This window comes from Eleutherodactylus coqui, chromosome 11 (genome assembly GCF_035609145.1).
Source record: "Eleutherodactylus coqui strain aEleCoq1 chromosome 11, aEleCoq1.hap1, whole genome shotgun sequence".
Lineage (NCBI taxonomy): Eukaryota > Metazoa > Chordata > Amphibia > Anura > Eleutherodactylidae > Eleutherodactylus > Eleutherodactylus coqui.
The window spans coordinates 88,877,529-89,021,707 of record NC_089847.1 but is presented as its reverse complement, the minus strand read 5'-3'; the positions used below and the strand labels follow the sequence as shown (position 1 = coordinate 89,021,707).

Genomic DNA, 144,179 nt, shown 5'->3' with positions numbered 1-144,179 from the left:
TCAAGAAAAGAAATAATATTTGCACGGTAATAACTAGTAAACTTCAAATATCATCATTGGAGTTTAAATATGCAACAAATTCTGAGGCTGTCTTACAGCAAAGTTTTTTTTTTTTTAGCTGGGATGTGCATCTGATGCTTCAAAAAGGTCAAGAATGTTCTCACCTTCGCTGGAGATTTACCTCTTTTTAAGAAATCGGTGACATTGAATTCATAAAAACTGTTCAAAATGGCCCCGTGCGCCTTTTTTGAGCCTGCCAAAATTAAGGGTTATAATCACTAGATTAACTGATATTGCGCTTGAATGACAGCTCAGCTCTGCCTGTGATTGGTCACAGCGCTCAGCCAATCACAGGCAGCACTTTCTGGAGGCGGGGACTTTTCAATCCCCAGCCTCCAGAAGACAGAGGGGGACTACCGGAGCCAGAGAGAAGAGCCGGACTGCTCTTCTAGGTGAGTAAAAGTTTTTCTTTTTAATTTTTTTTTACAACTAAGGATGATTTTCATGGAAGGGCTTATATTTCAGAAAATCATTGCTGCGGAGGTTGCCTACAATTCATTGCTTTCAATGGGGCTGCCGCAGCGCTGGCTCCATTGCAAGCAATGGTATAGCATCACAGACTTCTGCAACAGCTGTGGCAGAGGATTTCTTCATCCTCGCAGGGATTAAGGAATCCCCTTTCATAACTATCACATCTATTACAGCTTTGGCAGAAGTCCATGATGTACTCCCTATGACTTCAATGGGGCTGGCGCTGCTGCCGCTGGCCCCATTGAAAACATTGAGTGAAATCGCAGATTTTACTTAACGCTGCGAGGCTTGAGTGAAAAATCTCAAATGAATATGAAACCATTGAAAATCATTGGTTTCATAATCATGCGTTTTGACTTGCTCTCGTATCGCAAGAAAACATCGCTAGTGCGTAGGCGCCCTTACAAACTATGTAACAGTATTACTAAACCATCAAAACCAGCCAGCCCTTACTACCGTGGTAGTATCTATAATGCAGAAAGAATAAGGTTAGTTCACCAATAGTTTTTCTTCTGGCAAACTCCATTAACCCTCTCCTTTCCCCAGCAGTTTTGGACTATCTTTGTTCTGAGGGAAAAGCACATTACAGTTTTGGTTGAAGAGAGGTTGTTCTACTTTAAACCAATTCCACCACAGCCTTCGCCATAAGCTGAAACCCGCATTTGGGTCCCCTTAAAAAGTTAATTTTATTGATATATAATAAAATATATTGTAGTAGCAATGAATTAAAAAGATCAGAGTCTCAATATAGTGTGAGTGACTGTTATACAATAGACAAAACCAGTCTAAGAGAAACAATATCCTGCCTTACTGAACACAGATAGGACATGCCGCAATTTTTTTTCTCTCAACATAGTATGAGTGTAAACATTGCAAATGTGAAGGAATCCATTGAAAATCATTGGTTGCAGAATTCTGTATTTTTACTCACTCTCACGTCGCCCGAAAATCGCACAATTTTATCGCCCGTGTGAAACCACCCTTGTGCGCGCTACCATGCAAAAGTACACTGCTATGTACTGAAGATTTGGCAAGTGATTAGATCCCTGCATAAACTTCCAGCATGTGTAATAAATGCTGCCATATAAACTAAGTCTGAGATGAGCTTTTGCAGGATAAACTACATGTGCTAAAAGACCAGCTCCCCTAATTAGTTTCACCAGACCTCTGGCATCATCAGGGGTATAGGAACTATAGGTCAACCACTCACAAACCCTCTTTATAATGAGGGGGGTGGTTGCTTAGTGTTTATTTCTGTACAAAAAGTCAGTACAGGGTGTCAGACCACATGGTACATGTAGTGCACCGTGCAGGCGTTCAACCTAGAGACGCCACATTTGAAAACAGTGGGTTGCCTTGCACCCCAAAGGTGAACAACACCATCACTGGCACCCTGGGCTCCCCCAGCATTCAATACTGCACAGCATGTTCTAAATAAATACTGATAAATGCGAGGTATTAGCTGATATTTTGGCCAAAATATCTGTGAATTTTTTGTCTGTTTGATAGTTCCCTTTCTGGGATTTTACTTTATGTCAGCGGAGGGATTCACAATAAGCGAGGACCCTTGACGAGGGTTGTGGGCTCACGTATTTTGGCCAAAATATCAGCTAATTCCTCAAAATTATCAATGGGCGCTGCAATGCGAGATCACACAGCAAGATAGAACATGCAGCGATTTCCTTTCCGCATCACATTGCATTGCAGTGCCATGCAGTAAAAGATCGTTAATGTGTATGACCCCATTCGCAACACACATATATCACGTGACTTTGACCCTGGTGTGAAGGTGGCCTCACTCTTCTTATCAATTTTACATTTAGAGAAAAAAAGTAAACAATGTCTACAGTGAAACTGTACATATTAACCCTTTCCAGTCCAATGTCGGGCCTGCCCCGACATCATCATTTTCCTCCACAGCTCCGATGTCGGGGCAGGCCCGACACTGCAGTGCAGGAGTGGATCTGCACCCGATCGTCAGGCACATCGGGTGCAGATGCACTCCTTTACTGGTCGTCATCGAGGACCCCCGAGGAGAAGGCAGAAAGGGTTTTTAACCCTTTCTGCCCACTCCTTTACACATTACATAGCGCTCAATTAGCGCTATGCAATGCATAGATTCCGGCCGGCGATCATGTGACCGCCGGTGTTACTTGACCCCCGGCGGTCACATGAACGCCGAGCCGGGAGCCTGCACCGTGCAAGGACCTGCTTACCTGACCGGCGTCTTGTGCATTCTCCTTCTGTCTCCCGACCCGGCGATCATGTGACCGCCAGGTGTCACCTGACCCCAGCGGTCACATGATCGCCGAGCCGGGAGGCAGAAGGAGAATGCGGAAGACGCCGGTCAGGTAAGCAGGTCCCTCCCTGCACCCTCCTGAACTCTGTCAGATCAGGAGGGTGCAGGGAAAATGTATTTTTTCTCACCCATTCTCCCAGCTCCAATTTATTTGCAGCTGGGGAGAATGGATGAGAAAAAATAAATGGATTGGAAAGGGTTAAAAGCCAGACCTACTTTCTCAACTTACAGCATGACAACAGCTCCTCAATCTGTAAAGCACCAAAAAACATGAACTGAAAATACTGTAAAAAACATTCCAAATTATCATGAGACAGAATTCACTGTAACACACAAATGGAAAGGTAAATTAGGAGATAGAGGACACCGACCGCCAGAAAAATGATTATGCTTTTTATAACTTGTTATTGTCTGTTTGATGAGAAAGTAATTAGTGAAAGATTCAAGCCAAGGAGTTTCAGGAAAAAGGAACCTGCCAGCAATTTCATGACAGACGTATGTCAAACGCTCGTTGAATAAATACAAACTAAAAGCTATTGCTCCGAACTAATAAAACTAACAATTATCCAGTAGCTAGACCAAGTGGATGGGGCTATTGGCCATTTAAGATCTCTGTGCTCCGATTATGTCTCACGGGTAGTCTGAACATTCCTTCCTTTCCACATGGCAGCAAATACCAAAACATTATTAACTTAAGTCAGGAAAAAGAATTAGTAACGCCATCAGTTGTACCAGCAATATGTTTCACCTTTAGGGCTTATTCACATGAGTGTATATTGGCCGCCGTTTTCACAGCCAGCCGATATACACTACGATCTGATGCATTGGATTCCAATGCATCAGATCACACAGGCGTCTTCCCGCGGCTTAAAAGCGCTCAGCTGATAAATTTGAATCTGGTTGCGCATAAATCTGTTAGAAATCTGAGCTTGTTTGATATCTTTATTATTTGCTGTATTGATTTCTGCTATTTCTTACCTTATGACTTCCAGAGGTCAGTGGATACCTTTATGGATCATGCTGGTTGCGTATAAATATCAGTATAACCAGCACTAATCCACTTATATACTATAAGTGTTAATGGGGTGTGGTCTTCCGGATAATTCCTGCTCATGAGGACTATAATTATCATAAATTATCAGAAATCGAGGCATAATAAACGTGGATATGCTCAATATGCGCATGTTCCTCTGGATGTAGAAAGGGCACGCCTACAATGAGTCCTTAGTATACACCTACTGCCATATGATTGGTTTAGGATAAATTATTCCATCCCCAGGGTGGATTTAGGGGTGCTATATATTCTGGGCTACTCTGACAGTGTGTCATACCCTCTGGTCTACCATCAAGGCTGGCGGCCCTACCTCTTTTTCCTTTTATACTGCATCTCTGATATCTAAACTGATAGTTAGGTGTCTACTAGAGATGAGCGAATGTACTTGTCCGAGCTTGATACTCGTTCGAGTATTAGCGTGTTCGAGATGCTCGTTACTAGAGGCGAGCACCACGCGATGTTCGAGTTACTTTCACTTTCATCTCTGAGACGTTAGCGTGCTTTTCTGGTCAATAGAAAGACAGGGAAGGCATTACAACTTCCCCCTGCGACGTTCAAGCCCTATACCACCCCCCTGCAGTGAGTGGCTGGCGAGATCAGGCGTCACCCGAGTATATAAATCGGCCCCTCCCGTGGCTCGCCACAGATGCATTCTGACATGGTTCAGGGAAAGTGCTGTCTTGCTGGAGTTGCTATAGGGAGAGTGTTAGGAGTTATTTTACGCTTCAAGAACCCCAACGGTCCTTCTTAGGGCCACATCTGACCGTGTGCAGTACTGTTGAGGCTGCTTTTTGCAGTGTTGCACTTTTTTTTTTTTTTGTATATCGGCCTTGCAGAGCATTGCATCCTCAATCTGCAGTAATTTTACATAGTCCAGGGCCAGTAGTGGTGAGGCAGGGACAGTGAAAGAGATATACTGTCTATATAGGCAGTGGGCTTTTCCAAAAAAATTTGGGAAAAAACATTCTATTTGGGCTGCCTGTGACCGTCCTGAGTGTACTGCGTCTCTGCTGGGGGTAGTAGTCCTAATTCATACGCAGCCAGCTAAGTGTTACAGCAGGCTTGCGCAAAATTCTTTCCTGGCTCTGCGTTGCCCGTCACATCACCGCTGTCATCCTGTCCAGAGGGAAACAGTCTGCAGTAATTTTACATAGTCCAGGGCCAGTAGTGGTGAGGCAGGGACAGTGAAAGAGATATACTGTCTATATAGGCAGTGGGCTTTTCCAAAAAAATTTGGGAAAAAACATTCTATTTGGGCTGCCTGTGACCGTCCTGAGTGTACTGCGTCTCTGCTGGGGGTAGTAGTCCTAATTCATACGCAGCCAGCTAAGTGTTACAGCAGGCTTGCGCAAAATTCTTTCCTGGCTCTGCGTTGCCCGTCACATCACCGCTGTCATCCTGTCCAGAGGGAAACAGTCTGCAGTAATTTTACATAGTCCAGGGCCACTAGTGGTGAGGCAGGGACAGCGAAAGAGATATACTGTCTATATAGGCAGTGGGCTTTTCCAAAAAAATTTGGGAAAAAACATTCTATTTGGGCTGCCTGTGACCGTCCTGAGTGTACTGCGTCTCTGGTGGGGGTAGTAGTCCTAATTCATATGCAGCCAGCTAAGTGTTACAGCAGGCTTGCGCAAAATTCTTTCATCAGTCAGCCTCCAACCACAGGCCAATAAGCGGCACATTTAATTACAGCGTTCTGTTTCTGCTCTACTCGTAATACCACCAGCATGCGCAGGCATATGATGGCCAAGCACCCGACAAGGTGGGACGAAGGCCGTTCACCGCCTCCGGTTTGCACCACTGCCACTCCCCCTGTTCCCCAACCTGCCGCTGAGATCGAACACCCCTCTCAGGACACAGGCACTACCGTCTCCTGGCCTGCACCCACACCCTCACCTCCGCTGTCCTCGGCCCCATCCACCAATGTCTCTCAGCGCACCGTCCAGCCGTCGCTAGCGCAAGTGTTTGAGCGCAAGCGCAAGTATGCCGCCACGCACCCGCACGCTCAAGCGTTAAACGTGCACATAGCCAAATTGATCAGCCTGGAGATGCTGCCGTATAGGCTTGTGGAAACGGAGGCTTTCAAAAGCATGATGGCGGCGGCGGCCCCACGCTACTCGGTTCCCAGTCGCCACTACTTTTCCCGATGTGCCGTCGCAGCCCTGCACGACCACGTCTCCCGCAACATTGTACGCGCCCTCACCAACGCGGTTACTGCCAAGGTCCACTTAACAACGGACACGTGGACAAGCACAGGCGGGCAGGGCCACTATATCTCCCTGACGGCACATTGGGTGAATTTAGTGGAGGCTGGGACAGAGTCAGAGCCTGGGACCGCTCACGTCCTACCCACCCCCAGAATTGCGGGCCCCAGCTCGGTGCTGGTATCTGCGGCGGTGTATGCTTCCTCCACTAAACCACCCTCCTCCTCCTCCTCCAACGCAACCTCTGTCTCGCAATCAAGATGTGTCAGCAGCAGCAGCACGTCGCCAGCAGTCAGTGTCGCGCGGCGTGGCAGCACAGCGGTGGGCAAGCGTCAGCAGGCCGTGCTGAAACTATTCAGCTTAGGAGAGAAGAGGCACACGGCCCACGAACTGCTGCAGGGTCTGACAGAGCAGACCGACCGCTGGCTTGCGCCGCTGAGCCTCCAACCGGGCATGGTCGTGTGTGACAACGGCCGTAACCTGGTGGCGGCTCTGCAGCTCGGCAGCCTCACGCACGTGCCATGCCTGGCCCATGTCTTTAATTTGGTGTTTCAGCGCTTTCTGAAAAGCTACCCACACTTGTCAGACCTGCTCGGAAAGGTGCGCCGGCTCAGCGCACATTTCCGCAACTACAAGACGGACGCTGCCACCCTGCGCACCCTGCAACATCGGTTTAATCTGCCAGTGCACCGACTGCTGTGCGACGTGCCCACACGGTGGAACTCTACGCTCCACATGTTGGCCAGACTCTATGAGCAGCGTAGAGCTATAGTGGAATACCAACTCCAACATGGGCGGCGTAGTGGGAGTCAGCCTCCTTAATTCTTTACATAAGAGTGTGCCTGGTTGGCAGACATCTGCCAGGTCCTTGGAAAGTTTGAGGAGTCTACCCAGATGGTGAGCGGCGATGCTGCAATCATTAGCGTCACCATTCCTCTGCTATGCCTCTTGAGAAGTTCCCTGCAAAGCATAAAGGCAGATGCTTTGCGCTCGGAAACGGAGTCGGGTGAAGACAGTATGTCGCTGGATAGTCAGAGCACCCTCATGTCTATATCTCAGCGCGTTGAGGAGGAGGGGGAGGAGCATGAGGAGGAAAAGGAAGAGACAGCTTGGCCCACTGCTGAGGGTACCCATGCTGCTAGCCTGTCATCCTTTCAGCGTGTATGGCCTGAGGAGGCGGAGGAGGAGGAGGAGGATCCTGAAAGTGATCTTCCTAGTGAGGACAGCCATGTGTTGCGTACAGGTACCCTGGCACACATGGCTGACTTCATGTTAGGATGCCTTTCTCGTGACCCTCGCGTCTGGCCACAACGGATTACTGGGTGTACACACTGCTTGACCCACGGTATAAGGAGAACCTTTCCACTCTCATACCCGAAGAGGAAAGGGGTTCGAGAGTGATGCCATACCACAGGACCCTGGCGGACAAACTGATGGTAACATTCCCATCCGACAGCGCTAGTGGCAGAAGGCGCAGTTCCGAGGGCCAGGTAGCAGGGGAGGCGCGGAGATCAGGCAGCATGTACAGCGCAGGCAGGGGAACACTCTCCAAGGCCTTTGCCAGCTTTATGGCTCCCCAGCAAGACTGTGTCACCGCTCCCCAGTCAAGGCTGAGTCGGCGGGAGCACTGTAAAAGGATGGTGAGGGAGTACGTAGCCGATCCTCGGTGACGCCTCTGCCCCTACAACTACTGGGTGTCGAAGCTGGACACGTGGCCTGAACTCGCGCTGTATGCCCTGGAGATGCTTGCTTGACCTGCGGCTAGCGTCTTGTCAGAGAGGGTGTTTAGTGTGGCTGGGGGAAGCATCACGGATAAGCGTACCCGCCTGTCAACCGACAGTGCCGACAGGTTTACACTCATAAAGATGAACAAAGCTTGGATTTCCCCTGACTTTTCTTCTCCACCAGCGGACAGCAGCGATACCTAAACAATACGTAGGCTGCACCCGCAGATGGAAGCATCGTTCTCTATCACCATCAAAAACGGGGACCTTTTAGCTTCATCAATCTGTGTATTATATTCATCCTCCTCCTCCTGCTCCTCCTCCTGAAACCTGACGTAATCACGCCGAACGGGCAATTTTTCTTAGGCCCACAAGGCTCAGTCATATAACTCTTGTAAACAATGTTAATACGTTTCAATGCTCATTAAAGCGTTGAAACTTGCGCCTGAACCAATTTTTATTTTAACTGGGCTGCTTACAGGCCTAGTTACAAATTAAGCCACATTAACCAAAGCGATTAATGGGTTTCACCTGCCCTCTTGGTTGGGCATGGGCAATTTTTCTGAGGTACATTAGTACTGTTGGTACACCAATTTTTTTGGGCCCTCGCCTACAGTGTAATCCTAGTAATTTTTAGCCCACCTGCATTAAACCTGACATTACCTCAGCTGTGCTGGGCACTGCAATGGGATATATTTATGTACCGCCGGTGGGTTCCAGGGAGCCACCCATGCTGTCGGTCCACACGGAGTTGTAACTGCATGTGTCCACTTCTAAAGAACCCCAGTCTGACTGGGGCATGCAGTGTGGGCCCAAGCCCACCTGCATTAAACATCACATTACCTCAGCTGTGCTGGGCACTGCAATGGGATATATTTATGTACCGCCGGTGGCTTCCTGGGACCCATCCATGCTGTCGGTCCACACGGAGTTGTAACTGCATGTGTCCACTTCTAAAGAACCCCAGTCTGACTGGGGCATGCAGTGTGGGCCCAAGCCCACCTGCATTAAACCTGACATTAGCTTTGCTGTCCAGGGCACTGCAATGGGATATATTTATGTACCGCCGGTGGCTTCCTGGGACCCACCCATGCTGTCGGTCCACACGGAGTTGTAACTGCATGTGTCCACTTCTAAAGAACCCCAGTCTGACTGGGGCATGCAGTGTGGGCCCAAGCCCACCTGCATTAAACCTGACATTAGCTTTGCTGTCCAGGGCACTGCAATGGGATATATTTATGTACCGCCGGTGGCTTCCTGGGACCCACCCATGCTGTCGGTCCACACGGAGTTGTAACTGCATGTGTCCACTTCTAAAGAACCCCAGTCTGACTGGGGCATGCAGTTTGGGCCGAAGCCCACCTGCATTTAATCTGACGTTAGCTCTGCTGTCCAGGGAACTGCAATGGGATACATTTATGTACAGCCGGTGGGTTCCTGGGAGCCACCCATGCTGTGGGTGCACACGGAATTCCCATTGCGGAGTTGTACCTGCCTGTGACTATTTATAAAAAAACGTGGTCTGACTGGGGCATGCAGACACCTTGACAGAATGAATAGTGTGTGGCACATAGGTTCCCCATTGCTATGCCCACTTGTGCAGCTCCAGATGGAGGTGGCACAGGATTGGATTTCTCATTGCTTCTGTACAGCATTGTGGGCTATCGCCCCGCCCCTTTTAAAGAGGGTCGCTGCCTAGCCGTGCCAACCCTCTGCAGTGTGTGCCTGCGGTTCCTCCTCATGGCATACGCACTTATAAATAGACATGAGGGTGGTGTGGCATGAGGGCAGCTGAAGGCTGCGCAGGGACACTTTGGTGTGCGCTGTGGACACTGGGTCGTGCGGGGGGGGGGGGGGGTCGCCCATTGACTTCAATGGGGTTTGTTATTCGAAACGAACCCTCGAGCATCGCGAAATTTTCGTCCCGAGTAACGAGCACCCAAGCATTTTGGTGCTCGCTCATCTCTAGTGTCTACTATAAGAAACCTAATCTATATAGAATTTTAGGAAGCCGCTGGTCACAACCATTGTAGTATCAGCCTTCCAGACAAGTTTGCTGTTCATAGTTGGTGTGACTGGCAACAAACTAAGGGGCACTGGTTGCTGTTATAGCAATATAATCTACAGATCATAGTTAATTCTGGTTCTTATCAGCTACAAATATCATGAGCCGGTATAGCAGGCCAGAATATATCCCCAGTCTGGAATATACCCAGGATTAAAAGGGCCTAGGCTAGATTATACCCCCTCGTGCATTATGGCCTAGGCCAATTCATACACCCTCAGGCCGGATTATACCCCCATGATAGCAGTAGTGTTGAGTGACATACGCAAGAATTACTTAATGTTTTAATATTTTATTGTGGATTCAGCTTCGTCAGGAAAGTTAAGTGAGAAAGATAAGTGACTTAAATCTTAAAATTCTACAACAACAAAAATTAATTTTGCTGCGTTTTTTTCTTCCAGTGACACATAGGGCTACTTTTTTAAATTTTTATTTCATTTACTTTTTTCTTTCAGTTTTTTATTTTTATTGGGGTAAAAAGCTTAATTAAAAAAAATATATAGTTTATTTTTAAAATTAATATATGTACGCTAAATTAAAGTATAGGAATAGCTTCGTCATTTTGTTTCGGACATTTTGATATATAATTTGTATAGTTTTGGATTACAGGAAGCATATGGCAATGGCTTTGGTTGGCGTCGGCAGTGGGTCATTCGTTTATTTCATATATACAGCATATATATATATATATATGTATATAGTAAAAAGAAATAGTTAAAAAATCTATGACCCCTATGACCTCATATAAGTCTTCTGGGGGTCATTCACATCCGATTTCTTTTTTTATCTGATAATTTCCTACTTTAGCCAGTCTGGCTGTGGCCACATGTCGTTCGTTATGCCAGGAACACATAGCCAATCACAGGCTTTAGCAGTTGCATGCCTTCATAGCAAGTCTGTGATTGGCTGAGCTGTCATGTGCACAGCCAATGGCATGTGACTGCAGCTGGCGTCCTATGGGTTCAGAGCGTCGGAGTATTGCTCTTCATTCCACAAGCAGATACATTTTTTTTTAATTTGAGTACTGGAAAACCTCCTTAAGAGTAGCGATTGCCATTAGAAAAGAATATTGTTGGTTCCTGCCATTACTTGTAAAGGCAAGTTACACTTGTGTGTTTGTGCGTGTATTTGCAGGCACAAAATCTGCACATGCAATACTCATAGGTTTCTTGCTTCTGAACTTGCAATGAAATTAGGAGGTATAAAGTTACTGTACAAGGGTTGTCCCATCTGACGTATACCGTCACTTAGCTGAAGTGCTTTATTTATATATTGCTCTAGTCCTCGAGTATTGCAATTTTTACAATTAGAAATATTTACTCCTGTGCAAGCTTTAGGGTGCATTCCCACGAACGTATATCGGCTCGGTTTTCACGCCGAGCCGATATACGTCGTCCTCATGTGCAGGGGGGGGGGGGATGAAAGAGCCAGGAGCAGGAACTGAGCTCCCGCCCCCTCTCTGCCTCCTCTGCACTATTTGCAATGGGGAGAGGTGGAACGAGGGTGGGGCTAATTCTCACAACTTAGCCCCACCCCCGTCCCGCCTCCTTTCATTGCAAATAGTGCAGAGGGGCGGAGAGCAGGCAGAGAGGGGGCAGGAGCTCAGTTCCTGCTCCTGGCTCTTCCATCCTTCCCCCCCCCCCCCCTGCACATGAGGACGACGTATATCGGCTCGGCGTGAAAACCGAGTCGATATACGTTCGTGGGAATGCAGCCTTAGACTGGCGCGGGCTAATCTAAGTTCCTTTCTCTCACAATCAGTTGTGAATCAACAAGCCAGAAACCATCACCTCTCTCCCCTGACTGTGGTTCATTAACTCAATCACAGCCCAGTGGAGTCAGAGATTTCTGTGTCTTTGTAGTCTTGTCAGTGTCAGCCCTTTAGCTTTTAACGAGTTGTTCAATTAAGATTATTATTTGAAGTGTCTATAACTGTGAAGGGCTTGGCTAACATAATAAAGCACTCTTGCACAACAATCTACCATTGTACTGCTTAGACTTGTCTAACTACAAATATTTTATTACAGAGATGATCATTAAAAGAAGGGTTTCCTATTGCAGCAATCTTAGCAGAAAGCCTTCTGCAAAAAATTCCTACCCCCCCCCAGTAGGCATATTTCTGGGACAGAATGCTATCAACTCTAAGACTTATTAAATCATTGCCTAATGATAGCAACTAGAGATGAGCGAGCACAGTCGTCCAAACGTAATGCTCGTTCAAGTATTAAGGTACTCGAGATGCGCGCTACTCAAGTCAAGCACCACGCGGTACTCAATTAAATGTCATTTTCCCTCCCCGCATGTTTAGCGCCATATTTTAGCCACTGTACATGCAGGGAAAGCATTACCACTTCCTGCTGTGACGTGCCAACCCTCTGCACGTCTACAGCAGTGAGTGGCTAGTGGGATCAGGTGACCGCCGAGTACTTAAACTGGTGCCACCCGCAGCTCGCCTCAGACGCATGCTAGCAGAGGCTAGGGAAAGTGCTGCTGCTGATATAGTCCTTCTTAGGGCTTTACTTCGCTGTTTGTGGTGAATCAGCCGTAATTCTCTTCGCTAAACAGTGGGCTGATTTTTTTCTGGGGCTGTGCAGAGCATCTCACATCTCCCATTCACTGTGTGTGGTGAATTTGCAGTATTTCTCATCGCTAAACAGTCGGTTAATTTTTTCTAGATCTGTGCAGAGCATCTCACATCTCCCATTGGCTGTGTGCGGTGAATTTGCCGTAGTTCTCATCGCCAAACAGTGGGTTAATTTTTTTGTGGGTCAGTGTAGAGCATCTCACATCTCCCATTCGCTGTGTGCATTGAATTAGCCATATTTCTCATTGCTAAACAGTGGGCTAATTGTTTCTGGGGCTGTGCAGAGAATCTCACATCTCCCATTCGCTGTGTGCTGTGAATTAGCCGGAGTTCTCATTGCTAAACAGTGGGTTAATTTTTTCTTGAACTGCATACAGCCTCTCTTATCTACAATTCTCTGTGAGCAGTAAATAACCCATATCAGGTATCAGCGCAATACAGTGCTTTAATTTATTCTTTCACAGCATAGAGCCTCTGGTATCTACAAATCTCTCTGTGCGGTGAATTAGCCCCAGTTCTCAGCACTATACATTGGGTTAATTTATTCGGGTCCTGCTCTATCCTTTATCCTACTTGATGAAAAGTAGGGGTAAGGGTCGAGGTCGAGGATGTGGATGCGGGCATCCAAGTGAAGCTGTGGGCAGAGGCCGAGGTCCTGAGCGTGGTGAATCAGAGCCTGCTGCTGAGGGATTCGGAGAGCGCCACGGATCTCCGCTCCCCAGCTTCATCTCACATTTCGCAGGTCCGCGAAGACCTTTATTTCAAGCACAACAGTGCAATCAGGTGCTGACGTGGATCGCAGATAACGGATCCAGTAATTTATCCAACACCCAGTCTTCCACGCAGTCCACTCATGCTGGCCAAGGGACTGCACTTCTAAATCCTCAGGCTGCTTCTCCTTCCTCCCAGCCTGGTCACTCCAGGAAAAGGAGAGATTCTGAACAGGCATTCTCCCAGGAACTGTTCTCGGGTCCCTGCCCTGAGTTGGAAAAAAATGTTCATCAGCCACATGAGGAGTTTATTGTGACCGATGCCCAACATTTGGAACTTTCCCAGAGTCAGGGTGGTGAGGCTGGGGACTTCTAAGAAGTCAGCAGGGTGAGGCGCAGCAGCACTGCAGTTGGGAAGCGTCAGCAGGCCATGCTGAAACTACTCAGCTTGGGTGACAAGAGGCACAAGACCCAAGAGCTGTTACAGGGTTTGACGGAGCAGACCAATCTCTGGCTTTCACTGCTGAACCTCCAACCAGGCATGGTCATGTGTGACAATACGTGTAACCTGGTGGCGGCTCTGCTGCTTGGCAGCCTCACACACGTGCCATGCCTGGCCCAAGTGTTCAATCGGGTGGCTCAGCGCTTTCTGAAAAACTACCCCCACTTGTCTGACCTGCTCGGCAAGGTGTGCCACGACTGCCCACATTTCTGCAAGTCCACCACGGACGCTGCCACCCTCAGGAACCTGCAACATTGATTTCAGCTGTCAGAGCACCGACTACTGTGCGACGTGCCCACACGCTGGAATTCTATGCTGCACATGTTGGCCAGGCTGTACGAGCAGCGTAGAGCAATAGTGTAATACCAGCTGCAACATGGCCGTCAGAGTGGTAGTCAGCTGTGGGCATGGATGGCAGACATCTGTCAGGTCCTAGGAAACTTTGAGGAGTCTACCCAAATGGTGAGCGGCAATGTGGCCATTATCAGCATAACCATCCCGCTGCTTTGCCTGCTGATCATCACAGATAAGCGTACCCGCCTGTTAACTGACAGCTCCAACAGGCTTACACACATTAAGATGAACAAAGGCTGGATTTCAACAAGACTTTTATTCTCCACTGGTGGAAAGCAGCGGAACATAAAGATTCTTTCTGGAACAGGAGAACCATGCATCCTCTATCACCCCAAAAAAGGGGAGAAGTAGCTTGGTCTATCCCTCCTAAAACAGCATGTTATCATGCTGAACTGCCAATTTTTCTGCGGGCTGAAAGGCTCTGTTAAAGCTAATTTTTTCGGAGGGCTGCCTCCAGGCTCTGTTAGCAAATTAAGAAACTAGTAACTGCGAGCTTTAGCTTTAAAAAATGTTTCTGGGTTTCACCTGCACCGTGGGTAAACCAATTTTTCAGGGGTACACACATTTTTCGTCCTAACTCAAAGCAAACACATTTTTCTGGGCTTTGCCTATACTCATAGAAAACCAATTTTTTCCGGGCTTCGCCTATACTCTTGGTAAGTAAATTTTTCAGGTGTTTGCCTATACTCTTGGTACACCAATTTTTCAGGGGTTCACCTATACTCTTGGTACACAAATGTTTCAGGGGTCTGCCTCTACTATTGCTACAGAAATGTTTGAGGGGTTCACCTATACTCTTGCTACAGAAATGTTTCAGGGGTCCGCCTATACACTTGCTACAGAAAGGTTTCAGGGGTCCGCCTATACTCTTACTACAGAAAGGTTTCAGGGTTTCGCCTATACCCCTGCTACAAAAAAGTTTGAGGGGTTCGCCTATACTATTGCTACAGAAAGGTTTGAGGGGTTTGCCTACACTGTTGCTACAGAAATGTTTCAGGGGTCCGCCTATACTCTTACTACAGAAGGGTTTCAGGGTTTCGCCTATACACCTGCTAGAGAAAGGTTTGGGGGGTTTGCCTATACACTTGCTACAAAAAGATTTAATCGGTTCGCCTATACTCTTGCTAAAGAAATGTTTGAGGGTTTTGCCTATACACTTGCTATAGAAATGTTTCAGGGGTCCGCCTATACACTTGCTAAAGAAAGGTTTCAGAGTTTCGCCCATACACTTGCTACGGAAAGGTTTGCAGGGTTCGCCTATACTATTGCTACAGAAAGGTTTGAGGAGTTCGCCTATACTATTGATACAGAAAGGTTTCAGGGGTTCACCTATACACTTGCTACAGAAATGTTTCAGGGGTTCGCCTATACTCTTGCTACAGAAATGCTTCAGTAGTTCACCTATACACTTGCTAGAGAAAGGTTTGGGGGGTTCGCCTATACACTTGCTACAGAAAGGTTTAAGGGGTTCGCCTATACTCTTGCTACAGAAATGTTTGAGGGGTTTGCCTATACACTTACTATAGAAATGCTTCAGGGGTCCGCCTGTACACTTGCTACAGAAAGGTGTTACCATGGGGCAGCTGCCGGGGGCACGGGTGGCTGATCGACGCGGTGCGTGTGCTCGTGGGTCCAGGCGCCTGTAAGTGTAGCTTTACGCACGAGCCCATGGTTATGGGATTCTGCTGGGAGGTAGTTGCCTCCCCCTCTCCGCCCCTGGGCTAAGGCTGGCAATGAGGTCCATTCACTGCCAGTTATTGGTTTCTGTTCAGTGTGCTAGCATCCTGCTTGTCAGTCTCCTGTTTGTCAGCTTTTGTTTTATCTGCCAGGTTATCCCATCTGCCTCGGTCTGCATGTATTTCCTGTTGGTTTTTCTTCATCTGCCCTTCCTGTCGGTATTCTACCCTTGTCCATTTTGGTATGCCAGTCCCCCCTCTCGGTCCCTAGTGAGAGCAGGGACCACCGCACAGTTGCCCGCCTGGGGTTAGCCAGTAGTGGAGGCAAGTAGGCAGGGACAGGGGTAAGTCCTAGGGCAACCCAGGCTTGGGTATCATTGGGTAGGATACCATAACATAAGGTTTCATGGTTTTGCCTATACTATTGCTACAGAAAGGTTTAAGGGTTTCACCTATAATCTTTTTACAGAAAGGTTTCAGGAATTCGCCTATACACTTGCTAGAGAAAGGTTTTAGGGGTTTGCCTATACTTTTGCTACAGAAATGTTTAAGGGGTTCGCCTATACTGTGGGTGCACAAAGGTTTCCTATTGCGTTGTTCAGCTATCTGACACATACACAGACTGAATTGGGCAGAAGTGTGGGCAGAGGCCGAGGTCCTGGGCGGGGTGAAACTCTGCCATGTTTGGGCACTCTAATTTCTTCATGTTTAATATGGTCAGTGGGTTTCATGGGTTCGCCTATGCTGTGGGTGCACAAAGGTTTCCCATAGCGGTGTTCAGCTATCTGGCACAAATACACTGAATGACTTGGGTAGGGTACAGAAGGGTTTCCCATTGCAGTGTTCATCTATCTGATACATACACAGAATAAATTGTGTGGGTACACATGGGTTTTCCATAGCTATGTAACTGACAGCACATTGGGTCACACAAGGTGGAGGCTGGGACCGAGCCTGACTCAGGGCTCGCTCACGTGCTTCCCACACAGAGGATTGCGGGTCTTACTTCGGTCATGGTTTCTCGGGCTTATTATGCCACCTCCCCCTCCTGCTTGGGCTCTGGGGATTAGCGCTGGTCAACATGTATTTGTTCTCGTGTTACCAGTTATCTGAGACACTGGTTTGGACCAATCATAAAAAGCGGATCTAATGAGCCATACACAGCAGTACTAGCATCCAAGTCCGCTTTATGCCCAGCATTGTTGAGGGTGTGTGCAGAGGCTGAGGTCCTGAGCAGGGTGCAACTGTGCCAGGTTTGGCCTGTGGAGCTTCTTCGTGGCTCATCCAGTCTTTGGAGCGATGAAAGGAACCGTAACTGACAGCACATTGGGTCAACCAGGCAGAGGCTGGGACCAAGTCTGACCCTGGGCCCGCTCACTTGCTTCCCACACAGAGTATTGCAGGTCCTACCTCGGGCACGGTTTCTCTGGCTTTTTATGCCACCTCTTCCTCCTCCTTGGGTTAGGGGATCAGCGCTGGTCGGCATGTATTATCTCTTGTGTTACAACTTACCACAGTTTTCCGAGATACTGGATTGAAGCATTCACAGGAAGTGTAACTGATTTAACCCTTTCCAATCCAATTTGTATCCTGGTTTTCCTAGGGGGCTTACTCTTTTTCTGCTGTTATACAATAGCGCTATATGCTGGCTTAAGCCAGTACTGCATGAGGGGACACGTTGGATAGGCTCTGACAGCAGAGAGGCTGGCAATATACAGTAAGAGAACCCCGCCGGATGTCTTCCAACATCGGAGCTGTACAGCCTTAAATCATAATGTCTTCAGAGGTCAGACTGTGGATTGGAAAGGGTTAATGAGACTTTCACAGGGTCATTGTATACCTGTGGTGGCTTCTTTTGCGACACCACCTGCTTCAAACCAATCTTTGGTTTTAGTATGTGCTGCTGCATTGTGGAGTTGTGTAGAAGTACTTGCATCTGAGTCACCTCTATGCCCACATTTGTGGCTCCTGACAATTTTGTGATGGAGGTGGCAAGGGATTGGAATAATGATTGTAGGTTAATTTATCAGCAATTCTCATCAGCATTGTGCGCTATCGCCCACACTTTCAAAGAGGGTCGCTGCCAGGCCCTGCCAACCCTCTGCAGTGTGTGTCTCCGGTTCCTCCTCATCCAGTACGCACTTATAAATAGACATGAGGGTGGTGTGACTAACAAGCCAGCGTGTGGCATGAGGGCGGCTGAATGCTGCGTAGGGAAGATTTTGTGTGCGTTGTGGACACAGGCTCGTGCGGGGAATTGGACACCAATGCCAGCATGTAACACAGGAAAAGAGGCAGTGGTGTCACCCGCAGGCGGTGATTGTCCTTGGTTGCAGCTAGTGTGGTGCTTTGCTAAGATGTGCCAGCGCGTGTGCCTTACTGCTTATGGTCTGTCCCAGGTAAATTGTTAGGGGGGTGACCGCCGGGCTCTTGCCCCCAATTTGGCTTAATAGTGTGACCTGGGAGCCTCAGATGCACCCATGCATACTGCCCCTGCTGTTCCCTATCCGTTTCTGTGGTGTTGCCATGACTTTCTGATGTTTTCAGGTGTTTCACACAACCTCCCCTATGCGGAGCATCAGTCAGCTTGAAAAATGCTCGAGTCTCCCATTAACTTCAATAGGGTTCATTACTAGAGATGAGCGAGCACCAAAATGCTCGGGTGCTCGTTACTCGGGACAAAAATTTTGCGATACTCGAGGGTTCGTTTCGAATAACGAACCCCATTGAAGTCAGTGGGCGACCCGAGCATTTTTGTATATCGCCGATGCTCGCTAAGGTTTCCATTTGTGAAAATCTGGGCAATTCAAGAAAGTGATGGGAACGACACAGCAACGGATAGGGCAGGCGAGGGGCTACATGTTGGGCTGCATCTCAAGTTCCCAGGTCCCACTATTAAGCCACAATAGCGGCAAGAGTGGTACCCCCCCCCCTCCCAACAATTTTTACTTCTGAAAAGCCCTCATTAGCAATGCATACCTTAGCTAAGCACCACACTACCTCCAACAAAGCACAATCACTGCCTGCATGACACTCCGCTGCCACTTCTCCTGGGTTACATGCTGCCCAACCCCCTTGCACGACCCAGTGTCCACAGCACACACCAAAGTGTCCCTGCGCAGCCTTCAGCTGCCCTCATGCCACGCCACCCTCATGTATATTTATAAGTGCGTCTGCCATGAGGAGGAACCGCAGGCACACACTGCAGAGGGTTGGCACGGCTAGGCAGCGACCCTCTTTAAAAGGGGCGGGACGATAGCCCACAATGCTGTACAGAAGCAATGAGAAATATAATCCTGTGCCACCGCCATCAGGAGCTGCACACGTGGGCATAGCAATGGGGAACCTATGTGCCACACACTATTCATTCTGTCAAGGTGTCTGCATGCCCCAGTCAGACCGCGGTTTTTTATAAATAGTCACAGGCAGGTACAACTCCGCAATGGGAATTCCGTGTGCACCCACAGCATGGGTGGCTCCCTGGAACCCACCGACTGTACATAAATAAATCCCATTGCATTGCCCATCACAGCTGAGGTAGTGTCAGGTTTAATGCAGGTGGGCTTCGGCCCAAACTGCATGCCCCAGTCAGACTGGGGTTCTTTAGAAGTGGACACATGCAGTTACAACTCCGTGTGGACCGACAGCATGGGTGGCTCCCTGGAACCCACCGGCGGTACATAAAAATATCCCATTGCAGTGCCTTGGACAGCAAGGCTAATGTCAGGTTTAATGCAGTTGGGCTTCGGCCCACACTGCATGCCCCAGTCAGACTAGGGTTCTTTAGAAGTGGACACATGCAGTTACAACTCCGTGTGGACCGACAGCATGGGTGGGTGCCAGGAAGCCACCGGCGGTACATAAATATATCCCATTGCAGTGCCCAGCACAGCTGAGGTAATGTCATGTTTAATGCAGGTGGGCTTCGGCCCACACTGCATGCCCCAGTCAGACTGGGGTTCTTTAGAAGTGGACACATGCAGTTACAACTCCGTGTGGATCGACAGCATGGGTGGCTCCCTGAAACCCACCGGCGGTACATAAATATATCCCATTGCAGTGCCCTGAACAGCAAAGCTAATGTCAGGTTCAATGCAGGTGGGCTTCGGCCCACACTGCATGCCCCAGTCAGACTGGGGGTCATTAGAAGTGGACACATGCAGTTACAACTCCGTGTGGACCGACAGCATGGGTGGCTCCCAGGAACCTACCGGCGGTACATAAATATATCCCATTGCAGTGCCCAGCACAGCTGATGTAACGTCAGCTTTAATGCAGGTGGGCAAAAAATTAATTGGATTACACTGTAGGCGAGGGCCCCAAAAAATTGGTGTACCAACAGTACTAATGTACCTCAGAAAAATTGCCCATGCCCAACCAAGAGGGCAGGTGAAACCCATTAATCGCATTGGTTAATGTGCCTTAATTTGTAACTAGGCCTGGAGGCAGCCCAGTTAAAATAAAAATTGGTTCAGGTGCAAGTTTCAACGCTTTAATGAGCATTGAAACGTATAAAAATTGTTTACAAAAATTATATGACTGAGCCTTGTGGGCCTAAGAAAAATTGCCCGTTCGGCGTGATTACGTCAGGTTTCAGGAGGAGGAGCAGGAGGAGGAGGATGAATAGAATACACAGATTGATGAAGCTAAAAGGTCCCCGTTTTTGATGGTGATAGAGAACGATGCTTCCATCCGCAGGTGCAGCCTACGTATTGCTTAGGTATCGCTGCTGTCCGCTGGTGGAGAAGAGAAGTCTGGGGAAATCCAGGCTTTATTCAACTTGATGAGTGTAAGCCTGTCGGCACTGTCGGTTGACAGGCAGGTACGCTTATCCGTGATGATTCCCCCAGCCGCACTAAACACCCTCTCTGACAAGACGCTAGCCGCAGGACAAGCAAGCACCTCCAGGGCATACAGCGCGAGTTCAGGCCACGTGTCCAGCTTCGACACCCAGTAGTTGTAGGGGGCAGAGGAGTCACGGAGGACGGTCGTGCGATCGGCTACGTACTCCCTCACCATCCTTTTACAGTGCTCCCGCCGACTCAGCCTTGACTGGGGAGCGGTGACACAGTCTTGCTGGGGAGCCAGAAAGCTGTCAAAGGCCTTAGAGAGTGTTCCCCTGCCTGTGCTGTACATGCTGCCTGATCTCCGTGCCTCCCCTGCTACCTGGCCCTCGGAACTGCGCCTTCGGCCACTAGCGCTGTCGGATGGGAATTTTACCATCAGTTTGTCCGCCAGGGTCCTGTGGTATAGCATCACTCTCAAACGCCTTTCCTCTTCGGGTATGAGAGTGGAAAGGTTCTCCTTATACCATGGGTCGAGCAGTGTGTACACCCAGTAATCCGTAGTGGCCAGAATGCGTGTAACGCGAGGGTCACGAGAAAGGCATCCTAACATGAAGTCAGCCATGTGTGCCAGGGTACCTGTACGCAACACATGGCTGTCCGCACTAGGAAGATCACTTTCAGGATCCTCCTCCTCCTCCTCAGGCCATACACGCTGAAAGGATGACAGGCAAGCATCATGGGTACCCTCAGCAGTGGGCCAAGCTGTCTCTTCCCCCTCCTCCTCATCCTCCTCATGCTCCTCCTCCTCAACGCGCTGAGATATAGACAGGATGGTGCTCTGACTATCCAGCGACATACTGTCTTCCCCCGCCTCCGTTTCTGAGCGCAAAGCGTCTGCCTTTATGCTTTGCAGGGAACTTCTCAAGAAGCATAGCAGAGGAATGGTGACGCTAATGATTGCAGCATCGCCGCTCACCATCTGGGTAGACTCCTCAAAGTTTCCAAGGACCTGGCAGATGTCTGCCAACCAAGCCCACTCTTCTGTAAAGAATTGAGGAGGCTGACTCCCACTGCGCTGCCCATGTTGGAGTTGGTATTCCACTATAGCTCTACGCTGCTCATAGAGCCTGGCCAACATGTGGAGCGTAGAGTTCCACCGTGTGGGCACGTCGCACAGCAGTCGGTGCACTGGCAGATTAAACCGATGTTGCAGGGTGCGCAGGGTGGCAGCGTCCGCGTGGGACTTGTGGAAATGTGCGCAGAGCTGGCGCACCTTTCCGAGCAGGTCTGACAAGCGTGGGTAGCTTTTCAGAAAGCGCTGAACCACCAAATTAAAGACGTGGGCCAGCCATGGCACGTGCGTGAGGCTGCCGAGCTGCAGAGCCGCCACCAGGTTACAGCCGTTGTCACACACGACCATGCCCGGTTGGAGGCTCAGAGGCGCAAGCCAGCGGTCGGTCTGCTCTGTCAGACCCTGCAGCAGTTCGTGGGCCGTGTGCCTCTTCTCTCCTAAGCTGAGTAGTTTCAGCACGGCCTGCTGACGCTTGCCCACCGCTGTGCTGCCACGCCGCGCGACACCGACTGCTGGCGACGTGCTGCTGCTGACACATCTTGATTGCGAGACAGAGGTTGCGTAGGAGGAGGAGGGTGGTTTAGTGGAGGAAGCATACACCGCCGCAGATACCACCACCGAGCTGGGGCCCGCAATTCTGGGGGTGGGTAGGACGTGAGCGGTCCCAGGCTCTGACTCTGTCCCAGCCTCCACTAAATTCACCCAATGTGCCGTCAGGGAGATATAGTGGCCCTGCCCGCCAGTGCTTGTCCACGTGTCCGTTGTTAAGTGGACCTTGGCAGTAACCGCGTTGGTGAGGGCGCGTACAATGTTGCGGGAGACGTGGTCGTGCAGGACTGGGACGGCACATCGGGAAAAGTAGTGGCGAATGGGAACCGAGTAGCGCGGGGCCGCCGCCGCCATCATGCTTTTGAAAGCCCCCGTTTCCACAAGCCTATACGGCAGCATCTCCAGGCTGATCAATTTGGCTATGTGCACGTTTAACGCTTGAGCGTGCGGGTGCGTGGCGGCATACTTGCGCTTGCGCTCAAACACTTGCGCTAGTGACGGCTGGACTGTGTGCTGACAGACATTGGTGGATGGGGCCGAAGACAGCGGAGGTGAGGGTGTGGGTGCAGGCCAGGAGACGGTAGTGCCTGTGTCCTGAGAGGGGTGTTGGATCTCAGTGGCAGGTTGGGGCACAGGGGGAGAGGCAGTGGTGCAAACCGGAGGCGGTGAACGGCCTTCGTCCCACCTTGTGGGGTGCTTGGCCATCATATGTCTGCGCATGCTGGTGGTGGTGAGGCTGGTGGTGGTGGCTCCCCGGCTGATCTTGGCGCGACAAAGGTTGCACACCACTGTTCGTCGGTCGTCTGCACTCTCAGTGAAAAACTGCCAGACCTTTGAGCACCTTGGCCTCTGCAGGGTGGCATGGTGCGAGGGGGCGTTTTGGGAAACAGTTGGTGGATTATTCGGTCTGGCCCTGCCTCTACCCCTGGCCACCGCACTGCCTCTTCCAACCTGCCCTGCTGCTGCACTTGCCTCCCCCTCTGAAGACCTGTCCTTAGTAGACTTAGCGAACCAGGTGGGGTCAGTCACCTCATCGTCCTGCTGCTCTTCCTCCGAATACTCTGTGCGCTCCTCCCTCGGACTTACTCCAATTACTACTACCTGAGTGATAGACAACTGTGTCTCATCGTCATCGTCCTCCTCACCCACTGAAAGCTCTTGAGACAGTTGCCGGAAGTCCCCAGCCTCATCCCCCGGACCCCGGGAACTTTCCAGAGGTTGGGCATCGGTCACGACAAACTCCTCCAGTGGGAGAGGATTCGGAACCATTGCTGCCCATTCTGGGCAGGGGCCCGAGAACAGTTCCTGGGAGTCTGCCTGCTCCTCAGAATGTGTCATTGTAATGGAGTGAGGAGGCTGGGAGGAAGGAGGAGCAGCAGTCAGAGGATTCAGAGTTGCAGCAGTGGACTGCGCAGAACTCTGGGTGGTCGATAGATTGCTGTATGCACTTTCTGCCATCCACGACAGGACCTGCTCACACTGCTCATTTTCTAATAAAGGTCTACCGCGTGGACCCATTAATTGTGAGATGAATGTGGGGACGCCAGAAACGTGCCTGTCTCCTAATCCCGTAGCAGTCGGCTGTGATACACCTGGATCAGGAGCTCGGCCTGTGCCCAAACTCTGACTTGGGCCTCCGCGTCCTCGCCCGCGTCCACGTCCACGTCCTCTAGGCCTACCCCTACCGCTCAGCATGGTGTATTACCAGTAGTGCAGAAACAGAACGCTGTAATTAAATGTGCCGCTTATTGGCCTGTGGTTGAAGGTTGACTTCGCTTACGGAACGCACAGCAGAGCCAGGAAAGAATTTTGCGCAAGCCTGCTGTAACACTTAGCTGGCTGCGTATGAATTAGGACTACTACCCCCAGCAGAGACGCAGTACACTCAGGACGGTCACAGGCAGCCCAAATAGAATGTTTTTTCCCAAATTTTTTTGGAAAAGCCCACTGCCTATATACACAGTATATCTCTTTCACTGTCCCTGGCTCACCACTACTGGCCCTGGACTATGTAAAATTACTGCAGACTGTTTCCCTCTGGACAGGATGACAGCGTTGATGTGACGGGCAACGCAGAGCGAGGAAAGAATTTTGCGCAAGCCTGCTGTAACACTTAGCTGGCTGCGTATGAATTAGGACTACTACCCCCAGCAAAGCCGCAGTACACTCAGGACGGTCACAGGCAGCCCAAATAGAATGTTTTTTCCCAAATTTTTTTGGTAAATCCCACTGCCTATATACACAGTATATCTCTTTCACTGTCCCTGGCTCACCACTACTGGCCCTGGACTATGTAAAATTACTGCAGACTGAGGACGCAATGCTCTGCACGGCCGATATACAAAAAAAAAAATGTGCAACACTGCAAAAAGCAGCCTCAACAGTACTGCACACGGTCAGATGTGGCCCTAAGAAGGACCGTTGGGGTTCTTGAAGCCTAAAATAACTCCTAACACTCTCCCTATAGCATCTTCAGCAAGACAGCACTTTCCCTGAACTATGTCAGAATGCATCTGTGGCGAGCCGCGGGAGGGGCCGATTTATATACTCGGGTGACACCTGATCTCGCCAGCCACTCACTGCAGGGGGGTGGTATAGGGCTTGAACGTCGCAGGGGGAAGTTGTAATGCCTTCCCTGTCTTTCTATTGGCCAGAAAAGCGCGCTAACGTCTCAGAGATGAAAGTGAAAGTAACTCGAACATCGCGTGGTGCTCGCCTCTAGTAACGAGCATCTCGAACACGCTAATACTCGAACGAGTATCAAGCTCAGACGAGTACGTTCGCTCATCTCTATTCATTACTCGAAATGAGCTCTGGAGCATTACGAAAAGTTTGACTCGAGTAACGAGCACCCAAGCATTTTGGTACTCGCTCATCTCTATCCGTGACCTCTTCAGGCTTCTCTTATGATCATCTGCTTCCTCTTTTCCCCTTAAGTCTGATAACTTTGGTTTCTTGCATTGAGTCTTGTCTTGCCATAATTTCTCCAGAACATAACAACACTTGGTCATTGTGGTTCTCAAACAGACAACTGCAGATCTGGAGTGCATTAATGACAGTGAAATATGAAGTAGTATCCCAAAAGGGAGGATGGAGTACTGGAATGACACACTGTGGAAAATAAGAAACTGCAGGACTTTTGACTGGGGGTGAGTGGGATATAGGTCTTACAAAAAAATCCTTAATTCAGCGACTATTTTAACATACATATCTCATAGCAAATAGTTTTTCTGTCCAGAATACCCCTTTAAAGTTGGAATCTAGTTAGATTAAAGGGGCTGTGCCATGAGAGAATTTTAAAGTAGGTGATAAAAGTCTGATTGGTGGGGGCTCAATGCTAAGACCACCACAATTCTGGAGAACTGGGGTCCCACATCTCCCTCTTCTGTCACTGTGGGGACGAGTCTACCACCTGCAGTCACATCAGATTGAATGCAGCGATGGCCGCAAACTCTCATAGAGATGAATGGGAATGCACATACATGTAAAGCCTTCTAAAAATAGTCAAAGTGGCTATGTGCACAGTAACTTCCCCAAAGGACACCCAAGGAATGGGGGACCAGGTGAGTAGGAAAAGAGGGCGCCTGGACTCCATGTCACCTGAATTGTAAGCACCATAACTAGTTTATGGTAGTCATAGTCGATGACAGTGGCCCTTTAAAGTTCATCAAAAGAGAATGGATGGGAAAACAGACACCAGGCCTTTCTGTCCTAGATACCAAAATCCAGAACTTTAATAACAGGCCCATTTTGATCTTTGCTATAGCACTCTATCAATTTTATGGCAAGACTTACATACATTATACATATTGGTATAGACATTCCCACAACATGGACTAACACTGTCTCCAGAGCAGCACCGGTCCTCTGGAACGCACTACCAAAGGCTACCCGAGCAATCCAGGACTCGCAGAGCTTCAGGCGTGCTCTAAAAACGCACCTCTTCAGGGAGGCATACCACATTCCCTAAACAAAACCCTCTGTACGCCGCCTGATAACATGCTCCCTGACCTACTGACTGCAATCCCTGCTAGCCATCATAAACCGCTCCTGCAGTCATACAGTTTCTGCAGTCTCACGGCCAAATATCTGACCATTGTCTGTGTATAGAATCCCTCACTCTCCACCTCGCCATACCATGCACATCTCCAGCCCCTTTACCTTCTGTATCACCCCACTATTCGTAGTATGTAAGCTCGTTGGAGCAGGACCCTCACCTCCATTGTTTCCATCAACTGATTACTATGTAACCGTGGTTCTGTAATGTTTGTACTTTTGTCTTTCTGTATCCCCCCTGTCTATGTAAGCGCTGCGGAATATGTTGGCGCTATACAAATAAAGTTTATTATTCAAATTCTGCAGGAATTCTCTATTTCAGAAACAGTCATTGGAAATCACCGCTTTCTGACCACTAGGTGGCGCACACACTCTATACATCGTCTTTTAACTCTCTGGATTTCCTTGGTTTTCCAAATAAATGAAACAATTGTTACAATTTATGGCTTTCTTTATTTTCCATACTGGATACAAGTAGTAACAGCCTGATGCTGTCTGGTAAGAGGGGAATACAGTAGTAGCAGTGGGAAGAGTAGAGTAGGGGGGTTGTACAGCGTTACTGATCAGGGGGATCAGCACACTTGGGGGAGGATCAGCACACAACAGATAGGAGCTGAGCTATCTCTGACTTACACACCTCCGTAGATAAGTAGTTCACCTGCCATCCAGGACCTGAGAGGGGCGAGTCTACACTGATTCCATGATGGATGCTCTGGAGATGTCTTCTCCTTCCAGGACTGACTCTTCAGAATAGATCAGCTCATCCCTGCACATAACTAAAGGCATGTCCATCTTCCTGGATGGAAGTATGAATGGAGTTCTGTGTCGGAATCCTCATCTATCTAGAAGATACCAGGATGCAAGCAATTGTCTATTTATTGTGAATAATACAACTTTTATCTGCAGGAGTTACAGCAAGGTGTCAATCCAGCATCTTGTGGAGCAAAGTCCTCACTTAGTAATAAGAAGGACTAATGGATCAGGATAGATAGATAGATAGATAGATAGATAGATAGATAGATAGATAGATAGATAGATAGATAGATAGATAGATAGATAGATAGATAGATAGATAGGAGATAGATAGATAGATAGATAGATAGATAGACAATATCTTTTTCATGTTTGTTCTGTTATATATTATGTTGTGTTTTTGAGAAATACAGATGCTACAATTTTAGCAGAACTATCACCGGACATTTTATATTAACCCCTTCATGACATGGCCTATTTTGGGCTTAAGGACGCAAGGATTTTTGGCGTATTTTCTTCTCCATTTATCAAAAGCCATAATTTTTTTACTTTTCCGTCGACGCGGCCGTGTAAGGGCTTGTTTTTTGCGCGGCAAACTGTAGTTTGTATCGGCGGCATTTTTGGATACATTAACTATATTGTAAAACTTTTTTTTTTTTTAATGATAGCAGGGAGAGAAAATGCATCAATTCTGCCATAGATTTTTTTTAACAGCGTTAATCATGCAGCATAAATGACACAATCCATTTTTTCTGCGGGTCGGTACGGTTACAACGATACCAAAATTCTTACATTTTTTTTAGGTTTTTCCACTTTTCTGCAATAAAAACCCTTTTTTTGGAAATCTTTTTTTTTTCTCTAAATCGCTGCATTTTTGATTTTTTGATGTACGGAGCTCTATGAGGGCTTATTTTTTGCGAGACAAGCTGTAGTTTTTATTGGTACCATTTTGGGGTACATACGGTTTTTTGATCAGTTTTATTGTGTTTTTAGTGAGGTAAAATGCTAAAAAATTAGAATTTTTCCTCAGTTTTTTAGTGTTTTTTTACGCTTTTTTCCGTGCACAGTCAAAAGCATGTGCAACATATTGTACGCGTCGTTACGGACGCGACAATACAAAATATGTGGGGGTTTTAATTTTTTTACTTTTTTTATGCTAATCTGAGAAAAAGCATTAAAAAAGGGTTTTTTAAACTTTTTTTTTACATTTTTTAAATTAATTTTTTTAATCTTTTTTTTTTTTTACAATATTTGTGCCCCCCTGGAGGACTTTCACCACAGCCCTGATGATCGCTGTGATAAGGCATGGTAGGGCTACTGCCCTGCCTTATTGCTTATACAGCGATCTCAGGCACTGGCAACAGGCCGGGCTCTCGCGATAACATCGCAAGAGCCGGCCGAAGACACAGAGGAAGCTTTTGCCTCCAATACCGACAACCCTTTAAAGTAGAAGCATAGTTAAGCATCCAGTATAACAGATGAAGAATGCAGCTACAAACAGCTTAACGCTCAATTCACACCAAGTATGGGATAACTTGTTGATCGGTGGGGATCTCACGGCTAACACATGTGACAAGCAGGACTACAGGTAATTATGGTTACCCCTTTGTGATCTCACCTTGCAGTAACGAGGTTGGGTTTCGAGCTACCCTTAGGGGAGAAAACGGTAGAGCCATGTGACAAGGTTATCTCTCTACCATGCTGTCTCCTCGGCTGAGGGTCTGCTCCTCAGACACTGTGCTAGGGCATTACCATCAACCCCTTTGAAACTAATGCAGTGCCAACCACGTATGCTTGGTAAGCGCTTCTTTCACAATGACCTCATTGTGCGGGTGGTGGGTTGGGGGGAAGAAACCCCCACAGTGACAGGCAGAGCAGGAAACGGGAGTCCCATTCTCATTCCGGGAGGGGGGTTTAAGCAGTGAGATACTCACTTATCAGCAAGCTATTCCCTATCCTGCTGATAGGGGATCACATGTAAGACCAGCTTCACATGGGCGTATTTACTTTGTGTATTTGCACGATGCGTGTAGCATTTTTGCACACACCTATGTGCATTTTACTATATTTTTCATGCGCGCATGCCCTGCGTAATTACATGCGCGATATGCAAGCAAGCATGCTGTCTTTAATTTCAAAGGTCAATTAAGATTAATATGTAATACACACCAAAAAAAAATGAATAAAAAAGAAAAATGTAAAAAAAATTTAAAAAAACCTTTTTTTATGCTTTTTCTCATATTAGCATAAAAAAGGTAAAGAAAAATTAAAACCTCACATATTTGGTATTGTCACGTCCGTAACAACACGTAAAATAAGCTGCACATGCTTTTGACTGTGCAGGGAAAAAAGCGTTAAAAAAAAACACTAAAAAGCTGAGGCAAAATGCAAATTTTTAGCATTTTGCCTCCCTAAAAACGCAATAAAAGTAATCAAATAAGCCATATGTACCCCAAAATTGTACCAATAAAAAGGACAGCTTGACGCGCAAAAAATAAGCCCTCATAGAGCTCTGTACATAGAAAAATAAAAAAGTTACAGGACTTTGAATATAGCGATTTGGAAAAAAAAAAGATTTCCAAAAAAAGTGTTTTTATTGCAGAAAAGTGGAAAAACCTAAAAAAAGTAAGAATTTTGGTATCGCTGTAACCATACTGACCCGCAGAAAAAATATATTGTGTCATTTATGCTGCATGATTAATGCTGTAAAAAAATCTATGTCAGAATTGATGCATTTTCTCTCCCTGCTATCATTAAAAAAAAATAATGAAAGTTTTACAATATAGTCAATGTACCCAAAAATGGTGCCGATAAAAACTACAGTTCGCTACGCAAAAAACAAGCCCTTATACGGCCGCGTCGACGGAAAAATCAAAAAGTTATGACTTTTGAAAAATTGTGAAGAAAATCCGTCAAAAATCGTTGCGTCCTTAATCCCAAAGTAGGCCATGTCCTTAAGGCCTCATGTCCACGGGGAAAATCGGGCCCGCTACGGATTCTACATGTAGAATCCGTAGCGGGTCCCTCCTGCCCCGCGGACATGAGCGCTGAAAATAAGAATTTATAAGAATTTACCTATCCGTAGCGGGCGGGGAAGCTCTGCTCTTCCTCACGGCCGGATCTTCTTTTTCGGCCGGCGGATGAATTCCTCACGCCGGCGGCACGTCGCCGGCACGTCGTCGACGTGCCGCGCGCATGCGCCGGGCACATCCGCCGAGCCGAAGCAAGGGAGATGCGGCCGTGAGGAAGAGAAGACCTTCCCGGCCCGCTGCGGGTGAGTAAATTCTTTTAAATTCCTATTTTACTTTTCCCGCGGATCCGGACGGCTTCCATAGGCTTCAATAGAAGCCCGCGGGAGCCGTCCCCGCGGGAGACCCGCACGAAAATGGAGCATGGTCCAGATTTTTTCATGCTCCATTTTTTTTTAAATCACTTTTATTGACGATCCGCGGGTATTTATCTACCCGCGGGTGGTCAATGCATCCCTATGGGGTGCGGATCCGCGCGCGGGAGAAGAGTTAAAATCCGCTGCGGATTTTAATTCTTATTTTGCCCGTGGACATGAGCCCTAAGGGGTTAAAAGTATTTTGCAGGGTATGCGTTTCTTTAACTGGGAACTCCAGGGGAACACAATTAGGGCAAAACCACATGAGCTATTATGCTCGCTGCTATGGATATGAGATAGATAGATAGATATGATATAGATAGATGGATTGATAGATAAGTATGAGATAAACAGATAGATACTGTAGATAGGAGACAGATAAGTAGATAGATAGATGTCAGACGGATAGATAGATATGAGATAGATAGATATGAGATAGAGAGATAGATAGATAGATAGATAGATAGATAGATAGATAGATAGATAGATAGATAGATAGGCAGATGAATACCAAGATAGATAATTACCATGGATAGATAGATACCGTAGATAGATAGATAGACAGATAGATAGATAGATAGATAGATAGATATGAGGTAGGTAGATAGATAGATAGATAGATAGATAGATAGATAGATAGATAGATAGATAGATATGAGATGAGTAGATAGATAGATAGATAGACAGACAGATAGATAGATAGATAGATAGATAGATAGATAGATAGATAGATAGATGGATAGATAGATAGATAGATAGATAGATAGATAGATAGATAGATAGATAGATAGATAGATAGATAGATAGATAGATAGATAGATAGATATATGCCGTGAATAGACAGATATGGGATAGATAGATAAATAGATATGGTATACATAGATAGATATGAGACAGACAGATAGATAGATATATAGATAGATATGAGATAGACGGATAGATAGGAGACAGATAAATAGACAGATAGGTAGATTGATAAATAGATATTAGATCGATAGATACCGTAGATAGATAGATGCCTGAATAGACAGATATGGGATAGATAGATATATAGATATGGTATAGATATATAGATATAAGACAGACAGATAGATAGATATGAGATAGACAAATAGATAGGAGACAGATAAATACACAGATAGGTAGATTGATAAATAGATATTAGATCGATAGATATGGGATAGAGAGATAGAAGATAGATAGATATGAAATAGATGGATAGACTGATAGAGGCGGCTCCCCATCGTTCCTCACAGTACAGTTTGTTATTTTCAATGTTTTTGTCGCTAAGTGATGACGCAGGTACCTGCAGCCCATACGTAAACTCAATTGTGTATGGGCTGCAGGTCGGATGGCCTCCACTGACTTCCATGAAGGCCGTCCGTGGCAAAATAGAACGTTACGGTTTCTTTCCTATCACATAATACGCAATTCATATTCAAATGTGTGAATGAACAAAGCTAAAGTACATGGCTTTCAATGCCTGCACAATTCGACTCCGTCCGTCCGAACCTGGACTAATACGCAGCACCAAGCTGACATTTAGGACTCCTTCATATGGGCAATTTTGTGAGCAGAAAATGGGTAGAAGGAACTGCAACTATTAAAACCCATAGGTAGTGTGTGGGGGTTGTGGGCACGCAGCAAATGTGATTAATTGCGCACTTGCTGCATGCTCCTGCGCGACAGATACGCACACGGAAAAAGCTGGTGTGAGAGAGCCCCAATGCAGGTGACGGAGGTCTGGGATTCTCAGGCTTGCAGTTCACAGCTCCATAGCAGCTCCGTGTTGTGACTGCAGCTGATTATTGCTACAATGTTACACCTTGCAGCAGGCAGAGTTCTAAGAACATAACAGAATTGTTACTTTACGGGCTACAAGGATTTACTAAAGCAGGCTGGTTTTCAATAAAAATATTGCTGGCACAATCTAAGTCCTCCATGATTTGCTGCAGACTGCGCTATTTTACTGTCCAAAAGATGGAAATCTGAAGAAATGGAAGCAAACGGGAGCCTTTCTGTTTACTGGCCTTTTTTATAGACTAGATAGATGAAATAGAGATAGAGATAGATAGAAAGAGATGAATAGGTATAAGATAGATAGATAGATAGATAGATAGATAGATAGATAGATAGATAGATACGAGACAGTTGAATACATAGATAGATAGATAGGAGATAGATAGATATATAGATAGATATGAGATAGATAGATAGATAGATAGATAGATATGAGATAGATAGATAGATAGATAGATAGATAGATAGATAGATAGATAGATAGATAGATAGATAGATAGATAGATATGGAGATAGATAGATATGAGATAGATAGATAGATAGATAGATAGATAGATGGATAGATAGATATGAGATAGATAGATAGATAGATAGATAGATAGATAGATAGATAGTAGATATGAGATATAGATAGATAGATATGAGATAGATAGATAGATAGATAGATGTGGGATAGATAGATAGATAGATATGAGATAGATAGATAGATAGATAGATAGATATGAGATAGATAGATAAATATGGAGATAGATAGATATGAGATAGATAGATAGATATGAGATATAGATAGATAGATAGATAGATAGATAGATAGATATGAGATAGATAGATGTGGGATAGATAGATAGATAGATATGAGATAGATAGATAGATAGATAGATAGATAGTTATGAGATAGTTAGATAGATAGATAGATATGAGATAGATAGATAGATAGATAGATAGATAGATAGATATGAGATAGATAGATAGATATGAAATAGATATGAGATAGATAGATAAAAATAGACCAATTCAATTTGTATATATTTATTAAAAGCGACAAAGTTAGGAAATTGCACACTTGTAGAGCTCTTGAGTGGGCATAACAATGGAGAACTCTTACAAATTACCCCATTTTGAAAACTAGACGAAATCATCTAGCGGTGTACTGCATACTTTGACCCCACAGTTTTTGAATGAATCTAGGCAAAGCAGAAGGAAGTAATGATCGTTTTCTTTTTTTTTTGCAATTGTCATTTTAAAAACTGTTTTTTTGTACAGCACACATATAAATGAAGACTTTCACCCCAAAATGGATACCCCTGTTTGTCCTATGTTCAGAAACATACCCATTGTGGCCCTAATATTATGTCTGCATGCACAACGGGGCCCAAACCGAAAGGAGCAGCCTGTGGTTTTCAGAACAGAAAGTTTTAAACCCCACTTCAAACTCGTTGAGCCCTTGAGCAGCCCCACAAATGACCCCCTTTTGAAAACTAGACCGCTTAACGAATTCATCTCGGGATGTACTGCATATTTTGACATCACCTTTTTTGAATTAATCTCTGCAAAGTAAAAGGGAACAAATTATGATTGTCACTTTTTCACATTTGTGTCATTTTAAAAACAGTTTTTTTTGTACAGCACACATATAAATGAAGACTTTCACCCCAAAGTGGATACCCCTGTTTATCAAGTGTTCAAAAACATACCCATTGTTGCCCCAATCTACTGACAGGGCACATCGCTAGGCCTGTAATGGAGGGAACACTCATTGGATTTCATGGCACAACTCAATAAATCAGCGAAACAACTACAGAGGTGAGATATAGGATAACTGGACATAAAAGTACAATTAGAACACGCAAATTGGACCTTCAGGTGGCTAAACACTTTGTTGATACAGGACACTCCATTAGCCAATTGAAATATTGTGTCATTGATTCAGTACTTCTCAAATTGGGGGAGGGGGGGGGCAGAGAGAGAAATGTAAAGCTACTTGAGATGAAGTGGATCTTTGAATTGGATGCACTGCAGCCCAGTGGTCTTAATTTGGTTTACAACCCGCTACCTCTCCTTTAGTACATAGGATTTTTGTAATGTTCTTCCTTTTTTCTCTTTTTATGCATATTGAGATATTTTTATGGTAATACCTACTGTATGTTTGTTTTTTTCAGAGGATCCATGAACTGGTGAAACTTTGGTGTTCAGCCAAATTATTTGCGAAGTTTTGGAGTATTGGTTATTGCCTAAGCTTGGTCCTGCCGTGGTTTGTCCTGTGCCTCCTTTATGTATGGCTCAAGAATATATCTAATAAAGAGATTCTGTGCATGCAAAGTTCTTTTCCTGTCATTGTCTCTAAAACACATTACATCATATCGGCCATACTATGGAGGGGGGCAATGGCTTGTTTGCATTGAGAGAGAATGTCTGATATATCTGACGAGCTATCCCACTGATATGCCCTATACACATCTGATGGACAGTGGGGTGGATCTAGTTGACATATATCATGTTCAGTGTCAACAGATGATGACCATATATATCATGGTTATATAGTAATGGTGAGATCATAGATCGGATCCATCAGGGTAGCTGAAATTACTCACCCGCCTTCTCCGGGGTCTTCTGCGGTGACGGAGTCCTCCCGGACCCAGTGCTCTTTTGCGCATGCGCGCCAGACGGATGACGTCATGCGCATGCGCAGAAGCCCGGGAGCCCCTGGCAAATTCAAAATCTCCTGGCTCCCGGCTCCTGAAGGTAGCCGGGAACCAGGAGATGTTACCGGGGAGCACGGTAAGCGGTCCCCGGCCCCGTGATCGCCGCTATCCAATGGATAGCGGCGATCACAAAAAAGTTTGAAAAAGTAAAAAAAAAAGTACAAGTTTCACCTCCCCTCATGGAACCGATCCATGAGGGGAGGTGAAAATACTCACCTCAGGACCGCTGATGTCCCCGGATTTCCGTGACCCGAAGTCCCCTTCTGCACAGAGGGGCTCGAGCCTCGGGAAATTCAAAATCCCTCTGCTCCTGGCTGCCATGTGTAGCCAGGAGCAGAGAGATGTCACTGGAGAGATGATCACTGTTATCCATTGGATAACAGTGATCATGTAAACTAAAAAAAAAGTGTAAAAAGTAAAAAAAAAAGTTTTAAAAGGTTTTAAAAAAGTTTAAAAAGCTTACGTGTCATCTCCCCTCACGGATCATATCCGTGAGGGAGGATGAAAGTACGTACATAAGGCCCCCGGATTTATCCGCAGACCTAACCCCAGCTCCTGCGCATGCGCCAAAATGGTGGACGCATGCGCAAAAGCTGTGGATTGCCAGGATAATTTAAATTCTCCCTGCTCCTGGCTACAAAACGTAGCCAAGAGCCTGGAGCTTTCACGAGGGGGGGGGGGGGGGGGCAGTAAGCGGTTCCTGGTCACGTGGTTGCAGTTATACAATGGATAATTGGGGAGATGAAACTTTTTACCGGAGGCCTCCGTATTTGAACCCCGACGCGATCCTCCTTCGTGAACCTTGCCAGATTCTGCACATGCGACCGCCGGCAAAATGCCGGACACATGCGCAGGAGTCGGGGAGCCCAGGAAACTTAAAATCTCCTTGCTCTCGGCGACCAACGGTCACCGCGAGCCTGGTGCAGTGACGGATGGCCTCGTTGAGCGGTCCCCGGTCACGTAATAAAAAAGTAGCGATCTAACATAGGTCGGTCTCACATGACTGGATAGGAATTAGATTCCACATGCGTCTGATCCACGGTAATACGCAGATCAATCACACAATTCCGCTCACATTAGTGGGTTGGAATTGTGTAATCCACTCGCAGAAAAGAGAACGCAGCAGGTTCTATTTTACTGCGGATATCCGCAGCATAGAGCCTATTTTGCTCCATAGTTGTGAATATACCGTATACAAGGTAGTTGCGTATGGGCTGCGGGTACCCATGTCATCGCTAAGCGACGGTGCGGGAAATACAAACCAAAAAAATGTACAGCGAATGACCGCCTGTGTGAGTAGGCAGTTATGCGCAGTACATTACGCGGCCGTACGCAGGATCACAGCCGGGCTCACAGCCGGGATCCGCTGCAGGCCTCCGCAAGTGGATTCCGCCTACGGCCGTGTGAGCCCGGCGTTATTCAGACCGCTACCTGTAATACGTATTTTACAAGAAGCCCCAGGAACGCTCGCCTTCCTGCAGTTCCAGGAGCAGCTTGTTGAGCGCCTTCTGTGTGAGACCGACGCACCTCATCAAGCTTACGAAGACTCACGGAATGCCTCTTCTTACACCCCATACCCACCACTGAGGTCAAGAAATGACCCACAAAAAGCATGACAGGAGGGGGGATACCGGTTTTATAGCCCCATGTGCCCATTCCAACCAGCCACCATAATTACCCCTGTCTTTGGAAATACCACACAGTTCACATTATTACTTTTATCTAAGATTTGGGGAACGCCGAAAAGGGTGCAAAGGGGGGGGGGGATATTTTTAGGGAGTCAATTTTTATTCCGTACAAATGAGCAATGGGGCCTGGAATTTATTTAGTTGTGCCCTGCAATCCAACGGGTGCTCCCTCCATTACAGGCCTTGCCATGGGCCTTGTAAGTAGATTAGGGCCACAATGGGTATGTTTCTGAACTCGGGACAAACGGGGGTATCAATTTTGGGGTGAACGTCTTCATTCCTATGTACGTTGTACAAAAAAACCTGTTTTTAAATTGAAAAAATTGCCCAAAAAATTGAAAATCGTAATTTTTTCTTTCTGCTTTGCTTAGATTCATTCAAATACTGTGGGGTCAAAATATGCAGTACACCCCTAGATGAATTTGTTAAGGGGTCTAATTTTCAAAATGGTGTCATTTGAGGGAGCTTCTTATCGATTTGGCCGCTCAATGGCTCTATAAGTGGGCGATGGGGCCTGGAATTTATTCAGTTGTACCCTGAAATCCAACGGGTGTTCCTTTCATTATAGGCCTAGCCATGTGTCCTGTAAGTAGATTAGAACCACAATGGGTATGTTCCTGAACACGGGACAAAGAGGGGTATCCATTTTGGGGTGAAAGTCTTCTATTATATGTGTGCTGTACAAAAAAAAACAGTTTTTAAATTGATGCAAGTGCCCAAAAAATGAAAATTTTAATTTTTTCCTACTGTTTTGCTTTGATCTATTCAAAAACTGTACGGTTAAAATACACAGTACACCCCTAGATGAACATGTTAAGGGGTCTAGTTTTCTAAATGAGGTCATTTGTGTAGGTTCTCTATGGTTTGGTCCGCTCAAGAACTCTACAAGTATGGTATGGGACATAAAAGGACTTCAAGCAAAATTTATGTTCTAAAAGCCAGCGACTGCTCCTTTCATTTTGGGCCCTGTTGTGCATCCAGACATAAGATTAGGGCCACAGTGGGTATATTTCTGAAAACAGCACAAACAGGGGTATCCATTTTGGGATGCAAGTCTTCATTCACATGTGTGCTGTACAAAAAAAGCGTTTTTTAAAGTGACAGAATTGCCAAAAAAAATGAAAATCACAATTTTTTCCTTTTGCTTTGCTTGAATTCATTCAAAAACTGTGGCATCAAAATAGGTAGTACACCCCTAGATAAATTCGTTTAGGGGTCTAGTTTTTAAAATGGGGTCATTTGTGGGGGTTCTCTATAGTTTGGTCCGCTCAAGAGCTTTACAAGTGTTCTATGGGGCCTAAAACGCCTTCAAGCAAAATCTATGTTCTGAAAACCACCGATTACTCCTTTCATTTTGGGCCCCGTTGTGCATCCAGACATAGGATTTGGGCCACAATGGGTATGTTTCTGAAAACAGCACAAACAGGGGTATCTATTTTGGGGTGCAAGTCTTCATTCATATGTGTGCTGTACAAAAAAAGCTGTTTTTAAAATGACAGAATTGCCAAAAAACCGAAAATCACAATTTTTTTCTTTTGCTTTGCTTGAATTTATTCAAAAGCTGTGGGGTCAAAATACACAGTAAACCCCTAGATAAATTTGTTAAGGGGTCTAGTTTTCAAAATTGGGTCATTTATGGGGGTTTTCTATGGTTTTGGGCGCTCAAGAACTCTACATGTGTGCTATGGGGCCTAAAACGCTTTCAAGCAAAATTTCTGTTCTGAAAGACACCGACTACTCCTTTCATTTTGGGCCCCGTTCTGCACTCAGATATAAGATGAGGGCCACATTTGGTATATTTTTGAACACAGGACAAACAGGGGGATCGATTTTGGGGTGTAAATCCTCATTTTCATGTAAACTATAGAAAAAAAATATGTTTTTAAAATGACATATTTGCAAAAATATGAAATTTTACTTTTTCTCCTCTAAATTGAATTAATTCCTGAAAAAAACTGTGGGGTCAAAATAATCATGACACCCCTCAGTGAATACATTAATGGGTGTAGTTTTTAAAATAGGCTCATTTGTGGGGTATCTATTATTTTGACACCTATGAGCCTTTACAATCTTGGCTTGGTGCAGGAAAATAAAGTGTTCCTCCAAATGTTGAAAAGTAATATTAAATTTGTACGTCTCCTAAATGGTTAAAAAAACATAAAAGTTTTTCAAATGTGCATTAAGAATAAAGTAAATAGATGGAAATATATATCTTAGCAAAGGTTTGTACAGTATGTTTGCACATATTTCATATATTACAATTGAAAATGTGAAAAAACAATATTTTTTTCAATATTTTCCCAATATTGGCATTTTTAATAAATATACACAAATTATATCAGACTTTTTTCACCACCTAAATGAAGTGCAATATGTGGCGAAAAAACATTGTCAGAATCACTTGGATATGCAAAAGCTTTGTGGAGTTATTCTATGTTAAAATACACATGTCAGATTTCCAAAATTTGGCCTGGTCATTAAGGTGCAAACAGGTTTGATCACTAAGGGGTTAAGGATAATGCTATTGCTAGACATGAGAGATTTGGGCCAATGATTCTGAAAGAACTGGAGTCACAAGAAATTCACCAGGAAATTCAGGGTTTGGATTGTTATGATGTTCCAGAAGATGATGACATCACTGTTATTGAATAAATCCTGCTTTGTTTTCATAAATATCGGGATCGGTAAATGTACCAAAGATTGTTGTACATGAAATACTGGTAGTAACAAGAAATTCTTGATAGGAGTCACAGTTTGTCTGGTTATACTGGTTTGTGATGACAACTACTGCAGTATATAATAAATGTTCATTTTGTTGTTCAACAATAAATGTGAATTCTTTATGGAAAAATAAGACATCCCCTGAAAATGAGACCTAGCGCATCTTTGGGAGCAAAAATTAATATGACACTTTCTTATTTTCGGGTAGCTTCTACTGTGAAGTGTTTAAAAACACAAATCAATGAGATACAAAGTATCAGTCTGTTATATTACTCTGGTAATCTAAGTGCAGTTGTGACAGAAAAATGGAATGTAGACACACGCCGCCGTCAAGGATCACCAAGTGTTTCCCATTGTTTTCCCAATGCATGCCATACAATGCATTTTCCTGCTCTATTGAAAACAATCGGCGATGCGTTACACGTAGAGATGAGCGAGCATACTTGCTAAGGACAATTGCTCGATCGAGCATTGTCCTTAGTGAGTATCTCCCCGCTGGGAAGAAAAGATTCGGCTGCCAGCACGGGTGAGCGGTGAGTTGTGGTGGTGAGCAGGTGGGAGCGGGGGGGAGAGAGGGAGAGAGAGATCTCCCGTCCGTTCCCCCCCGCTCTCCCCAGCCGCTCCCCGCCCGCCGCCGGCAGCCGAATCTTTTCTTCCGAGCGGGCAGGTACTCGCTAAGGGCAATGCTCGATCGAGCAATTGTCCTTAGCGAGTATGCTCGCTCATCTCTAGTTACAAGGAATGCGAAAATATAGGACAATTTTTTTCCTGCACCGCAGCGCTCATGTATATAACTCTATTCAAAAGAATGAGGTTAATATCTGTGCAAGATCTGTGCATCTTGCAAGGCACAAATCTCACTCGATTTTCTCGGCCGTGTGAAAGCGGCCTGAGGGCTTATACAGACAACCGTATATTGGCTGAGTATTCATGCCCGGCTGATATACGGTGTCCCGGTATTAGTGTATCTTGATGCCACCAGCCTGAGGGGTGGAGATGGGCTGAGGAGAAGGGAACGCCCAAAGATTCTCATTGGCAGATGCAGACATGCTCCCGCTGTCTACCCACCCTGCCCTGCCGCTCATCAACGCAGCCGGTCTCCAGCTGATAGCTGCACGCCGGCTCCCATTGTCACCCCTGCTCCCGCTGTAACCCCCCACCTGGCACTGATAGCGGCATGCTGCCGGCTCCCGATGTAACCCCCCCCCCCTTCATGGCGCGGATAACCGCGGCCGCCCGCTCCCCTGCTCCTGCCGCGACTGAACCTCTGAAGCCGCTGGCTCACCTGCTCCTGGCACACACTGCCGGCTCCCGATGTAACCTCCTCTTTCCTGCCGCTAATAAACGAGGATGCCGACTCCCCTGCTCTTGCTGCGGCCATACCTCTGAAGCTGCCAGCTCCCCTGCTCCTGCCGTGGCCGGACTTCTGAAGCAGACAGCCCCCCTACTTCTGCGCACGCCGCCGGCTCCCGATGTAACACCCCCCCCCCTTTCTGCCACTGACTGCCGCTCCAGGACCTCTGAAGTCAGAAGGTATGAGTATCTGTCTGTGAAGCCTGAAGGTGTATCTATGCAGCCAGTTAGAAGCTTCCCTCAACATAGGGGCATATCGCTGAGGGTGTGTATGCATCTGTCAATGAGAATCTTTGGGCGTTCCCTTCTCCTCAGCCCATCTCCACCCCTCAGGCTGGTGGCGTCAAGATACACTATTACCCGGTGTCCCTCTCTGCATAAGGAGGAGGCTGGAAGAGCTGGGAGCAGTGCACTGAGCTCCTGCCCCTTCTCCACCCCTCGGCACTATTTGCAATGGGAGAGGGCAGGGAAGGGGCGGAGCAAAGTCTTGGAACTTAGCTCCACCCTGTCCCGCCCCCTCTCTTTGCAAATAGTGCCGAGGGGCAGAGAGGGGGCGGGAGCTCAGTGCACTGCTCCCGACTCTTCCAGCCTCCTTCCCCTGCAGAGAGGGACACCGTATATCGGCCGGGCGTGGATACCCAGCCGATATACGGTCATCTGAATAAGCCCTTAAAAAGATGAATGTGTAGATTTAAAGCTCATTAATGAGGTGAGTAAAAAGGCGTATTGGCTGTCACTAAGGCCAAATTCACACAACCGCATTTGCTCACACAAAATATGAGCCCGCAATGCGCAGTAATTAGAACCCACTGATTTCAATGAGTTCATTCCCAAGCATGTACTTGTGAAAAAAAACGGCATGTCTTATTTTCCTGCGCATTTGCACTGGAAAAAAGAACATATAAAACTAATAAGCCATTTTACAGGACCGTGGCTGCGGGTTTTGTTTTGCGCATGAATGTGCACAATTTGCACAAGCAAAAAATACAGTAAAAAATGCAAATGTGCACACAAATATATAATGCCCCATATGCAAAAATGTGGTGCAAATCCGGATACGCTCATGTGAATGAAGCTAAAATAGTTAAACTAAAAGTTTTAATGGACCAAAAAGCAGTTGAATCTGCTGTAGTCTCTTGGGGGCACATATGGAGTCGCCACTTGCCTGTAATCCCAATATCAGGCCTTCTTCCCGACACGCCCCGGCTCTATATCTCTTCCGTAGGTTCTTGTCTCCCAGATGTTCTTTCTTAGGTCTTGTTTTGAATGAAGCAGCATTGTGTTTCATTTCACGGGATCCCATTAATATTCATAATAGTACAACATTTGCAAGAAAGTAGGTTCCCATACGTGACGACCCCAATTATCAGGGACATCACATATGAACAACCTCACATATAATGAGATGTAACCCCAGATAAGTGCAGAGAAAACTCTTTAATATATGTTGTAATGTATTTCCACAAAATTCTGTTTGAGGTGCTTTGTGCTCTTTGTGCTCTTTTTGGCAGCCCTTTTTGGCCGCAGCATTATGTTCTACGACATAGCTGTGGTAAACAGCTGCTCTCCTCTATGACGGCTTACTCTTTCTTGGCTGCTGATCCCTTTCCGCATTGTTAAAGGGGTTGTCCCGAGGCAGCAAGTGGGTCTGTACACTTCTGCATGGCCATAATAATGCACTTTGTAATGTACATTGTGCATTAATTATGAGCCATGCAGAAGTTATAAAAAGTTTTATACTTACCTGTTCCGTTGCTGGCGTCCTCGTCTCCATGGTGCCGACTAATTTTCGCCCTCCGATGGCCAAATTAGCCGCGCTTGCGCAGTCCGGGTCTTCTGCAGTCTTCTATGGGGCTCCGTGTAGCTCCGTGTAGCTCCGCCCCGTCACGTGCCGATTCCAGCCAATCAGGAGGCTGGAATCGGCAGTGGACCGCACAGAAGAGCTGCGGTCCACGGAGGAAGAGGCCATCTTCAGCGGTGAGTAGAGAAGTCACCGGAGCGCGGGGATTCAGGTAAGCGCTCCGGTGAGCTTTCTTTACCTCCCTGCATCGGGGTTGTCTCGCGCCGAACGGGGGGGGGGGTTGAAAAAAAAAAAACCCGTTTCGGCGCGGGACAACCCCTTTAAGTCTTTCTTCAGCTACCAAGTCTGAACTTGTTAGTAAAGAGTCTTCAACAAACATGTAGGATCTGGAAACAAGGTCACATTACAGCAAACCAAACAAGCGCGCAAAACAGGAAAGTTACTGTTAAAGGGCTTATTCCGACGTGCGTATATTGGCCCTGAAGGGGAAGGAGGCGGGGCGGGAGCAGTACACGGAGCTTCCACCCCCTCTCCGCTCATCGCCATCAGTTGCAATTGGAGGGAGCAGGGCAGAACTTAGCTCAACCCCCACCCGCCCCTCCCATAGCAAGCAGTGGCGAGGGGTGGAGAGGGGGCGTGAGCTCAGTGCCCTGCTCCTGGCCCGCCTCCTCCCACCTGCAGAGATGGACAGCATGTATCATGAAAATCCGGCCAATATACGCATGTCGGAATAAGCCCATATATCCGGAAAGCTGACAATAACCACAAACCTAGAGCAAAAACTCACCGGCTTATGCGCAACTATGCTCGCCATTATGAAGCGTAGTTGCGCATGAATGATTTTTTTCTCCTCTCAAGCCATTCAAACTCTATATCACAGTGCAGGAGTTTGAAAAAAACAGTGGAAGCATGAGTCCAATCTGGTATTAACTACGTGCAGGGAAGGTAAAGCAAGCCCTATCGTTTCTCACCTGCACTATTACCGAATGAGAATCTCGCTAATGAATCTCGCCCGTGATAATCCTGGCTGCATACCAGGATGAAACAAAACCACTGATTTCAACGGTTTTGTTTTCCCGCTATGGTGCGGATTTGAACAGCCCAAAAAGGTAAAAAACCCTGTTCATGCGCACCTACACTCCATAGTGGTGAGCGTAGTTGTACATAAGCCCATGTGTTTTTGCCCTAAATGCCTACATTGTCTAAAATGACTAAAAACATTTTTTCTGCTCCCAAAGTTTATTCTCCTTCCCTAAACAAAATTATATGAGAAATGTCTGCTAAATCTAAGTATGTTATAAAGCATTTATTTAACCTATTAAGTTGACTATCACCAGGAGGGAAGTAGAAGAGAGGGGGTGTATTTCCCCTACACGCCAGCAGAGGGAGACAATGCCCATTAGTCATATTTCTAGCGTCTGATAGGATTCCGTATGGAGCCTTTCATGCAGCGTTGCATATTGTATATCTTACTATAGATTCCCAGCTAGAGTCGTACATGAGTCTGCTGGTAAAATGTGGTCTTCAGTCCTTCTAATAATAAATGAGTGGGTACGTCTCCTGCTTGCTGGGGGTCTATATGTACCCTGCAAGTCCATCAGTCATGCCCTTTCTTGGACATGAATAAGCCATGTGAATGATGCGAGTGGTTGCTCTTTGATTACTTACACATCTCTCTAGTAGTAGAAGAGAGCACATCACACAGGGGGGCCCCAAGACTTCATGCTGACTGAGGCGAAGAGTGAAATGGCACCCCCTCAACCAAAACCCCCCACTCATTTACAGACATTGAAAGTGCCAATACACAAGATACCCAACACATATTTGAACCACAGAGACTCTTCTGAAGTAATAGTGTCCCCAGTAGTATTAGTGACCCCTTTAGTGGCCCCAGTAGTAATATTGATCCTGTTACTTGCCCCAGTAGTAAGAAGGAACCCCATAGTAGCCCCAGTATTAATAGGGACCCCCTATAGTGGCCCCAGTATTAACAGTGAATCCCCATGGTGGCCCCAGAAGTACTAGTGACACCCATAGTGGCCCCTAGAAGTAATAGGTACCCCCATTGGGGACTGCTAAACAAGCAGTAACCCAAATAGCATTGCACTCACTCAATCCATAGTTCTGCCTTGTTTGGGCGCTCTGATTTCTTTATGTGTAATACCGTCTTTGAGTTTCATGGGCTCGCCTATGCTGTGGGTGCACAAAGACTTCCCATTGCATTGTTTTACCTGTCTGGCAGAAATACACTGACTGACTTGGCTAGGGTGTGGGCGGCTTTCCCATTGCGGTGTTTAACCTATCTGGCACAAATACACTGAATCACTAAGGCAGAATTGTGGGCCGAGGTCCTGGGTCGGGTGAAACTCTGCCATGTTTGGGCACTCTCTTTTCTTCATGTTTAATACTGTCTTTGAGTTTCATGGGCTCGCCTATACTGTGGGTGCACAAAGGATTTCCCATTGCATTGTTCAGCTATTTGACACATACAAAGAATGAATTGGGCAGAAATGTGAGCCGAGGCGGAGGTCCTTGACTGGTGGAAACTCTGCCATGTTTGGGCACTCTGATTTCTTCATGTGTAATACTGTCTTTGAGTTTAATGGGCTCGCCTTTGCTGTGGGTGCACAAAGATTTCCCATTGCAGTGTTTTAGCTATCTGGCACAAATACACTGACTGACTTGGGTAGGGTACAGAAGGCTTTCCCATTGCGGTGTCCAGCTATCTGACACATACATAGAATGAATTGTGTGGGGACACATGGATTTCCCATTGCTATGTAACTCACGGCACCTTGGGTCACAGAAGGTGGAGGCTGGGACCGAGCCTGGCCCTGGGCCTGCTCACCTGCTTCTCACACAGAGAATTGCAGGTCCTACCTTGGTCATGGCTTCTCGGCCTTATTATGCCACCTCCTCCTCCTGCTTGGGGTCTGGGAATCAGCGTAACCACAGTTATCCAAGATACTGGATGGGAGCATTCACAGGAAGCGTTAGTGATTTCATGAGACTTTCACAGGGTCACTGTATACGTGTGGTGGCTACTTTTCCGACACCTCCAGCTTCAAACCAATCTTGGTGTTAGTATGCACTGTGCATTGTGGAGATGTGTGGAAGTGCTGGCACCTGATGCCCACATTTGCGGCTCCTGACAATTTTGTGACGGAGGTGGCACGGGATTGGAATGATGATCGTACGTCAATTTACTATTACTTCTCATCAGCATTGTGGGCTATCGCCCATACTTTCATAGAGGGTCGCTGCCTGGCCCTGCCCACTCTCTGCAGTGTGTGTCTCTGGTTCGTCCTCATGGCAGACGCACTTATAAATCGACATGAGGGTGGTGTAGCTATGAAGTGAGCATGTGGCATGAGGGCAGCTGAGGGCTGCGCAGGGAAGATTTTGTGTGCGCTGTGGACGCAGGGTCATGTGAGGGGTTGGACAGCAATGCCATCATGTAACCCAGGAGAAGAGGCAGTGGTATCACCCGCAAGTGGTGATTATTCTTGGTTGCAACTAGTGTGGTGCTTAGCTAAGATGTGCCAGCGCGTGTGCCTTGCTAATGAGGGTCTGTCCCAAGTAAATAGTTAAGGGGGTGACCGCCAGGCTCTTGCGCTCATTTTGGCTTAATAGTGCGACCTGGGAGCCTCAGATGCAGCCATGCATGCTGCCCCTGCCGTTCCCTATCCATTTCTGTGGTGTTTCCATGACCTTCTCATGTTTTCAGGTATCTTACAACTCATCCCCAATGCAGAGCATCGGTCCCATGCAAAAATGCTCGAAACGAGCTCTCGAGCATTACGAAAAGTTTGACTCGAGTACAGAGCACTTGAGCATTTTGGTGCTCGCTCATCTCTATTAATATTGAGTATCATGTCGCACCATATATATGATCTAATTGACATTGTCCTTCTCTTCTAGTATGTATATAGACGCAATCAAAGGAAAAAAGATCCCCACGCTCCAGAATCCCGAGAAAGCGGCTGTATATCTGTATCACATAGGATAAAAGTTTTTAATGCAACGCGTTTCGGCAATCTTCATTTGCCTTTCTCAAGCATACAACACATATTACACAGGTTACATCTATATATACATAAGTAAAACCACACTTACAATTTTCAAAAGACTCGTGATGGGCGCTCATCCTTCTTCCCACGCCCCACCATCAAAGGAAATATTTTCCGCTCATGTGACCACGTACGTCACTGCTTCTCCATAGTGGAACGCACTATGCGTTCCATGAATCCATTCATTCATAAATTCCACTTCTACTATAGAGGAGAGTTTTCTATTACATTGTTAACTCATTACTACATCGATCACCTCTCACTACTATATACACTGCGCTGTATTTTTAAAAATAAAAGTAGTAATAAAAAAAGATCAGGATTAGCTATTATTACTAAATTTAACAACCAGACAAACGAAATCAGGAAAATTCTACAAAAAAACTAGCCAATTTTATAAGGAGATCCCTCCTTATCAGATATAACTGAAGATAATCCTAGGTTGATTTTTAGGAGGAATATGACAATACAGAATATAATAGCCCCGTCCAGACCAGAAGAAAAGAAGAGAATAACAAAAAACAAAATACTTCCTTTTTAGCATTGAAACCAGGTTTTTTTTTTTTTTTTTAATCAATGAGTTTTTTTATTGGCGTTCAGCAAGGTTTAGTACAGAAAAAGGATATGAACATCGTTGAGTACAATAACAAATGGTATGAGAGAAAAGGTTGTACAATCTTTGTTAGGCCTACAACATGGAGCAATTACACTGACCATGTATAATTTCCTTTAATTAAACATATTAAAAAAAAATTTTAAGAGTGACTTCTACACCAAAATAAAGACGTGGAAAAAGGGAGGGGAAGTGGGGAGGTAATAGGACGGGAGGGGTATAAGGGAGGTTGGGAGGTATAGGGGCAGGAAGGGGAGGAGAAGGATAGGAAACTAAAGAGCCGATAAACTTGTAACCGTAACCTAAATCAGGTCTACATTGGGGTTTCCAAATGTGGGAAAAGGCGCAACCACAGGTTTCACGTCTCATTGAATCTTGAAATTGAGTTGTTTCGAAGAGCTATTATCTTCCTGTATGTATTATGCTCAGAATCAAATGTGTTAGTTCTATGCAATTGGGTAATGTTTCAGATCTCCATTTTTTAGCTATTAAAAGCTTAGCGCCTTGTAAAATATGTCCAATTAGTTTTTTCAATGGGGCTGGATCTAGCCAGGCTCAAGTAGTAATAGAGCCATATTTGGGCAGAATGGAAGATGAAGCCCTGACACTTCGTGAATTAGTTTGTATACTTCATTCCAAAAGTCAAGTATATGTGGGCATGTCCAGAATATATGAATTAAAGATTCCCGACCCCCACATTCTCTCCAGTATTGATCATTCGTAGACAACCACCTTCTGTTTAACTGAGTTGGAGTGAAATACCAACGTGTCAGTATCTTAAGGTGGGTTTCGACCAGGTTAGCTCCTTGGGAAGCTTGTCCCGCCCCTCTGAACACTTTGAACCATTGATCTATTAACCCCTTAATGACATGGCCTATTTTGAGCTTAAGGACGCAAGGATTTTTGGCGGATTTTCTTCTCCATTTATCAAAAGTCATAATTTGTTTATTTTTCCGTCAACACGGCCGTATAAGGGCTTGTTTTTTTGCGTGGCGAACTGTAGTTTTTGATGGTGCCATTTTTGGATACGTAGACTTCATTGTAAAACTTTTATTTTTTTTTTTATGATAGCAGGGAAAGAAAACGCATCAATTCTGCCATAGTTTTTTTTACAGCGTTAATCATGCAGCATAAATAAGACAATCCATTTTTTCTGTGGGTCGTTACGGTTACAACGATACCAAAATTCTTACATTTTTTTTAGGTTTTTCTACTTTTCTGCAATAAAAACCCTTTTTTTGGAAATCTTTTTTTTCTAAATTGCTGCATTCAAAGTCCTGTAATTTTTTTTTATTTTTTTTTACGTACAGAGCTCTATGAGGGCTTATTTTTTTCAAGACGAGCTGTAGATTTCATTGGTACCCTTTTGGGGTACATGCAGCTTTTTTGATCATTTTTATTGCGTTTTTAGTGAGGCAAAATGCTAAAAATTAGCATTTTGCCTCAGTTTTTTAGCTTTTGTTTAATGTTTTTTCCCGTGCACAGCAAAAGCATGTGCAACTTATTGTACACGTCGTTACGGACGCGACAATACCAAATATGTGGGGTTTTAATTTTTTTTACCTTTTTTATGCTAATATGAGAAAAAGCATAAAAAAGGGGTTTTTTTTAACTTTTTTTTTACATTTTTTAAAATTGATTTCTTAAATCCTTATTTTTTACATTTGTGTCTCCTGGGGGATGTAGAACACTGCCCTGATGATCGCTGTGATAAGGCATGGCAGGGCTACTGCCATGCCTTATCGCTTATACAGCGATTATAGGCATTGGCACTACAGGACGCCAGTGTCTGGCACCCTGTTGCCATGGCGACAGGCCGGGCTCTCGCGATAACATCTCCGATGCCCCCCCCCGCTGTTGTAGCGAGACACCGGCTGTGATTGACAGCCGGCTCCCGCTGCGGGATAGCGCGGGATCATATGTGATCCCGCGCTATCCCCAGGATGTAAGTTTACGCCCTGTTGCGGGAAGTACCCCACTCCCAGGACGTAAACTTACGCCCTGGAGCGGGAAGGGGTTAATATTTCTTGGCCCAGATCTCTTTCCCAGTTCTCAAGAGGCCTGTAAGAGTGTCATAGAATGACCAAGTATTCACCTTGATGTGTGCGTGATTAAATATAGAGTAGACTATCTTTGGAATCTTGATGTCCTGAGGGTTTTGTATACGTAGAAGAGAGCTTATTTGTGTATATTTATGTATATTGGTCTTTGTCAAGTGGTATTTAAACATTAGAGACTGAAAGGGGAGGAGACCATCTGGAGAGTGAAGGTCAGAGATGAATCTGATCCCTTTATCTGTCCAAGAATTCAGTTGGAGATCAGGTATGAAGTATTCTAGAGTTTTAAGTGGAATCTTGTGAAGTGTACTTTTTTCTGCATTTTGAATTAAATCATTCCAAGCTTCTAGGAGGTTCTCAGGGGTGGAGAGAGATTAGGGACAATTAAACATTTCGAAAGTGCAAGAAAGGATGTGGCTACCGCAGAGGCATTAAGAAGCAGTTTTAAGGGTTTCTGATTATTGTATTCTGTCTCTATTGAGGGCCAGCCTATCTTTGGGTTATGACGTATCCATGAGATCAGTTGACTTAGTGTAGTAGATTTGCGGTAGGAATCTAGGTTGGGAAGGCACAGTCCACCTTGATATCTATTTAGTGATAGAATAGATGACGCTATTCTAGGCTTTTTGTTTTGCCAAATGTATTTAGAAAGTTGTCTTTGGAATCCTGTCATGATTTGTTTTGGAATTTGTATAGGGAGGGTATGGAAGAAATGGAGAATTTTAGGCAGTATTATCATCTTATATGTAACAACTCGACCCATCCACGAAATAGAGCGAAGATTGAAGGAATCCAATTCTTTCAGAATATCGGAAAGAAGTAGGGGAAAATTAACTGAGATTAGGTCAGAGATATGAGCGCATAGGTTTATACCTAGATATGGAATGCTTTTACTCTGCCATTGAAATGGAAATTCTTTTTTTATTTCTTGTTTAAGTTCTTTTGTAACGAAGATGCCTAAAATTTGTGATTTGGTTATGTTTAATTTGTAAAAGGACGCTTCGGCAAATCTGGTCAGGATGTGGTGGACTATTCTAAAGGATCCTAGTGGATTGGTGAGTGTAAGGCCGCCTGCAGACAGGCGGAAATTCCGCGGCGGGATTTCCCGCTGAATTTCTGTCCCTGGAAGCTGCCATAGGATTGCGTTAACAAACGCAATCCCATGCAAATGGCCGCGATTTGGCCACATGAAATCTCACGCGGCAAACAAATAGCGGCATGCTCTATTTCTGTGCGGGTCTCGCACAGAAACGTCACTCACCGGCTGCCGGCTCCGCTCTGCACATGAAAGAGCCAGGCCGCAGGAGCAGGTGAGTGTCACGCTGCTCTCTGCAGATGCTCGGGTCGGGTCCCACTGCGAGAATTCTCGCAGCCGGATCCGACCCGGCCATCTGCAGATGGCCTAAGTAAGACATTATCAGCGAATAGACTGATTTTATGTTGTCTTAGTCCAGAGCCTTTATGCCTTGTATGTCTGGGTTATTGCTTATGTGTTCCACGAAAGGTTCCATGACTAGAGAGAACAATAGAGGTGATAAGGGACATCCTTGGCGGGTGCCATTGGTTATAGAGAAGGATTTGGATAAAGAACCATTGACTAGTACTTTTGCTTATGGGGACGTGTATAATGCACATATAGCTTTAAAGATATTGCCACAAAAACCAAACTTATTTAGGGTAGAGAAAGCGAATTCCCAATGGAGACGGTCAAAAGCTTTTTCAGCGTCAAGAGCAACCAATATTGATGGGGAATGTGTACACTCAGTTTTGTATAGAAGATTTAAAATTCTTCTCGTCCTGTCTGAGGCCTGTCTCCCTTTTGTGAAGCCCACTTGGTCTGAGTGAACAATCTCGGGAAGAATTTTTAGAAGCCTAAGAGCTATAGTCCGCATAAATTTTGATATTGCTGTTCAAAAGAGATATAGGCCTGAAATTGGATGGTGAGATAGAGTCTTTTACCGGTTTCGGAATTGTTACGATTGTGGCCTCTAGCATCTCTGGGGGAAAGGAGCATTGTTCAATACCCTGATTAAAGGCCAAGGCCATGGGTGGGACGAGAGGGGTGGAGAAAAGTTTGTAATAGTCATTGGAGAATCCGTCCGGACCTGGGCCTTTTTGAGGTTTTAGGGGCTTAATAGAATCTGTAATTTCCCTTGTTGATATTGGGGTGTTTAAGAAAATTGAGATGGTTCTTCGAGAGAAGGGGGAGCTTTATTTTTTTAGGAAATTTTCTATTGACTGGTGTGATAATTGAGGCATATTTTTATCTTCCTTTAAATTGTAGAGCTTATTGTAATATTGGCGGAAAGCTTCTGTAATTTAAAAAGGGTGGAAGAGTTTTGTTTTTGGGTTATATGGATCTGTGATATAAGGAATCAAAGATTTATGTATTCTCTTTTTTACTAGTTTAGCCATCAATCGTGATGGTTTGTTGTTTGATATATAGAAATTTGATCACGAGGATCTAATTTCCCTATTGTAGTTATCCAGTAATACATTTCTACGCTGTTGCCTAAAATTAAAAAGCTGGTTATGTAGGGATTCGGAGGGGGAATCGCACAGTAGGTTTTCTGTGTTTGTTATTTGTGTTAGGAGTGAATTAAGCTGATTATTTTTTTCTTTTTTATGTTTTTGATGAGAACCCCTCTAATAAATGCTTTATGAGTGTTCCATATAGTAAGTGGGGACATCTCAGGAGTAACATCGTTTTTGAAATATTCCTTTAACCCCTTGAGTGGCACGCCCGGAAATTTTCCGGGACGAGCTCCACTGCTCATAGTGACATAGCCCAGAAGATTTCCGGGCTATGTATCACTATGGGAGCTGCAGAGCACAATGCCACAAGCTGTAACATTGTGCTCTGCCTGCACTGTCCCACAGAGAACAAAGCAAGGGCTTTGAAAAACCAGCAGAAGATATTGCCGATATGCCGGCAATCTCCTGCTTTGTTTACAGGTTGCCATAGAGACCATCGGCTTGTCAGAAGCAAGCCGATGGTCTCTGTGGCAGGGAGAGCTTGGTGCTTGGCTGTGAGAGGACAGCTAGGTACCAGCTCTTACAGCAGAGATCAGAGAAAACCTCCGATCTCTGCTGTGTTAACCCTTTACATGCGGCAGTCTATGTGACTGCAGCATGTAAAGGGCTGTCACTGCAGCATGTAAAGGGCTGTCACCATCGGACCCCCGGAATGTGATCAGGGGGTCCTGATGGGTCCCTGTGGAAGTCCCCTAAAGGGACAAAAATAAATAAATAAATAAAAATGTAAAATAATTAAAAAAAAAGTTAAAAAATTATTAAAAAAATAATAAAAACACTTGTCTCCCTTTACTTTGTAAAAAATCAAAAATACAATCACACATGTGGTATCCATGCGTTGTAATGACCCAGCGAAGGAAGTTAATACATTATTTAACCCCTTAATGACATGGCCCCTTTTTTTCTTTTTTCCCCATTTCTTTTTTTCCTCCCCTGTTTAAAAAAATCACAACTTGTCCGCAAAAAACAAGCCCTTATATGGCCATGTCAATGGAAAAATGAAAAAGTTATGGCTCTTGAGACACAACTGCAAAATTAGTTGAAATTCAATGATTAGACCATCTTAAAAAACCTGCCCTGGTGGGCACGACAGGGTGGTAGGAAACCCGCCACTCAAGGGGTTAAATCAGACATAATTGTATTGTAATGTTTTGGAAGCTTCATTAAGAATATATTGTTTCTCCAAGATTTGGCTTTTTCTTGGGCGCCTTCTAAAGTTATACAGATTAATGCAGGAGCATGATCAGACCAGGTAATTGATCCCAATTGCGCTTTCGTAAGCAAAGAGAGGGCGCTCTTATTTACTAGGATAAGGTCTATTCTTGCGAAGGATTTATGTCTTGCTAAGTAAAATGAATATTCCCTAGCGGAAGCGTTTAAACATCTAAATGTGTCAAATAAAGCTTCCTTATGGATCCATGGTGACAAAGATGGGGTGGATCTTAGAGAGCCTCTTGACGAGGCTTGATCAAGCATTTTGTCTGGTACAGCGTTAAAACCTCCACAAATAATGAGGGTACCCACCTTGTGCCTCCTAACTTTTCTTATGGTCTTGTTTAAAAAATGTACGGGGGCTTTGTTAGGCGTGTATAGATTAACCAGAGTGAAAAGGTTTGTAATTTAGGGAACCTACCTGTATGACATATTTGCCTCCATGGTCTGAAATTTGTGAAGTAATTTCAGCTTGTTGGAGTCTCTGAACACTATCAGAATCCCGACTCGTTTTCTTGGAGAACATGCTAAGAAAATTTTTGAGAGTTTTTAATGTGAAATGGTAGGACAGGCATCTCCTGTGCACATACAATGTCTACGTTCGTAGAAAGAGCCTCCATCCATAGTGCGGATCTTTTAAAGGGTGAGTCCATTAACATTTCTAGATAGTATTTCAAATGCCATTTTTATGATATCTTGACAAATTTGGAGAAAGAGGTGTGGGGTTGCACGAAAAAACCCCAAGTAGACCAAGAATTTAGAACTTAGAAAATAACAGGAAAAACACTTCTATTGCATAATAGATTAGACAATATCTTCTTAATATTTGTAAAGTATTTGGAGTAGAGAATTTGTAATAGCTGTGTAAGTAAGTCGCAGGAATTTATAGCTTTAAAACTTAAAAATGGGAAGAATAAATGTTAGGTGAACGCAGGCTATATAGCCTGAGCAACGGCGGTGGTGGGGCGGAAAAAGTTAGCCTGGGGAGGAGCCCTCCAGGACCACCTAGTCAAGTAGTGAAAGAAATCCTCTTTTATAGGGCGTTCACTTGTGGATCAGTTCTTGATCATAATTATGCGCTTATTAGCTGGCGTTGAAGTAAAGATAAATTTATGTCCCAAGATTTAAGTAGTTGTTCAGCCTCTTCTGGTTTAAAGATCACCTGGATAGAGTCATCTTTTCTGATCAGAATCTTTGTCGGAAAACTCCACCTATATGGGATTTTGGCATGTCGCAGGGCTGTGGTAACCAAGGAGATTTTTTTCCTTTCTAGTATTGTATTTTTCTTTCAGAGTGTTTTTATTGCTTTTTCATTAACCATACTTGTACATTATTACACATAAGGAAAACTTAATGATACTTTACGACTCGTACGTGTGACGAGAAAATTTTTAAATTTTAGGTTTCTTGTACGAAATCAACCAATAAAACTCCTTAAACTAAGCCGTTTCCTATGCGTGTTGCTTCTTATAAATAACATTAACAAGAGGGAAAATTAAGTTCTAAACAGACATGAAGACAAGGGCAACAAGGAAGGGGGGGAAGGAGTGGGGGGGGGTTATCCAGAGTCTATTCCTGACTCTACTAACTGTTAAATATGTCACCCGCTCAATCACATTTGCCCGTGAGTAGCCATCTTGAGAACATGGGCGTATTTCGTGTGTCTATCCATGTAGCCCAGGTTCGATAAAACTTATCATATCCCGTCAGATCTTCCGATACTCTAAGTCTCTCCAATCTTTCAATCTCATCCATCACTCCTACCCATAGTATTGTATTTTTGATAAGTCTGTGAAGAGGCGGATATCCTCATATGGAGCAGGCAATTGAATAAATTTTCGAGCGGCCGACATTAAGGCTTCTTTCGTTTGGGAGAAATAAATTCTTGCGATAATGTCTCTTGGGATAGAGTCAGCAAAAAATCTAGGCTTGGGCAGCCTGTGGGCTGCTCTGTCAATGATTAAGTCCTGTATGGTGGCTTCAGGGAGCAGAGTGACCATCAAACATTTCATATATTCAGGGATTTCAGATGTTGTAATAGACTCAGGTACCCCTCGAATTTTAATATTATTCCTTCTATTTCTATCCTCCATATTCGCTATTTTAGCTTTAAGTTGGTCTACTTCATCTTCTAACTCGTAGTGTGCATCGATCAGAGCATTGTGAGATTCTGAAAATTCACCCAGCTTGTTTTCAGTATGAGATACTCTTGCGTCAAAATCTATTGTAGCTTTCAGAAATGTATTCAAAGATTTAAAATTAGATTGTAATGAGTCGCTTAATGCAACCACCATATCCTTGATGAAGGATTCTGAGGCTGGTTGTGATGACGATGGTAGGGCTGTTATGTATCAGTTATATCTGATAAGAAGGGATCTCTTTTAGAGATGAGCGAGTATACTTGCTAAGGGCAATTGCTCGATCGAGCATTGCCCTTAGCGAGTACCTGCCCGCTCGGGAGCAAAGATTCGGCTGCCGGCGGCGGGCGGGGGAGAGCGGGGAGGAATGGAGGGTAGATCTCTCTCTCCCTCTCTTCCCCCCGCTCCCCCCTGCTGACTGCCGCAACTCACCTGTCACCCGCGCTGGCAGCCGAACCGTTTTTCCCGAGCAGGGAGATACTCGCTAAGGACAATGCTTGATCAAGCAATTGTCCTTAGCGAGTATGCTCGCTCATTTCTAATCTCTTTTTAAAATCCACCAGTTTTTTTGTAGAATTTTCCTGGTTTCGTTTGTCTGGTTGTTAAATTTAGTAATAAAAGCTTATCCTGATCTTTCTTTATTACTGCTTTTATTATTATTATTATTAATATTTATAGTGGAATTTATGAATGAATGGATACATGGAACGCATAGTGCGTTCCACTACGGAGAAGCAATGACGTATGTGGTCACATGAGTGGAAGACATTTCCTCTGACGGTTGGGGTGTGAAGGAGGATGAGTGGCCACCACGAGTCTTTTGAAAATTGTAAGTGTGTTTTTACTTAAGATTGCCAAAACGCGTTGCATTAAAAACTTTTATTCTTTGTGATACGAATATACGGCTGCTTTCTCAGGACTCCGGAGCGTGGGGATCTTTTGATTGAATTTACTTCGGCCCTTAGTGGGTGTATTCCCCAGGACGACTCTCCAGGGAGCTGGATTGGGAGTCTCAGATACATGTTAAAGGAGATTGTAGATTTGGGTGCCGGTGGTTTCTCTAACCAGAGAAGTCCACCGAGCACCAGGTGAGTGCACAGCGCTCATTCACCTTTGCATTTTTTGTGGCTGCATTTTATCTGATCTTGTATGTATATAAATGCGATACACATCTAAAATATCCTGCTAATGTATTGTTTTTTTGTTCCATAGGGGCTGTGGGAGTGGAAGTAGGAACTATGCTGGCCTCCCATCTCTGCTGGATACCGGTTCTTCCACCTTTGTTTGTTATTCTTATGTGGAATATTGACATTTGTCTTATGCGATTAAATGGATTATCTAATAAGAAAGGAACGTGCACTGCGTGGCTGCTCTTTCAATATTTTTCTTCCCATATATGTGATTTTACACACAGCTGGCTTTAGTTATGGGTATACCATCAATAAAAGATTGCTAATTCATCTTTCAACATTCCCACAGGTGAGATTGGACACTCCGGTGGCCATTGTGTTTGATATGGATTGAGCATATATTTAATAACTTTTGTTCTTGTGGACAAATGAAATGTGTTGAGATTTTGGGGGTATTGATATATCTTGGTAATTTCCATCTTGGATTGCCATTAATTATGCCTATATTTTGTTTATATATGTATACATATCCTCATGGTATATGAACTGATAAGTGAGGGACACGTACGCAGTATGGAGCTTTCTGTTGCGGTACCCGTTCCCTTGGCAACTGCGTTGTTTGGCCGTTGAGCACTTATGTGTTGGCCCCAAGTGGTTTTGTGACGTTAACAATAAACTTGCGATATCTATGCACTCACGTGCATATGCCCGCTCTGTGAGTTATGGCGCCGAATTGGTCCCTTCTCTTCCCTCTACGCACATGAGCAGATTGTACATGCGCTGATAAAGATAGGGTGTAATCTCGCAATTTTTTTTAGAGCTTTCATGCGCATGCCCAGACTGCACTGAACTTGATGACGTGCCTTGATCCCCTTTACTCCATAGATCTTAACACATGATGGAATGTTTAACCCATTATTGGCACTCGGCAGCGGCGGAGATCATACCCACCGTTCTAATTCGGATGAGGCTGGTTAAGCCATTATGGGGATGATCCTACAAGTGATCTTAGACATGTAATATGTGTTTGCCACATCCCACTTGGACCCAGATGAAACTTGTTTGTACTCTTTATGTATGTATATATATATGTGTTACCTGTCTATGCTAGCTGAGCTTGATAAAGACCTGTTCAGGTCGAAACGTCGCCAGCTGTTTTATCATGAAGAAATAAAGATATGCTTTTTCATAAAATTCATCTTTGTTGGTCTTGATCCGGATCTGGTCTTGCTCTGCATCTCCCTTCCTGCCTAGTGAAGGCTAGTATACCGGTGGGTGATTTCTGTATCCACTTATGCTGCTGATTACTAACGTATAGCCTATGCCATCGCGATGTATGTTATCTTTCAGCTCATTACAGTTTAAGGTAAAGGTGGGGTCAATTATGTGGTTTATTTGTTTCAGACGTCATGTAAGGTATTTATGGACATCTTTATGCTGTTATTGTTACCCCGGACGAAGCCTCGGCAAAATGCGTGTCGGGAATAGTTGGTTCTCCCTCTTCTTACTATATGCACTTGCAGCTTATGATATTTATATGTATTGATTGCACTTTATGATTCCTGATACTTGAGTAACTATATATTTAGTAATTATATATATATTTTTTTGACCACTTGCACTTTGGTAAATAAGTTTGATATATGAATTTATTTGTGTGTTTAAAATATTTTTTAGGTGTTTCCATTTTTGGATGGAAAATCAGACAGTGTAATTTGTGAATGAGGGGTTACCTCATTCAAAGAGATGAAATCCACACCGCTAATATGCATTTTAAATGAATAAGCTTGTACTGTAAGGGTATGTTCATACGGCGTAATTCACCGTGGAATTTTCCACCACAAATTCTGCATCAAAATTCATGTCATAATCCGTGGATTTCTGCGGTTTTTGGTGTGGATCCATACATGGAATTTGACCTGTCATGTGTAATGCCGGCTTCGCATGGGCGCACAAATCTTACATGGATATGAACCCCATTCTATGGAATGCGAGCGGCATGTTCTATCATTCTGCGTGGTCTCGCATCACACCACCTATTGTTTTCAATGGGGCCGGCGGCAGCATCAGGCAACATGCTAGGTGCATCCTATCTGTCAGCCGTGGTGGAGGATTGTTTTTTTAGCAGTATTGATTCAAGGCGGTTTTGAAACAAAAATGTATCGCATCTGTGGAAAAAATTGCATGTTGGTGAGTGCAAAACCAGGCCATGATTCACAGCCCGATATTACGCTCGACCGTGTGAATGTAGCCTAATTCTGATGCAGAAAATAGCTTTCTCAGGGCAAATTCTGTGTGCAGATCTGTACCAGAAACCGCGGCAGAAGGCCCTGGATTTTATTGTGCTGTTTTTAAGGTGGAATTCTCCACGGAAGATTCTGCCTTATTAACATAACGTATTCAATAACCTAACCAATAGTAAACAGGGATCTCTTCCTCACTCTTCAGAAGGCGGTTCTGCAGCAGTTGAGGTATGTTTTATAAGGCATAATGCACTATAATTGTGCTTTGAGATGGTCACAGAACTTGATGACTTCTAATACTCTTATAAGTACAGAACAGATACATCATCCATATCTATTCTACTATATAGTATCGTAATGTGTCTGCTATGCTACAATATACTGTAAAGGTTACAACTTTTAAAGGGGTTGTCCAGTTACCGGACACCATTCCCTGTACAGGTACTAGGGTGCTAAAATACCAAAAGACACAGTACTTACCTGTCCTCAGCCTCTGCGATCCAGCACTATGGCCGCACTGATCTCCTGGTGTTTGTTGTGCAGGATGACATCACACACTGTCACCCGACCAGTGCAGCCAATCAGTGGCTGCAGCACCATCATTCTGCAGTGCCCACATCCTGGGCTGCATGATGCAAGGAGTTCCCCGCAATGATGCTGCAGCCTCTGATTCGCTGCAGCAATCAGGTGACATTCGGTAACATCATCATCCACAACAAATGTCAGAAGTTCCTCAGGGCCACAGCGCTGGTTTGCAGGGCTGAGGGAAAGTACATGCAGATCCTTTTGTTATTTTAGCAGCATTGGACCTGTACAAGGAATGTTGTCCCATAATCAGACAACCCCTTTAACAGCACAGGGCATACATTTATGTCCTGGGTATGCAGGGTCTATATGGATTGGGATCACAAGCCGATCACACTCCACACAAGGTGAGTGCCGGCTCTCTGTGATAGCAGACACCCATCTGCAACAGCCTGGATCAGTGCTAACGCTAATCAAGGCTGTTAACCCTCTAAATGCTGCTGTCAATTCTGACAGTAGCATTTAAATTCCCTTATCATTGTTTGGGGGTCCTGAATAGCCCAGGACTGCAATGATTAAATGCCAATGAATGTGTGCCGTGGCACTCCTTCATAGACTGCCTGCAAAAGTTCAGTATAATGTAATACTGTGATCACAAGTTCAAGGTTCACTATGGGGACTTAAAACAAATGTAAAAATAAGTATTTAAATAATAAAATAGTAAATAATAGAAAAATAAATGTGCCCTGTAACTATATCGACAGAAAAATAAAAACGTTATGGCTGTCAGAAGATGGCGGCAGAAAATAATTTTATTTTTTTGTAAACATATTTTACTGTTTGAAAGCAAAACAGTAAAAGTAAAACTATGTAATTTTTGTTATCTTCATAATCGTGCAGTCCCTCAGAATAAAGTTATCATGTTATTTTTGCTGCAACATGTATGCCGTGAAAACCAGACCCCACTCCCCTATAGATGGCGGAATTGAGGGTTCTTTCCTTTTCACTTCACTTGGAAATTTTTTTAAGTTTTCCAGTACATTAAATAGTGCCATTAAAAAATACAACTCTTCCCACAAAGAACAAGCCATTTATGTTAACGGAAAAATAAAAATAGGTAGGATTCTTTGAAAGTGAGGGGGGGGGGGGGGGGGGGAAGGAAAAGGAAAAAAAAGAAGGGCTGCATCTTTACAGGGTTAATTTATTATACTTTGTAGGCTGATATAATCAATGGCAAAAAAAAATCTAATAAAAATTATTAAAAAACTACTCCTAAAATCATTTGTACCATTCTCCAAGTTTTGAAATAGTTTTGTGCATAGGAGCTTCTTTTAGTGCCTTACATACTCGGCAGTAATGAGTCTGCCAGTTAGTATTTCCAATGGGATGAAGCCTGGACCTCCATGTAAAATACTGTTGGTAAGCATCCTCATCTCTGTCCAACTTTAAGATATATTTAGCGAGCTCTTCAGGTGTCGAGAAGTCATCCACATGTATAAAAGAGTCTTTTGGAATAAACCGCTCATAGTTTTTACGAGAAGGACCCAGTACAACTGGTACACACCCGTATGTTAATGCATTCATCCAGAGTTTCTCTGTTATATAGTCTTCATGAATTGAGTTTTCAAAAGAAAAGTAAAACTTGTACTTGGACAGTGTTTTTCCATTGTCATCTCCCGGAAGAGGTAAATGCTGCCTTCCATATACGTCTACAGATAGATATTTCTTTAGCTCCTGATAGTAGCGCACTCTTTTGGAACTTGGGTTCCAGTTACTGACTGCCCAGGCGACCAGCTTGGTCTTTGGAGGTATGGTGAAGTTATCTTCTTGCTGATTGGGTTCTAGCCAACCATAAGGTGAGAAAATATCTGAGTCCGCTCTGTAAGACATTGTGAGGTTGATGCGATTATCCATACGATATAGGTTTGGGCTATGAGATGGAGACTCCAAGTTGAACCACACCCAATACTGATTTGGTGGTCTTGGAGCCTGAGGTAACTGTCTTCTGGAATAGCATACATCTCTGTGATGGAAAACAACTGCATCTGCAGAAGAATACAATGTTTTGTTATCTGTATAAAGGCATCCAGAAATATTAGTGTATGGCGGCGGGCAGTCATTAAGTGGAAATTTACTACCGAATGGCCAGACCCAAACAAGGATCAACTTAGTGGTGTTATCTAGTTCTTGATTGATATTTGTATATGCCAATTTATTAATGAACATCGAGCGGTTTGCATAATTGTAGTATGAAAATAAAATGATTGCAAGGCAGAATTGTGCAATGACGATCTTAAAACATTTCTGGAATGTTAGTGTCTTCCCTTGGCTTTCCATTTATTAAAGCAGAACTGATGGAGCAGCTTGTAAATGGAGGTCGGACCCGTTTTGACAAGTATGATACCTATTGGAGAAAGCAAGAGAATATATTTACATAAACAATTAACTTAAGGGCTCAGTCAGATGGAAGTTTTTGGTTTTTTTAAGCCCTTTTTTATTGTCCTTTTTCTATAATAACAATAAAAACATTCAAAAATAAAATATCACATATTGACGTACAGTAATTGATTTAAAACTCTTCCACAGGGGGGAGGGGGGCGTGGCTAACCAGCAGCGGGACCGGACGCCTTGCTGAGAGCTCCTGGCCGAGGGAGACTTTCGGCAACGAGCAGACACCCCTGACACCGGAGCACAGAGACCACCTGGGAAGCACAAAAAACGGGAGGTGAGAGGGCAGCAACCCCACATATAGAGCCACATAAAGAAGCCCACATAGGCACAGGACCCCGCACAAACAGGGGTCATAAAGAAAAGCCACAGAAGGGACATAATAGAGGGAAGGCAAGCAGCAGACCCTGCCCTTTAAAAGGCCCTTAAAGACAGCCTGGTGGCCACCCTTGGTCCCTTCTCCTTACCTCTCTCTCCCCCCTCCCGGGAAAGAAGACTACCGCCCAACGGCCTGCGAGGCTAGCAACAAGAACCTAGACCCACAATCTCAATACACTGATAGCGGGCCAATAGCACGGGACCGCCATAAAACCTGGGCCCACAGGCACTCAGAACTCCTGACCGCGGGAAACTACAGGCGGATAGAAATCCGCTCTAGGGGCTCACCCAGGGCCGAAATCAACACAGTGGGCTCTATCAGATCCAGACCTACAGAAAGAGACTCCCTGCAACTCCCTAGCCGGTACTGTGAAACCGCAGCAGCGATTTATGCATAAAGACTTGCACGGACAGCAGAACTCCCTTAAAAATTTACCAAGCATAGACAAGAAACCTAAATAGCAAACTCACTAGCGGCAGTGAAGCGCCCATTGCCGGGTACCCCTCCCCCCAACGTAAGTCTGGGTTCATACGCAGACAGCGGAATGGTCACGACCCTTCCATGAGCTGCGCTCTAGCTCCGTCCCAGTATAACAAGACAGAAGAATCGTGTACCATCGAATTGGACAATAAACAACAACAAAATTATACTATGTCCAGAAGGATCAGCAGACAGAACAAAGGACAGCCAACAGCATCTCAGAGCACACTGCAGGAACTATTTTCAAGCAACCAGTTCTCCCCACTGACCCAAATTGAGCGACCACCACCTACCCCGCGTCCTGAGATCCCACTCACGGCAAGTCAGAATAACGACTCATCCAGCACCTCGCAAATCCCAGACCTCTCAGCCTCAGAAACCGCACTCCTCACCCACATCAAAAAACTGTTCCGAGAAGAACTACAGACTGCAGTACACGACATTTCCAAACAAATCAATGATTGAGGACAACGCACAAACGATCTCGAACAGAAAACTGATGACATCATAGATGCGCTAGACCATGAAAGAGCGAGATGGGATGTCTATGCTTAAAGAGTAGAAGCCCTTGAACTAAAATGCGAGGACCTTGAAAACCAAAGCAGAAGAGCCAATATTCGCATCCGAGGCTTCCCGAAATCTATCACCAACTTAAAAGAAGCTGCAACAAACCACTTTTCCGCTCTTCTCCCCCAAGTCGCACTCGAATGTTTCCGTATGGATAGGATACACCGTGCCCTCTCCAAACCTATCAACTCGGATCTCCCAAGAGATACAGTACTCAAACTACACTATCCCGAGATGCGAGACCAACTGCTGGCAGCGGCACGCAACTCGGACTCACTCCCGGAGTCCCCACATCGGTCCAAATATTCGCAGATATCGCCCAATCCACTCTAGCTAAACAACAAGCCCTGAAACCAATCACTCTGGCCTTACAACAGGTGAACATCAGGTACCGCTGGAACTTCCCCTTTGCTCTATTGGTCCACATCAATCAAAGGTCTTACACCATTAGATCCCCCGAAGAAGGAAAGCGCGTGCTGGAAGAAGAACGCGTCGCCTTTGAGAGTGAGCCGACCAGACCACAAAGACCAACTCGTTCCTGGACCACAGCGGGGAACCCACGACGAAGGGCGACACCAACCGAAAACCGAGACTCGAATGCCTGAGACAGATACGTATCATCTATGTTATGTTTTGAGTGACTCTGAATGGACCTGAGACCTCCTGGGCTTCCCATTGAGAGGCCAGGGACAGTTTACGGTCCGCCTGTTTTTTGCTTGACCCCCTGGAGACGTACCACCACAAACAGACCTCCACCAAAATGTGCAGATGGACCTCTATATATACGCATATAGACATATTATAATATGTCACCTACGGACCAAGGTCCTACAGATTAAGACATGTAGCAAAAGGTTTATCTGCCTATTGGTGGATGTCCGAGGGGGGCCCAATGACACCCTGACCACATATACAAGACCTCCATAATAACAAACAGAGCATACAAAGCATGAAGATGCTCAAGGGGTTGCTTGTGTATCTCTCGGACGGGCACCGATCCAGATGGAATCTAGAGCCCTCGGGCTGTTCAGTTTGTACCAGTTCAACGGTCTAAAGTTATAGGTTCATTTACTTCTGTTAACATTATAATATAACTATGCACTGGGATGGGGCAGAGTTACTTGATGCCCTCTCCCTTCCAAACTATGGATGCGCCCCTCCAAATGTTAGGAGAGACGCCCAGTTTGGGATATCTTGGGTTTAGAAACCCTATACAGGTCATTAACTTGACCTTTGTTATACTGTGTTTCATGAGTTTCATGTTACTTTTTCCACAGAAATATGATTCCACACTACGCACATCCACCATTTGTCACCATGTAAGTTCTCAAGCAACACAACAAAACTCTAAGATTATTCAGCCTCCCCCCTCCCCATTACAATGGCCATCATAATTTCACATAACGTCAAAGGATTTACCTCCCCACTCAAGAGAAAAAAGCGTTTATGCAGTATATTAAAAATAGACCAGATATCATCTGCCTCCAAGAGACTCACTTTTCATCCTCCTCTGCCCCCAGATACCTCCACCCCCAATACTCACGCTTCTATTCCTCGGTAGCAGCAAAAAACCATCAAGGCGTCACAATCCTTCTAAACAATTCCTTTCCCCTAGCAATTGACAAAGTGGAGCTGGACTCCTCAGGGAGATACATTATCATACAAGGAGTACTACACAAACAAAAGGTGATCATAGTGAAATTGTACGCCCCGGTCAACAACCCCTACAAACTCTTCATGCATATTTCTAGAAAAATCAAATCATTACCGCAAGCTTCCGTCTACTGGATGGGGGACTTCAATATGGTCCTCTCACCTACCCTGGACCGATCATCCCACAGTCTGGACAAAATCAGCCCCTCACAAAGGACCATGATAACCTCCACACTAAAAGATTTAGCATTAGCGGATAGCTGCAGAGAAGCTCATGGAATGAACAGAGGCTACACTTTCTTCTCAGCCCCACACAAATCATATTCACGCATTGACTGGGCTCTGGTATCAACCCACCTCCTACCCTACCTCGCACAATCAAGACATATCCCCTGCGCATGGTCAGACCATGACATTGTCCTCACGCATTTTATAGACTCACCCTCCCGGCCTCACATCAGAAGATGGAGGCTCAACGAATCCCTATTAAAAGATCCTATAACTCTTGCCCAAATTTCGGAGAAATTAAATGAATTCATGGCATTCAACGACACCGAAGCCTCCCAACCAGTATGGATATGGCTGGCACACAAAGCCTTCATGAGAGGACAGATATCTAAAATCGCCGCTATTAAAAAAAGAGAAAAATCACAAGCCATACAAGCCTTGGAGAGACACCTGGCCCTATTAGAAGTAGCCAACCAACAACGTCCCAGTTTAGCACTGTCCAAAAGCATACGAGATACTAAGCTCCAAATTGACCTCCTATATACATCCCAGGCGGAAAAAGCCCTACAATGGATGCAATCCACCTACTTTAAATTAGATAACAAACCTGATAAATTACTGGCGGCATGCTTAAGAGCAAAAGAAAAGATCAACTCTGTCCACTCCATCAGAACGGATAAGGGGACATGCACCTCAAACCCAGACAAAATAGCACATACGTTCCTAGAATTCTATAACAAGCGATTTCCTGAAAGATATCCAGCTCCCAAGACTCTCAGAACACCCGAATGATAGAAGAAGTAGAAGAAACTATCAAATTCCTAAAACCAGGAAAAGCACCAGGCCCAGACGGGCTGACGGCCCTGTACTACAAAAAATTTAGCTCATCCCTTACACCGCTCCTGACACGATTTTACAATAACATTCTATTAGGAAAGCCGACCCCTGACGAATTCCTAAAAGCCCACATAACGGTCATCCCCAAGCCAAATAAAGATCACACATCACCGAAAAATTACAGACCAATCTCCTTACTGAATATAGATTATAAGATCATGACCAGCATTCTAGCAAAGCGGCTAAATAACTACCTCCCGTCCCTGACGCATAAAGATCAAGTAGGTTTTATCCCCTCCCGACAAGCCAAAGACAATATTAGAAAAGTCCTAAATATCACACACACTGCTAACTCCCACAAAACCCCACTGCTAACCCGGGCCCTAGATATTGAGAAGGCCTTTGACAGCCTCTCGTGTGATTACCTATTCAAAGTACTGGAAAAGGCAGGCATTCAAGGAAACTTCATCACAGCCTTGCGCACACTATACTCAACCCCCTCAGCAGAATTAAAACTCCCAACATCTACAGAAAACAAAATATTGGTGCAGAGAGGGACTCGGCAAGGCTGACCCTTGTCCCCAGCTCTATTCGCCCTGGCAATGGAGCCCCTTGCTCAGCTCATCAGAAAAAATCTGAACATATCAGGTTTATTAGTAAAAAACACAGAATACAAAGTCAGTTTATTCGCGGATGACCTCCTCCTCACTCTAACGAGACCACTCACCTCTCTACTCAATCTAATAAAAACCCTGGACTCCTTTGTGGGGGTTTTGGGACTGGTAGTCAACATGGAAAATACGTAGGCCCTTTTTCATAACATACCGGCTCACTCCCAGAAACTTATTGAACTAAATTTCGGATTCAAAGCATGCCCACACTACATCACATATCTGGGCATCAAACTCACCCACAACTTAGACAATCTATACAAATGGAATTACCCACCCCTATTTACCTCTCTAAAATCCGACCTTAAAAATTGGACACAACACGCCATCTCTTGGATGGAACGTATCAACTCAGTAAAAATTAACATCCTACCCCGCCTACTCTACCCATTCAGATGCCTCCCAATAGAAATCCCCGCAGGGGACCTACAGGAAATGCAAAGCTCCATATCTCACTTTATCTGGATAAACAAAAAGCCCAGAATAAAACAAAAGGTAATGCATTACCATAAAAGACTCGGAGGCCTATTTGTACCTAACCTAAAAAAATACTACATAGCAGCCCAACTAGCACAAATCCCCGCTATGTCCGCAGGGAAGAAAAGACCTCTTTGGGTGGACATAGAAACCACCCTACTGGCCCCAGTAGAGCTGGAGACTATCTTTTGGGACAGAAAGTGGAAAGCTACAAATATCCGCCAGCTAGCCCCATTAACCTACCATCAGTTCTTAATATGGAGGAGGAATAGATTCAAGTACGCCCTGGTCTCCAATATTTCCCCGCTATTACCAGTCATCCCCAATCAAGCTTTGCCTTTAAGCTTGCGAGAAGAAAACTACCAGTGGTGGAAAATTAACCACCTCACAACAGTGCACCAATTTATGAACTGGGGTAAACTTCTTTCACCCCAACAACTAACTGAGAAACATAAAATCTCAAATTGCTTATGGCTCGAACTGAAAAAAATCTATAGTTTCCTCCGCACTCTGATATGCCCCACCGACCCTCCAATGGTCCCCACGCCATTCGAGGGATTATACTTATGGGCCCCACTCCAATCAGGCCTAATATCGCTGCTCTACTCCAACATGAACAAACCTAGTAAGGAGACTAAACTACCCTACATGCTACACTGGGAGTCAGACCTTGGTATCTCCCTATCATTACCACGCTGGTAGCACTGCTGTACCTTTATCACAAAAGGCAGCCACCAAGTAACACTCGCAGAATCTTCAATTAAAATACTACACAGAACATACATAGTCCCTGCAATAAAACACAAATATTCCCCATCGACCTCTCCGAACTGCTTCAGAGGCTGCAACAATCCGGGCACAATAGCCCACATTTGGTGGACGTGCCCACGAGTAGCTAAGCTATGGAGAGAAGTATCCAGACTTATCTCTAGAGTATTGGATAAGGTATTCCGCCCGGTGTCATCTATTTGCCTAGTAGTCGATAAGCCTCTGGGCCTGAACAACCAGCAACATAAACTCTCTCAACAAATATGCATGGCAACCAGAATTAATATTGCCTTCCCAATGGCTGAAGCCTACCCTATCCCTAGAGCCAATTATTGCTAGAGTATCAAGAATGATGTTCTACGAGAAACCAGCAGCCATGAAAAAGGATAATATGGAACTTTTTCTAAAGACTTGGAGACCCTGGGCGGGATATCTCGAAATACCAGGACTGATTAGACTCCTCAGCGCATGGGAGGGCATAATGCAGGGAACGAATAACCCCACGATCTAAAGTAGGGACGGCATATAAAACACCAGAGAAAACCACCGTTTCGACAAAAAGATTATAAGGAGGAACCGACCAGACCCAAGAGCAAAGATACACACTTAATCGGGAGGCTAAAGATAAACCACGACACAGGGCCTAGTAGACGAGGAGGCTGGAAGGAGGAGAGAGGGGGGGGGGGGGGAGGAAGGAAAAAAGGCAGCACACAAACAAATCAAATTTACACACACGGACAACCAACGTGGAATCACAAATGTTTATTCTATATGTTAAATGTTTATCTACAGCTGTTTTTCTATTTCTCATGCGAAGGTAAATTTATAACCTTGAGTTTGTTCTCAAAGAATAGCACATTATCCCGTATTCATGCTATACGAGACCCCCTGCGCGGGGATATGTCAGATCTAACTTTATTGTCAATTTGAAACCCTAATAAAATACCTTGAAACAAAAACTCTTGCACAAGGAAGAAACAGTTGTTCATATGTTATCTTTACTGCCAATTACCAATATTCCCATGCATGTTAATAGGCTTAGGCTTAGCTAAAGGAACAGAAATAAATATTGTGCAGACAGCATTTTCTACATATTTGTACCATACAAGTCAGTTATCAGGTATACACACACATGTATACACATGCACACTCTATGTTGTAATCTGTCCACATATCAACCTTTAAACCTTTAAATGAACTCCACTAAATAAATAAAGGTGGAAATTACTAGCGTTTCATCAAATTTCTTCCTTGGTTCTTCCTTAACGGATTTAGGACTATATTGATTTAGATTACAAATTTACAGTTATCCCCTGGGTAAAGCCTTTCCTGTAAAATCACAAATTATTGATTTAAGTTATTTTTAATCTCCCCAACTGATTCACATCTGCTTGGATATAGTACCAAGTTGTATTGGTAAACGGGCGCATACACTCAATAATCTTGTTTGGGTCTTGGAACCTTTCCATAAAAATTTGCCATTTCTTAAAAAACTTTGAGGCCTGAGATTCTGCACATCTTTCCGTCTCGAATCTTCCCACCGTCCGAAGATATTTCATTTGATGTATTATATGCAATATTGTCGGGGGTTTGGCTTGCAGCAAGTTTGTCAACAGACACCTTCTGCTTATTAGGACAGTATGTATTATATTAGAATTTCCAGTGCAATTAGGAAGAGATTGAAATACACACACTTGTGGTGTTAACTGAATAGTCAATCCCCCAAGTTCCTGTAGAAGCGTTTGGGTTTCTTCCCAAAATGCTTTTATTTTGGGGCAATGCCATATACCATGTGGAAAATTGGTCTTTGGTTGGGGGCACCTAGAACACACCTGTAATCTGGCAGGGCCTTTGGGATGTTGGGGGATGTCAAAGCCATATATCGTCCCATGTATAATTTTAAAGAAAGTTTCCTATCATCTTTCTTTCGTTATGGCTTTTCTTACGGAAATCCATACTTCAATTATCTCTTGAGATATCTCTGGCTCCTGAAGCTCCCGCACCCACCTCTTAAAAAGTAAATCATTAACTTTATCTGACGCTGCCCATCCCTCCCTAAATCTAACATATAGATCAGAAATCAAGTGTCTCTTTGGGGTCGTGCATATGAGTATGTCAATTGGGTTAAGTATCGCTTCTTTAGAGACAACTGAAAAGCCTATTCTGCAAGAAGTTCCATAATTGTGCATATGGCAAAAAGTGGGACACAGGCAGATCATACACGTCACGTATCTCCTCGAATGTTCTGTATCTAGGTTCCTTATGGTGTAGAAGATGTTGAACCAACATAATACCTCTGCTATGCCATAATTCGAACATTTTATTATCCTGACCCTGCCTAAACTCTGGATGTACCCACAGATCCATTTGACAACTTGAACGATAGTCCGTATGCTTACGGGTAGAGATGAGCGAACGTGTTCTTCCGAGCTTGATATTCGTGCGAATATTAGGGTGTTCGGGATGTTCGTTATTCGTAACGAACACCATGCGGTGTTCTGGTTATTTTCACTTCCTTCCCTGAGACGTTAGCGCGCTTTTCTGGCCAATTGAAAGACAGGGAAGGCATTACAACTTCCCCCTGTGACGTTCAAGCCCTATACCACCCCCCTGCTGTGAGTGGCTGGGAAGATCAGGTGTCACCCGAACATAAAAGTCGGCCCCTCCCGCGGTTCGCCTCAGATGCCGTGTGAGTTAGATGAGGGACAGTGCTGTTTGTACCGGAGCTGCTGTAGGGAAAGAATTGGTAGTTAGTGTAGGCTTCAAGACCCCCCAAAGGTCCTTATTAGGGCCACTGATAGCTGTGTGTTGGCTGCTGTTAGCAGTGGCAATTTTTTTTTTCTCAAAATCGCCTCTGCAGACCGTTGCACCCGGCATTAGGGACAGAAGTGCTGCATAGGCAGGGAGAGTGTTAGGAGTGAGTGTAGCCTTCAAGAACCTCAACGGTCCTTTCTAGGGCCATATTTAACCGTGTGCAGTACTGTGCTAGCTGCTGTTAGCTGTGCTGCATTTTTTTTTGCTTCTCAAAATCGCTTCTGCAGAGCATTGCACCCTCCATTGATACTGCAGGGAAAGAATTGTATAGGCAGGGCCACAACACAGTTATTATTCATTGAATATACGCAGTGCTGCCTTTTGCTTGTAAAACAAGTGAAAATAATTCTATTTGTCCGGCCTCTGTCCGTCCTAAGGGCGGTGGACACGTGTCGGCTGCGTGTGCAACCTGTAAAAATCAGACGCACCCAGCTACGTTTTACTCCAGGCTTCGCCATTTGCTTTCCTTAATTGGGAAAAAAAATACCTGCTCTGCCACAGTTAATAACTCTGCTACCCTCACGTTCTGTGACACATTAGCAGGGACACAGCACAGTTATTAAACTTCTCATGTTCATAGAATATACGCAGTGCTGCCTTTTGGTGCCAAAAAACGGAAAATAATTCTATTTGTCCGGCCTCTGTCCGTCCTAAGGGCGGTGGACACGTGTCGGCTGCGTCTGCAACCTGTAAAAATCATACGCACCCAGCTACGTTTTACTCCTGGCTTCGCCATTTGCTTTCCTTAATTGGGAAAAAAAATACCTGCTCTGCCACAGTTAATAACTCTGCTACCCTCACGTTCTGTGACACATTAGCAGGGACACAGCACAGTTATTAAACTTCTCATGTTCATAGAATATACGCAGTGCTGCCTTTTGGTGCCAAAAAACGGAAAATAATTCTATTTGTCCGGCCTCTGTCCGTCCTAAGGGCGGTGGACACGTGTCGGCTGCGTCTGCAACCTGTAAAAATCATACGCACCCAGCTACGTTTTACTCCTGGCTTCGCCATTTGCTTTCCTTAATTGGGAAAAAAAATACCTGCTCTGCCACAGTTAATAACTCTGCTACCCTCACGTTCTGTGACACATTAGCAGGAAAACAGCACAGTTATTAAACTTCTCATGTTCATAGAATATACGCAGTGCTGCCTTTTGGTGCCAAAAAACGGAAAATAATTCTATTTGTCCGGCCTCTGTCCGTCCTAAGGGCGGTGGACACGTGTCGGCTGCGTCTGCAACCTGTAAAAATCATACGCACCCAGCTACGTTTTACTCCTGGCTTCGCCATTTGCTTTCCTTAATTGGGAAAAAAAATACCTGCTCTGCCACAGTTAATAACTCTGCTACCCTCACGTTCTGTGACACATTAGCAGGAAAACAGCACAGTTATTAAACTTAGATTATTCATTCACTAGAGGCAGTGGGGCCTTTCGTTTTCAAAAAAGGGAAAAAATTATATTTGGCCTGCAGTCTTGCGCCAATTTATTTCCTGCCTGTGAAATCAAATCACTGGTAATACAGCATGCTGAGGGGTAGGGGTAGGCCTAGAGGACGTGGACGCGGCCGAGGACGCGGAGGGCCAAGTCAGGGTGTGGGCACAGGCCAAGCTCCTGATCCAGGTGTGTCGCAGCCGACTGCTGCGCGATTAGGAGAGAGGCACGTTTCTGGCGTCCCCACATTCATCGCCCAATTAATGGGTCCACGCGGGAGACGGTTATTAGAAAATGAGCAGTGTGAGCAGGTCCTGTCCTGGATGGCAGAAAGTGCTTCGAGCAACCTATCGTCTACCCGCAGTTCTGCGCCGTCCACTGCTGCCAATCCGAATCCTCTGTCTGCTGCTCCTCCTTCCTCCCAGCCTCCTCACTCCACTACAATAACACCTGCTCAGGAGCGGGAACACTCCCAGGAACTGTTCTCGGGCCCCTGCTTAGATTGGGCAGCAGCGGTTCCTCTCCCACCAGAGGAGTTTATCGTCACTGATGCCCAACCATTCGAAAGTTCCCGGGGTCCGGGGGAAGAGGCTGGGGACTTCCGCCAACTGTCTCAACAACTTTCTGTGGGTGAGGAGGACGATGACGATCAGACACAGTTGTCTTGCAGTGAGGTAGTAGTAAGGGCAGTAAGTCCGAGGGAGCAGCGCACAGAGGATTCGGAGGAAGAGCAGCAGGACGATGAGGTGACTGACCCCACCTGGTGTGCAACGCTTACTCAGGAGGACAGGTCTTCAGAGGGGGAGTCAAGGGCATCAGCAGGGCAGGTTGCAAGAGGCAGTGCGGTGGCCAGGGGTAGAGGCAGGGCCAGACCGAATAATCCACCAAGTGTTTCCCAAAGGGCCCCCTCGCGCCATGCCACCCTGCAGAGGCCGAGGTGCTCTAAGGTCTGGCAGTTTTTCACAGAGACGCCTGACGACCGACGAACAGTGGTGTGCAACCTTTGTCGCGCAAAGCTCAGCCGGGGAGCCAACACCAACAGCCTCACCACCACCACCATGCGCAGACATATGATGGCCAAGCACCCCGCAAGGTGGGACGAAGGCCGTTCAGCGCCTCCGGTTTGCACCCCTGCCTCTCCCCCTGTGCCCCAACCTGCCACTGAGATGCAACCCCCCTCTCAGGACACAGGCACTACCGTCTCCTGGCCTGCACCCACACCCTCACCTCCGCTGTCTTCGGCCCCATCCAGCAGTGTAGCTCAGCGCACCGTCCAGCCGTCGCTTGCGCAACTGTTGGAGCGCAAGCGCAAGTACGCCGCCACGCACCCGCACGCTCAAACGTTAACCGTCCGCATAGCAAAATTCATCAGCCTTGAGATGCTGCCGTATAGGGTTGTGGAAACGGAGTCCTTCAAAAGTATCATGGAGGCGGCGGCCCCGCGCTACTCAGTTCCCAGTCGCCACTACTTTTCCCGATGTGCCGTCCCAGCCCTGCACGACCACGTCTCCCGCAACATTGCACGCGCCCTCACCAACGCGGTTACTGCCACGGTCCACTTAACTACGGACACGTGGACAAGCACAGGCGGGCAGGGCCACTACATCTCCCTGACGGCACATTGGGTGAATTTAGTGGAGGCTGGGACAGAGTCAGAGCCCGGGACCGCTCACGTCCTACCCACCCCCAGAATTGCGGGCCCCAGCTCTGTGGTGGTATCTGCGGAGGTGTATGCTTCCTCCACTAAAGCACCCTCCTCCTCCTCCTCCTCCTCCTCCTCTGTCTCGCAATCAAGATGTGTTAGCAGCAGCATGTCGCCAGCAGTCGGTGTCGCGCGGTGTGGCAGCACAGCGGTGGGCAAGCGTCAGCAGGCCGTGCTGAAACTACTCAGCTTAGGCGATAAGAGGCACACGGCCCACGAACTGCTGCAGGGTCTGACACAGCAGACCGACCGCTGGCTTGCGCCGCTGAGCCTCCAACCGGGCATGGTCGTGTGTGACAACGGCCGTAACCTGGTGGCGGCTCTGCAGCTCGGCAGCCTCACGCACGTGCCATGCCTGGCCCACGTCTTTAATTTGGTGGTTCAGCGCTTTCTGAAAAGCTACCCACGCTTGTCAGACCTGCTCGTAAAGGCGCGCCGGCTCTGCGCACATTTTCGCAAGTCCCACACGGACGCTGCCACCCTGCGCACCCTGCAACATCACTTTAAGCTGCCAGTGCACCGACTGCTGTGCGACGTGCCCACACGGTGGAACTCTACGCTCCACATGTTGGCCAGGCTCTATGAACAACGTAGAGCTATAGTCGAATACCAACTCCAACATGGGCGGCGCAGTGGGAGTCAGCCTCCTCAATTCCTTTCAGAAGAGTGGGCCTGGTTGGCAGACATCTGCCATGTCCTTGGTAATTTTGAGGAGTCTACCCATGTGGTGAGCGGCGATGCTACAATCATTAGCGTCACCATTCCTCTGCTATGCATCTTGAGAAATTCCCTGCAAACCATAAAGGCAGCTGCTTTGCGCTCGGAAACGGGGGCGGGGGAAGACAGTATGCCGCTGGATAGTCAGGGCACCCTCCTGTCTATTTCTCAGCGCGTACAGGAGGAGGAGGAGGAGCATGAGGAGGATGAGGAGGAGGGGGAAGAGACAGCTTGGGCCGCTGCTGACGGTACACCGGCTGATTGCCTGTCATCCTTTCAGCGTGTATGGCCTGAGGAGGAGGAGGAGGAGGAGGAGGATCCTGAAAGTGATCTTCCTAGTGAAGACAGCCATGTGTTGCGTACAGGTACCCTGGCACACATGGCTGACTTCATGTTAGGATGCCTTTCTCGTGACCCTCGCGTTGCACGCATTCTGGCCACGACGGATTACTGGGTGTACACACTGCTCGATCCACGGTATAAGGAGAACCTGCCCACTCTGATTCCCGAAGAGGAAAGGGGTTCGAGAGTGTTGCTATACCACAGGACCCTTGCGGACAAGCTGATGGTAAAATTCCCAGCCGACAGCGCTAGTGGCAGAAGGCGCAGTACCGAGGGCAAGGTAGCAGGGGATGTGCGTAGATCGAGCAGCATGTACATCCCAGGCAGTGCAACAGTCTTTAAGGGCCTGGCCAGCTTTATGGCTCCCCACCAAGACTGTGTCACCGCTTCCCAGTCACGGCTGAGTCGGCGGGAGCACTGTAAAAGGATGGTGAGGGAGTACGTAGCGGATCGCACGACCATCCTTGGTGACGCCTCTGCCCCCTACAACTACTGGGTGTCGAAGCTGGACACGTGGCCTGAACTAGCGCTGTATGCCCTGGAGGTGCTTGCTTGTCCTGCGGCTAGCGTCTTGTCGGAGAGGGTGTTTAGTGCGGCTGGGGGAATCATCACAGATAAGCGTAGCCGCTTGTCAACCGACAGTGCCGACAGGCTAACACTCATCAAGATGAACAAAGGCTGGATTTCCCCAGACTTCTGTTCTCCACCAGCGGACAGCAGCAATACGTAAGCAATACGTAGGCTGCACCCGCGGATGGAAGCTACGTTCTCTCTCACCATCCAAAACGGGGACATTTCTGCTTCATCAATCTGTGTCTAATATTCCTCCTCCTCCTCCTGCTCCTCCTCCTGAAACCTCACGTAATCACGCTGAACGGGCAATTTTTCTTAGGGCCACAAGGCTCACTCAAATAATTTTTCTGAACAATTTTTATAAGTTTCAATGCGCTTAAAAGCGTTGGAACTTTAACTTGAACCAATTTTTCGTTACACTGGGCTGCCTCCAGGCCTAGTTACCACTTAAGCCACATTAACAAAAGCGATTAATGGGTTTCACCTGCCCTCTTGGCTGGCCATGGCCAATTTTTGGGATGTACATTAGTACTGTTGATACAGCAATTTTTGTGGGCCCTCGCCTACAGTGTAATCAAATTAATTTTTAGCCCACCTGCATTCCAGCTGACGTTACCTCAGCTGTGTTGGGCAATGCAATGGGATATTTTTGTGTACCGCCGGTGGGTTCCAGGGAGCCACCCATGCTGTAGGTGCACACAGAGTTTTTAATACATCTGTACACTTCTAAAGAACCCCAGTCTGACTGGGGCATGCAGTGTGGGCCGAAGCCCACCTGCATTACGCACGACATTACTACCTCAGCTGTGTTGGGCAATGCAATGGGATATTTCTATGTACCGCCGGTGGCTTCCTGGCACCCACCCAGGCAGTGGGTCCACAGGGAGTTTAACCTACATGTGTCCACTTCTAAAGAACCCCAGTCTGACTGGGGCATGCAGTGTGGGCCGAAGCCCACCTGCATTACGCACGACATTACTACCTCAGCTGTGTTGGGCAATGCAATGGGATATTTCTATGTACCGCCGGTGGCTTCCTGGCACCCACCCAGGCAGTAGGTCCACAGGGAGTTTAACCTACATGTGTCCACTTCTAAAGAACCCCAGTCTGACTGGGGCATGCAGTGTGGGCCGAAGCCCACCTGCATTACGCACGACATTACTACCTCAGCTGTGTTGGGCAATGCAATGGGATATTTTTGTGTACCGCCGGTGGCTTCCAGGGAGCCACCCATGCTGTAGGTGCACACGGAGTTTTTAATACATCTGTACACTTCTAAAGAACCCCAGTCTGACTGGGGCATGCAGTGTGGGCCGAAGCCCACCTGCATTACGCACGACATTACTACCTCAGCTGTGTTGGGCAATGCAATGGGATATTTCTATGTACCGCCGGTGGCTTCCTGGCACCCACCCATGCTGTCGGTCCACAGGGACTTCACAATAGGGAGTTGTACCTGCCTGTGTCTATGAATTAAAAAGCCCGGTCTAACTGGGGCATGCAGACACCTTGACAGAATGAATAGTGTGTGGCACATAGGTTCCCCATTGCTATGCCTACGTGTGCAGCTCCTGATGGCGGTGGCACAGGATTCTATTTCTCATTGCTTCTGTACAGCATTGTGGGCTATCGCCCCGCCCCTTTTAAAGAGGGTCGCTGCCTAGCCGTGCCAACCCTCTGCAGTGTGTGCCTGCGGTTCCTCCTCATGGCAGACGCACTTCTAAATAGACATGAGTGTGGCGTGGCATGAGGGCAGCTGAAGGCTGCGCAGGGACACTTTGGTGTGCGCTGTGGGGGGGAGGGGGGGCGGTTGGTCAGCATGTAACCCAGGAGAAGTGGCAGCGGAGTGTCATCCAGGCAGTGATTGTGCTTTGTTGTAGCTAGTGTGGTGCTTAGCAAAGGTATGCCATGCTAATGAGGGCTTTTCAGAAGTAAAAGTTGTTGGGAGGGGGGGGGGGGCCCACTCTTGCCGGTATTGTGGCTTAATAGTGGGACCTGTGAACTTGAGATGCAGCCCAACATGTAGCCCCTCGCCTGCCCTATCCGTTTCTGTGTCATTCCCATCACTTTCTTGAATTGCCCAGATTTTCACACATGAAAACTTTAGCGAGCATCGGCGAAATACAAAAATGCTCTGGTCGCCCATTGACTTCAATGGGGTTCGTTGTTCGAAACGAACCCTTGAGCATCGCGGGAAGTTCGTTCCGAATAACGAACACCTGAACATTTTGGTGTTCGCTCATCTCTACTTACGGGTTATTTTCCAAGCTGCAATAGTGTCCCTTGCTATAGTGGAACATTAGACCCCTGATGGGATATTAGAGAATCCTGTGTGTAAATGGGAGTTTGGGTTCCAGGGGTATAGCATTTCAGCTTCTCATTCATAATTTGAGAAGTAGTTGGACTTCTGTAGCCAGTCCAATGAATGATACATAAGACTAGCTATATTGTATGAATGTAAATCTGGGAAATTAAGCCCACCCATAATTTTGGGAGGCATAAGCTTTTTTAAAGCGATACGTGGACGCTTATGAGACCAAATGAATGTGGAAAATGCAGTGCATAATCTTCCCAAATCCTGTCTTTTAAGTAAGAGTGGGATAGTTTGTAGAGGGTATAAAAGCTTTGGAAAACTGATCATTTTGATCAAATGGCATTGCCCCAGAAATGATAGCGTAAGGTTATTCCACCTATGAAGTTCTTTTGTAATTTTTTGTATTATTAGGTGATAGTTCAACTTATACAAACTTTCAGGTACCTTTCCAATGTTTATTCCTAGGTATTTAATAGATGTCTTAACTATGGTGACAGGGGTCTTTCTAATGTCTATATTGTGCGCTTTACCCTGGGTAGAAATGTTTTAGTAGTTCACATTTTGTAGTGTTAACTTTAAATCCCGACTGTTTCCCGAATGTTTCCAGCAAGGCAAAAATCTGTGGCAGGTCCGTATGTGGGTGTGCTAGTGACAGCATGATATCATCTGCGAACAACCGTCATATTTCGGATTTTGATCCCCTCTATGTCCACACCTTTCTGCAGCATAAGTGCAAAAGGTTCAATCGCAATATTAAAGAGTAACGGGTAAAGGGGGCATCTCTGCCTGGTGCCCTTTTGTAGTGGAAACCTCAGAGAAAGAAAACCAGGAGTGTATATTTGTGCCTGTGGAGAGACATAAAGGTTCCATAGGTATGAACAAAAGGAGCCCTTAAATCCCATCCTTTCCATCACTGCCCCCAACCAGTTCTATGAGATGTTATCAAATGCCTTTTCTGCATCTATTGTCAAAAGTGCCAAAAGGGGTGAGCAGATGGGTTAATTGTAATATCGTCAAGAATAGTCAGAATTTTACGTAAGTTTGCTATAGCCGTTCTGCCCTTCACAAAACCAGATTGCAAAGAGATGGGCATTTTTTGTTGCACATTTTTTTTTGTGCAAAACACATTCACACAAAAATTAGCGTGAATGAAGCGGTAGTGACGCTGAAAACAAATGCACTTGGCTGCGTTCAAAATTTGCACATAAAGTATGGTGCCCGCTATCCTTGGATCCTTGGGACTCCTTGGATCTGAAATCCCTGGATGCTGTTACATCCCGGGGTTTCACCTTGTGGTCAATGGGGCCGGTTGCAACAGGGCCGTCCCCATTGATAACATACAGAGAAGATCACGATCCTCTGCACAGATGTGACAGCTGTGGGCGAGGATTTCTTCATCTCCATGGGGAGTCGCCTCGTCACTAAACAGTGTGATAGCATTGTCACAGTGTCCAATGACAAGGAGACTCCCCGCTGGGATCAAGAATTCCCCTGCCACAGCTGCCGAAGCTGCGGCATAGGTGAGCAATGTTCTCCCCTTGCTTTCAATAGGGCCAGCACTTCTTTAGGTATAAGCCCTTCCCTGAAAATCATCCTTAGAATTGTTGCGTCCTTTGAACGTGCAACCTCAATAACATAAATCAACGGCACAACTGTGCAAAAGGAAACAAAAACTAAAGGGGAATGATCTCCCTATCATCCCTCAACCCGGGAGGGGGCCCTGCCTACTCGGCAGACCGACCGCACTGATAAGTGCGAGCCTGCACTCGAACCTGGGCCACTGACCAGTCCCTCACTGGGGGCCCTAGCACAAAACAGAAGGAGAAACAAAACCAAACCAAACAGTAAAGAACTTAGCTACAAATGAAGAGCTTCCACCACTCTGTGTTGCTCCGACGCTGTCCAACATAGGACTGAAGTGAATCATTGATCAGCACAGGAGTAACAGTTAGCACTGCTTAAATAGGAGCAGAGCTACTTAGCACCAGGTGCTGACTGACATTAATTTTGCAACCACCACACCTCTCAGCTCCAGCAGAGGTAGGAATGCTGCTAAACCCTGGTCTGGCCTGAAAGCAAGGTGGGAACCTCAGAATGGCTGCAACAAGAATGTGTAAAGAAATAAAAAAATATATACTTACCTATCCGCCACTGCCGGGGCTCAGGCATGTCTAGCCGCTTGTCCTCCTGAACTGCTCTGAAGTGCTTTCAGCAGGTGGGGATTTAAAATCCCCACCTGCTGAAAGGTCTGCCTCTGATTGGCTGAGCGCTGTGACCAATCAGAGACAGTGCTCAGCCATTCATTAAATTCAATGAATGGCTGATCGCTGCCTCTGATTGGTTGAGCACAGGGACCAATAACAGGCAGCGCTCAGCTGTCATTCAATGGCTGAGCATTGAATAATCAAGTTGTGACCCCTTTATTTTTCCTATTTAGGACCTAAAGAATGCTCATGGCAAATTTCATGTTTGTACGATACCAGAAAGTTACATTACATAGCGGTGCCAATACTTTTGCACTTAGCATTGAAAAAATGACTTGTGGCCCCTTTAGTTTTCCTATTTAGGACCTAAAGAATGGTTGTGTCAAATTTCATATTTGCCTGACACCGGTAAGTTAGAGAAATAGATTAGGTACATTACATCGGGGTGACAATACTTTTGCACTTAGCATTGAATAATCAAGTTGTGACCCCATTACTTTTCCTTATTAGGACCTAAAGAATGGTCGTGCGAAATCTCATGTTTGTATGACACTGGGAAGTTACATTACATAGGGTTGCCAATACTTTTGAACTTAGCATTGAATAACGAAGTTGTGACCCCTTTATTTTTCCTATTTGAGACCTAAAGAATGGTTGTGCCAAATTTAATTTTTGTATGACACCGGGAAGTTAGAGAATTATATTAGGTACATTACACTGGGGTGACAATACTTTTGCACTTAGCATTGAATAATCAAGTTGTGACCCCATTACTTTTCCTAATTAGGACCTAAAGAATGGTCGTGCCAAATTTCATTTTTGTATGACACCGGGAAGTTAGATTACATAGGAGTGCCAATACTTTTGCACTTAGCATTGAATAATCAAGTTGTGACCCCATTACTTTTCCTATTTAGGACCTAAAGAATGGTTGTGCCAAATTAAATTTTTGTATGACACAAGGAAGTTACATTACATAGAGGTGCCAATACTTTTGCACTTAGCATTGAATTTTCGAGTTGTGACCCCTTTACTTTTCCTGTTTAGGACCTAAAAAATGTTCCTGCCAAATTTCATGTTTGTACGACATCAGGAAGTTAGAGAATTTGATTTGGTACATTACACATGGGTGCCAATACTTTTGCACTTAGCATTGAATTTTTGAGTTGTGACTAGTTTACTTTTCCTATGTAAGACCTAAAGAATGCTCCTGCCAAATGTCATGTTTGTGTGACACCAGGAAGTTAGAGAATTAGTGGCGAGTCAGTCAGTCAGTGAGGGCTTTCACCTTTATATATATATAGATTTCTCATGGAAACAATGATCTTTAATTTAACCCGTAACACTCAGTGCTATGTCCAGATACTTTTTGGTTGTTTTGCACATATGGTGGTTTAACAGCCCTAACGTCTCATTCAGAAAGCCGTATATTTGGGCTGTGGGCTACCCATGTATTCCATGAACAATACACAGACCCATGATAGCCATTTAGGATATTCACATGAACATTCTTTCACACAGACCGAAGGTGTGAAAAAGATAATCACTGCATGTCCTATTCTTGTCCACTTTCACAGATGAAACTAGCATACACAATGTGCGGGGTCTATGTATATTGGACGAGTATCCGTGTGCTGTCTGATTTCCATCAGAGCACGGCCATTGTTCAGTAACAAACTCCTCCAAAAGTTGTTGCAGAAGGAGCCACTGAGCCCCCCATAGCAGTGTCATTGCTCCTGGTGAACCCACTTGGCATTTAACAGAATTATACAATTTAATTACCATGAGTGTTTTGTAGCAATTTACTTATACTAATTGTCAACTTTTCACACCTGCAATAAATTCTTTGCTTCTTGTCTTATATCAGATGTATACATACATATATTTGTTTCACCATAAAGTGCTCAGTCCATAATTGTATCCAACAGTAAGCAGGTTATTACACTTTGGACTTTATCTGGTTGTTCTTGCAACTTTTCACACCACCTGGCTGGTACTACAGGTCCACTACACCTCAGGAAATCCTGTCCTGTATTTGCCCTAGAAGTACTGTAAACCACTGGCCGGTAATAAGTAAAATAAATAATCTGTGTTGGGGCTGAGGGCGCCATCCACTTCTGACCCACTGGAAACCATGCCCGAACATCCTGCTGAGCCGCAACCTCTTCCTTTTGACAAGTAACTACTTCTGTCAGACTCACTGTGAGAAGTTCTGGCTGCAATGCATGCTGCTTTATACTTAGAGTAACATGAATTCTCAGCCTTCTCCTGCATGTAGTGTAGTATAGGACAGGAGAAGGGGGAAGAGTCAAATTGTCCTCAGCATAAAGCACTGTGTGGTGGCCTGAATGTCTCACAGTGAGGGCTCTGTCAAACGAGCATATGTCGGCCGCGTTTTCTGTGGATGATTAGCTGGATATTTAGCTGGGAAGGATAGGAAGCTAAGGTGCTGTAAATTGTCATTTGCTCGCTGTCTGAGCTGGCAGGTAGTGGCTCCGGTGACAGCGTGGTGTTCACTGTTCCTTACTCAGAATGACTGCATCTTATTCTACCAAAGCGAAGTGTTGTGTATTATTTTGTTTTGTCCCTTATCAGTTTGGCCAAGTAGGGTTACTTAGGTCCCAAGAACCAGTGCAGGCCCGCATCTATCGACGCGATCAGTCTGCCGTGTTAGGCAGGGCCCTCTCCCTCATTTGTTACGTATTTAGGGAAAGACTTTACATTTATTATTTGTCAGTTTGTTTTAGCCACCGCACTGTGAGCAATTATTGTGAACGTCTGCAGGGGCTTGTCCAGCACGTCCTTTGCAGATGTAACCCTAGGAATTATCTGTCTTGCAGCCATAAAAAAATATCTCAGGAGACCCATTTTGCATCGAGAAATAGAGCAGGGAGCATGGAGAGAAAGCCCATCTCAGATGTAATATCTGTGGATGTGTCTAATATGATGTTTTCTATGAGTCAGAGATATCCCTCCATAAGGGAGTTGCCAGCAAGCAATCCTACCAAATGTTGTCATAGTTCCCGTTGCAACAGAGTACCTCTAGCATAGGTCAGAGACCCAATAGTACATTTTATATAGTTTGTGGGGGGTTCTGTACCCTTGAGATATAATTTTAAAATTAAGCTTCTCTAGGCCACAAATGATCGATACTTTATGAATAGAGATGAGCGAGCACCAAAATGCTTGGGTGCTCATAAATCGAGCCGAAATTTTCGCGACGCTCGAGGGTTCGTTTCGAGTAACGAACCCCATTGAAGTCAATGGGCGACTTGAGCATTTTTGTATATCGCCGATGCTCGCTAAGGTTTCCATTTGTGAAAATCTGGGCAATTCAAGAAAGTGATGGGAACGGCACAGCAACGGATAGGGCAAGCCAGGGGCTACATGTTGGGCTGCATCTCAAGTTGCCAGGTCCCACTATTAAGCCACAATAGCGGCAAGAGTGCCCCCCCCCCTCCCAACAATTTTTACTTCTAAAAACCCTCATTAGCAATGCATACCTTAACTAAGCACCACACTACCTCCAACAAAGCACAATCACTGCCTGTATGACACTCCGCTGCCACTTCTCCTGGGTTACATGCTGCCCAACCCCCCCCCCCCCGCATGACCCAGTGTACACAGCACACACCAAAGTGTCCCTGCGCAGCCTTCAGCTGCCCTCATGCCACACCACCCTCATGTTTATTTATAAGCGCGTCTGCCATGAGGAAGAACCGCAGGCACACACTGCAGAGGGTTGGCATGGCCAGGCAGCGACCCTCTTTAAAAGGGGCGGGGCGATAGCCAAAATGCTGTACAGAAGCAATGAGAAATCCAATCCTGTGCCACCTCCATCAGGAGCTGCACACGTGGCCATAGCAATGGGGAACCCATGTGCCACACACTATTCATTCTGTCAAGGTGTCTGCATGCCCCAGTCAGACCGGGGTTTTTTATAAATAGTCACAGGCAGGTACAACTCCGCAATGGGAATTCCCTGTGCACCCACAGCATGGGTGGCTCCCTGGAACTCACCGGCTGTACATAAATAAATCCCATTGCATTGCCCATCACAGCTGAGGTAACGTCAGGTTTAATACAAGTGGGCTTCGGCCCACACTGCATGCCCCAGTCAGACTGGGGTTCTTTAGAAGTGGACACATGCAGTTACAACTCCGTGTGGACCGACAGCATGGGTGGGTCCCAGGAAGCCACCGGCGGTACATAAATATATCCCATTGCAGTGCCCAGCACAGCTGAGGTAACGTCAGGTTTAATGCAGGTGGTCTTCGGCCCACAGTGCATGCCCCAGTCAGACCGGGGTTTTTAATACATAGACACTGGCAGGTACAAATCCCTAATGTGAAGTCCCTGTGGACCCACAGCATGGGTGGCTCCCTGGAACCCACCGGCGGTACATAAATAAATCCCATTGCAGTGCCCATCACAGCTGAGGTAACGTCAGCTTTAATGCAGGTGGTCTTCAGCCCACACTGCATGCCCCAGTCAGACCGGCGTTCTTTAGAAGTGGACACATGCAGTTACAACTACGTGTGGACCGACAGCATGGGTGGGTCCCAGGAAGCCACCGGCGGTACATAAATATATCCCATTGCATTGCCCATCACAGCTGAGGTAACGTCAGGTTTAATGCAGGTGGTCTTCGGCCCACACTGCATTCCCCAGTCAGACTGGGGTTCTATAGAAGTGGACACATGCAGTTACAACTCCGTGTGGACCGACAGCATGGGTGGGTCCCAGGAAGCCACCGGCGGTACATAAATATATCCCATTGCATTGCCCATCACAGCTGAGGTAACGTCCGATTAAATGCAGGTGGTCTTCGGCCCACACTGCATTCCCTAGTCAGACTGGGGTTCTTTAGAAGTGGACACATGCAGTTACAACTCCGTGGGGACCGACAGCATGGGTGGGTCCCAGAAAGCCACCGGCGGTACATAAATATATCCCATTGGTCGTGCAGGGCTGGGACGGCACATCGGGAAAAGTAGTGGCGACTGGGAACCAAATAACGCGGGGCCGTCGCCGCCATCATGTGTTTGAAAGCCTCCGTTTCCACAAGCCTATACGGCAGCATCTCCAGGCTGATAAATTTGGCTATATGCACGTTTAACGCTTGAGCGTGCGGGTGCGTGGCAGCGTACTTGCGCTTGCGCTCAAACACTTGCGCTAGCGACGGCTGGACGGTGCGCTGAGAGACATTGGTGGATGGGGCCGAGGACAGCGGAGGTGAGGGTGTGGGTGCAGGCCGGGAGACGGTCGTGTCTGTGTCCTGAGAGGGGGGTTGGATCTTGGTGGCAGGTTGGGGCACAGGGGGAGAGGCAGTGGTGCAAACCGGAGGCGCTGAACGGCCTTCGTCCCACCTTGTGGGGTGCTTGGCCATCATATGCCTGCGCATACTGGTGGTGATGAGGCTGGTGGTGGTGGCTCCCCGGCTGATCTTGGCGCGACAAAGGTTGCACACCACTGTTCGTCGGTCGTCCGTGCTCTCACTGAAAAACTGCCAGACCTTTGAGCACCTCGGCCTCTGCAGGGTGGCATGGCGCGAGGGGGCGCTTTGGGAAACAGTTGGTGGATTATTCGGTCTGGCCCTGCCTCTACCCCTGGCCACCGCACTGCCTCTTCCAACCTGCCCTGCTGCTACACTTGCCTCCCCCTCTGAAGACCTGTCCTCAGTAGGTTTAGCAAACCAGGTGGGGTCAGTCACCTCATCGTCCTGCTGCTCTTCCTCCGAATCCTCTGTGCGCTCCTCCCTCGGACTTACTGCAATTACTACTACCTGAGTGATAGACAACTGTGTCTCATCGTCGTCGTCCTCCTCACTCACTGAAAGCTCTTGAGACAGTTGCCGGAAGTCCCCAGCCTCATCCCCCGGACCCCGGGAACTTTCCAAAGGTTGGGCATCGGTCACGACAAACTCCTCCGGTGGGATAGGAACCATTGCTGCCCATTCTGGGCAGGGGCCCGAGAACAGTTCCTGGGAGTCTGCCTGCTCCTCAGAATGCGTCATTGTAATGGAGTGAGGAGGCTGGGAGGAAGGAGGAGCAGCAGCCAGAGGATTCAGAGTCCAGCAGTGGACGGCGCAGAACTCTGGGTGGTCGATAGATTGCTGGATGCACTTTCTGCCATCCACGACAGGACCTGCTCACACTGCTCATTTTCTAATAAAGGTCTACCGCGTGGACCCATTAATTGTGAGATTAATCTTGGGACGCCAGAAACGTGCCTCTCTCCTAATCCCGCAGCAGTCGGCTGCGATACACCTGGATCAGGAGCTCGGCCTGTGCCCACACCCTGACTTGGGCCTCCACGTCCTCGCCCGCGTCCACGTCCTCTAGGCCTACCCCTACCCCACAGCATGGTGTATTACCAGTAGTGCAGAAACAGAACGCTGTAATTAAATGTGCCGCTTATTGGCCTGTGGTTGGAGGCTGACTTTGCTTACGGAACGCACAGCAGAGCCAGGAAAGAATTTTGCGCAAGCCTGTAGTGAGACGTAGGTGCGTATGACTGAGCTAGTGGAATTCACAGCGCAGAAGCAGTCAAGTGTCCAAAGGCCACTAGTAGGCCTTAAGTGTTTTGCTTCTATTTTTTTAAAGGCTGAGCTGAGACAGCAGACAGATACTGTAGGCAGCGTATATATATATACTGTTTCCCTCTGGACGGGATGACGGCGGTGATGTAACGGGCAACGCAGAGCCAGGAAAGAATTTTGCGCAAGCCTGCTGTAACACTTAGCTGCATATTAATTAGAACTACTACCCCCAGCAGAGACGCAGTACACTCAAGATGGTCACAGGCAGCCGAAATATGGTATTTTTCCCAAATTTGTTTGAAAAAGCCCACTGCCTATATAGATAGTATATCTCTTTCACCTTTCCCACTGTCCCTGCCTCACCACTACTGGCCCTATACTATGTAAAATTACTGCAGACTGTTTCCCTCTGGACGGGATGACAGCGGTGATGTAACAGGCAACGCAGAGCCAGGAAAGAATTTTGCGCAAACCTGCTGTAACACTTAGCTGCGTATTAATTAGGACTACTACCCCCAGCAGAAACGCAGTACACTCAAGACAGTCACAGGCAGCCCAAAGATAGTATTTTTCCCAAATTTTTTTAAAAAAACCCACTGCCTATATAGACAGAATATCTCTTTCACCTTTCCCACTGTCCCTGCCTCACCACTACTGGCCCTATACTATGTAAAATTACTGCAGACTGTTTCCCTCTGGACGGGATGACGGCGGTGATGTAACGGGCAACGCAGAGCCAGGAAAGAATTTTGCGCAAGCCTGCTGTAACACTTAGCTGCGTATTAATTAGGACTACTACCCCCAGCAGACATGCAGTACACTCAAGACGGTCACAGGCAGCCCAAAGATAGTATTTTTCCCAAATTTTTTTGAAAAAGCCCACTGCCTATATAGACAGTATATCTCTTTCACCTTTCCCACTGTCCCTGCCTCACCACTACTGGCCCTATACTATGTAAAATTACTGCAGACTGTTTCCCTCTGGACAGGATGACGGTGGTGATGTAACGGGCAACGCAGAGCCAGGAAACACTTTTGCGCAAGCCTGCTGTAACACTTAGCTGCATATTAATTAGGACTACTACCCCCAGCAGACACCCAGTACACTGAGGTCGGTCACAGGCAGCCCAAATATATTTTTTTTTCCAAATTTGTTTGAAAAAGCCCACTGCCTATATAGACAGTATATCTCTTTTCACCTTTCCCACTGTCCCTGCCTCATCAGTACTGGCCCTATACTATGTACAATGACTGCAGACTGAGGACGCAATGCTCTGCACGGCCGATATACAAAAAAAAAAAAAAGTGCAACACTGCTAAAAGCAGCCTCAACAGTACTGCACACGGTCAGATGTGGCCCTAAGAAGGACCGTTGGGGTTCTTGAAGCCTAAAATAACTCCTAACACTCTACCTATAGCAGCTCCAGCATCAGCAGCACTTTCCCTGATCTATGTCAGAATGCATCTGTGGTGAGCCCCGGGAGGGGCCGATTTAAATACTCGGGTGACACCTGATCTCGCCAGCCACTCACTGCAGGGGGGTGGTATAGGGCTTGAACGTCGCAGGGGGAAGTTGTAATGCCTTCCCTGTCTTTCTATTGGCCAGAAAAGCGCGCTAACGTCTCAGAGATGAAAGTGAAAGTAACTCGAACATCGCGTGGTGCTTGCCTCGAGTAACGAGCATCTCGAACACGCTAATACTCGAACGAGTATCAAGCTCGGACGAGTACGTTCGCTCATCTCTATTTATGAATAAGGACAAAGGCCTTATTCCAGAGTTCTCCAGGGAAGGTCTGACCCAAGTCCTTCTCCCAGGCTTCCGTCTACCTAGGGATAGAAACTGTGATCTGCACATGCAGCAACAATCTATACAGTAAGGAAACCACATGTGATGAGGCCAAAAATGAGAGTCAAATTAGACCAACAGCAGGACCAGCAGCTGAAACAGGGCAGCTGGAGTGCTTCTTTAGTTCCCCCAGCAATCAAGGCATAATCTCCAAGATGGCGCCGACATGTGAATGTTTGACTTCCCTCCGAGGATCTGCAGGGAAGTCTCTTGCTGAGTGCCAGCATCATAAATCTTCAAACAATGGAGAGGTTAACAGCAGCCCAATCTCCCACTGAGTGCCAGGACTATAAATCTCCAGACAATGGAGATGATTATATCAGCCTGACCTACACTCACCCGGGCTTTGCAGGGATGGCTCCTACTGATCACCAGGGTTTCTGCCACGGAAGAAGCGCAGGAACAGACGCTGCCTATTATAGAAGCTATCCAAATTGCGGACATTTTAACCCACATTGATGATCTGGAAAACAGACACCAGAGAAACAATCTCTGTATCCTGGGTCTCCCAGAGGATGTCACTCCAGCCGAACTTGAGCCATGGGCAGACGCCTTCTTCAGCACCATGCTATAACGTACTCTGGATAAACCAATCAAGATTGATCGCATCCACAGAGCATTGGGTCCTAAACCTTCACATCATATGAGGACAAGAGACATTATTTGTCATATCCATTTTTACAAGGATAAGGAAGCCATCTTGAAAAGTGCCTAGAGATATCAAATCTCAAATATAAAAGCTTCCCAATAATGATCATGTCAGACTTGGCCAGCAGATCTGCTACCTTTCACTCTCTGGGAGATCTGCCAAATTTCCTAAGCACTTTTGAGTTTCCTATGATCTCCCTGCCAGAGTAACCATCAGGCCCCTTGCTTCCAATGCCGGCACCAAGAGAGCATTGGCACACTGTATCACTGAAACAACTCAGAGTGTGTCAGCACCCGCATACGCAACCTACATGAACAGAAGCTACTGGATGAGCAGCACTTTGCTTCAGAGATCTAAAACAAGTCGCTTTGAAAAGCACATAAAGAAATTGTTATAGGTTTTGCTAGCAGTTAAAATTGAATATGTTGAGATAAAAGTAATCTGAACACATATGCCAGTTCTTATTAGGCGACGATTTGGTTTGTTGAAAACCTTTCTCCTCCTTGACTAGATTTTTGTTATAGCTTACATGTTTAATACCTGTTTTATAAAAAATTACCAGTGAGAGTTTTATACAACACACATAGGAGCCTGTGGTGGGGCTCCTCTGTTGCTTGCCTCCTCTCCCCTACTTAGAGTGGACAACATGCGTTGTCCTAATGTCCTTTGGACTAGCGCTTTGGTTAGTTTTGTTGGGTCTTGTCCCAAATGTAAATTCCCTATTTTTTACCCTCCCCCATCTCTGGGTCCCTCTCCTTCTCTTACTCCAAGCCCAGACAACCAGAGTCTACACATCAAAACCAGAACCATGACTGACATCACACTTTGCTCATATAACTTCAGGGGATTAAACAAACCAGCAAAAAAGGGACAGATTGTGGCATTTTTACACAAAAAAGCAGTAATGGTAGCTCTAGTGCAAGAAACCCATTTTCAATCTAACAATATACCACAGCGTAGATCCCGCTACACAACTTGGCACCATAGCTCCCATGCCAATTAAAAGTTCTGTGGAGTTTTCAAAGCACTTCACAAAAATTTCCCACGCCAATTTATTTCTTCCGAAATTGACCCAGAATCCAGAATGTTGGAGGTCCTGACAGGATTCGCTGCAGGCTCAGGCATTATCCTTGGAGGAGACTTCAATCTTTGCGTCAACCCATTCCGGGATTCATCCACAGGTAAGTCCAGTGTCTCTTTAGCCGAAAAAGTTATACTAAAGAGAAATCTCTCAGCACTAAAACTTGTTGACCACTGGAGGGAGTTGCATCCCGGGGTCAAGGACTTTAGCCATCACTCAGTGGCACACAACAGTTACAGTCGAATAGACTACTTGTTCATCTGGCACAACCTACTAGACTTTAATCCCTCTTGCTCTATTGATGTTTTTCTGTGGTCTGACCATCTCCCAGTCTGCAGCGCCTTAAATAATGTGATAGGTGTTAGGGCTCCCACACACTTGCAATTGCGTTTTTTGTTAACACGATTGTCAATGGGACTTTCTATTGTAAAAAAACGCAATGCACGCAACTGCGTTTTTGGTGCCTTGCGTTTTTAACATTAGAAAGTCCCATTGACAATCATGTTAACAAAAAACGCAATAGCAAGTGTGTGGGAGCCCTTAGAGGGTACTACTCTTGACGGCTCAATGATAACCCACTAAACGATGCACTATGTTTGAAAGATGTCCAGGCAGCAATCAAAAACTTCACAGACCATTTGTCGAACACCACATTGGCCCCCATTTAGTGGGAAGCCTTGAATTGTGTAATTCGGAGACTACTCATATCACAGGTCTCCAGACTAAAAAAAGAGAGATCACAAAAACTAGAGACCCTCCTCATAAACCTAAATTCCTTAGAAAGCTCCAATAAGTCCTCCCCATCTGACCAGATTAAGTGCAATACCCCAGAGGGGTACCCCGGTCATTTGACAAATGTGAAGAACTGGGAGGGATAAGTGTTGGCTTGTAACGGTGGCACTTATCAGACTCTCTTCCTGGAGGGATGACTCATTGCCAAGGCCAGAGCTGGATTGCAGGCCACCTTCGACACCCCTAGGATAGGGCATGGCAATAAAAGAGATGATTGGGGTAGTAGTTATCATCGTTACCACACACCGGTATGCTACATGGCGGAGAATAATCACAGACACTTGTGTATAGTACCTCGGGTCCTCAGGAATGGTTAGGGCACGGTATAAACTTTACTTGAATAAACTTTGGCAAAAAATTATTTACAATAATGAAGGTACAATTCTTCACAAAGAAAGCAGAACAGAGATCAGGGAGGATACACAGGATGACACCGGTCCTACAGTCCACGTTATCTGTATGGTACCGCTCCTGGATTGGGAGCACTCCGGAAGAGGAAAGGGGGTAGGGGTCACTCCACAGACACTCTGGCAGTAATTATTTACTTAAAGGATTATCTATGACACCCCGCACAAGAGACACGTGGGTGTGACTTGTAGCGTACTTCTGATCCTAGCTTTCGACAGCAGTGGAGGAACAAACTTGAGGTTTAGAATAAGTACCTTTTATGATGAATTTCTCTATAAAAAATTACTTAGGAATGCTCTCTCTTATAGGTTTTGGGACTCACTCCACTCGCATCCAGATTACAGTTGCTACGGGATACCTCTCCTTCTCCTCCATCTTCACCACAAGGAAGCTGAATGTGCTTCCATGTGGCTCTGTGTTAGCACTCTCTGTTGTGTCAGGCAAGATGGCACTCTTGAAGATGGACTCTCCCTCTTCCAACTCTCATGCACTCCTATTTATACCTTCAGTCATACCACATGACATGACAAACTGATACATTCTTGTGAAAAAAGGTATTTGTCAGCAGCACTCACTGCAATTCAAAGTTTAATTGGAAATCCCAAAGTGATCGGTGCTCTCCTTAGAGGGGACTGGATCCTGAATCCCAATATAGTCCAAGCAAAACAACGAAGAAGGCAGCACTCCATGTAGCGAATAGATATGTACATTCAACCTTTATTCAGCCCATGGTCAGAGCGCCAGCGACGTTTCGACCCTAAGAGGGTCTTTTTCAAGCTGGCTGCTCAAAAGCAGACAATACAATTTATGTGCAACACACTCCTCCCACCACCTAAAACAACCAATACACATTTAATAATCATTACCAGCAGGTGCATGGGCATCCGGTTTGTTAGCTTCCTTTCATGGCTTCTATATCACCCCTGTATCCGCATGATATGTGTCGGCACTACATAGAGTGCCGTCGTCCATAGATGTCAACCGCGCATGCGTTTATAAACCATTACAGGTGTTTGGGCAAACTCACGTACTTGAGGAAAGTTATTCTGTAAGATTGGCCAATACCGCCTCAGTGTCTGCAACCTGTCTACTCATTGGTCCAAATGTGGTCTCCGGTGCTCAAGTACGTGAGTTTGCCCAAACACCACTCATGGTTTATAAGAGGGGACCCAATTTGAGGGACAAGCTTGTGAGTGCCCAGGTGAAGGAGGCAGTGGATACTCAACGCACTTTAGTGACTTCAAAAACGGGCATTTTTGCCTGTTTAGGGTGTCCGTGTTTGTAATAATTTAATCAAAGGAAACATGTTCTATCATCCACGTACGGGTAGAAAATATACTATTTCAGCTCGATATACATGTTGGTCCACATTTGTGGTATACCTCATCTCCTGTCCGTGTGGACTCTTATACGTAGGAGAGACCATTACGGAAATCCGTCAACGTATTTTGAATCACAAGAGTACCATCCGAACTAAAAAAACGGACCTCCCCATCCCCAAACATTTTATCATGGCCGGCCACTCTGTGAGTTAACTGAAATATAGAGTGATCGACCATGTCCCCATTAAAGGGGTTGTCTCACGAAAGCAAGTGGGGTTATACACTTCTGTATGGCCATATTAATGCACTTTGTAATGTACATTGTGCATTAATTATGAGCCATACAGAAGTTATTCACTTACCTGCTCCGTTGCTAGCGTCCTCGTCTCCATGGTGCCGTCTAATTTTGCTTTCTTCTGGCGTTTTTAGACGCGCTTGCGCTGTGCGGTCTTCTTCCTGGTGAATGGGGCCGCTCGTGCCGGAGAGCTGGTCAATCAGGAGGCTGGAATCGGCAATGGACCGCACAGAGCCCACGGTGCACCATGGGAAAGGACCCGCGGTGCATCGTGGGTGAAGATCCCGGCGGCCATCTTGGTGAAGGAAGAAGTAGGAAGAAGGAAGACGTCGCAGAGCGGGGATTCGGGTAAGTAATATGTTTTTGGTTTTTTTTTAACACATCCATTGGGGTTGTCCTGCGCCGAACGGGGGGCCTATGGAAAAAAAAAACGTTTTGGCGCGAGACAGCCCCGTTAACATTAGGGGTGGGGATCGGGAGGGGCTCCTACTTACAAAGGAACTCAAATGGATTTTCGATTTGGACACACTTCATCCTAATTAGAGATGAGCGAGCACCAAAATTCTCAGGTGCTCGTTGCTCGAGTCGAACTTTTCGCGATGCTCGAGAGCTCGTTTCGAGTAACGAACCCCATTGAAGTCAATGCGCGACTCGAGCATTTTTCTATATGACCGATGCTCCGCATAGGTCTTCACTTGTGAAAAACTAGAAAACATCCTAAATCCATGGAAACACCACAGAAACGGATAGGGCAGGGCAGGGGCAGCATGCAGGGCTGCATCTCAGGCTCCCAGGTCCCACTATTAAGCCACAATAGGGGCAAGAGTCTGCCCCCCCCCCCCAAAAAAAAAAAATATATAATTTTTATTACTTTGGACAAACCCTCATTAGCAAAGCACCACACTACCTGCAACCAAACACAATCACTACCTGGGGGTCACACCACTGCCTCTTCTCCTGGGTTACATGCTGCCCAACCCCCCGCACGACCCTGCATCCACAGCGCACACAAGTTTCCCTGCCCAGCATTCAGCTGCCCTCATGCCACACGCTCGCTTCATAGCTACACCAACCTCATGTCTATTTCAACGTGCGTCTGCGATGAGGAGGAACCAGAGGCACACACTGCAGAGGGTTGGCAGGGCCAGACAGTGACCCTCTTCGAAAGGGGTAGGCAATAGCCCACAATGCTGTTGAGAATTGATGAGTAATTGACGTTTGATCTTCACGTGAGCGGGCCCAGGGTCAAGCTCGTTCACAGCCTCAATCTTGTGTGACCCAAGGTGCCGTGAGTTACATAGCAATGGGGAATCCATGTGCCCACACACGATTCATTCTGTGTTGGTGTCGGATAGCTCAATCGACACCGCAAGGGGAAAGCCATCTGCACTCTGCCCCGTACCCAAGTCAGTCAGTGTCTTTGTGCCAGACAGGTAAATCACCATAATGGGAAGTCTGTGTGCACCCACAGCATAGATGGGTCCTAGGCAACCCAAGACATGAACCATGAAGAAATCAGAGTCCCCCAGCAAGGCAGACTTTCACTGCGCCGAGGACATAGGCCTCAGCCCACACCCTCAGCAATTGCGGGCATGAAGCGGACTTCGATGCTAGTTCAGCTGTCCTCATGGTTTCTCAATAAAGAAGAGGATTTTAATGAATGCTGCCTGGTTCTTCCTTTCTACATTGATGACCAACGGTGGACCCGGGGAGTCGGGACCCTAACTAGGCTATTGCATGGTGCCTTGCACCAGCGGTGTGGCTGAATCCTTGGAGTGCTGCTGTGATTCTTTTTTCTTATTTCTATAGCAGCAGTATAGCCAGACCTCTGTAACATTTATGGAGCAGCAGTATAGGCAGACCCCTGTAACATTTAAGTGGCAGAAGTATAGGCAGACCCCAGTAACATTCTTGTAGCAGAAGTATAGGCAGACCCCTGTAACATTTACGTGGCAGACGTATAGGCAGACCCCTGTAATATTACGGTGGTAGAAGTATAGGCAGGCAGACCCCAGTAAAATTTCTGTAGTAATAGTATAGGCCAACCTCTGAAACATTGGGGTACCATGAGTGTAGGCGAAGGGCGAAAAAATAAGTTGGATAGGAGTGTAGGTGTGGGCCCGAAAAATTAGTCTACCAAGAGTACAAGTGTACCTCTGAAAAATTTATCAACCGAGAGGGCAGGTGAAACCCAGAAATATTTTTTGAAAGATACAGCTTGCTGTTGCTTAATTTGTAACAGAGCCTGGAGGCAGCCCTGTGAAAAAAATTGGTTCTTGTTAAAGTATCAATACTTTTGAAACTTTGAAAAATTGTAAAAAAATTGTAAGATGAACGTTTTGGGCCGCAGAAAAATTGGCAGTTCAGCGCGATGACATGTTGTTTCTGGAGGAGTAGCAGGAGGAGGACTAATATCAGAGACAGATTGACAAAGCTAAATGCCCGTTTTTCTGGTGATAGAGAAGAGTGCTTTTATCTGCGGTTGCAGCGAAAGCAATCTTCAGGTTCCTCTGCTCTCCACCAGTGGAGAAGAGAAGTCTGGGGAAATCCAGGCTTTGTTCATCTTTATGAGTGTAAGCATGTCGGCACTGTCGGTTGACAGGCGGGTTCGCTTATCCGTGATTCCCCTAGCCGCACTAAACACCCTCTCTGACAAGACGCTAGCGGCAGGGCAAGCCAGCACCTCCAGGGCATATAGCGGAAGTTCGTGCCACATGTCCAGCTTTGACACCCAATAGTTGTATGGAGCTGAGGCATCATGAAGGACAGTGGTACGATCGGCTATGTACTCCTTCACCATCTTTTTACAGTGCTCCCTCCGACTCAGCCTTGACTGGGGAGCCATAAAGCTGGCAAAAGCCTTTGAGAGTGTTTCCCTGCCTGTGCTGGACATGCTGCCTGATCTCCGCGCCTCCCCTGCTACTTGGCCCTCGGAACTGCGCCTTCTGCCGCTAGCACTGTCAGATGGGAAGTTTAGCATCACTTTGTCCACCAGGGCCCTGTGTAATTGCATCACTCTCGTACCCCTTTCCTCTTCAGGAATGAGAGTGGAAAAGTTCTGCTTGTACCGTGGGTCGAGAAGGGTTTACACCCAGTAATCCATGTTGGCCAGAATGCGTCTAACGCGATGGTCACGAGAAAGGCAGCCTAACATGAAGTCAGCCATGGGTGCCAGTACGCAAGACATAGCTGTCCTCACTAGCAAGATGACTTTCAGGATCCTCCTCCTCCTCCACAGCCAATGCACGCTGAACTGATGAGAGGCAAGCAGCATGGGCACCCTCTGCAGGGTGCCTGGCTGTCTCTTGCTCCTCCTCCTGCTCCTCCCTCTTCTTCTCCTCCAAAAAGCGCTGAGATATGGACATGAGGGTGGTCTGGCTATCAAGCGACATACTGTCATCCCCTGTCTCCTGTTCCAACCGCTAAGCGTTAGCCTTTATGCCTTGCAGCAAACTTCTCAGCCGGCATAGCAGCAGGATAGTAACGTCTCAGCGTTACCATCCCGCTGCTGTGCTGCCGCGCCACACCGACTGCTGGCGACATACTGCTTACATTTCTTAATTGAGAGGAAGAGGTTGCGTGGGAGGAGGGAGAGGGTTTAGAGGAGGTGGCATAGACCGCCGCAGATACCAGCACCAAGGAAGGACCTGCTATTCTGGGTGTGGGTAGGACGTGTGCGGTCCCAGGCTCTGACTCGGTCCCAGCCTCCACCAAATTCACCCAATGTGCCATCAGGGAGATATAGTGGCCCTGCCCGACAGTACTTGTCCACGTGATTGATGTTGCGGGAGACGTGCTGGTGTAGGGCTGGGACGGCACACCAGAAAAAATGGTGGCGACTGGGGACCGTGTAGCGTGGGACCGCCGACGCCATCATGTTTTTGAAAGCCTCCGTTTCCACAAGTCTGTACGGCAGCATCTCCAAGCTGATTAATCTGGCAATGTGCACATTTAAAGCTTGAACGTGTGGGTGCGTGGTGGCGTATTTGCGCTTCCACTCAAACGCTTGCATTACCAACAGCTGAACTCTGCACTGAGAGACATTGCTGGATGGCGTTGAGGACTGCGGAGGTGAGTGTGTGGGTGCAGGCCTGGAGGCGCTCGTGCCTGTGTCCTGAGAGGGGGGTTGCATCTGTGTGGCAGGTTGGGGCACAGGGTAAGAGGCAGTGGTGTGACCCGGAGGCGGTGAAGGCCTTCGCCCCACCTTGTGGGGTGCTTGGCCATCATATGCCTGCGCATGCTGGTGGTGGTGAGGCTGGTAGTGGTGGCTCCCCGGCTGATCTTGGTGCGACACAGGTTGCACACCACTGTTCGTCGGTCGTCCGTGCTCTCACTGAAAAACATCCACACCTTTGAGCACCTTGGCCTCTGCATGGTGGCTTGGTGTGAGGGAGTGCTTCGGGAAACAGTTGGTGGAGTCTTCGCTCTGGCCTTGCCTCTACCCCTGCCCACCCCACTGCCTCTTCCAACCTGTCCTGCTGCTGCACTTGCCTCCCCCTCTGAAGACCTGTCCTCAGTAGGCTTAGCAAACCAGGTGGGGTCAGTCACCTCATCGTCCAGCTGCTCTTCTTCCGAATCCTCTGTGCACTCCTCCCTCGCACTTACTGCCCTTACTACTACACCTCACTGATAGACAACTGTGTCATCATCATCGTCCTCCTTACCCACTGAAAGCTCTTGAGACAGTTGCCGTAAGTCCCCAGCCTCATCACCTGGACCTCGGGATCTTTCCAAAGGTTGGGCATCGGTCCCAACAAACTCCTCAGGTGAGAGAGGAACCATTTTTTTCCCAGTCAAGGCAGGGACCTGAGAACAGTTCCTGGGAGTCTGCCTGCTCATCAGAATGTGTCATTTTCATGGAGTGAGAAGTCTGGGAGGAGCAGCAGCCAGAGGATTCAGAATTGCAGCAGTGGACTGCGTAGAAGACTGGGTGGTCGATACATTGCTGGATGCATTTTCTGCCATCCACGACAGGACCTGCTCACACTGCTCTGTTTGTAATAAAGATCTACCGCATGGACCCATAAATTGTGATATGAAGCTGGGGACCCCAGAAACTTGCCTCTCTCCTAATCCCGCAACAGCCGCTGTGATTCAACTGGACCAGGTCCTCGCCCACATCCACATCCTTGACCCCTACCCCTCAGCATGGTGGATTACGAATAGAGCAGACACAGAGTGGTGTAAATAATTATGGAATTATTTGCGTACACTTTCACACTGAGAGCGGTATTGTATCGCTAACTCCAGGCAGAAACAAAGAATACGGAAGGCTGCAAACAGGCATAGCTGTGCAATAGTGATGCACTAAAACTCCCACCAGACACCCAGTAAAATGCAGACCGTCTGATGTAGCCGAACGACGGAGGGTTTTTAAAAAAATTTTTTGAAAAAGAATACAGGCTATATAGTGTGTATATGACTTTTCCTCTATCAGTGGCTGTGGCCGTACGCTGTGCGTTAAATTCACTGCAGACACAAACCAGTGTAAATAATTATGGAATCATTGGCGTACACTTTGACGCTGAGAGCGGTATTGTAACGCAAACTGCAGACAGAAAAAAATTATACCGAAATATACTGCAAAAAGGGCTAGCTGTGCAATAGTGATGCACTACAACTCCCACCACACACCCTGTAAAATTCAGACGGTTAGAGGTAGCCTTAAGAAGGACCGTTGAGTTTCTTGTAGACAGGATCCTACACTACCACTGCCCCAATCTCAGCAGCACTTTCCCTATACTCTGTATTACAGACTGCAGACTTAGAACGCTATAGCTGTAATAGCCTGCACAGCCTGAGATAAAAAAAAAAAATGTGCAAAACTGCTCCCAGCCAGCCACACAGTTATGCACATGGTTAGATGTGGCCCTAAGAAGGACCGTTGGGGTTCTTGTAGACAGGATCCTACACTGACACTATCCATGAATAAGCAGCAGCACTTTCTCTATACTCTCCCAGTGTGTGTCTGAGCCGCGGGCGGGACCGCTTTAAGTACTGGGCGGTCACTTGATCTCGCCAGCCACTCACTGCAGGGGGTGGGATAGGCCTGGCACATCAGAGGAGGAAGTGGTAATGCCTTCCCTGCATGTCTATTGGCTAAAAAATGGGACTAAACATGCAGGGAAGGAAATGGAATTGACTCGAGTGCCGCGTGGTGTTCGTCTCGAGTAATGAGCATCTCGAACACCCTAATGCTCGAACGAGCATCAAGCTCGGACAAGTGTGCTCGCTCATCTCTAATCCTAATGGTTTGAACTTAGAGTTCAATACGGCGCCGTTTATCTGACGTAATGGGGCAATGAGGTTTTATGGTTTGTATTGGTAGATTACTATTGCTAGTAGTGTCATACTATCTATATAACAATTTTTTATATTATATTATCATTGGTTTTTAATTGTTTTTATTCTTGTTTTTAGTGTTGTTGGTGCGGAGAACATGGGACGTATCGGATACATTTGTTTCGGGCGGTTCTTAGTTATGGCTTCCATTACCTTTTTGTATTCCCCTTTGTAGAGTTTTTAAAGGGGTTGTCCCGAGGCAGCAAGTGGGTCTATACACTTCTGTATGGCCATAATAATGCACTTTGTAATATACATTGTGCATTAATTATGAGCCATACAGAAGTTATAAAAAGTTTTTTACTTACCTGCTCCGTTGTTAGCGTCCTCGTCTCCATGGAGCCGACTAATTTTTGGCCTCCGATGGCCAAATTAGCCGCGCTTGCGCAGTCCGGGTCTTCTGTGTTCTTCTATGGAGCCGCTCGTGACAGAGAGCGGCTCCGTGTAGCTCCGCCCCGTCACGTGCCGATTCCAGCCAATCAGGAGGCTGGAATCGGCAGTGGACCGCACAGAAGAGCTGCGGTCCACGAAGCAAGAGGTTCCCGGCGGCCATCTTCACAGGTAAGTATAGAAGTCACCGGAGCGCGGGGATCAAGGTAAGCGCTCCGGTAAGCTGTCTGTACGTCCCTGCATCGGGGTTGTCTCGCGCCGAACGGGGGGGGGGTTGAAAAAAAAAAAAACCCGTTTCGGCGCGGGACAACCCCTTTAACTTGCTCTATGTATATTTTCTATAAATTTTTCTATGAATAATTCTCTGTGAATTTTTCTATGAATTTTTGATGAATTTTCCATGGAAACCTCTATGAATTTTCCAAAAAGCTTTTAGGAATCTGTTCCATGTTTTTTTTTTCATATATTTGGTGCTGCGCTTTATGAATTAATTTTCTTTTCCTTATTATTTTTGAGTAAATAATACTATTGCAATAAATTTGTTCTTTTGATTTATTATTATTGTGGTGTTTCATACACCTGCTAGATTCATATTTTTGTGGTTGCTATTTATTATTTTAAACTATTTATCCATAGCATTATAGGCTGTGTAGTCCTGTAGTTGAATGTGACAGCGGCGCCCACGTGCACATGTACCAATGGATGCAATTGTTATGCGTCCCCTGTAGTCCCGGTTTGTTCACCCGCAGCATTATGGATGTTGTAGTCCTTTAGACTATATGTGGCAGCTGCGCCCTAGTGCGCATGCGCCACGGGCCGCAAATCTCGCGGGATCTCCGTGCATGAGCGGTTGACATCTATGGACGCCGGCACTCCATGTAGTGCCGACACGTATTATTCGGACACAGGGGCGATATAGAAGCCATGACGGGAAGCTAATGAACCGGATGCCCATGCACCTGCTGGTAATGATTATTAAATGTGTATTGGTTGTTTTAGGTGGTGGGAGGAGTTTGTTGCACATAAATTGTATTGTCTGCTTTTGAGCAGCCAGCTTGAAAAAGACCCTCTTGGGGGCGAAACATCGCTGGTGCTCTGACCATGGGCTAAATAAAGGGTGATATGTACATATCTTTTCGCTGCATGGAGTGCTGCCTTCTTCGTTGTTTTGCACAAACTGATACATTCATATGCAGACAATGATTTTATAAAAGTTAACCTCTCAAGCGCTGCAGCTGTGCAACACACACACTGAATATGAGAAGACAGGCTTTGCACGGTGCATCTACATGGGACCAGGATGATGTTCTGGGACACTACACAAGGTTCTCTGAGTTATAGAGACAGAGTAGTCTCTATCCCTTTAGTAGAAGTGTTAACAGAAAAAATATGGGATTGATGTATACGAGGGTGGAGTGTCCTGGCTAGCTCCCGCATTTACCCCATATTCATAATATCTGGCCCTTAACTTTTCTTTAAGGCAGAGCAATTTTTGGTTGAGGATTTCTAGAATCTGGTGTCGTACAGAGGATATTTCAGCTCTTAGCAGGTCTGAAGATTGTGCCTTATTAGAGGCTTCCTTTAGTCCAAGCGTATGGCGAAGAGAAGTCAGTTTAGAAGTGCCATGGGATATAAATATGCTCTGGCTATGCATTTCAAAGCTTCCAGTGGTGTCAACCTCCGAGGCTATCAGGGTGGGTAGAAAAGATCTATGGAATGCTATTGAAACCCCCAAGCTTTGCAATTTGAATGGGGGGTATGAAATCAAGTGAAATAGTATCTAATAATGCATTTGGGGATGTAAGAGGCTACAAAATGGGTTTCCTGAAATATAACTATCGTTTTTCTTTTCCCATGACGCCTTTATAAAATCTGGATACATTCTTCAGATTTATGAAGGTCTCTAAAATTATAGGTACATAAGGTTAATGGGGTCATTACTAGAGATGAGCGAACGTACTCGTCCGAGCTTGATATTCGTGCGAATATTAGGGTGTTCGGGATGCTCGTTACTCGTAACGAGTACCACGCGGTGTTCCGGTTACTTTCAGTTTCCTCTCTGAGACGTTAGCGCGCTTTTCTGGCCAATTGAAAGACAGGGAAGGCATTACAACTTCCCCCTGTGACGTTCAAGCCCTATACCACCCCCCTGCTGTGAGTGGCTGTAGCGATCAGATGTCACCCGAGTATAAAAGTCGGCCCCTCCTGCGGCTCGCCTCAGATGTCTTGTGAGTTAGCTGAGGGAAAGTGCTGTTGGTGCCGGAGCTGCTATAGGGAGAGTGTTAGGAATTAGTGTAGGCTTCAAGAACCCCAACGGTCCTTCTCAGGGCCACATCTATCCATGTGCAGTACTGTGGAGGGTGCTGTTAGCAGTGTTGCACAAATTTTTTTTTTTCAAAATCGGCAGTCTGCAGAGCATTGCGCCTTGCAGTAATAGTCCAGGAATAGAAGTGGTGGTTAGGCAGGGAGAGTGTTAGTGAGTGTAGGCTTCAAGAAGCCCAACGGTCCTTCTTAGGGCCACATCTATCCGTGTGCAGTACTGTGCAGGCTGCTGTTAGCAGTGTTGCATATTTTTTTCTTTTCAAAATCGGCTGTCTGCAGAGCATTGCGCCTTGCAGTAATACTACAGGGAGAGAATTGTGTAGGCAGGGCCAGAAGACATATATTATTGATTGAATATAGTCAGTGGGCCCTCCGTTTCCAAAAAAGGGAAAAATTGTATTTGTCCTGCAGTCTTGCGCCAATTTATTTCCTGCCTGGGAAAAGTAACCGCTGTGCTGCACTTCATATAACTGCATTTCTGTGCAACACATATCTTATCTGATTGAATATAGTCAGTGGGCCCTCCGTTTCCAAAAAAGGGAAAAATTGTATTTGTCCTGCAGTCTTGCGCCAATTTATTTCCTGCCTGGGAAAAGTAACCGCTGTGCTGCACTTCATATAACTGCATTTCTGTGCAACACATATCTTATCTGATTGAATATAGTCAGTGGGCCCTCCGTTTCCCAAAAAGGGAAACATTCTATTTGTCCTGCAGGCTTGCGCCAATTTATTTGCTGCCTGGGAAAAGTAACCGCTGTGCTGCACTTCATATAACTACATTTCTGTGCAACACATATCTTATCTGATTGAATATAGTCAGTGGGCCCTCCGTTTCCCAAAAAGGGAAACATTCTATTTGTCCTGCAGGCTTGCGCCAATTTATTTGCTGCCTGGGAAAAGTAACCGCTGTGCTGCACTTCATATAACTGCATTTCTGTGCAACACATATCTTATCTGATTGAATATAGTCAGTGGGCCTTTTCTTTTTAAAAAAAGGGAAACATTCTATGTGCCCTGCCTCTGTCAGTCCTCAGCGTTCTATGTACGTGTGTGGTGGGTGGAGATAGTAAACAAATCATACGCAGCCAGCTACGTTTAACAGCAGGCTTGCGCCAATTTATTTCCTGCCTGGGAAATCAAATCACTGGTAATACACCATGCTGAGGGGTAGGGGTAGGCCTATAGGACGTGGACGCGGGCGAGGACGCGGAGGCCCAAGTCAGGGTGTGGGCACAGGCCGAGCCAGTGCGGTGGCCAGGGGTAGAGGCAGGGTCAGACCGAATAATCCACCAACTGTTTCCCAAAGCGCCCCCTCGCGCCATGCCACCCTGCACAGGTCAAGGTGCTCTACGGTGTGGCAGTTTTTCACAGAGACGCCTGACGACCGACGAACAGTGGTGTGCAACCTTTGTCGCGCCAAGATCAGCTGGGGAGGCACCACTAACAGCATGCGCAGGCATATGATGACCAAGCACCCCACAAGGTGGGACGATGCCCGTTCACCGCCTCCGGTTTGCACCACTGCCTCTCCCCCTGTGCCCCAACCTGCCACTGAGATCCAACCCCCCTCTGAGGACACAGGCACTACCGTCTCCTGGCCTGCACCCACACCCTCACCTCCGCTGTCCTCGGCCCCATCCAGCAATGTCTCTCAGCGTAGCGTCCAGACGTCGCTAGCGCCACAGTTTGAGCGCAAGCGCAAGTACGACGCCACGCACCCGCACGCTCAAGCGTTAAACGTGCACATTGCAAAATTGATCAGCCTAGAGATGCTGCCGTATAGGCTTGTGGAAACGGAGGCTTTCAAAAGCATGATGGCTGCGGCGGCCCCGCGCTACTCGGTTCCCAGTCGCCACTACTTTTCCCGATGTGCCGTCCCAGGCCTGCACGACCACGTCTCCCGCAACATTGTACGCGCCCTCACCAACGCGGTTACTGCCAAGGTCCACTTAACAACAGACACGTGGACAAGCACAGGCGGGCAGAGCCACTATATCTCCCTGACGGCACATTGGGTGAATTTAGTGGAGGCTGGGACAGAGTCAGAGCCTGGGACCGCTCACGTCCTACCCACCCCCCGAATTGCGTGCCCCAGCTTGGTGGTGGTATCTGCGGGGGTGTATGCTTCCTCCACTAAACCACCCTCCTCCTCCTCCTACGCAACCTCTGTCTCGCAATCAAGATGTGTCAGCAGCAGCACGTCGCCAGCAGTCGGTGTCACGCGGCGTGGCAGCACAGCGGTGGGCAAGCGTCAGCAGGCCGTGCTGAAACTACTCAGCTTAGGAGAGAAGAGGCACACGGCCCACGAACTGCTGCAGGGTCTGACAGAGCAGACCGACCGCTGGCTTGCGCCGCTGAGCCTCCAACCGGGCATGGTCGTGTGTGACAACGGCCGTAAGCTGGTGGCGGCTCTGCCTGGCCCATGTGTTTAATTTGGTGGTTCAGCGCTTTCTGAAAAACTACCCCCACTTGTCATACCTGCTCGGAAAGGTGCGCCGGATCTGCGCACATTTCTGCAAATCACACACGCACGCTGCCACCCTGCGGACCCTGCAACATCGTTTAATCTGCCAGTGCAGCGACTGCTGTGCGACGTGCCCACACAGTGGAACTCTACGCTCCACATGTTGGCCAGACTCTATGAGCAGCGTAGAGCTATAGTGAAATACCAACTCCAACTTGTGCGGCGCAGTGGGAGTCAGCCTCCTCAATTATTTACAGAAGAGTGAGCCTGGTTGGCAGCCATCTGCCAGGTCCTTGGAAAATTTGAGGAGTCTACCCAGGTGGTGAGCGGCGATGCTGCAATCATTAGCGTCACCATTCCTCTGCTATGCATCTTGAGAAGTTCCCTGCAAAGCATAAAGGCAGACGCTTTGCGCTCGGAAACAGAGCCGGGGGAAGACAGTATGTCGCTGGATAGTCAGAGCACCCTCCTGTCTATATCTCAGCGCGTTCAGGAGGAGGAGGAGGAGCATGAGGAGGATGAGGAGGAGGGGGAAGAGACAGCTTGGCCCACTGCTGACGGTACCCATGCTGCTTGCCTGTCATCCTTTCAGCGTGTATGGCCTGTGGAGGAGAAAGAGGAGGAGGAGGAGGAGGATCCTGAAAGTGATCTTCCTAGTGAAGACAGCCATGTGTTGCGTACAGGTACCCTGGCACACATGGCTGACTTCATGTTAGGATGCCTTTCTCGTGACCCTCGCGTTACACGCATTCTGGCCACTACGGATTACTGGGTGTACACACTGCTCGATCCACGGTATAAGGAGAGCCTTTGCACTCTCATTCCCGAAGAGGAAAGGGGTTCGAGAATGATGCTATACCACAGGGCGCTGGTGGACAAACTGATGGTAAACTTCCCATCCGACAGCGCTAGTGGCAGAAGGCGCAGTTCCGAGGGCCAGGTAGCAGGGGAGGCGCAGAGATCAGGCAGCATGTACAGCGCAGGCAGGGGAACATTCTCCAAGGCCTTTGCCAGCTTTATGGCTCCCCAGCAAGACTGTGTCACCGCTCCCCAGTCAAGGCTGAGTCTGCAGGAGCACTGTAAAAGGATGGTGAGGGAGTACGTAGCCGATCGCACGACCGTCCTCCGTGACGCCTCTGCCACCTACAACTACTGGGTGTCGAAGCTGGACACGTGGCCTGAACTCGCGCTGTATGCCCTGGAGGTGCTTGCTTGTCCTGCGGCTAGCGTCTTGTCAGAGAGTGTGTTTAGTGTGGCTGGGGGAATCATCACGGATAAGCGTACCCGCCTGTCAACCGACAGTGCCGACAGGCTTACACTCATAAAGATGAACAAAGCCTGGATTTCCCCAGACTTCTCTTCTCCACCAGCGGACAGCAGCGAGGCTGCACCCGTGGATGGAAGCATCGTTCTCTCTCACCATCCAAAACGGGGACATTTCTGCTTCATCAATCTGTGTATAATATTCCTCCTCCTCCTCCTCCTGCTCCTCCTCCTGAAACCTCACGTAATCACGCCGAACGGGCAATTTTTCTTAGGGCCACAAGGCTCACTCATATAATTTTTCTAAACAATTTTTATACGTTTCAATGCTCTTAAAAGCGTTGAAACTTTAACTTGAACCAATTTTTCGTTAAACTGGGCTGCCTCCAGGCCTAGTTACCACTTAAGCCACATTAACCAAAGCGATTAATGGGTTTCACCTGCCCTCTTGGTTGGCCATGGCCAATTTTTTGGATGTACATTAGTACTGTTGATACAGCAATTTTTGTGGGCCCTCGCCTACAGTGTAATCAAATGAATTTTTTGCCCACCTGCATTACAGGTGACGTTACATCCGCTTTGTTGGGCAATGCAATGGGATATATTTATGTACCGCCGGTGGCTTCCTGGCACCCACCCATGCTGTGGGTCCACAGAGAATTATAAATGCATCTGTTTCCACATCTAAAGAACCCCAGTCAGACTGGGGCATGCAGTGTGGGCCGAAGCCCACCTGCATTAAGCACGACATTACTACCTCAGCTGTGTTGGGCAATGCAATGGGATATTTTTATGTACCGCCGGTGGGTTCCAGGGAGCCTCCCATGCTGTGGGTCCACAGGGAATTATAAATGCATCTGTTTCCACATCTAAAGAACCCCAGTCAGACTGGGGCATGCAGTGTGGGCCGAAGCCCACCTGCATTAAGCACGACATTACTACCTCAGCTGTGTTGGGCAATGCAATGGGATATTTTTATGTACCGCCGGTGGGTTCCAGGGAGCCACCCATGCTGTCGGTCCACAGGGACTTCACAATAGGGAGTTGTACCTGCCTGTGTCTATGAATTAAAAACCGCGGTCTGACTGGGGCATGCAGACACCTTGACAGAATGAATAGTGTGTGGCACATAGGTTCCCCATTGCTATGCCCACGTGTGCAGCTCCTGATGGTGGTGGCACAGGATTATATTTCTCATTGCTTCTGTACAGCATTGTGGGCTATTGCCCCGCCCCTTTTAAAGAGGGTCGCTGCCTAGCCGTGCCAACCCTCTGCAGTGTGTGCCTGCTTTTCCTCTGGCAGACGCACTTATAAATAGACATGAGTGTGGCGTGGCATGAGGGCAGCTGAAGGCTGGGCAGGGACAGTTTGGTGTGCGCTGTGGACACTGGGTCGTGGGGGGGTGGTTGGTCAGCATGTAACCCAGGAGAAGTGGCAGCGGAGTGTCATGCAGGCAGTGATTGTGCTTTGTTGGAGGTAGTGTGGTGCTTAGCTAAGGTATGCATTGCTAATGAGGGCTTTTCAGAAGTAAAAGTTGTTGGGGGGGGGCCCACTCTTGCCGGTATTGTGGCCTAATAGTGGGACCTGTGAACTTGAGATGCAGCCCAACATGTAGCCCCTCGCCTGCCCTATCCGTTGCTGTGTCGTTCCCATCACTTTCTTGAATTGCCCAGATTTTCACACATGAAAACCTTAGCGAGCATCGGCGAAATACAAAAATGCTCGGGTCGCCCATTGACTTCAATGGGGTTCGTTACTCGAAACGAACCCTCGAGCATCGCGAAAATTTCGTCCCGAGTAACGAGCACCCGAGCATTTTGGTGCACGCTCATCTCTAGTCATTACTCTTGTATGTACGCTAGCTTGTGAAAATAGACAGAACACCATTAGAGGAGCACAAAAGACAAGAAAGTAAAGAAATAGTAGAGAGAAAAGAGAGAAGCAATAGCAGAAAAGGCAGGTAAAAGTAAATACAGAGGTTGCATGTAGCACAACTGGTACCAGCTACTAAGATACGACTCATGTCTACAACAACACTAAGTGCTGCATTCCCCAAGTGGGAGAGAGGAAGTCGATGACCACAACTTCACCCCCTATTAACATCAGCATCAAAAACACACCTCTCAGGTGGGTGAGAAAAGTGATAAGGTTAAAACAGTAAAATGTAAGTAATTATCCAGACAACATGATGATAGATGGGCTGTTGTACGGGCGTTCAGCAAAACAGAGAGTAGGATTAAAATGTAGGTAACCCTATATGATGTGAAAATTCACCTGTATATGAAAAGAATGCAAACAGAACCTTTGTCCTACAGATTATCGGTTAGTCTATTAGTTAGGCATATTATATTCATGTAAGCGGGGCAAGAACCAAATCGATTTCACCATGCACACAACAAAAGGATAAATGTAAAGATTAATCGTGACGGGAAGGACAGTCTCTTCGCGGCTCAGCAGTGAAAGCAGAATTAAGTTATCTTCCTAAATCTTCAGGTGAGAGAAGAACAAGGGCATCCAGTAGAAGACCTGGCGGGTTGCAACTTCTCTCGATGGCAGAAGAATGGGAACTGTAACGCGGTGTTGGCAAATCTGGAAGTGTAATCATAGGCAACTTGAAAACATCAAGAAATTTAAAGGAAATCTCCCAGAGTCTTAAAGATTGCTGACTTGCCTCCATGTTTAGCTGTAAGCTGAAGGGGAAAATCCAACAATAAGGGATCCCCCCTCTCCCGTAGATGGATCTATTACTCTTGTAAATCAGGGAGTATAGTAAGTGCCCTACGATGAGGAGGAACCCCTGTCCTGCTTCACTTTCAGGATGGCCTCTTTATCCTTGAAGAAATGAATACAATAAATAATATCTTCCAGATAACATAAATCAGATGATTTTGGTCCCAGTGATCTATGCATCCTGTCTATTTCAAAAGGTTCTTCAGAGGACCTCCACAGTCATTCACAGAAGTACTTTTGGGCCCGCTTTTCTAATTTTCCTCACATATGCGAATGTTATTGTGCCTATAACTGTTCTCTATGTCATGTAAGTGGGTAAGAATGTCAGAAATCTGCCAGCAGACCATTGCCTTCAATGGAGCCGCCGGCAGCAGCCGCAGCACTATTGAAGGCAATGCGCACCTGCATACACGCTCGTGTGAAGCCACTCTAAGCGCTATGTGGCTGAGAAAAGGAGAAGGCAGAAGCGGTTAAAAAACGCTTCTCCTCCGGGTTCTCAACTGTGACTAATATCTAAGAACCAGAACTGCTCCTGCTTTATTGTAGGAGCAGAAGCTTTAGTCCCGCGCTGTACTTTTGCTATCGATGGGGATTAAAGCCCAGGACCAAGTGCTATATATTTGCCACGCTTGGTCCTTAAAGGGTTAATGTTGTGCTCTATCATGACAATTTACATGACCTCTATATATATATTTGAAGTACGTACATGTCTCATATAAGTTCCTTTTAACTAAACAATTTATTTTGGGTACTACGCATACAGTATAATGGCGGGGTTCACACGGGGCGGAAATCCCATGGACATTTTGCGGAATGTCCGCAGCGGGAGAGCTAGGAAATTCAGTGAGGTTTCCACAGTGGAAAGGCTGCTTCAAAATGGTTTGAAGTGGCTTGTCCGCCTGTTTTCTGCTGTAGAAATCTCTCCCCACAGAGAGAAGAGAGGCCGCAGTGGAAACAGTGATACAATTGACATGTCGCAGATTTGAATTCCGCGCCACATGTCAGTTTACATGCGGCTTGTCCGCAGCGTGTGGAGGAGGTTTCCTTGTCCACTTTCTGCTTAGTTTCAGGCTTAAGAATGCATGCAGAATTTCCGTGCGGAAAGTCCGCATTGAAATTCCTCAGCAATTCCGCCCCATGCGAACCCAGCCTAAATCTTATAGTTCCAATGTATAACATCAATGAAACACAAAATAGCAAAACAAGATACAAGAACTGTATCAAAAATGCAAACAAGATCCTGACCGCATAAACTATTAAAACGGTATGATCTATAAAGGAAGCAGTTCTGTACTTGTTATCTATCATTCACAATGTACGCTGAGCACTTATTTTCGGGACAGTGACTGCACTGAGGTCCTGTGTCCTGTTAACACCCATGGGTGTATAGCATAGTAATATGGCAGTGCATGTATAAACAATACACCGGATCTCAGTTTTGTTTCCAAGGTCTCAGTTTGGGGTCGGCATCAGCATTCGCTATAAGTGACAACGTTTGGTAACATGTTTTGCTTATTGATATGGGCAAACACTGCTTCAGGTTCTTCTTGTTTAGGAGCTGCTTTAGGCCTCCTTCCCACGAACGGATTTCCGCCGCGTGATTCGCGGAGGAAATCCGCTGCGTTGCCCGCAGCTATTAGGTTCTATTGAACCTAATAGCTCAGTGCTCACGGTGTGGAATTCCACCGCGGAATTCCGCACCGTGAATTCACCCGTCCTCACCCGCGGCATGCTCTATTTGCCGTGGGTGTACGCGCGGACGGCTTCCATTGCAGTCAATGGAAGCTGTCCGTTCACGCTATCTTCCGCTGTAGCACAGTGGAAGATAGCGTGAAAACGCTTCCTCACCCCCACCGCGTCATGTGACGCGGTGGGCGTGTCACATGACGCGGCGGAGGTGGGCGGGGAAGCGTCATGCGGGAGCGAGGACGCCGGATCCGCAGGTAAGTGTGTGGTCTCCTGGGGAGAGCCATGACGGGCTTCGCCGCGGAATTTCGCGGCAAAGCCCGTCACGGCCGTGTGCTGCCGGCCTTAAGAAATAATGAACGTCTTAATCTATTTAGGGAAATCTATAATACCTATAATAATTAGAAGGATAAGCAAAAAAGTTCCTGCGCTCAGGGTGACCTCCAAAGAACCTTATGCAGAATACTTGTGGTTTCATATCTGCTGGAGTGAAATGAATCAACCCAAGATGATATCATATAAGGATGTTATTCTATAAAACAAGGAAGTACAACGTGTTTCGGAGCTTACAGAGCTCCTTTCTCAAGCACAATAATCGTGATAGATGCTGCTTCTCTAATATAATAATTACATAGTTGTCAGCTTCTTCCATCATTCTGTGACTAATTAATCTAGATATATATTTATTTAGTGTTTCACTAATGTGAAAACAACGAACAATTTTCTTGTAATATTAAATTATAATTAAGTGTATCCTGAGAAACGAAAGAATGAATTATGTGGCTTAACGTGTAGAGGTGTTACGTAATGGACAGAAACAAGTGCAACAATAGATTATCGCTTATTATCAGCAAATATGTAACGCAGCAAAAATGCAGAAATACTTTGTATCAAATAACTTTAGACTATGATGTTTAGAATATGATTATTAGAATTATAAGTCACCAAACATTTATTTAAGAAGTCCAAGTCAGAAAAATGTACAACTAGAGCTACAATAATATGTACTTCACTACTAAATGAGGCCAGAAATTATACGATTATTATTATTAGCATATCATTAATTTGATGAAAATTTGCTGATAAAAATACATTATTCCTTCACTTCAAAATATTATTATTGTGGAGGCGTGGCTAGGCATGGGAGAGTGAGGACGTGTACCTCGGAGCTCCGCTGCCGCTCATCTATCAGCCGACCGGGATTACCACATACAGTCACCGCCACAAATGATGACAAGAGTGGGGAAGCGCAGGACGGAACAGCCACAGGCCCTTGGCTCCCAACATGGAGGCTCTCCAACATGGCGTCGGGCGCGCATAAGACTCTGACGGCGTGCTCATTAGCAGACACCCCACCCCCATCCCAGGGTAGAGAGGAGAAACTACCGGCAGAAGGGACCACAAAACAGCAGGGGAAGCCAGGGGACCGCCGCGACAGAGTAGCGAGCACCCCGCTCCAGCACTCCACAAGCACAGGGAAGAGCACCCATGACATGGCGTCGGGTCCACCTGCAGAGCCTGCACCAAGCACTCCGGTCGACTCAAATGCCCACTTACGGCCCCACAGCGGACCAGGGGGCACCCCAGCCGACAGGATGCCGACAAGCAGCCCAGAGCCCACTCTTCAGCAACCCAGTGACACTGGAGCTCCAGCCACAAGGAGACAACCTGCCGAGGTAGAGCTGGAGGAGAGAGAAGTGCCGGGACAGCTGCAAACCGGGACCACAAGTGCCTCACCATGGAGGGGACCGCATGTACAGGATACAGTCAGTAAGGGATCCAAGACGAATGACCAAGGGACCCCTACGACACCCCCGCCCAGCTAACTCCCTACCGAAAAGATAGAGAGACACACAAAGCCCCCAGGTAGAACCATAGCATTTATAACGCAGCCAGCCAGAAGACAGATCATGGCACACACTGGGAGGACATGGCAGACATGGAGGAGGTGAGGCAGGAGAATCCAAAAACCCCGCTCATACACCCTGCAGTCGCCAAAGGGGCACACTCAGAGACCAACCATGCGGTCCCAAACACCCACGCCACACAGCTTCCCACCACGATGTCAACGGCCTATCTAACAGCACCACCAGCAGACGACTCCCAAACATTGCAAGCGCTGTGGATTATGATCCGTGCTCACCCTATTAAAGTAAACATAGAGACGCATCTGCAGTGTATGAAAGGAAAAACATGACAGAGCTATCGCTACAGTCAGTCAGTCAGTACAGGCCCTCGCTGAGCGGGTTACGGCCCTAGAAGAGAAACCTGAGACGTCATCTACGGACTTTCAACAGCTCTCGTCTATCGTAGAAAAACAGCAGAAACAGATCAGAGACCTCACTTTTCACCTGGACGATGTAAAAAACAGAGGCCGGCGCAACAACTTGAAGCTGCGAGGCATCCCAGAGGACGTACTCCCTGACGCACTACATGATTGTGTCACGGCGATATTTAACAGACTTCTTCAACGTCCAGAAGACAGAATTATAGAGCTAGACAGGGTCCACAGAGTACTAGGAGGAAGAGCGCGGAACTCTAATCTACCCAGAGATGTCATATGCCGGGTACACTTTTATAGACAGAAAGAAGACATCCAACGACTGGCATGGGAGAATGGCCAAGTTAAATTTAATGGAACAGAGATCTCCATCCTACCAGATGTCTCCAGATTGACCCTCAACTGCAGAAGTATAATCCGCCCGCTACTAGAATCCACATGCCAAGCAGAAGCGACCTATAAATGGGGACACCCATTCCACTTGATCCTAAAAAAGCGAGGTCGTCTATACACAGTCAGAACACCAGCGGACCTGCAAGGAGCTTTCAAGTTCCTAGAAGTCCCAGCAGTCCCAGTCCCGGACTGGACCGAACCCTTAGACACCACCCCAACAAATCTTTAAACTGCAATCTTCCCCTGAGTGACCCCCCTCCTAAGTACAAAGAAAAAACACAGCCCCCCCACCACCCGACCAGGGCCCCATGGAAAGTCCGTTCCCTCCATAAGAACTGCTTGACAAGATGGACACCCACGATCTGCCCCCCCCCCCCCCCAGCTTACTGGTCAGATCCTATCCACCCCACCCTCCGCAAGATTCCCATAACACGAACCTCACCATAAGTGGCAAACCAGAGCGACAGACCGAGGACCCACACAATAATCGCGAAAAGGCGTAAAGACAGATAGGCTTCTCCGACCTAACAACCAGTGGAATCCGGCTATGACCTCTCTGATCCGGTGTTCTTCCACGTACCCCCAAAGTATAGTACAATAATTAGTTTCTCAGGTTCCGATTGTTACTGTGTTCGCCCCCCCTAGTGTGTCATTTGTCTCTTTTTCCAAACCCCCCCGCCTTTTTTTTTTCTCTTTCGCTCTGATTCCTCTCTTTCTATCTTTGTCCTTCCTCTTGCTCCCTCCTTAGCTCTCAGCATTCCAAGCCTTTCCCCCTTCACTTACGCATCCCAGCAACATGAACCACTCACTTTCGTACAAACGCCCACCCCAGATTCTTGGATGCCAGGTTTCCAAACTCCTACCACAGCACGAACGCAGTCTCCAAATCCAAGGGGGTCTTGATCCAAATAGCGAACTCCATCCCATGGGAGATGAAGGAGATCCAACGCGATCCCGGAGGTAGATACCTGTTCCTCAAAGGTAAGCTCGCATGCACACCAGTCACACTAGCGGCAGTATACTCCCCCAACTCCAACCAGGTGACCTTCTTAGAGGGGATCCTAGAGGAGCTGGAGGACTTTAAAGAGGGCACTCTGATACTCGGAGGAGACTTCAACACTACCTTAGATCCAAGGATATACACGTCCAGGGGGAGCGATAGCCTCTCCTTGTCAGCACATCGCAGTATTAAAAAAACACTTCACAAATACCAAATAGTGGACGCCTGGACTATCCTACACCCCACAACCAAAGATTATACATTTTACTCCCAACCACATAACACATACTCCAGAATTGACTGCTTCCTCCACCAGCATTCGTCGCTGCAGACGCTAGTCGCAGCATCGATAGACAATATCACACTCTCAGACCACGCCATGATCACTATAAAACTAAAACTCCACGCCCTACACAGAAGAGAGTGGCACTGGAGGCTCATCGAATCACTAGTCAACGACCCGTTAACTTCAGAAGAAATACACAAAGCACTAAAAGAATACTTTGAACAAAACAATACATCGGAGGTAGACCCATTGACCGTCTGGGAGGCCCATAAATGTGTGATCCGAGAACGTTGTGTGGAGATTGGCTCCCGCATCAAAAAAGAGCAGGGGGCACATTTAAAAGGGCTACTAGACCAAATCCAAGCGTTAGAATCAACACACAATACTACCCAAGACAACATGAGGGGAGCTGAGCTGCTTCAACTAAGAGAGAAAGTATGCACATACTGTCTGGGACAAGCCAAAGGAAACATAGTAAAGTGCAGATGACACTTTTACGAATTTGGCGACAAACCAAGTTGTGCACTAGCCCGGGCCCTGCGCACCACAAGGGCCAATACCTACATCCCACACATAAACGACTCCAAGGGCCAAACGCTACACCTACCGCAACAAATAGCCGAGGCATTCCGAGAATACTACAACTCTCTCTACAACCTCACACCGCCACAATCAGAACAGAAAAAAGTACATAAGAGGGCCCTGATCAGGGAATACCTGCAACATGCTAATTCCGGTAGATTCACCCAAGGAGCGATTGACTCAATAGAAGAGCCAATAACCCCGATTGAACTAGCAAATGCACTAATAGACTCTCAGACAGGGAAAGCGCCAGGCCCGGATGGTCTCACCTTAACTTATTATAAGAAATACGCAGAGACCCTCTCCCCCATCTTCATAAAAGCCTTTAACTCTATAACATCGGGGAAACAAATACCAAGGGACACCTTAACAGCACATATAACGGTCATCCATAAGGAAGGGAAAGACCCATCACAATGCCAGAGCTACCGACCTATTTCCCTATTAAACGCAGACTTGAAACTGTTCTCTAAAATTCTAGCAAACAGGATCTCCCCCACCTGCAATCTACAATCCACAAAGATCAAGTCGGATTGTCCCACTAAGAGAATCGAGAGACAACACAACAAAAGCCATTAACTAAATGCATTTGGCTAGAAAACGGTCCCTGCCGACATGCCTTTTATCAACAGATGCGGACAAGGCATTTGACAGAGTGGAGTGGGATTTCCTGTTCGCTACCATGACACACATGGGAATAGGCCCCAACATGTTACATTGGATCACAAGCCTATACTCTGACCCAACGGCCTCAGTGAGGGCTAATGGTCAGTTTTCAACACCGTTTTGGATCTCAAACGGCACTAGGCAAGGCTGCCCCCTGTCTCCCCTGATATTCATCCTATGCTTAGAGCCCCTGCTAACACAGATCAGAATAGGTGATACAGAACACAAGATCGCGGCATACGCGGACGATCTTGTGTTCTTCATCTCTAAGCCACAAATCTCACTGTCAAACCTAATGATGGAAATAAATAAATACTCCGCACTACCCAACTTCAAGATAAACTTCCACAAATCAGCGGCACTGAACATCTCCCTCCCGCAGCACCAGGTAGAGGAACTAAAAGGGTACTTTTCGTTCTCCTGGGCGAGGGATCACATTCAATACCTGGTGATTCACCTAACACCAAATGTGGAAGATTTATATGCTGCCAACTTCCCAATATTACTAAGTAAGATCAGACAGGACCTGAATACATGGATGATGGGGACTTTCTCCTGGGGTGGCAGAGGAGCAATCATTAAAATGAATATCCTCCCGAGACTCATATACCTATTACAGGCTCTCCCTATTCACGTACCGAAACAATTCCTCAAGACCCTACAATCACAGATAACATCCCTCATGTGGGCAGGCAGGGCTCCACGGATAGCAAGGAGCACACGGTCCAGACCAAAAAACAGGGGGGGGGGGGGGAATGGGTCTTCCAGATCTCGGAAAATACCACCAGGCAGCCCACCTAGTAAGGATCATTGATTGGCACCGTCACTCAGAGCTTAAACAGTGGATCACCATAGAGCAGGCAACATCCCTCATACCATTAGTGGTCCTCCCCTGGATAAACAGTCCAACTACCACAGACATCGCGCAACACCCCACTATTGGACCGAAACTGAGGGCATTCACCAAAGTGTCAAACAGAACAGACATATCCCCCAGACCCTCCCCAATGCTACCAATCCTGCACAACCCAAGATTTCCACCCGGATGCGAAAAATTTTTTTTCCGCACCTGGTTTTCTGAAGGCAAATATAGGGCAGAACACTTCCTACAGAAGGGACAGTGGCCCTTGACGGAAACGCTAAGAGAAAACGGGGACTCAGCTCCATTACCATTGTGGCAGACACTACAGCTAAGACATTTCCTTCGATCACTAGCACATCCTAGCGAATTTAGGAAACACAAAACACAATTCGAATCCAGATGGCCCCTCCAGACATACACTATCTAGAATGTACAACATTCTTAACTCACAAACAGGGACAACACCACCAAAATACCTAGCAAAATGGGAGAAAGAGCTAAGAATCCAACTAACCACAGAAGACAGAAACAGAATATTCACAATGACACACTCTTCCTCAATCTCGAGCAGAATCCAAGAGTCAGGGTACAAGATACTTACCAGATGGTACAGAGGGCCCTGACATCTACACAAGCTATTCCCATCAGTCTCCCCGACATGCTGGAGATGCAGAATAGGTCAAGGGACTATGCTGCACGTCTTTTGGGACTGCCCAGTGCTAGCGGACTTTTGGACAGGGGTATGGCGGATCACCTCGAAATTTACCCAGTATTCATTACCAAAAACACCATTCTTTTTCCTGCGACACCACTGGATATACCACTATCGGTATATAAGAAATCTATGGTGTGCTTCCTGGTGGGTGCGGCGAGATTATGCATTGCCAAGCTCTGGAGAAAACCAACTCCACCCTCAATAGAGATGTGGTTTAACAAAGTAAGATGGATCATGGAGATGGAGGACCTATCGGCAACACTTAAGGGTATGCAAGAAAAATTTAGGAAAACATGGTATCACTGGATAGCGTTCCAAGACTCAGTAGAATACCGCTCGCTACTCAGCCCCCAACCCACCTGAACTAACTACAAGTCCACATGCATATGTCGCCCCCCCCCCCTGCCCCCTGCCTATATAACTCTATCTTCCCATCAGTTCCCCCCCACTAAGGGAGTCAGTCTCTCTCTCTCTCTCCCCCCCCCCCCCCCCTCATACAAACCCCAATCGTCTAACCCTTATGTGTCCTGTACGTCTATTAGATAACCCAGTTAATATGGTTCAACACAGACAACCCAGTTGTATTTGTTTTAAAACGTTCCAAACGATTAGTCAAGAAGACGTTTATCCTGATTTCAAGTGTTCCAAGCCAGTTTATTATAGATTTGATATATTTCGAAAAAAATGTTGTTCTCTAAGCTACAGTCACTAAAATTGACATGCAGTTTGAATTACTCAGACTTCCAAATATGACAACATGATTGTAACTGTTTATGTTTATGCAATAAATAAAGAATTTATAATAAAAAAATATATATTATGATTGTTGTATTCCGGGCTCCCATTTATAGGTGATAATATTGTAATAAGATGCATTTTGAATCCGTAAAATACTGAAGCCGTACAAGAATAAAATAATTGATATCCAATATAGTACTCTATTTAATCCACCAGCATCATACGGTAATTCACCCAATCATATGTAAAATCAAGACTATTAATGGTGTTTACATACTATAAATATAAGAACAAATGTAATTAGAATATTAAAACTGAACATCAGCCGTTCCCCATATATACTATGTAGAAAACATCCCCGCAAATAGAAATTCTAGTCTTATTATGTTATAATCTGTATTATAGTTCATTTACCATTCTAAATATCAAACATCTTAATATCGTCTCACATACAATGATTAATCTATAAAATAAAATCCCGTTTCAAGACATCCAAGAATGGTTCTGCAGCAGCATATACGGGTGCCAAACAGATGTAATAGATCTTTTTATTCCTCCATAGACAAACACAGCAACGTTTCGATCACACCATGTGATCAGTCTCAAGACAAATGTAAAGTGATAAAACCAGCTAAATATGAGAGTCCCAGAGAATCTAGTCATTTAGGTTAATTCAGAAATTAGGTTTATCTATAATAAACGATGGGATTGTAATAGAGCTGGGAGCAACGTACCTGTGTGCCTGACTCTGGAGCGTTGTCAGTGATGGCATAACTGACAAGAAACTAGTTTAACAAGTACCTAAAGGAGGATATTCGAATACAAGCAGTAAGATCCTGGCAAAGTGCCTATGTTTGTTGATTTTATACATTTCTGGAACCACCATAGCAAAGGCCTATTGTTAGCTACCTACGTATTAAACATCCCAGCGAATTGTAATCAAACTCTTCGGCTGGCTTCACATGTATTTGCATGCGTAATATGAAAAGAATAGAACCCGTTGATTTCAATGGGCTCTTTCCCATTTGTGTATTTTGCATGTGCATTTCGTGCCTTCAAAATAAAATCGATATGTTCTATTTTTCTGCGTATTTGCGCATCAATGGTCTCCATAGAAGTCAACGGGGTTGCATAAATATGCACACAATACACAAGGAGATGTATGAAATAAGGCAGAATTCTGATGGAAAAGGAACACAGCCTGAACTAATTAGCCCATTTCAATAGGTGCGTTTGCTTGGTGCACATGAATAAACACGTGTCGCAGGGGCAAAAAATACAGTAAAATACGCAGATGAGTGCGCAAAAAAGGGGGAGGCTTCAAATATAAGCCCTCACCTGAAAATAAGCCCTATGTAAACTACATGAAAAAAAAGCAACAATACTCACCTAGCTGGCAGCCAAACTCACTCCAATCATAGCACTCGCTTGCTGTAGGTAGGGTATTCAAAGCCCTGTCACAAGAAAGAGAGTGCTGTGTGAATGCTGAGGATTACACTGCAGCCTGCTGCAGTGTCAAAGACCAGTGCGAGTGACCCAGACACTGCCAGCCAGGTGACATACCCCCTGAAAATAAGACACAGTGCCACTTTTGGGTCAAAAATTTATATAAAACAGTGTCTTATTTTCAGGGAAACACAATTATGTAAGGCCAAAAAAAAGACATATGTTCATCCAGTTCAGCCTATTACCCCCACGTCCTCAGGCAGAGAGTTCCATAGTCTCACTGTTCTTACAGTAAAGAGACCCCTTTTATGTTGGTGTAGAAACCTTCTTTCCTCTAGATGTAGAGGGCAACCCCTAGTTACAGTCACAGTCCTGCGTTTAAATAGATGATGCGAGAGATCTCTGTATTGTCCCCCCCCCCCCTGATATATTTATAAATAGTTATTAGGTCGCCCCTCAGCTGTCTTTTTTCTAAACTAAATAACCCCATCTTTGATAGCCTCTCTGGGTATTGTAGTGCGCCCATTCCATTTATTAACTTACTTGCCCACCTTTGTACCCACTCAAGCTCTGATATGTCCTTCTACAAAACTGTACACAATTCTATATATATGAAGACGAAAGCCCTCACTGACTGACTCACTGACTCGCCACTAATTCTCCAACTTCCCAATGTCATAGAAACATGAAATTTGGCATGAGCATAGATTATGTCCAAAATAGAAAAAGCTAATGGGTCCCAACTCGATTATTCAATTCCAAGCGCAAAAAAATTAGCGTCCAAATTTTACGTACGTAATCTAATTCTCTCACTTCCTGATGTCATAGAAATTTGAAATTTGGCATGGGCATTGATTATGTCATAAATAGGAAAAGCTTATGGGTCCCAACTTGATTATTAAATTCTAAGCGCAAAAGAATTAGCGTTTAAATTTTATGTACGGAATCTAATTCTCTCATTTCCCAATGTCATAGAAATTTAAATTTGTTTTCATGAGCATTGATTATGTCATAAATAGGAAAAGCTTATGGGTCCCAACTTCATTATTCAATTCCAAGCGCAAAAGAATTAGCGTCCAAATTATACGTACGTAATCTAATTCTCTCACTTCCCGATGTCATAGAAACTTGAAATTTGGCACAAGCATTGATTATGTCATAAATAGGAAAAGTTAATGGGTTCCAACTCAATTATTCAATTCTAAGCACAAAAGAATTAGCGTCCAAATCTTACGTACATAATCTAATTCTCTCACTTCCTGATGTCATTTTAAATAAAGGAAACGTCGCATGGTTACCTGCACATGGTGTTTCCAGGGTAACGCCAAGAACCATGCAAAATGGTGAACATATTTTTTTCCTCGGTATCTCTAAAGTAACCACGACTTCATAAGATTTTCCGTATGAACACCAGATAAACACCAGTACCAAATTAACTCGGGCGAAGCCGGGTATATCAGCTAGTATTCCATGTGTAGTCTGACCAGTGACTTGTAAAGAGGAAAAACAATGTTTTCATCATGTGCCCCTAGACCTCTTTTGATGCATCCCATGACCCTATTTGCCTTGGCAGCAGCTGCCTGACAGTAGTTGCTCCAGTTAAGCTTACAGTTAACTAAAATCCCTAAGTCCTTTTCCATCTTCAAAATGCACATGACTCTAACTCCTTGCCTATTGCTTTCAATGGGGTCGTAGCTACTGCTGCCAGTCCCATTGAAAGCAATGAGATGCAGGCAATGTCCGTTGTGATTTTCGGGGAAGGGCTTGTACTATAAGCCTTCCCTGAAAATCATCCCTAGCTGCTGTAAAAAATAAAAAAAAATACATCACCTCACTGCCGTTGTTGGAGCTCCAGGCATCTTGTCGCTGGCTTCCCAGCACTCTTCTGCAACTTCTTCTCTTGCCGGGAATTTAAAAACCCCTGCCTCCTGAAGGGGCTGTGTCTGATTGGCTGAGCGTTCAGCCAATCACAGGCAGCGCTCCGCCATTCATTGAGTGACAGCTGAGCATTGCCTGTGATTGATCACAGTGCTCAGCTGGCCACATTGAAAGCAATAGGATAGCATTGAGGTCCTTTGCCACAGCTGTGACAGCTGTGTCAGGGAATTCCTTCATCCCCATGGGGAGTCCCCTTGAACACTGAACACAGTGACAGTGCTGTCATCATGTTCAGTGATGAAGGGACTCCCCGTGGGGAATCTTTCCGAGCAACACAGACCTTCCCGGCACACGGATGTCCTATCTTTTGCAGGTGAGAGTATTTTGCACCTCTAAAGACGGATATGTGAACACACTAAAGGAAACCAATGGTTTTATCAGACGTGCTTTTTTTGGGCATGGGCAAAAAAATGCTCACCTGACTTTACCCTCAATGTGTAATGGTGATGTATTTACTCTGCCCATGGGCATAACTTTACATTTATCAGTGTTACCCCTCATTTGCCACTTTTCTGCTCAATCCCCCAATTTATCCAGATCCTCTTCAAACCGCCTTGCGTCTTCTCGTGTTAATTTCTTTGCACAAATTTGTATCAACTGCAAATATTGATATTTTACTGTGCAATCCTTCTACCAGGTCTTTAATAAATATATTAAAAAGAAAAGGGCCCAAATACTGCCCCCCCCCCCCCGTGGTTCCCCACTAGTAACAGCAACCCCTCCAATACTGCCCCCTGTGGTACCCCACTAGTAACGGCGACCCCTCCAATACTGCCCCCTGTGGTACCCCACTAGTAACGGTGATTTAATCAGAGTAGGTACCATTAATACCCCACCCCCATTTTCCCATGGATTCTGTGGGGAGAGCTTCCATTGAAGCCAATGGAAGCCGTCCGATCCACGGCCCTTCCGCAATGTCAATCGCAGGAGGGCATGGATTCTGCTGCATCGCTAGGTGATGATGGGGGAAAATCAGAAGTTTTTTAGAAAAAAATCTGTACTGCGCATGTCCAACGGCTCATGGTGTAGACCATCTGCAGTACAGATGAAAACGAAAGTAGGATGACACAAGACACTCATTCTGTTAATGGGGTGTAGAATCCCAATCTTACAGGGTGGGAAACCAACCGAAGGTCAATTACAGACAACACTGAAGTATTGTCAGCCCAGTAGGAAAGAAGACTAGGGTGCCAAAACAGACCCGCCAGAAAACCATATAACAAATTGGTAACATATTCTAACCGCTCTAAGAGAATATGGAGTTTGAAATTAATGGCAATGTATGGTACCACAATAGCAACATTGTCAAAAAGCAATAAGGTCAGGCATTTCTTCATGACTCGGCCTAAACACATAACCAAATATTGCACCACAGAACATGTGAAACAGAAATGGACATTAACTCTCATCAAGTCCAGCACAAGCATTTGTGGAGGACTTCTCGGCCCTGTCTCAATCAACGTGGTGATCTCCTATGTTGACCGCCAATTCTGGGCCAGCGGGGTATAACATCCTTCCAGGACTCTCTTGGGGCCTGGATAGGTAGGGCTGGGATGTTAGGCCAGTCAGGGATCACCACCATGGGGAGCTCCAGTGCTCCCAGAAATCTAGGGAGGTCTGCAGGTGATTTGAAGAACGCTGATCTACCATTCCTGGAGGCTATAAGCTGAAAAGGGTACCCCCATCTGTACAATATATTGTTGGCTCTGACTGCATCTAGAATCGGCCTAACTGCTCTGCGCAGTTGCAAGGTATGTCAAGCTGGTCTGGGAATACTGCAATCTGAGATCCATCATGGGTCAGAGTGTCCCTCCTGTGCCGAGCATTTTTCATGATGGTCTCTTTATCTTTGAAAAAATGTATGCGGCACACCACATCACGTGGCCTTTTTGGATCGTCAGGTTTGGGACCTAGAGTCCTGTATATGCAGTCTATTTCAACTGGTTTATCAGGCCCCACTGCAGCACTGAGCTAAAGAGGTTACGAGCCCAGTCCTCTAATTGTGGTGGGGTCACCTCCTCTGATACGCTCCACAAGCGCAGGTTTTTATGCCTGTGGCGGTTCTCAAGGTCGTCGAGGTGGGCCAACATGTCCACCATTTGTAAAGCGTGTGCATTTATAGCTTGACTTTGTGTATGCAGTGGGAAGAGCACCGTGTCCTGCGACACCTCAACCGCATTTAAGTGGTTTCCCACTTATTAACGTTCTTGCTGTAAAAGGGATAGAGCTTCCTTAGTGAAGCCTCAAGCCGCTGAAAGTCCCTCTTGGTTGTGAGCGCTCTCAGGTGTTCCTTTCAGTCCCACTCGTTGCTTGACGAGGGGTCACAGGGAGAAAGTGATCTAGCTGATATAGGTCTGGTCACTGCAGCGCTGCTCCGCTGGGTCCTCTGTGGGAGACTAAGCCTCTTCTCTGGGGAATCGCTCAGGCTGGCCAAAGGACCTGGTAATGTAGGAGCCCTGCTGTCACTACTGATCGCTGGCTGTGCCCCCATGGTCAGAAGTTCCCTTAGAGTCCCGTGCCTCATAAGGCTGTGAGTGAGCAGTACTGTGGGGAGGACTACCACCCTTATCATGTGTGGTGGCAGGGGCTGGAGGCATATCACAGGTCTCCCCTGGTGTGGTGTCAGCCCTGAGAGGGGTTGGGCACTTATCTGCAGCTGGCTGTCCTGCCTCCCCTACAGCGCTCCTCTCCTCTGCCGCTGGCTGTTGTGTGAGCAGGACGCACGTGATCCGGCGCCATCTTGGATGCAGAAGCTTGCTGACCGCTGCCCCCGAAGTACCGCTCGATGGTCAACGGCTCATCCTACGCTGTGTCTAGTGCCTTCGCTGTGTCCTTCCTCTTTACTACGGAGTTGCCTGTGCTTGTCCTGAGCCTGCTGGAGCGTGGTGAGCGGGATTTAACCAGTGGGTGTAGCGGGAGCTCAAGCAGTGCACGCCTTACTCCAGCATCGGCAGATTCCACCCCCTCCAATAAAATAATTTTTAACTATAAAAAAAAGTTAATTTTACTAATTATATTGACAAGTATTATAACGGTTGCTACCACTTAAGAAAAAACCTTCTTACGGATGCCATGTGTTAGCATTATGTATAGAACTATACATACTAGGTGAAAGTAGGTTACCCAAAGTGACAGCCCTTCTAGCATTGATAGCCCTGCTGTAGCATCATTAACAGTGTTGGATCCTGATATAACAGGCGAACATGCTTTTTAAGTATGTTAATAATTTGTTAATACCTGGCACTAAAAGGAGTAGAAAAAAGCATTTATGGCATATTGCTCTTTTTTTTAGTAAAAGAAAAAAGATGAAAGAATCTGGGTTTGGAATCAACTATTGAATGAACATGATTTATGTTTAATATGTTTTTATTAGATTTTTTACATATTAAAGGGGTTGTCCCGAGGCAGCAAGTGGGTCTATACACTTCTGTATGGCCATAATAATGCACTTTGTAATATACATTGTGCATTAATTATGAGCCATACAGAAGTTATAAAAAGTTTTTTACTTACCTGCTCCGTTGTTAGCGTCCTCGTCTCCATGGTGCCGACTAATTTTTGGCCTCCGATGGCCAAATTAGCCGCGCTTGCGCAGTCCGGGTCTTCTTGCTGTCTTCTATGGAGCCGCTCGTGCAGAATGCAGGCTCCGTGTAGCTCCGCCCCGTCACGTGCCGATTCCAGCCAATCAGGAGGCTGGAATCGGCAGTGGACCGCACAGAAGAGCTGCGGTCCACGGAGCAAGAGGTTCCCGGCGGCCATCTTCACAGGTAAGTATAGAAGTCACCGGAGCGCGGGGATCAAGGTAAGCGCTCCGGTAAGCTGTCTGTACGTCCCTGCATCGGGGTTGTCTCGCGCCGAACGGGGGGGGGGTTGAAAAAAAAAAAAACCCGTTTCGGCGCGGGACAACCCCTTTAACACACGTACAAAACATAGTACAGATAACGAAAGTAAGGCAGTCGTTTGTATCATGCCCCTCAGGACTAAGGCAATGGGATTGGTAGAAAGCGATTCGTGTAACAGAATTCAACACACTAAATCGGCAGCTGCTTTCCTCTCAAGTGGCTTCTTGAATGCGACCAACTATAACATCATTTCATTATGTCCAAAGTGTTCACATGCCTTAGTTAAATAACTCAGTACAAATCTTATTGTGCCTAACCTTGGGATAGTACCCAACATTGAGTAGACGAAAAGGAGACAAAATATATAGCCAGGTGGGTTAGGTTAGGAGACAGCAGGGAGAGAAAGGGGATGAAGGAGGGAGTTTAGGGGGGTAGGGTTGGGTGAGGACGGGAGAGGAGACGAGCTCGTCTGAACTCACCTCGGGTTCCCCCAACTGGCTCAGGTTATTGCCTTCGGGTCGTTACGCCTCGCTTCCTGGGTCAGAATGAACATGATTTAATACAGATTGTGAATAATCATGTTCTTTAAAGGGAGCGCGTATATTTTTGCGCAAACAGGTTCATCAGTGGACAAACTTTTGATGGAATGAGTAGGGTAACAGCTACATCATGCAACAAGGAATTACCTGAAAATAGTTTATGATATAAAGAAGAACTAATTAAACCACTGCTGATGTTAGTTCTTTATTCAATATCAAGAAAAGAAATAATATTTGTAATAGTTAATAAACTTCAAATATCATCATTGGAGTTTAAATATGCAACAAATTCTGAGGCTGTCTTACAGCAAAGTTTTTTTTTTTTATCTGGGATGTGCATCCCATGCTTCAAAAAGGTCAAGAATGTTCTCACCTTCGCTGGAGATTTACCTCTTTTTAAGAAATCGGTGACATTGAATTCATAAAAACTGTTCAAAATGGCCCGTGCACCTTTCTTGAGCCTGCCAATATTAAAGGTTATAGTCACTAGATTAACTGAAATTGGTTGTTAAAATAGTTCCAAGGAATTATTCTGATTACCAGATGTGGAGTCCAAAAGGAATTTTTTGAGATGAGGAAAATTGGCTTCTATGTGTTTTCCTTTTGCCTTGGATCTATGTTGTAGGATAATAGACTGGACTGCATGAATGTAAGTCTTTTTTCAGCCTTAATATTGCTACATCTGTCAGCCCTTACTACTGTGGTAGTATCTATAATGCAGAAAGAATAAGGTTAGTTTACCAATAGTTTTTCTTCTGAAAAACTCCTCTAACCCCCCCCCCCCCCCCCCTTCCCCGGCAGTTTTGGACTCTCTTTGTTCTGAGGGAAAAGCACATTACAGTTTTGGTTGAACAGAGGTTGTTCTACTTTAAACCAATCCCACCACAGCCTTCGCCATAAGCTGAACCCCGCAGTTGGGTCGCCTTAAAAAGTTACGTTTATTGATATATAATAAAGTATATTATAGTAGCAATGAATTAAAAAGATCAGAGTCTCAATACAGTGTGAGTGAATGTAATACCATAGACAAACCGGTCTAAGAGAATCAATATGCTGCCTTGCTGATTATGCACAAATATCAGGGTCACAAATAACACTTGCTGTAAATGGTGCGCACCACCATGCAGCAGTACACTGCTATGTGCTAACGATCTGACAAGTGATTAGATCCCCAGATAAAACTGTCAGCTTGTGTGATAAATGCTGCCAGATAAACTAAGTCTGAGATGAGCTTTTGCTGGATAAACTACAGGAGGCTTTGTGCTCAAAGACCAGCTCCCCCAATTAGTTTCACCAGACCTCTGGCATCTTCAGGGGTATAGGAACTATAGATCAACCACTCGCACATCCTCTTTATAATGAGCGGGGTGGTTGGTTAGTGTTTATTTCTGTACCAAAAAAGTCAGTACAAGATGTCTGATCACATGGTATGTGTAGTGCACTGTGTAGGCTTACAACCTATTAGTGACATCATAGTTGAAACTAGTAGGTTGCCCTGCATCCCAAAGGTGAACCACACCGGCACAGGCACCCTGGGCTCCCCCAGCATTCAAAACTGCACTGCATGTTCTAAATAAATACTGATAAATGCGAGGTATTAGCTGATATTTTGGCTGCTCAATCAATAAAGCACCAAAAAGCATGCACTGAAAATGCTGTAAAAACATTCCAAATTATCATGACACAGAATTCACTGTAACACACAAATGGAAAGGTAAATTAGGAGATAGAGGACACCGACCGCCAGATAAAGGATAAATGATTATGGTTTGTATAACTTGTTATTGTCTGTTTGATGAGAAAGTAATTAGTGAAAGATTCAAGCCAAGGAGTTTCAGGAAAAAGGAACCTGACAGCAATTTCATGACAGACGTATGTCAAGCGCTCGTTGAATAAATGTAAACTTAAAGCTATTGCCCCAAACTGTATAAGAATTATACAGTAGCTAGACCAAGTGGATGGGGCTACTGGCCATTTAGGATCTCTGTGCTCCGATTATGTCCTACGGGTAGTCTGAACATTCCTTCCTTTCCACATGACAGAAAATCCCAAAACCTCATTAAAGGGGTTGTCCCGCGCCGAAACGTGTTTTTTTTTTTTTCAAACCCCCCCCCCCCCCCCCCCCGTTCGGCACGAGACAACCCCGATGCAGGGGTTAAAAAAGAACTAAAATGTACATTACAAAGTGCATTAATAGGGCCATACAGAAGTGTATAGACCCACTTGCTGCCGCGGGACAACCCCTTTAACTTAAGTCAGGAAAAAGAATTAGTAATGCCATTAGTTGTACCAGAAATACGCTTCACCTTTACCCAATATTCAGCTAATGGCCCGTTTACACGTAATGATATCGCTCAAAATTTGAGTTTGAGCGATATTCGTTCAGTATAAATGCGAAAAAGTCGCTCACAATGCGTTCGCAGTTGTTCAACGCTGTGTTTTGGTAAGCGAAAAAACAATCACTGGATTGCTAGCTTCTCGTTTCATGTAAATCCTCCCTGCTTGGAGCTTCACATAGAAGGTGAAGCGCTGAGCGACAAGCCTACGATGTCTTTCAGTCTAAACGCTCTGCATTGTCTTCAATGAAGGGCGTTCGCACGGAGTCTGCAGAAAAGTAGAGCATGCTGTGATTTCTTCCTTCACTCACGGATTCCGCAATTTATATTCGTGAGATACACCCTGTAAACTGATACAAATTCAAAACTAGCATTGTACAGGGTAAAACAGGGGGAGGAAAGGGGAGGGAGGGGGAGGGGCCGAAGGTCCAGGCCCAACTGCAGAATACAATGTAATTTCTGTGCTGGCATATCACCATGAGTCGGGTGGTGCTGTATTTAACCTCTTTTCTTCCATCTCTCAAATTATTCAATTGTCTCTCTCATTGATGAAATGCTTAAGGTACAAATGGTCAGTAACGTAGTTAGAGTTGTAGGTGGTATTGTAGGTTAGGAATATTAACAAAAGTGATCCACAGATCCCAGACTATCTCAAATTATGCAATCTTGTCTTGGCGTATGGCAGTCAGTCTCTCGGTCAGGAGTGTCCTATTAATTCGGGTAATGAGGGGATTGAAGTGAAAAGGCGATTGTCGGCAATTTTGAGCAATATGGGTAAGCGCTGACATAGTTATAAATTGCATAAGCTTAAAGGGGGCATTTTGGGGGGTTTATTACCTAGGAGCAGCACATATGGGTCCAAACCCAGAAAAGTCCCTGTGACTGATGAAATAAGGAGGATAACCTTTTTCCAGAAGGCCCGCACTATGGGGCATGTCCACCATGTATGTAAATGGGTTCCAATGTTGTCACATCCCCTAAAGCACAGGTTGGAGACCTCAGGGTAGATAGCATGTATGCGAGCTGGCACCAAATAGGCTCTATGAAGCACCTTTAAGGAAGTCTCAGTAAGACTAACTTGCCAGCTGTTTATGCTTAGACTCTCACTGCAATGATGCCATCTTTCTACTGTAAAGAGGCATTTAAATCTGATTCCCATTGAATCATGTAAGGTAATTTGTCTTCTTCTGCTTTATTCAGTGCGTTATAGAGATGTGACAACGTGCCTGGATAAATTGGACAATATTGGCAGAGTGCCTCCAGTGGGTTCATTTCAACCTTAGTCTGTGGGGAAACCAAGGATGACCAAAAGTGGAATACTTGGATAATTCTCCACCACTCTGTTGGGGGTGGCTAGAAATAGTTTCTGAAGGCAAAAAGTGAAGTTAGCCTACCATGGAGCAAGAATTCGTTTTGGTTAGTTATTTTATTAAACTGCCACCAGGTAAAGCTTGAGGTATCAAATTCTGGGGGGAATGCTGGGTTTGAAAGGAGTGTGGTCAGAGGAGATGGTCCTGAATGAAAAGACAACTTGAATCATGCCCTATGCCATAGTAAAATTGTGAAAAATGAAAGAGAATCTTACATTCTGAGGCTAGTTGGGGGGATGGCCTTGGTCCAAAGCAGGGTTGGCCAATTATAGGGTTGAATTGTATGTTTTCTATGGCAACCCATAGAAGGGAGCTAGTCCCTGCATAAATTAGCAGGATTTGGGCTAGACAGGCTGCCGTATAGTAATTAAGGAGATTAGGTACAGATAGTCCACCTGATTTTTTGTGAAAAAAGAAACATGATGTTCTTTGATATCCTAGGATGTTTATGGGACCAAAAAAGGACATACTTCTTTTTTGTAGAGCTTGAATGGCCTGAAGCGGGACTGGGACTGGGAGTGTTCTAAATAGGTATAATATCCTTGGTAAGAGCACATTTTGACATTCTGCATGCCTTTCATAATAGAGAGACGTGACAGCATTCAAGGTGCAACATTTAAAAGTCTTTATTCAACCAAGGACATGATAGCAACGTTTCAACCATATGGTCTTTGTCACTTGTGGGTGCTAGACTGATGGGACACTTTATTTTCGAAGTTGTGTGGGCATTTAATGTTCCTCAAACCACGGTGTCGTGTGTATCGGGAAAATAGATTGAAGGCATTACCACCCACAGTGGACAGCACAGTACCCACCCACTGGTGCTTAATGAACATGACTGGCAGCGTCTGGCTAGAATTGCCTGTGAAAACAGACAAGAGACTCTAGCAGAAATCACATCCACATTCAATGCAGAGGGTTGCATCTGCATATCATTCATGTCATTGCAGTGTTCTTAACTGGGATATAGGAGCATAAGAGCCACCAGAGTGCCTCTGTTAATACCAAAACACCATACACTGTACAATGGTGGTCAGCAGCACAATCCTTTCCCCTCACTTACATCGGACAGGGAACCTGCACGCCTTTTTTCAGTCAGAATCCAACTCAGACCGTCAATTCGTATTCCAAGAAATAAATGATAAAGGCAGCAGTTGATGCAATAAGTCAAGAGGTTTATTCCTCCCACACAGTAAAGTGTGGGAGGAATAAACCTCTTGACTTATTGCATTAACTGCTGCCTTTATCATTTATTTCTTGGAATACCAAGACACCAGACATAGGACCTCACTTGGGCTTGTGGGGTTGCTAACTAGACCACAGAGTACTGGCAACATGTAGCGTAGTCGAATGAGTCATGGTACCAATTGTTTCGGGCTGATAGTAGGATTCATGTGTGGTGCAGACCCTATGATGTCATGTACCCAGTTGTGTACAACGCACTGTGCAGGCAGTGGGGGTTCCATACTGGTATGGGATGTGTTCTCTTGGCATGTGTTAAGTCCACTCATCCACCTAAACACATCATTGACCAGCACCAGCTATGTTTCACTGCTTGGTAAGCATTTGTAGCCCTTCAGGGACTTTATGTACCCCCCAAATGATGGGATATTCCAATTGGATAATGCATTGGGCCCAAGTTGTCCAGAATTGGTTTGAATAGCAATCTGGAGAGTTAGTAGTAATGGTGGTCTACACGTTCTCACATGAGCCCAATCAAAAATTTATGGGATGTGGTGGAGAGGTCCATTTGTACCCAAGATCCAGAATTTACAAATACTATGCAGCCATGAATGACTATCAATACCACAAGAGAATGTGCTTTCTCGAAAGCATTTGTGCATATAACAAGGGAGTAATTGGATAGGGTTGGCCAGATGTACGACTCCGGTGATGGATGTCAGCAAGGGAAACCAAGAAACCACTTGGTCCAATTATTGAGATCAAGGGCATAGGGCAGGGAATTGAAACTTAGGGCTTGCCTCAGTTTGTGTGACCTGTGTGGCTGTATAGGGTGTTTCATTTGTTATTATTAAAGAGGGCACAATTGGCCATGATGATCTGGGCAACACTTTTATTCCCTACTTTATAGATTGGGTATTCTTAACTAGGAAACGTTGTGGAAGTTTTATTTGGAAACCTTAATACAATGTTAATTGAAATCTACAGATGTACCAAAGTTGAACTTGATACTTAACGCCTTAAGAAAGGTTCCGCAGTCTATTTGACTTTTCAAAAGCTTTTCAATGATACAGTTGAGTTAAATTTTGCCACATCAGTATATGGTACACTGTAGGGGTGGGGGTGGGATGGAGGCATCAATAGAAGACACTCCACAAGGTATCATCCTAACTTAAGTTGCCGCTGATAATTTACAGAAAGGTCCAATGTCCAGGGATGGACTTGAATTGCCGAATCCGTGAGGGACACCCACGCAGATGATCTGCAGTTCGAGCTGCCCATAGAGAAACATGGGCGTTCGCAGCTGAGTTAAAGCATGCAGATTTGTTTTGCGGACCTTTTGGTCCGGAAAACAAACCATAGCATGCTCAATTTCAGTGTGGTTCCCGCACGGACGGCTTCCATTGACGTCAATGGATGTCGTCTGATCTGCGGCAATTGAAAGCAAGAGTTAAAGAAAAAAAACCTCCACTGCACATGTGTGAAGGCGCACCAGTCAACGCTTTTGCACACATCCATATTGAAGAAAATAGAAGACTCGGATGGTTAAGCAGAAGACCCGCAGTGTCATTGGCCGGGGGCAGTGTTGGATTCCACTGCGGGCTCCCACATGTGAAATCCAATCCGCCCGTGGACATGAGGCCTAAGGAAAGTCTAACTACTCTGCATATGATGTAAGACTGGAGTTGATTACAATAAATTCAGAAATAAAATGTCTTCAAAATATACTGCTATATAGGGCATCATATTATAACTAGCTATTTAACCAAGGTGTGTAAAAATATTGAGCCAAAACTGAGAAGGAAGAATGCAGCGAGCTCTTAAGGCTGTTTTACATGCAACGATTATTGCGCATAATTCGTCCAAACGATGGCTTTTCAGCGATAATTGTTGCATGTAAATGTGTACCTATCGAGCACTTACCGTGCACTCTTCAGCCATCGCTGACTTCAGGTCAGCATGAAATTCGTTGTCCGGTTGTCCCTGATAAGGGACGGCATGCTTTATTCTCTGCAGGCAGTACTGATAACATTGTATGCAACCAGCAGCCTGCGGGAGAACAAAAGTGATGTATTTAGAGAACAGAACACCTGCTGATGAACCCATTAATACCTAATGCAAAATGATCGATCAAAAATGTGAGTTTCTGACGAATTGTGAGCAATCATTTTTGCGTGTAAATGGACCTTTAGTTATAGTGTTCTGAATATCTAATGAGATTGGCATTGACTTGTTCCTTTTCTGTTGTTGCTGTGATAAATGATTGTATATGAGGTGGTATTGTTTCATTTGGCTTTTTCCTGGACTTTTATCATGGCATTCTGGGTGGGCTAGTCTGTGTACAGCATAACTCACATGGCAAATTTACAGTTCAGGGAGATTTGGCCGAATGTGGATAGTGTGTTGAAGAAGACTAAGGCTACGTTCATACAGCATTCCAGCTTATGTCTCAGGGTTTCACCTGAATCCCTGAAAACAGAATTCAAACAGAACACTAGGATGGAACCACGGGCTCAGCAACTTTGGTTGGTCGCAATGTTTGCGAATAATGTTTTGCCAGGTGTAAACCATTTCCAGCAAGGAGGTGTGACTTTTCCAGTACAAGAGCAGAATATCTTCCAACCTGACTTCTCCTGAAGGAGTAAAAAGACCATCTAGAGCTGAATTTATGTCACGGCAGCAGGGCATGTGGGATGTAGGACATTCACACGACAGGGGGCACACAACTCTTGCTCATTGCAATTGTCATACAAGGCACACAAAGCTTGCTGGTTACAATATACTATAGGAGGTACTATTATTCTTGTTTTTGACTATTCACTCCCGGTGGTGAGGAACAACTGAATTTCCTAAGGTTGGTTTAGACACAACGATTATCGCTCAAAAAATATTTTGAGCGATTTTTGAGTTCTTACAGAGCAAGGTGATCGCTCAAACGTTGAGCGATCACCTTGCGCTCCGAGCGGAGCACGCAGAAGACAAGTGGGGTGTCCCCGCTTGTCTTCTGCATCCAGCTGTCCCCCGGCTGTTATACAGCCGAGCGCTCTGTTCTTGATACCCCGCCTGTCATCTAATCTGAAGCTTACATAAACACATACTTTGCTAAAGCTTCACCCACTGAACTGCTGACTTCTGCCTTTTATGAGTCACAGTAATGAATAAAAATGCCCCATTTAGACGGAACGCTTATAGTTCAGAAAATCATTTAAACAAAAGAAATTGAACAACAATAATCATTCAGTTTAAACACAGGCAAATGATTGAATGATGAGCCAGAAACATGAGGTTCTCGCTGGTCCACTATCAGCTGGCATAAAAACCAGCGTCTCTCGGGCACTTATTTAAACACTTCTCATTCAGTAATTCACATAGGAATGAGAATCGTACGATCTGAATGAGCTGCCCGAGCCCGGACAAGCTGGTGATGACATCATCAGCTCGTAGCGACGGGCAAACGAGAATCGTGAGATTCTCAGCCAGTGTAAAAGGGCCGTAACCCTGAAATAAAAATAATGCGTAAAACACTATTACAGGCTACTCTTACAGCACTAACAGGGGTTTTGTCATGATGGAAATGGCACCAATTGCTTAGGCATCCACCCTAGGGCGTGAATGCCTAATATGGCAGGTGCTTTTACAGGATTGGAGGGGGGCAGGTATAGGGAGCACACATTGGCCCTTTGAGAGAGGTGGAAGCGCGCACAAGCCGTATGGGTAGACATCACATATCCAGCAGAAACATGTGGCGCATGGATGACATTGGCGCCCGACCACAGCCCCAGCAGCAGGTAAGCAGGATGGGTGGCAGCAGCATGCTGGGACAGATACTCCTTTCTTTCATAGACAGTATTATTATTGTCAGCAACTAGTGTGCCAAAGTAAATCTTCTCTAGATTGGAGCAGACGGGCTAGCTTATTATCTCTACACACAACACTGACAAATGAATCACCTATAAGACGCTAATAAGGAGAGCTGATTGTTGAACAGAAAAAACACTATGTGTGTATGTAAGAGGAGTAAGCCCAACCCTTACAAATGGGATTTTTTCTTTGCTGTGTAAATGTGTTTATTCTTATCTCTCTTGTAATTATCTGTATGGAATTAAATGTATATAAAGGCCCATTTACATTGGACGATAATCCCTAAAAATTTGCTAATCAGCGATCGTTTTCGCGATAATCAGTGCGTGTGAATGGGTGCAAGGCACCCGCATTTTGGGCACTTTTTGCTGACTTGATTTTAACCATCACTTTTATCAGTCGTTCTCCACGGGGGAGTGCTGATAGCATTGTTTCTCCATGGAGAACAAAGAATCTGAGCACAGATAATAGCCTCTGGCTATTAGCCTGCATTCAGTGAGGGCTTCATTTACATACATAATTGGTATTTAAGTAGCTGAGTAGCTACTTGAATACCAATTATTTTTATGCAAAATAATCGCTCAAAGCTGTCATTCAAACTGTCATTTGAACGATCATTGAGCAATTATCTGCTCGTGTAAATGGGCCTTAATTTAACCTGTAGTAGTAACTGGTTCCATTAAGCCAGTTTCACATGGCCATGAATCTCGCGTGAATATGAACCCCATTCTTTTGATGAAGGAGAAAAAATTGCGGTATGTCCTATCCTTGGGTATTCCCTTGCATTGCTAATTGTTTTCAATGGGGCCGATACAGCATCGCACCAGGTGCTAGGTGCACGCAAGTGTGATGCAAGGCTTCCCATTTGAAAACAATAGGCGATGTGATGCGAGGGTACACAAAAAGATAGGACATACCGCGATGTAGTCATGTCGGGAACAATGAAACTGGATGCTATGGTGTGGAACCGGGTTGTCTTCAGAAGTGAATCCAGGTTTAGTTTAGGCACTGGTGACAGCCGTGATCGTGTCTGGAGACCCCGGGGTGAGCGCCTCAATCCTGCCCTTGCTGTGGAGCAGCACACTGCCCCCCGCTGGTGTGATGGTCTGGGGGCCATAGCATACAATAGTTGGTCACCCCTAGTAGTGGTACAAGGGACAATGACAGCTCAGCGATTTGTTCAGGACATCCCGCAGCCACACGTGTTCCTCTCATGGCGGCTTCAAAGAGGCATCTTCTAGCAGGATAATACTCGGCCGCACACACAAGGGGGTCACAGGAATGTCCCCACAACATTGTTACACTTCCATTACCACACCTCTATGGCTGCCCAGTAGCCACATGTATCCCTTCAAGTGTTCAGTTTTCCACAATAAATTATCCTTTTGCTCTTATATTTTAAGAACTAACTGTGCCTCTCACACACAGCACAAGAAATGAGCTCACCAAAAACATGGCATGCACTCTCTTAGCGTGTTATAAGCGTGCATACATGCCATGATAGTGTATGGGGATTCAAAGCACCTAGAAAGTAAGCATGCATTGCATACTTGCAGCAACTTAGATCAGTCTGAGAGAGGTTAAATAGTGTATTAGCAACTTGTTTGTTTGGCAACGGCTATATCTCTACTTAAAGTGTACCCGAGTTTCAAAAGATTTTCAAAAAGTAGCCTAGGTCTTCCTTGACCACTGCTGTTCAGTTTCTCATTTCTAGACTTTTCGAATTCTCTGCTACCTTGCTGTTTGCGATCCACTTACAGGTGGGGAGGGGTAGGGAGTTTATCCTAGGCCAGCCATTCTACCAGTATTGTATGGACCAGGACTTCATCTCCCCTACTTGCTATGATCCAATCAGCAGCTGAATGTCCGTCCCTCTGTTGCATGTAGTAACTAGCAGTGTCTCCGTGTCCCTGTTATTAGTGAAGCTACATGCCTAAGGACAAGCAGTGGATTGCAAAGGTGCTGGAGGGGTATCCTATAGTGGCAGCCACTTCAAACTTGATTTTCAATAATAAAACTAGCAAAGAAAAACAAAGTAAGTATATTACGAACTGATCTTTGCCATCGTGTAATCCTGTGGAACATGTGCACAGTCACCATTTTGCCGTTCTCTACTGCGGATATAAAACTGTATTCCTTTAATATTATTGATATAAACTTAGCTTGTTTTGCCATTGTTGTGCAAGATTGATTTCAGTCTTGTTCTTCAAGTTCAAGTAAAGTTATTCCTGAAGCATTGATATGTGGTATAATTACATCTGTCCACCCAACCGTCTCATGCACCACTATTGCACCAAAGAGCAGATGACCTACAGGTTGCTGAACCTGACAGATAAAAAGGCTGAATACTGTTCCTGCTGCTGACCAAGCTCCCACTAGCCCCTCTGGTAATCCTGCTTGTGGTGTTCACTAGGATTAAGAGAGAAGAAAACCAAATAGAGCAGAGCTGAACTAGAAGCAAGGCAAAAAAGGAAAGAGCAAAACGAGCTACAAGTCTAGAATCGAGAACTGGACTAGAAAATTCCAGATGCTAATTTTGACGACAAGAGACAAAAATGAGCTAGAAAAAAAACCCCCAAAAAACACTAGAAGCATGAATTAAAGCTGTATGCATTAAAAAAGATGAAACCCAAAATGTAAGGGCTCCTGCCAATGGCTGAATATTGGCTGCCTAATCCACGGTGGGGATCGACAGCAAATAGCACCCATAGCATGCTATAGGAAATCGATTCCTTTTCCGTACTTGCGGAATCCAATTACGGTTTCCGCAAGCGGAGGAAAAATTGCAGCATGCTCCATTTTTCCGCGGACGGCTTCCATTCAAGTCAATGAAAGACGTCTGATCTGTGGCCCTTCCGCAAGGGCATTGCAAAAAGGATGCGGGAAAAGCAGTACAGATGAAAACTGAAAGTACCAGGTACACGCGGATACTGCTGCATCTGTGTGCAGAAGCCCTTAAAATGAATCAATCTCTGGCTTTTATTAATATGGAAAAATGCAAACAAAAATGTGCATGAAAAAAGGCTTATAAATAGAGATGAGCGAACGTACTCGTCCGAGCTTGATACTCGTTCGAGTATTAGCGTGTTCGAGATGCTCGTTACTCGTGACGAGTACCACTCGATGTTCGAGTTACTTTCACTTTCATCTCTGAGACGTTAGCGCGCTTTTCTGGCCAATAGAAAGACAGGGAAGGCATTACAACTTCCCCCTGCGACGTTCAAGCCCTATACCACCCCCCTGCAGTGAGTGGCTGGCGAGATCAGGTGTCACCTGAGTATAAAAATCGGCCCCTCCCGCGGCTCGCCACAGATTTATTCTGACATAGAGGAGGGAAAGTGCTGCTGGTGCCGGAGCTGCTATAGGGAGAGTGTTAGGAGTATTTTAGGCTTCAAGAACCCCAACGGTCCTTCTTAGGGTCACATCTAACCGTGTGCAGTAGTGTGGAGGCTGCTTTTTGCAGTGTTGCACTTTTTTTTTTTTTGTATATCGGCCGTGCAGAGCATTGCGCCCTGCAGTAATTATACATAGTCCAGGGCCAGTAGTGGTGGTGAGGCAGAGACAGAAGACATATATTTATTGAATATAGGCAGTGGGCCTTTCCAAAAACATTTGGGAAAAAAAATCTATTTGGGCTGCCTGTGACTGTCCTCATTGTACTGGGTCTGTGCTGGGTGTACTTGTCCTCCTAATTCATACGCACCCAGCTAAGTGTTACAGCAGGCTTGCGCAAAATTATTTCCTGGCTCTGTGTTGGCTGTTACATCACTGCTGTATTCCAGTCCACAGTGCAACAGTCTGCAGTTATTTTACATACTCCAGGGCCAGTAGTGGTGACGCAGGGACAGAAGACATATATTTATTGAATATAGGCAGTGGGCCTTTCCAAAAACATTTGGGTAAAAAAATCTATTTGGGCTGCCTGTGACTGTCCTCAGTGTACTGGGTCTATGCTGGGTGTAGTTGTCCTCCTAATTTATACGCAGCCAGCTAAGTGTTACAGCAGGCTTGCGCAAAATTCTTTCCTGGCTCTGCTGTGCGTTTGGTAAGCGAAGTCAGCCTCCAACCACAGGCCAATAAGCGGCACATTTAATTACAGCGTTCTGTTTCTGCACTACTGGTAATACACCATGCTGAGGGTTAGGGGTAGGCCTAGAGGACGTGGACGCGGGCGAGGACGCGGAGGCCCAAGTCAGGGAGTGGGCACAGGCCGAGCCAGTGCGGTGGCCAGGGGTAGAGGAAGGGCCAGACCGAATAATCCACCAACTGTTTCCCAAAGCGCCCCCTCGCGCCATGCCACCCTGCAGAGGTCAAGGTGCTCTACGGTGTGGCAGTTTTTCACAGAGACGCCTGACGACCGACGAACAGTGGTGTGCAACCTTTGTCATGCCAAGATCAGCCGGGGAGCCACCACCACCAGCATGCGCAGACATATGATGGTCAAGCACCCCAAAAGGTGGGACGAAGGCCGTTCACCGCCTCCAGTTTGCACCACTGCCTCTCCCCCTGTGCTCCAACCTGCCACTGAGATCCAACCCCCCTCTGAGGACACAGGCACTACCGTCTCCTGGCCTGCACCCACACCCTCACCTCCGCTGTCCTCGGCCCCATCCAGCAATGTCTCTCAGCGCAGCGTCCAGACGTCGCTAGCGCCACTGTTTGAGCGCAAGCGCAAGTACGCCGCCACGCACCCGCACGCTCAAGCGTTAAACGTGCACATTGCCAAATTGATCAGCCTGGAGATGCTGCCGTATAGGCTTGTGGAAACGGAGGCTTTCAAAAGCATGATGGCGGCGGCGGCCCTGCACTACTCGGTTCCCAGTTGCCACTACTTTTCCCGATGTGCCGTCCCAGCCCTGCACGACCATGTCTCCCGCAACATTGTACGCGCCCTCACCAACGCGGTTACTGCCAAGGTCCACTTAACAACGGACACGTGGACAAGCACAGGCGGGCAGGGCCACTATATCTCCCTGACGGCACATTGGGTGAATTTAGTGGAGGCTGGGACAGAGTCAGAGCCTGGGACCGCTCACGTCCTACCCACCCCCAGAATTGCAGGCCCCAGCTCGGTGGTGGTATCTGCGGCGGTGTATGCTTCCTCCACTAAACCACCCTCCTCCTCCAACGCAACCTCTGTCTCGCAATCAAGATGTGTCAGCAGCAGCACGTCGCCAGCAGTCGGTGTCGCGCGGCGTGGCAGCACAGCGGTGGGCAAGCGTCAGCAGGCCGTGCTGAAACTACTCAGCTTAGGAGAGAAGAGGCACACGGCCCATGAACTGCTGCAGGGTCTGACAGAGCAGACTGACCGCTGGCTTGCGCCGCTGAGCCTCCAACCGGGCATGGTCGTGTGTGACAACGGCCGTAACCTGGTGGCGGCTCTGCAGCTCGGCAACCTCACGCACGTGCCATGCCTGGCCCATGTCTTTAATTTGGTGGTTCAGCGCTTTCTGAAAAGCTACCCACACTTGTCATACCTGCTCGGAAAGGTGCGCCGGGTCAGCGCACATTTCCACAACTCCAAGACGGACGCTGCCACCCTGCGGACCCTGCAATATCGGTTTAATCTGCCAGTGCACCGACTGCTGTGCGACGTGCCCACACGGTGGAACTCTACGCTCCACATGTTGGCCAGGCTCTATGAGCAGCGTAGAGCTATAGTGGAATACCAACTCCAACATGGGCGGCGTAGTGGGAGTCAGCCTCCTCAATTCTTTACAGAAGAGTGGGCCTGGTTGGCAGACATCTGCCAGGTCCTTGGAAACTTTAAGGAGTCTACCCAGATGGTGAGTGGAGATGCTGCAATCATTAGTGTCACCATTCCTCTGCTATGCCTCTTGAGAAGTTCCCTGCAAAGCATAAAGGCAGACGCTTTGCACTCGGAAACGGAGGCGTGTGAAGATAGTATGTCGCTGGATATTCAGAGCACCCTCATGTCTATATCTTAGCGTGTTGAGGAGGAGGAGGAGGGGGAGGAGCATGAGGAGGAGGGGGAAGAGACAGCTTGGCCCACTGCTGAGGGTACACATGCTGCTTGCCTGTCATCCTTTCAGCGTGTATGGCCTGAGGAGGAGGAGGAGGAGGAGCATCCTGAAAGTGATCTTCCTAGTGAGGACAGCCATGTGTTGCGTACAGGTACCCTGGCACACATGGCTGACTTCATGTTAGGATGCCTTTCTCGTGACCCTCGCGTTACACGCATTCTGGCCACTACGGATTACTGGGTGTACACACTGCTCGACCCACGGTATAAGGAGAACCTTTCCACTCTCATTCCCGAAGAGGAAAGGGGTTCGAGAATGATGCTATACCACAGGGCGCTGGTGGACAAACTGATGGTAAACTTCCCATCCGACAGCGCTAGTGGCAGAAGGCGCAGTTCCGAGGGCCAGGTAGCAGGGGAGGCGCAGAGATCAGGCAGCATGTACAGCGCAGGCAGGGGAACATTCTCCAAGGCCTTTGGCAGCTTTATGGCTCCCCAGCAAGACTGTGTCACCGCTCCCCAGTCAAGGCTGAGTTGGCGGGAGCACTGTAAAAGGATGGTGAGGGAGTACGTAGCCAATCGCACGACTGTCCTCGGTGACGCCTCTGCCCCCTACAACTACTGGGTGTCGAAGCTGGACACGTGGCCTGAACTCGCGCTGTATGCCCTGGAGGTGCTTGCTTGTCCTGCGGCTAGCATCTTGTCAGAGAGGGTGTTTAGTGTGGCTGGGGGAATCATCACGTATAAGCGAACCCGCCTGTCAACCGACAGTGCCGACAGGCTTACACTCATCAAGATGAACAAAGCCTGGATTTCCCCAGACTTCTCTTCTTCACCAGCGGACAGCAGCGATACCTAAGCAATACGTAGGCTGCACCCGCGGATGGAAGCATCGTTCTCTATCACCATCAAAAACGGGGACATTTTTGCTTCATCAATCTGTGTATAATATTCCTCCTCCTCCTCCTGCTCCTCCTCCTGAAACCTCACATAATCACGCCGAACGGGCAATTTTTCTTAGGCCCACAAGGCTCAGTCATATAATTTTTCTAAACAATTTTTATACGTTTCAATGCTCATTAAAGCGTTGAAACTTGCACCTGAACTAATTTTTATTTTAACTGGGCTGCCTCCAGGCCTAGTTACCAATTAAGCCACATAAACCAAAGAGATGAATTAGTTTCACCTGCCCTCTTGGTTGGGCATGGGCAATTTTTCTGAGGTACATTAGTACTGTTGGTACACCAATTGTTTGGGTCCCTCGCCTACAGTGTAATCCAATTAATTTTTTGCCCACCTGCATTACAGCTGACGTTACATCAGCTGTGTTGGGCACTGCAATGGGATATATTTATGTACCGCCGGTGGGTTCCAGGGAGCCACCGATGCTGTCGGTCCACACGGAGTTGTAACTACATGTGTCCACTTCTAAAGAGCCCCAGTCTGACTGGGGCATGCAGTGTGGGCCGAAGCCCACTTGTATTAAACATGACATTACCTCAGCTGTGATGGGCAATGCAATGGGATATATTTATGTACCGCCGGTGGCTTCCTGGCACCCACCCATGCTGTGGGTCCACACGGAGTTGTAACTGCATGTGTCCGCTTCTAAAGAACCCCAGTCTGACTGGGGCATGCAGTGTGGGCCGAAGCCCACTTGCATTAAACATGACATTACCTCAGCTGTGATAGGCAATGCAATGGGATATATTTATGTACCGCCGGTGGCTTCCTGGCACCCACCCATGCTGTCGGTCCACACGGAGTTGTAACTGCATGTGTCCACTTCTAAAGAACCCCAGTCTGACTGCGGCATGCAGTGTGGGCCGAAGCCCACCTGCATTTAATCGGACGTTACCTCAGCTGTGATGGTGTGCGCTGTGGACACTTCGTCGTGCGGGGGGGGGGGGGGGGGGTGGGCAGCATGTAACCCAGGAGAAGTGGCAGCGGAGTGTCATGCAGGCAGTGATTGTGCTTTGTTGGAGGTAGTGTGGTGCTTAGCTAAGGTATGCATTGCTAATGAGGGCTTTTCAGAAGTAAAAGTTGTTGGGGGGGGCCCACTCTTGCCGCTATTGTGGCTTAATAGTGGGACCTGGGAACTTGAGATGCAGCCCAACATGTAGCCCCTCGCCTGCCCTATCCGTTGCTGTGTCGTTCCCATCACTTTCTTGAATTGCCCCGATTTTCACAAATGGAATCCTTAGCGAGCAGCGGCGATATACAAAAATGCTCAAGTCGCCCATTGACTTCAATGGGGTTCGTTACGCGAAACGAACCCTCGAGCATCGCGATAATTTCGTCCCGAGTAACGAGCACCCGAGCATTTTGGTGCTCGCTCATCTCTACTTATAAACCCTTTAAAATATTTAATGGAGTTTGACAACCCTTGGCATCCTTTCCTAGGAACAAAGTACCAGAGCCGGTCACTCATATGTCCTTCCTCTGCAAAAATGAAAAGAATGTGGTGCTTTCCTGATATTTATATTTTCTTATGTATAAGTATTCACACTGGCGGTGCTCTAGGTGTGCCAATCGGCTGTGGAGAAAATCAAAGCTGCCCGTAGACTTCCTCCACTTCAAATTCATGCTTAAAAGTTATAACCTAGTCCTTCACCATGCCAAGCAAGTTTATTTCACCTCCCTTGTCTCCTCACTATCCCACAACCCCAAACAACTCCTCAAGACATTTCACTCCCTCCTCAGCCCCAAAGAACTGGCCCTTGTGACAGACCTGACTGTCGGAGAACTAGCTGCCTATTTCAAAGAAAAAAATCGACAACATCCGCAAAGAAATCTCTGAAAACTGCTAGCCCTGATCTCAGTTTCCTCAGCACTGCATCCAGCACTTCCTCACTTTCTACATTAGAACCAACAACAGAGCAAGAAGACTCCAGGCTGCTTTCCGCTGCCCGCCCCACCACCTGCACCAGCGACCCTTTCCCCTCTCACCTCCCCCGGTCCCTTTCCCCTGCTCTCATTACTCATCTCACCACAATCTGCAACCTCTCCCTAACCTCTGGCACTTTCCCCTCCTCATTTAAACACTCCATCATATCCCCTCTGCTTAAAAAAACAACCCTGGACCCGACAGGTGCTGCCAACTACCGTCTCGTCTCAAACCTCCCCTTCATCTCCAAATTACTAGAACGCCTGGTCTACTACCACCTCACACGCTTCCTCTCTGACAACTCACTCCTCGACCTCCTCCAGTCTGGTTTCCGCTCTCTACACTCGACCGAAACTGCCCTCACAAAAGTATCAAATGACCTGATGACGGCAAATTTGAGAAGTAACTACTCCCTACTAATCCTCTATGACCTGTCTGCTGCATTTGCCATTGTCGACCATGACCTCCTTCTCACTATGCTCCATTCGATTGGTCTAAAGGACACTGATCTCTCCTGGTTCTCCTCCTACCTCTCTGACCGCTCTTTCAGTACCTCCTTTGCTGGCTCTTTCTCCTCTCCACTTCTTTTTGCTGTTGGGGTACCCCAGGGCTCGGCCCTAGGTCCCCTTCACTTCTCTATCTATACTGGCACAATTGGACAAAGCATTAACAAATTTGGCCTCCAATACCATCTTTACACTGATGACACCCAACTATACTCCTCCTCTCATGAGATCTCTGAACCATTCCTCCAAAATATCACCAACTGTCTGTCCGCTGTCTGTAATACTATGTTCTCCTTTTTTCTCAAACTTAACCTCTCTAAAACTGACCTCCTCATCTTTCCGCCTTCCAACTGACCTCCCCTCAACATCTTCATTCCAGTGTCTGGCACCATCATAACCCCCAGACAGCATGCCCACTGCCTTGGGATCACACTGGACTGGGATCTCTCCATTATCCCCCCATATCCATTCTCTGGCCCAAACATGCCACATGCTCCTTAAAAATATTGCTAAAATATGTCCATTCCTCACCACAGACACGCTAAAGACACTCGTGGTGGCCCTCATCCACTCCCGACTTGACTACTGCAACACGCGCGGTCTCCCCCGCGCCAGACTCGCTCCACTCCAATCCATACTAAATGCGGCAGCTAGGCTCATTTTTCTATCCAGCCATTACTCAGCTACCTCTGCACTATGCCAGTAGCTGCATTGGCTGCCTATCCACTGCAGAACTAAATTTAAACTCCTCAACCTCACCCACAAAGGTCCGCATGGCGCCACCCACCATACATTGCCTCTCTCCTGTCCGTACACCACCCAGCCCGCTCACTCCGATCTGCTAACACACTCAGACTAAACATCCTTGTAATATGAACCTCATATGCTCTCCTCCAGGGCTTCATCAGAGCAGCACCCATCCTCTGAAACACTCTACCCCAAGGCATCCAGACAATTCCCGATGTGCGAAATCTTAGATGTGCCTTAAAAACGCACCTCTTCAAGGAAGCATACTAATCCCCTGACCTAGTCCCCTTGCCCCTCCCTATGACTCCCCACACCTTCCACCCTGCCTATCGCATACAACCTCTACCCCTGCACCTTCTTACCGCCCCACCCCATTTACTTTCTAAT

General features: G+C 46.4%; 1 protein-coding gene and 1 long non-coding RNA gene across 4 annotated transcripts; one reads left to right on the top strand and one right to left on the bottom strand.

The window, feature by feature from the left end:
• The first annotated feature begins 26,631 nt into the window (after positions 1-26,631).
• Positions 26,632-34,415, top strand: LOC136582795 (uncharacterized). Its single transcript, XR_010787221.1, has 3 exons — positions 26,632-26,665; positions 33,732-33,908; positions 34,265-34,415. It is a non-coding gene; the product is annotated as an uncharacterized lncRNA (long non-coding RNA).
• A 25,279-nt stretch (positions 34,416-59,694) lies between these two features.
• On the bottom strand, positions 59,695-117,934 carry LOC136582794 (4-galactosyl-N-acetylglucosaminide 3-alpha-L-fucosyltransferase FUT6-like). Of its 3 annotated transcripts, XM_066584048.1 has the most exons (3): positions 117,890-117,923; positions 61,453-61,595; positions 59,695-61,297 (listed from the first exon to the last, which is right to left on the bottom strand). In XM_066584048.1, the coding sequence occupies exon 3, from the start codon at positions 61,228-61,230 to the stop codon at positions 60,172-60,174; it is 1,059 nt and encodes a 352-aa protein (XP_066440145.1). In that variant the 5' UTR covers positions 61,231-61,297; positions 61,453-61,595; positions 117,890-117,923; the 3' UTR covers positions 59,695-60,171. The 3 variants fall into 3 exon arrangements, with proteins under 3 accessions (XP_066440145.1, XP_066440144.1, XP_066440146.1); XM_066584047.1 differs by lacking the exon at positions 61,453-61,595 and having other exon boundaries at positions 117,890-117,934; XM_066584049.1 differs by lacking the exons at positions 61,453-61,595; positions 117,890-117,923 and adding an exon at positions 116,304-116,338.
• Positions 117,935-144,179: the final 26,245 nt, after the last annotated feature.

Coding starts and splice junctions, on each gene's coding strand:
- LOC136582794 (XM_066584047.1), bottom strand. CDS start 61,230: ATGGAAAGCCAAGGGAAGACACTAACATTCCAGAAATGTTTTAAGATC.